Source organism: Uloborus diversus, chromosome 1, assembly GCF_026930045.1.
Source record: "Uloborus diversus isolate 005 chromosome 1, Udiv.v.3.1, whole genome shotgun sequence".
In the NCBI taxonomy this organism is placed as follows: Eukaryota; Metazoa; Arthropoda; class Arachnida; order Araneae; family Uloboridae; genus Uloborus; species Uloborus diversus.
In genome coordinates, this window is record NC_072731.1 from 178,420,413 (window position 1) to 178,564,591 (window position 144,179).

Below are 144,179 nucleotides of genomic sequence, written 5' to 3' on the forward strand. Positions count from 1 at the left end.
TATTTGTAACACTCTTTCTGTTTAAAAATAAAAAAAAGTAAAATGGAAATGTTTGAACATCATAAAATATAACCTAATATTTTGTTGGTCCGCCTCCAGCTTTAATGACAGCTTGACATCTATGGGGTATTGAACGGATGAGTGATTGAATGTATTCTTTACCGAGTTCATGGTGACAGACACGAATTATTGATTCCCGGAGTTTTGCAAGTGATGTTGTTTTTTGTTTCATCACTTTTACACCCATTGTATTCCAACAATTTTCGATCGGACTTAGATCGGGGCTGTTTCCGGGCCAAGGGAAACTGCTGACCCCATGCTCATTTTTCCATTTCTGAATCTGCGTGTGAGTTTAGAGAAAAAAATTACTTAACCCCATGTGAATTTAAGTCTAATGGCAAGATAAAGGTTTTTAAATTGTTACTTACTAGTTTTGCCCTATGGCACGGAGCAGAATCATCCTGGAAAATGACGTTTGGAACTGAAGTAAAGTGACCCCGGATAGTAGGAAACAATTTCTCCTCAAAAATGCCATTATACACCTGAGCGTTTACTGTTCCTTGCACAAAGTGAAGCCCACCAACTCCTTGATCAGAAATACAACCCCAAATCATCTTTGATACGGGATGCTTGACTGTGTGTTGAATGCAATCGGGATGGTATTCCTCTCCTTTGCGGCGTCTAACTGTGTGCTTTCCGTCGAACGCATGCAGATTGAATTTGGAATCGTCCGAAAACACAGCTTTTGCCCAGTCTAGACGCTGTTTCCTCATATTTTTTTTTGGTCAACAATGGCTTCTTTCGTCGTGGACGTGTCACCAAACCAGAACCACACAGTCGTTTTCGTACAGTAGACGTGGATGCGTGAACACCAGATTCGTTTTCACATTCGGTTCTAAGGTCTGTGGAAGATGATTGTCTGTTCCGAAGACTGAGTCGTATCTAATAACTGTCCTGCGCTGCATTGGATATTCGTGGACGACCACTGCCACTCTTTCTCAATCTGCTTCCGGTGCTCTTTAGCTTATTCAGTAGTCGAACAACAGTCGGTTTCGAACAATTTATTGTTTTTGCTATGGAACGTGACGACAATCCTTCTTTGTCCAATGCAACGGCAACAAACACTCTTCCTTTGTGGTGTCAGTTCAACGTATTTCGACATACTGCAACTCATAAGTCCAGATCGTAAATGAATGCGTCGAACGTTCAACTGTTTTTTTTTTTTTTTTTTTTTGTTTTTTTATACAGTTAGGAGGAGGATGCAATCCAACGCAATAGCTTGCGTCATGTATCGATGCCAATTCGTGTTATATGATGCAAGAACCGTTAAATATCTCATAATTACCTATTAATGTTCAAAATATTTGGATTTCGCGGGTGATACATTTTTTTTACCACCACTGTATTTACAGGACTTATTTATTTATAAAATAACTTACATTTACAATAACTATATTATTTTTAACAAAATTGTATGTTTTGATCAAGGTTTTAAGGTTGGCTTGCCACTCAGTTTTGGTATAGATGTTTGCGAGTGCAAAGTTTTTCATATAAATCCATATCTTGCGTCTAATGCCTCAAAGAATTTCTGCTGATTCACTGCCCGATTCCACAATCCTTTGTGGGAATTATAAGAATGCATACTTAAGCAAATGTATAACTTTTAGAAATGATAAAATATCCTTATTTTTTCAATGGAAGCTTCAAAACTTAATATTGATGGATGAAATTCTCTAATAGCTGTGGAAGTGTTTCTTGGTTGGTAATCTTTTGCGTTGTATGTCCTGCTGTTGTACAATTCCTTTATATTTCGATTCTATTTCACAGCCATGACCAATAACATTTTCTCAAAAATTTAGAAGTCAGCATTTCTTTTAATCAACGGATCCATGATGTTTAGAAGACATTAAACCCCTGACTTGTAGATTTTGTAGCTTTAAATAAGTTTGCAGATCCATGTTTCACAGAAGTTATATCTTTTCTTAAAATTTTAATTTTATCGAACCACAGAAGCATAGCTCTTAAATATATGGTACACGAGTGTCTTCATTCCATTAGTAGTTAAGCTTAAAAAATATACAGCTCCAGTACTCCGTTGCACGCGTTAACGAATACAAATGACGGAAAGATCTTGGTTTTAGGAGAACGAGATCAATATCACAATTTTCTTTCTGTGTAACATAGACAATATCCATCAAATACTTTTGCTCGCTTTTTAAGTCAGTGTTTTTAAAAAAAAAGGTGATATAATTTCTTCCATCAATTTTAAGATTTGAAGCTTCGAACAATAACAGTTGATTGACCATCCTGTTTATTTTTCTCCACTTCAGTGATCATGGGAAAAACAAGGATTTTTTATCATTTTTAGAAACTATATTTGCTTAAATATGGATTCTTAAAATTCCCATATCAAATCAGGCAGTTGAAGGGATTGTGGAAATGGTCAGTGAATATGCAGAAATTCATCTGAGGTATAAGACACAAGAGATGGATTAACGTGAAAAACTTGATGCTAGCGATCATCAATGCGAAAATTGAGTCAAAAGTCCAACTTTTGAAGCCTTGCTCCAAACTTAGAAACTTGTTTAATATGTATAGTTATTGTAAATGAATTTTTTTTTTACAAACAAATAAGTTCTGTAAATAACTATTAGTAAGCTGTATTATAATAGTATAGTATAGTAACTTTTCGATTAGTAACCTAACTATTAGTAACCTCTTCTATCAGAGTGGAACAGAAAGTACAGCTACCTCCCTGGTAACTGTGGTGAGTTCTAGGCTGTCACTGTAAAAGACACAATTGCGTTTTCCAGAAAAGCGTTGTATAGTGCATATTTATTGTTAAAAACTGTAACCGGAATCTGAGAGAAGAAATTCAGCCATGTGCAAAATAAGCTAAAAACGTCAATTTTCGGTTAATTTCACGAAACTTTGTGGCTTATGCGCCAATTAAAATCTGTAAAGAGTGTAAATATTTTCAAAAATATATGAAAAGAGTGCTAAAAGTAAGTACTTGAGCGGTATTAGAATAAAAATTTTGAACGTTTGGATTTTCATAAAAATATTTAAAAATTGACCGTTTTTGTCTTTTTTTTTCAAATTTTGCAGCCAATGCTTGATCTGAAGACACAATTATTATTATTTTTTATAGTTTTCCCTATGTTTTGGATTTTAATGCACATTTTTTTCCCTATTAGAAATTGCTTCCCGAAAATATCCTTTTTTTTTTCAGTCCACCCTAGTGCACAAGCTTGAAGGGGACATACAGAACACGATAATAAGCGAGAATCACTTAGGAACATATGGTCGCAATCGTAATACAGATGCGCTACATGCACACGAAGCCAGACGGATGGGGAAAGAGCTCTTAAATTTATTACACAAAGACGACATTGCAAAATATTTTTAATTTAAAGAAAGGTTTAAAGCGGCGGGTTAAAGTTGCGACTAGTAGCATTACTACTACGACAACTTAGCGATGGATAAAAGATTGTTAAAATGGCTCGTAATTGCGACGGTCGGTGCGTTGTCATAGTGACACGTGTATAACGTAACATACGTCTTACAAAAAGTCCTTCTAAAAAGCAAAAATTTAGTCCAAAACCTTATTTGTGTAATTATATATAACTACTGTCTGACCACGGATTGTATGGAAAGACAAGCATCCGTTTTACAGCCGGAAATGGACGAATCTATTATTTTTTACCGATGTCAGCTTTTGCAGAAGCAGTCTCATTCAAATCAGCGGAATACGCTCATCAAATTTTTACTTTCCTCCTTATTCACATAAATTCGTCTTATCTGGACGTTTGAAAATTCCATGCAATCCGTGGTTGTTACAGGTATGATTACCTGTTTTGCATCTTTCAATGTCTGGCTTAGTGTGCATGTAGCGCGTCAGCATTGCGTTTGCAAAAATATATTCCTAAGTAAATCTTGCTCGTTATCGTTTTGATCTATTTTTAAAATTTGGTCCTGTTCAAAATGAATCAAACTTCCTAATATGATTTTGAAAAAAATGGATAATTTTACCATGAAAATGAATTGTTTAATCAAAATTTTTATGCATCAAAAATTTTGAAAAAAAATTTAAAACGATGCCTAAAGAACTTCGTACTTGCTCTCTATTTGCGTATAATGACTAAAAAATAGGTGCGTTTCGTTTTTTTTTTTTCTTTCCTAATATCGTATAATACTGGTTCAAGTTTCTATTCTAGAAATAAAAAGTTAATTTTCATTTCATTTTCAATCAATTATATTATTTAATGATCTTTGTAAAGGGGCATCACAAAGCATGAAAGTGCGCCATTTTTAAATTTGAAGAGACAGTGTGTAACTGAAGTCTTCAAGATTAAACATTTCTCCCCAACGCTGAGCTTCGTTTCTGCTGCTGAACTCTGGAAATATGAATGCGTATTCTTGAAAGTCGTGACATTTTTGAGAGCTTGATATTTCCTTCACTCTTTAAAATCTTTGTGCTTTAAATTAAAAGTCTTGGTATAGGAGGGAATATTTTACAAAAGTGCATCTTCAAAGAAGCACTTTAAAAGTAGTTGTCATTTTTACAGAAGATTTTCAAGCACGTAAAAATCATATTTATGACAAACTATACGCAACTCATGAAATATTTAGATTGTTACTTCGATTAAATTTGAAGAAACTTTAGCTGTTGCCAACACTTTGGCTGTTTGTTTTGTAAACATACATGAGTTGTGTCACAATTTGCACGAAAAAAAAGTTGCATTATTTAAAAGAGGTTATTTACTGTGGTTTCAACACTAGGTGAATTAACCTACGTAATAGCTCATCTGCCATATAAACTACTAGTGGTGCCCGCACGACTTTGCCCGCAGTAGAAAAATTAAAAGGTCATTTGGTTCGCCTGTATATTTACAAATAATGGATGATGAATTTCTCGCCAATTTGCTGTGTTCATTTTCTCGCCAATGTTACGGTTTCACGTTATGATATTTTCATAATTTTCTCTTCCACGTTATGATAATTTGCTGGGTAAAATGTTTTTAAAATTAGAAAAGAAAAAGAACAAAATCTATTTTTCGAAACATCGCTTTTAGGTGCACACCCCCACGCTACAAACTAACTTTATGCCAAATTTCATGAAAATCAGCTGAACGGTTTAGGCGCTATGCGCGTCACAGAGATTCAGACAGATATCCAGACAGACTTTCAGCTTTATTATTGGTAAAGATTGTAAACAGAGTAATAGGTAATCAAGTAAAGTACTGTTTCGAGTCACGTTTAATAAATGACGAAATTTGACAATCTATTAACATAATTTTTGTTTTGCGTTGTCTAAAGTTAAAAGCATAGAAGATTATTTGCTTGAGTAAGTCATCAAATTAGTAAGTTGTACAATTAAAATGCTTTTGCAGAGCAAATTTATGTGGAAGATTCTATGATATGTACCTCATAGTCAAACTAGCGTAAGTCCAAAAAGTGCTATTTTCCCTTTATTATTATGTACATAGAATCCTATTCCGCATCGAGACATATGTGAACGTAATCCTTAAAAAACAATTAAAAAAAATCCTTTGTAATTATTTTACCACTTCTAAAATTTCGCGAATCCAATCTTTCGAGTGATCGTTTCCCTTCTCTCCTGTATAGTAGCGATTATGTGACTTACGTCAGTCTGGATCTGATGTGAAATTGTAACTGAAATAGTAAGTGATAAAAATTAAATAACATAATTTGTGACATTACAAATACACAAGCAGATACCAAACTAGTAGTACTCAGTTACAGGATTCAGTTTGTCAGCCTTTGTTTCGCCCTTAATTTGAAGCTATTTTGCCTCTAGACTCTTGAGCTTAAACAAAGGAGAAACAATGGAAATCCTCTCTACAGTCTTTGAATGCTGTAACTGCTGAACTCTTCTATAGTTGCTGGAAATTCTGCCTTGGCTCCGGATATGGTAGTGTAATTTGTAGCCTTATTATGAATATAATCTTGACTTTTAAGTATAAAACTCAAAATCTTTTTTGAAAAAATTAATGGATTACATTTTTATAACATTAATGAAGTAAAATTAACTATTTTATTCACTGTTTTAATTTTGAGTCTATTGGAAATGAAGGAATCCAATTTAATTAAACGGTGCGTGTTATAAGATAGGTGAGCCAATGGTTTCCAGTGCTCCAGAGGTAGTCCACCAACATAGGTAGAGTTATTATTATTTTTTTTTAAATTACGAAATGACGCTTGAGTATTGCAAGTCTTATTATATGCGGTGGAGATGGCTAAATTTGGTTAAATCACTTTTACCAATATCCATTGTATGCGTCGGTTAATGATTTTAGTTTTGAGAAATAGTAAGAAGATATATAATGTACTTGTGCGTCAATTTTAGAACTTCGGAATTATTCGTTGTCTGGAAGTGATTGTTTCCTTTTTTTACCACCCTCAAATCAATTCTAAGAATTTTATTAGATAAATATTTTTACATCCTACAGATATCCATTATATGCAAGTTATCAACGACACCCAATATGGAAGACGCCACCCACGCTCTCTTGATTAGTGAGTTTCCTTTAAAAGATTCCAAGAAACCTCAACGTTTATATGGTTGTTCTGACCCTTGTCGAGCAATTTTCACGCTGTTGAAGGCACCAGAAGTTAGTAATTTATATTTTTAAAACTTGTGTGCGTCTATCTGTGTAACTCTATTTCTTGGGGGCTGTTAATGTCTACCAGGTCAATACTAATACCGTTGGATACAGGATAACCAGATAAAGCCATTCTGCCCTGTTTCACCCTTGTTCTTTGTTCGTCAGGTATTTCTACACTGCTTGACAATTGCTAAGGAACAATTACATTTTTTGGAATAGTTAAGAATAGATAATGATTAAAGAAGCAGAACGAAATATATAGTTAGTAGGGAAGATGTGCCTTTATTATAAGTACAAAATAATACAGATATTACTGCATTAATGAAGTAAAAACTTAAAAATAAAAAAATAATCCTACTTAGATGATTTTCATACAACACCAAAAAAAATGATCTAGATCAGAATGATGGAGACATGAGTACCTTAATATGATGTATGATTACCAGGGACACTGATGCACAATTTATATCTGTTTTCCATACTCTCCACTAATTATTGAGGAGTGCTTGGGGGATGTTTTTCCCACTCCTCTCTCATTGCGGATTTGAGCTCTTGTACTGTTCTGGGAGGAACGGTTCTTCGCGCAACACGTCTGCCAAGAGCCTCCCAGGCAAGTTCAATTGGATTTAAGTCGGGAAAGTAAGCAGGTCACTGCATACATTGAATATTTTCACACTTTGCAGTGTGTCTGACACTTCAATGCTGCAGTGTGGCCGTGTATCGTCGTCCGTAATGAGAAAATCTGGACGGACAGCCCTCCTAAAAAGACGAACATGGTCCAGCATAACATCTCTGCAATACATTCGCGACGTATCGCTTTCTTATTCAAAAATGTGAAGCTGTGTTCTGCCATTGTGCATGATGCCTGCCCACACCATGACGCCTGGGCCGTACCGATCACGTTCGCAAACAAATTTTTGTGCATAATGTGTTCCACGCTCTCTCCACAGTAGTTGGTGATCAGAATCACTTGTCACACTGAAACGAGATTCGTCAGAGAACATCACTCTAGACCAATTTGATGATCCCACCAACATGTTCCTTAGACCAGCGTAATCTCTCTCGACGATGGCGTGGTTGAACTTAGATGCAACGTACGGGCTTCCGTGCATACAAACCGACATTATTTACACACCGAGAGATGGTTCTTGCAGAAACATGCGTACCGGTAGCGGTTGTTAATTTGCTGCTATATGTCCAAGAGTGAAATTTCTGTCCCTTTTTCCCACAAAGGCTGCATAGTGATCCTCTGAAGGTGTGGTGCTCCTACCACGACCCTCGGCATGCTTTTGCAAAACATTTCCACCTTCAGCGACCGTCTTTAATCGGGAGATGGCACTTTTTGATACAACCATTGCAGCAGTCACAGTGGTGACACTTTGACCTGCTTCCAGTCGTCCAACCACTCGTCCACGATCGCAGATACTCAAATGATGTCTTGCTGACATTTTACTCTTAAGTATTTCAAGAACCAAACAGAATTTCAGAGAATAACCTTTTTTAACATCCAGCACTATTTTTGTTAAAAACCAAACAGCGGGAATTTTCGTACGAATTTTGAGCGTGTATGCACTGTCTTTTATACAGATAACTAGTCTTGGTCTACCACGCCATCTGAACTTGAATTTATTTCTATTGGCCAGGTGGTTGAGGTACAAATTTGCATAAATCACTTGTTCCTTAGCAATTGTCAAGCAGTGTAGTAACATAGAAGCTCGTGCGTTTACATAAAAGTATGAAAAGCTTACGAACACAAAATTTATAGTTGGAATTTCAAGTCCCAATTTTCACACACAACTAGTTTGGATGCATTTCTAATTGTATTGTAACGAAAAATTAAATGAAATATTATTATTAATAATATTATTTATATGGTATTTCATTCTCGTTAAACGAAGACAGATATGTATTATTGTAAAATTAATTTCGTTTTTATTATTTTTCTTTCGGTCACAACAAATTTCAATAAGTTTTGCTATGATCCCGCTCCCTCCCTCCCCTCTCTTTTTCCATCTGCATTGTACACTTAAAACTTATTTTCAAAAAATGTTAGCTATTTTCACGAAACTGAACGAAACAATTAGAGATGTTGATAACTAAACAAATTGCACTATGAATTTAATTCCCCATAAATTCATATATGAGGTTTTTCCAATGTTCTTCTGCTTCTTTTAAATTTATCAGCAAACAGAGCAAACCGAAAATATACTTTTGAGATCTAATGAAACTAAATTAGTTTCTCTGATAAAATTAATTGAAATATTAATTTAATTCAGAAGAAATTTCTTTCTGTTTTAATTTTTTATCTTTACTGGCTGCCTGAAATTTATCATCAAACAAAGCATCGATTTTAATTTTTGGGATTTGAATAAAAAGTTACAGCAATGTCATCAAAAAAATAAAGTGTAGTTTCAATTTTATTATACCACATAAATCTATCTTCTCCTACTTTTTTTTAATTTATCAGCAAAAACAGCTAGCCCCACCCCCCCCCCTTTTTTTTTTTTGAAAAGGAATGAAGCAACTAAAATCTTCCCAAACATTTAAGTTGGTCCGTGGTGCTTAAAAAATGTTTTTTTTAAGCACCTTTATTATACTTCACCTGATTGTCACGGAAAAATCTGAAACATGCTTTTGCTTATATCTCAGCAACTAGATTACTTAGAGACTTCGAGATTTCACTAAATAATCTGCTTAATCTTAAGATAAAACTTAACGCTAAAAAATTCAAATCTAAAATAAAATTAGTATTGCTGTTAGGATGGAAAACAGCAAATTTCATGTAATTTTCCTCATTAAATGTTTAAAATATAAAACCTGTTTTTACGTATTTTGTTGCCTTACAACAGCAATCATAATAAAAATTTTGATTCAAGGCTTCTCTGGAGCAAGCAGGAAGTTTATCCACTATTATTGCTTTCTTAGATTTTTTATCCTCGTATATGCCAATAATCGAAAACGGGGTTAAGTAAAGACACAATAGGAACTTTATCACGAGTAAACTTGTACGTTGTGAAACATGAATTAGTTTTGCAAACCTTTAATATTTAAATGTTCTAACTAAATTAGCACACAAACAAATCCTAGAGGGGTACAAGGATTAATTTTTCGGGCCAAATGCTTAAAGTTTTAGTTTTTTTTTTTCCTTTTAGTATGTGAAAAAAAGAGGTGAAATTTCGTGATGATAACATTATTCTATTTCTAAAACATATTTACACTAAAAATAATAAAATAACAAAATTTTTTTCAAAAAGAAAAAAAAAACTTTTCATAATGCACTGAAAAGGAGAAAATAACTTTTCTGGGTCTTAAGTATTCCTGTAGTTTTTAATTATTCCAAGAAAATGACTCCACAAAAGAGGAAAAGTGTGGCTCAAGTCAGTTGAAACCAAACTTTCCCAGGAAAATATGAACGTTCCAACACTCAAATTTATGACAAAAAAAGTTAGATAATGATAAGAAAGTCTCTACCGTACTTGAGCCACACTTCTCGTTTGTGGAGTCATTTTCTTGGAATTATTGAGAACTACAGGAATACTTAAATATTGTCCTTTCTGACTTAGAAAAGTTATTTTGTCCTTTTGAGTGCATTATGAAAAGTGCTTAGTTTTTTTTTTTATATTTTAATTCTGTTATTTTTATATACTGCACTGTGATTGATTATGGCAAGTAGTTTTCAGTGATATTTGTAGAGGAATCTTTTTTTCAGCGGGGAAAGAAAAAACTCAATACACAACAGCAAACTGAAAAAGATGGTAGCCAAACTTAGCAATTTCAGAATTGTCTATCATGTTTTCGCAGTGACGGCTCCACTTTAGTTTTGAAATAGCTGTTTGCTGTTATTCTACTACTAGAAAATCGCCCGTCAAAGTATGACGGGTGGAAATTGCTTCTACATTTGAACGAAGCCATTGCCCGTTTAGAAATAGTTTGAAAGTTGAAACTGTAACCCTAACTCCAGTGGAAGAACCCTCGACTCCAGTAGGTAGCGTTCATTGTTGACAATTTTATCGTTTCTTCATCCCCCTGAAATGACAGTCTTACCAATAAAAATTAAGTTGCTGGATCGAGCTCAGCCTTGTCACAATAAAGCTTTTTCTTGCATGTTAAACATTACCAAAACATATTATCAAATTATCATGCCGTGGCTCGAGTTTCATTGTTGAAGCACGCGTGTTACTCGATTATCGGCTATTATATGAGGATGATTTGTGTTTCGTATATGCTTATTTAGCTATGTTTTAAACAGTCAACCCGCTAAGACAGTTTGGAATCGAACAATTTGCCAATTTTAGAATTTTCTGAATCTCACAACACTGTTTCGTTTAATTTTTAATGATGCATTGCAAAGTTATCACACCATTATCTTCCATGAGCCCCTACTAACTTAAAAAAGAAAACAAAAATACCTAGCAAAAATTATTCTAAAATGCAATCTTTTCATGCATTTTCTCTCTTGCTCTTTGCTAATTTTTACATTTTTTAGGCTGTTTTTGATTGATTAAGATTTCAGCTAATGGTGCTTTTTATTCTGATCCTTTTTATTGATGCAAATTTAAAGCTCTATGCACACGTTATATTAAGGCTTTTAACACATCTAAGTAGTAACGTAAGTGTTTAAATCAATACATTAATTAAGGTTAGCTTAAAAGATTGAAACCTGTTATACGGCTACAGCAATGCACAAATAGCCATTATTTTGAATTAAGCTTATGCAAATTAAATATTAAAACAAGAACTGATTAATTCTTTTTATTAGTTAAAAGTTAGGTATGTTTTTTTTTATTTCTGATAACCATATAATATACTTGTGGTAATGCGACATATTCCTATATTGCATCGGCATGCCGTTATCCACATTTTCCGACGAACGGAGCCCGCACTCTTGTTTTTCTCATCCCATTGCCCACGGGGCTCCGTTCGTCGGAAAATGTGGATAACGGCATCCCGGTGCAAGATAGGAATACGTGGCATTACCACAATACTCGTTAAAGGTGTATAAGTTAACGCAGTTTTTTAAAAGTTAGAAAGTTGAAAAAAGGGAGATAACTTGTACCCGAGAGACTGTAAAGGACTTATCAGATCATCTATGTCACTTCATAAATTGTCTTCATAAATGAGCGATGTACCTCACACAGTTTTTTTTTTCTATTGCTCCACTTTAAGAGTTATAGTCCAACCACAGATTGTATGGAATTTTCAAACGTCCAGATGAGACGAATCTATCTGAATGAGGGGGAAAAGTAAAAATTTGATGCGTGTACTCCGCTTATTTGAATGAGACTCTGCTTCTGCAAAAGCTGACATCGCTAAAAATAATGGATTTGTCCATTTCCGGCTGTAAAACGGATGCTTGTCTTTCCATACAATCCATGGTCAGATAGTAGGCTGATCGTGCAAGATGTGTTGTAGTAATACTTAAGGGGAGTCTGTACAGAAAATACTTTCAAAAATTCAATTTTTGATTTTTGTATATTTTGAAACTCCATTTCAGTACCTTTTTAATGATACAAAGCTCTTAATCGTACTCATATTAGAAGTAAGTTAAAATAAGCTTCAAAAAAATGTAAATCTATTTTGATGAGGTATGATTTTCCAATTTAAATTGAAATATCTCTAAATGGTATTTTTAAAACTAAATGTTCCTTTTTCTCAGAAACTAAATTCAACTAGGCTTTGAAATTTTTACCACCTATTCCATACATCTAATTGCATATACTGAAGTAAATTTTTTCTCATATTCGAAAAATCTTTTTCTATAAAGTTGATTTTGTGTTGCAAAAAGACATTTTTTGAAAAAAATACAGTGACTTACACACTAGAATTTTAAAAAAAAAAAAGTTTTCTTTCTGTAAAATTTTACTTCGGTATAGAAAAAAAAGTCTACTTAAGATATAGAAAAAATTTCATAACTGTATCTTTGATAGATTTTCAGAAAAAGTGACATGAACCTGTGCAAATTAACATTGACGTTATAGGGGGTAAGGACTCCCCTTAAATGCAAATATATTCTTTACATTTAAAATCTTGTGCGGATTTGAGGCATTTTCCAACAGATATTTGTGACTGCAAAGTGGCTCAGATGTTCAGTACTAAATTCACGTAACGTTTGCAAATATATGAATCCTTTTACTGTACCTAAAATGTAGAAGAGAATACGAATAGTGAGCGGTAAAAGGATATACCCCCAAAAAAACGTAATTACTTTTTTAAAGATGTATATTTTCAAATTTTTTACAAAACAATCGTATCCCCTTCAAAACACTCTTCATTACAACTCATGCAACTGTCCACCAGGCGCTTCGAAACCATTTTTGAAGTGATATGTAGAAATAGCTGACAGCTCTTTCGTTTTTTCCCTTACCTCTTCAGCGTTATCAAATCGGTGCCCCTTCATGCCTTTTTTTTGTCCATAGAAATAGGAAAAAATCGTAAGAAGCAAGATCAGGCGAGCATGGTGCGCGGTGCGGCACCTTACAATATAGGACAAGTTTCCTCTCGTCACACATAGGGGTATTTGGCCAGTGAAACCGCACAAAACTACAGTCCAAAAGACTGATGAATGTTGTTTTAAACCTACTTTTCTTTAAGTAATATAACTGTTCTATCAAAGGACAACATTAAAAATCTCACCTGTTGCATTTCCGTTGGTGTACGCTAGTCGGAACTTAGACATCGTTGGAATTTCTCGCTTTTGTTTTCGACGCTTTTAATGCTAAGTCTCCGTTTTCTTGTTATTGTATTTGAATGTGATGGGATTTAGTAAAACAAACTTTTGAATATAGAAAAGGAAAGTGTGCAGCTCAATCGAAAATCCTGTTCCACTGAACTACTTTAACATTTGTCATTTTCTTACAGTGTGAAATTAAGTCAAAGTGGGTGTTAATTTTTCACTAAAATTTTTAGATATTAAGGTTTTTCTTTACTTTCCGGGTCGAGTCGGGCTATACTTTTGTTATGGGCATAAAATTAAGACTGTCTGCTATGTTATTTTGTAAAAATATCTTCCGCCTATTTCCGCCATTTTGTTTTTTCGGAGTTTAAATTTGATGAGTAAAAAGTTTTAACTTTTTAAAGTTCAGAGATTTTTCTTAGTTCTTTATAAATTCTTTTGAAACTCTCAAGACTTTTACCAAAATATATGACAGATTAGATTGAGTTTTGTTTTGAAGTATTTTTAAAACGAGTTCAAGTATAAAGAGGAATCTGAATGGTATAGTGATGATCGTTTCTTGAAAAATAAAGACCAATGGCTAAGATATTCCATTACTGGTCGACAAAATCTGTATAATTAGCAGCGACCAACAAAGGCATTTCAACAGCTAAATTTTGAAACTAAAGAACAACAAAATCAGGTACCTGTTGAAGAGCACTATAAAAAAGCGATAAATCTAAAATTATAAAAGAACTAAATCCTTTACCAACCGAATTAACTAAACTCCAAATAAAAAAAAAAATTGCCTCTGTAATAATCTAACGTTTTCTGTGAAACCGACGCCTCAAGACGCTCTCGCAATCTTTGCAGACAGAGACTTCCCTAGAAGGCAGTGGGAAGTAATTAAAATAACAAAAGCAATGACCCCTAGATGTTCCATTGCAGAAAGTGTTTAGAAGGAATGTTACCCTGATGAGAATTCAATACGAGTAACAGATACCTTCTCTACAATTCAACTGCATGTACTGCTTCAACACAATGAGTTGAGATTGTAAAAATTACAGTGTGTAGAAACGTCTTCAGAGGGAACATAGCTCACTTGTTCCTTTAGTACTAGTTGTAATTATTAATATTGAAGGAAACAAAATTACAAACTACTATTCCATCCTCTGTTGGATTTTTTCCACCCATACGAGCATGCCTAAAAGTATGTATTAATTGCTGATCCCGGGTGTTCAAGTTTACCTCTCAAGCAATCCAACCAATTGTTCAGTTTGCAGTTATAACCCACAATTAGTCCTCGCAGCATCACAAATTACATTTTCCACGACAATTTTCACAAGTGGATTGTAATATATGCATAGTACACAGACACTTACAAAATTCTAACCAGTACTTAAGAAGTGTTAGTAGACCCAGGCAGCTCTAAAAAACGTTTTTAGAGCTGCCTGGCAGCCTGAAAACGAAGTCGTTTTTCTAGAAGCCGTAAATACGATTATCGCAAGACGAAAGCACGCAGTAATAAATACTAGATGAGCACTCGTTCAATTGAAATAAGTGTATAGAAGAGAAAAATGATGATAATTTTCTAAAAAAACTATCCTTTTTTCTTTAAATAAATACCTGATTTTGCTTGAGTAGCATTATATGACAAAAAAATCGCATAAAATAATTTTGTCCAGTTTTTTTGTACACATACTCCTATGTGCGTCGTACTTTTTGATTGTCAGTCAAATCCCGAAGAAAAAACTTAGCAGCAAACCTTTCGCTCGTAAATCTTCGGATAAAATTCGCTGAACTGAGCTCAAAAAGAACCATTTTTACCGAATAGAAAACAAAATTTCACATCTGCACGTTGTTTATGTGAGGAGTTTACTTTCAAAACGGATTATATCCAGTTTTATATTTTTTTGGCAAAACGAAAAATTCGCTTTACGCACAAACACAAACTGTTAGAATTTTGAATTTTTTACAATGTTTTGGTAGAAAAACAAGTGATTATTTGCATAAGTCTAGGAATTTTTCCACAATGTATCAGACCTAAATTGCCAATTTTAGTTTAGATATAGTCCTTTTTGGTGTAAAACAGTGGATATCGTTCCTTTTGGAGAAAAACACGCATTTTCTTCAGAAATAAACTTTAAAATTGAATCAAAATATTCAAAATTTTTCAGTATATTTTTTTTTACTCTACTTTATTAATTCCTACTTACTTTATTCTTTTCATTGAACATTTCAAAAAAAAAAAGGATTATCGATCCAATTAAGTATGAACAATGAAACCACTTAAGCTGATTCAAATAACACTGTTGTAGGTACTGATAGATCACAATTTTTTAATTTATCACAATTTAATCATTAATTAATCACATTTTAATAGCAATATCAATTATTTAATATTAATGTAGTAACCACAATTTGAGGTTGCGCTGGCCTAACTGATTACAGATTTGCACAAGGCACAAGGTGCTGCGATCTCTTAATACGGACGGGTATCATGCTTGATTGGAAATGCTCAGTCAATCCCTCGCTCCGCTATTTTATTTGTGAACTACTTTTGAATTAGAAGTGGCAAATTCAAATTTGAATATTTGCCCTTTTGAAATGAAAGTGAATGCATGGATACCGACAAATAAGAGATAAAGGAAAAATTATCATATAAGCTTTGTGCTGCAATCTGATTAAAGTGAAAAACCAACGTAAATAAAGTACAAATTTCGAAGAAAGTACAGCATATAGCTATTTCGAGGCTACAATGGAGCCTCTTCATCAGTGCAAGAAGCTCACCAACTCAACCGAACGTCGCGAATTTGTGCTTTATTTACGTTGGTTTTTCACTTTAATCAAATAAGGGATGAATTCCACTTTGCTGTAAAAGACCTGGCGAGAAATGAGGGGATCGATATACACCGTCTAGGTGGTAAAATCAATGTTTACGCATTTTTTAACAGTAGATATAAACCACTTCGAGAAGAAAGAAATTCATGGGTCGATAGGGATTACACTAGAGATTCCGAAAACGAAAAAAAAAAAAAAAACGTTCCCCCCCCCTCCAAAGTGGATATAATCCGTTTTGAAAGTAAACTCCTCATTTAAACTTGCCATCGTAAAAAGCGCATTACAAACAAAACAGCTCCAGCAAAACCAGTCACTGCAGATGAGCACGACAAGCCAGATCGACTACACTGAAGGTATTGAATCGACAATGAATTATGCTATACCTACTCACCTGGCAGCAGAAATGCGTACTACAATAACTACGCCCACAGCAATGCTATTTACGTTATTTTTGCGTCCCCCCACGTAAATACACTATTTAGGTTTTAAGTAATACTCGTGCAAAGATCACACCTTAGGTAGGCTTTCATTGAAAAGTTTTCCTAATTCATGTCGTTTAGCAACCTTAACGAGGGCTACTAGTACCATCTTCAGATGTAAAACAGGTGAGAGTTTCATTTGTTATTTGTATTTTTACCTTTCTTATTTAAGCTGCTCCAATTAATTCTTAAAAGAACTTGAGCATTTTATGCAATTCTAACACTTGTACAATAATTTTGATTCTTGTTCTTTTACATAAGTTCACAATGCTTGAAGCCAAATTTCATGCTTGGAATTAATTTTGAAATTCTAAAATTAATATTAATAACATGAAATATGATCATCAACTTTTATACTTTCAGAAAATGTTTACAAGAATTAGCTCTCATTATACATCAGAATGTTCATTCGTTAAAATGAAATCTTGCGCTTCGTCCTTTTATTTCCCTTTTTTTATAACACTATTTTTAAGCACTGAAGAAGTTTCATTTGCTTTTGGAAAAAAAACTTGTTTGCAATTTGCATTGTAAATGCGTGCTCAAATGCGCTTTCTTCAGGCAGTTGAACATTAACGATTTCTGCTTTCAAAAGTAGGTAGTTAAACATATTCACATACTTAATAAAGTTTTTATCAATAACGTGTAACGTCAAGAAAGATTCTTATTTTTTCTGCATGGAAAAACTACTTGATAATTTGTTTAAATTCTGTTTTCGATCTATAGAACAGTTAAAATTTTCTACAGCAATCTTTATTTTACTTTTTTTACATGATTTTTATGAAAAATAGTTATTAATGTGCAGTTTTTATGCCACTTTTGACAAATTTATCAGTTGATAAAACCATAAAAAATCTATCCTTGATTACATATATAACTATATATACGAGGATAATTTAACGTATTCTCAAAATCCTTCCCTTTTTTGCGTACTTTAAGGACAATAATAAGGGGCTGTTAGTATATAGTTTCAAATTCAGTCAATCAGGTGCAACAAAGTTTTCAAACACTCCTACTTCGCTCAAGAATTACCTATAATAGCGAATTTTTCAAGTGGAAGTAATTTGTTCTGAGGCTTAATGATGTGTTTCCATGGAGACACAAGAAATTCCCACCAAGAGAGCTAAAACTTCAGCCATGACACTTTTAAATAGATAGTTCAAACTTGTTCGACTATAAACAATGCCTCAGATTTTGGAAACTTCATAACCAGTTCGGAGTATGCAAAATTTATTACAATCAAAAGCATTATCAAAGAGAAGAGATCCAAACTCAGCATCTTCCATTTCCGTGAACATACTTTCTTTGTCAATGTAAGAGAAAATTCAAAGCATACGGTTTTTATTATCGATATTTTTTTTCTTTTTTTTCTTACCAGTAAACTTTTTATCGTTAGTTACAACTAAAAACATTACTGCTCCTGCATGCTGTTGTATTTTCAAAACCATTTTTTATGCATATAGAGATGTACATATCATGAGAATACATGAAATCAGTTTGTGATTTTCGAAACTTCATGAATTAATTACAATTAGAAGCTTTACTAAAGGGAGAGATTCAACCCTCAGCAACTCCCCTCCCCCCTCCCTTTGGCTCCGAGTATTTTCGCTAATTTACACTCTATACCAATAGAGAAAATTCACAATATACGGTTTTTGTTATTAATCTGTTTGATTTTTTTCTTCCCAGTAATCTTTTTCTCGTTATTTACAATTAAAAGCACTACTGCTCCTGTATGCTTTTATATCTTCAAAACGTTTTTGATGTCAGTAGAGGTGTACACATCATTTGAATATATTAAATCAGCTTGTGATCAAGTTTCCCTGTTTGTTGTTGTTGTTGTATCCTTCCACTTGAAGACCTAAGCCATTTTTCATGCAGTAATGGAAGATTAGGCAGAAAAGAGCGGCTCTTTAGAAAGTGAGCCCCCAAACGTGAAGGCATTTAACTTGGCTTCGAAATAGGGCTGCACTACCTCCACATAATAGGCGCAATTATTTAGGAAGGGGAAGAAAAAATCTCCAGGAACTCTGCACACATAATAACCGCTAGGGACCGACCACAAAACTTTCGGACACACTGATTTAACGAGCACGTACTCCGCGTATATCTACGCAGTAGCTAGTAGGGTTAGGGCTTTCACACCGCCTGCTTTGTTGGAGTGGGGCTCCATTCGACTGGAATGCATTGCAACCGAATATTCAACGATAAATCTAGACTCAATTTGGGCGATGATCACACCTGTGCACCTGTGTGGAAGCCCAGTAGTAAACCCATCAACAGTGATTTTGCTTTTTAGCGGCGTACCACATCCACAGCTTTAATGATGTTATGGGATGGTATCGCAAACGATACTTGCTCAACCCTATTATTGATCTGCAACAAATTGACGGCACAGCGCTATATTAATGACAGGCTTCAGTCACATTAGCTGGGCCTCATAACAGGGTTTCAAGGAGCCATTTTTCAATAGCTCGTTCATACACAGCAAGGTTGTCACAAGAATTCTTTCACCTAATTATCATCTTTCTCGTCTACTTAATCCCCTGATTTGACTCATGTAGAGCATGGCTGAGTGGCGCTTCTCTAGTAACTGTGTAAAAAGATGACGCAGGAAATAATACGCTTTATGAACCATAGCTCTCCTGTATAATCTCGTATATCCATGCTAGAGGGAGCGCAGCAAGGAACTAAAACATCTATTCATTTGTTATTGTTTCAACAATAACCAATCATTTCGCTTTAATGTTGTAATAATTTTTTTTTAAATATCGATGTAGTTCTTATGTGTATAAAATTTAGTTTCATTTTGACCACTCTATTTTAGTGCTCAAATTCATATGTCAAAGAGTGTAACTTCTTCCAGTAATGTGTAAGACTTAGGGCATTCCACCTTTCCCTTTCTTTCTTACCCTTCTTTCAGATTTATTTGCATAGTTATTTTCAGATGCATTCGTATTTTCATTCCCAGAAGAGTTGATTTCTTTCCGTTTGTAGAACTCTGTGAAACCTTCTTGAACATTCCAGAGTTTTGCCTTTAACTTAGCTAAATTACAAATTATTGTGCATCTGATGCTTCTTATTTCGTTCACTTCTTGTGTTATTTTTTCATGAGGATTTTTATGGCGGTTGCTTTTATTATTTAACGTTTAGTAGGTTATACTTTTTAACTCCAGGTTAGGTGACCTTGGAAGCCTAGTGGAGAAAAAAAAAAGACCGCGGGAGGAGGGGGGGGGGGGTACTCTAATATTGTGGAGATTCCAAATTTAGATTTCTTTTTACTCTTAGTCTTAAAAGTATAATTTTAAGGTCCTTTCTTAAAAAAAAATTTACTTTACGACCCCTCAATGCTTCACCTAACCTCGTAGTAAAAACACTAATCAGTTAAATTCGCTAAAGGAAGCCAGAGTGAGACGAAAAACATCTTATATAATTAAAAACTGAGCGTATGTATCTATGTAGTACCTATGTATCTATGTCCAAGCTTCTTCTCCCGAACGACAGTGAACTGACCATCGAGCCAGGTATCGATGGATTCGTGATCTTCCAGGCGTCATGTTTGTCTATTTAACATAATCCTCCAATAATAATTAGCGGAGATATCAATTAAAACTATTATTTGTGAAACTTTGATTTCGACACAAAATCCGTATTTTTCGAAGGCCTCCATGCAAATTGTTATTCAGTGCTTCATCTCAACTTTCGCAACAATGCTTTTATTTAAATCTATAGCGTGAAGAAAATCATTGAAGAGAAAGATCTGTGACCATCTTTTTTCTCGAGTATGAAGAAACAAAATTTGAAAATTTGACTTTTGTTTTAAGGATTTTCTTGTAATCGTTGAATTTAAAATGTTTCCTTCTTGGTTATTTCTCCGCAATCTGTCTGAAAATTTTACCAATTTTTAAAAAAATTTTCTTTGTTCATGCCTGATTGTTGAACACGCGTCACGTGACATACCTTTTATTTTCGAGGTGGACTGTGCGAAGCCGTGCGACGCAGCTACTTCTGTTTATTTTGAGTTCTTAAGATTTTTGAGTTGAAGTAGCTACTACTTTCGATTACCGTAACGTTGAATAAGAAAGTTATAAAATATGTTCCGAGGTAGAATTACGGTAACCGGGTCGCGGCGATAAATATTACATTCTGGCAACCCGCTACCTTACCTTGGCGACGGAGCAATTTTGGTAACCCTACACCAAAGCTGATTTGCTATTCGTTTGGCCAATCAGCCATTTCAGAATTCACCTTTACAAAATTGCAATTTATTTGTCCAATAAATCTTTCTTTTTTTTAAATAGAATAATATTTTAATTAAATAGAATAATATTTTAAATTTTCTCAAATGTGGTTTTTTTTTCTGAAAATTGGCAACATATTGTGTTTTTTCAATATTTAGATCTTCGAAACATTTTATAAACTTTTACATCGCGAAATGTTTGTCATTTTTAACTCTTTTAAGTTATAGATTTAAAAATTAGATATTCATACCTTTTGGATACGTTTTTAGAATTTGTTCGCAGTAAGTTATTTCCTTCATGTTTTATTGTTCTATCTTAAATTTAAAATTTATTAATTATTGTAATCACTTATTCAGTAAGTTAGAATTATAATTTTACTTATGATAACGTTCTCTAAATGGATATTTTGATGTGATTTAACTTATTTAGTAGATTGTTTTAAGTCTTAATTAAACAGTAAGTATTTTTAATGGCTTTTTCTCAGATTATTTCAGACTAATGTCGGGTTCTATCCAACTTTTACTGTTGTTAAATTTCAGTAAAAATTTATGTTTTATTTTAATGTTCCTTAGGAAATTAAACATGTTGATAGAAAGTGTAACACCATATACGTCATGAACCTTTTCGTTCACATACATCATGATATTTTTTTCTTTTCCTACAGAAAAATGAGTTCAATATTACTGCAATGGGAACGTAAAGAGCAGTATCGGCAAATTTTTATTTAACATTTTTTTTTTTTTTTTTGCATTTTCGTCATGGGTTGTATTTCAGCTTTCTCGTGCAAGCTTGCTTACTTGCTTTCCACTAAAAAAACAAAAAGGTCAAATTCCATCATTTCGCTATTGTTAGTATCGAATTCAAAACACGTTTCTTTTTATGTCTGAAATATTCATCTCCGTAGATACTGCGCTTTATCTTCCCACGTTTAAGTTAACATCTTGAGAAAAGTTACCTCACCCAACTTTATTTCAAAGTAAGAAAAATAATATACAGTGGCTCCCAAAAGTGTTCGTACACTTTGACATTTTTTAGTAAAACCAAAATAACGCGAAACCTGAATTCGAATATGAAGTCCAATATTTTTTCACATCATTCCTATGTCATTCTAAATACAACCCAGCAGTTGTTTCAAAATACTGACGGTTCTTCTCTTTGAAATGGGTCAACAAACGAACAGACAGAGAAATAACATGCCACAAAAGTCATCGACACTCAAATATTTTCGAATAAATTCATGATTAAAGTTATCATCAGTCATTTCTTCATTATTTTTGCATTGTGTTGACCCTTAAAAGTCATTTTGCTTTAATTTTTTGTTTATTTATTCCTTAATATTGTGCTTATTACTTTAAAATGGCTGGTATTCGTAAAAAAACCACAAACACCATTCGAAATTGGAATTTTTTCCTCACAGTAGCGGTAAATTGGTTTGAAATGTCTCTAAATTAGTTAATTTATTCCGTTCTATATAAAGTGCTTGATAAAATGCGTCAAAGAAAGAAATAGGACCGAAAATAAGGTAAGAAAATGTCAACCGGCAAAGTTGACAAAGCGTGATCGGAGATTTACAGTTAAAAAATTTATGAAAAATACACATTTGAGTTCTGCAAAAGTTTCGGCAAAGTTAAATGAAAATTTTACATTTAATTTTCACCTAAAATTGTTCTCCAAATTCTCTGATTAGCTGGATTATATGGGACCTATTTCCTTGACCGTGCGAAAAACAAAAAGCTTACGCTCCTCGTCGCAAATCGTCGATAAATAAGCACAAAACGTTTTGGAATTACGTCTTACTTACGCATAAAAATGAATTCAACATTTCTGATCAAATTGTTGTATAATTGTAAATAGAAGAAAAAAATTAGAAATTTTATCTTGAGAACTTAGTTGAACCAGTTAATCTGGACGGTGAAGGTGTTCTTCTGTGAGGTTGCATATCAGCATCAGGACTTGGTAGTTTGGAATTTTTTGATGAAATAATGAATCATGCTGTTCATTTAAATATTTTAAAAATCAATTTTAAACTCTTAGCCAAAAATTTGGTTATCAGAAACAACTTTGCTTTTCATCAAGATAACGATAAGAAGCATACGGTTTTCAACGTTTGCGTCTAGTGCCTCGAAAATTGTCCTAAAGTTTAGAAAATAACTCTTTAATCTCCAGATTTGAACTTAATGTAACATATTTAGAAATATCTGGAGGCTAGATTACTAAAATACGGCTTTGAAACGAAAATAGAGCTAGAAACAGTAAGACTCTCGAAGTGTGTTTGAACACTTACTCAGAAACTACGCAAACAAAGAATGAAAATTATTCCCAGACGTTTAAAAGGTGTTGTTGATACTGCATGATATTCTACTAAATAACAAATTAATAAAAAGTTAGATGGTTCAAAAATACATAGACATTTTTAAAGTGTGCGAAGACTTTTGTGAGATAAAATTTCCAGCACTTTTTGGTTTTTGATTCTTAAAAAATTAAGTTTCAATATTTTTTAAAAATATTCATGTAGTTTTGTTGAAAATTAATCATAGATCTCGTAATTGAATACCTATTCCGAAATAAATATTCTAACCAATGGATAGGGTCCTATTTCATTGAAAGTCGTAGGTGTACGAACACTTTTGGGAGCCACTGTAGTTCTAAATAAAAAATAGGCTTAATTATTTGTTTCTTTACATATTTTGCAATATTTTAAAAAGGAAAAAAGAATTTTAATGCTTTTTTTTCCTTTACGGTTGCAATAAGAGAAAGAAAAAGGTTAATAATCAGTTGTAGTTACCAAGGTGATAGTTTGAACAATCCGAAGCTCCGCCCCTTGCCTTTGGGTCAACTCTCATTTGATGAAGCCCTTCTTGATTATGGCTGGGAAAAATTACCAACTTATTACAACCAGTGAAAGCATGCGCTGCTAGGAGGTTTGGCATGATTTTTTTCTAGTTTCCGGTGAGCTTATCTTCATGATCAACCCTGTTCCTTAAGGCATTACTCTCGTTCTTATATAAAGATGATGAACTAAGATGCAAAGAACCTGTGTCATCAGAAATGACTCTTAGATGTGACTTTCTTTTCCTTATTCGCAAATTATGTGGTTTGCTATAATCACATCAGCTTTTTCAGGACAACAGAAGACTGCTCGCAGTTTGATATCAATTTCAATGGTAAAAAGATCGGTACCAGTAACAATTACACTAACTTAAGGCTGAAAGCTAAGAGGTGGGGTGTTGCGGAGAAGAATAACAATTAAACTTTGACATAGAGGAACATTCATTAAATTCAGTCTGCTTACAACCAAACTTAATTACTTTCATCTTATTTGCTGGTACTTTGAAGCAGATGTCTCTTATTGCAAAAGTGATGATTCTTCGTTTAGTTGAGAATCGCGACAGAAACATTTTTTTTGACATTGTAACTTGGTGCTAAAGTTATTGCATTTGTCAAAGTATGCCTTGGAATACTTTGCATGCGGTGCTTAGTATGGTTTTCTACAGTATTAATACAATCACCCACCACTGCTAGCCGTGCGGGCGAAGGACTGCGTCTGCGCAAAGAATAACTACTGGGGGACTTCTACGTACTACCTGGAATCTACTTTCAATTTTCACTTCAATGCAGATTTATTTGAATCTCATATTTCCATCATCATCACATTAAGCAGTAGGATGAGGAACCAGTTTTTGACTGAATAATTTATGCAAGGAGATTGTTCCCTTGATGGTGCTATTAAACGAGTCATTTTAGCATATATATAAATCCTGTATCCAGCGTATATTAATCACCGATTTTACTTTTCTTTTTGGTGAATATTGCAATATAGTCATTGTTTTAACCGCCTCTCTAAATGTCTGGTGGAATTTTCGAGACTACTGTTTCTCATATGCACGCCACAGTGACCTGCCACTTTTAAGAGTTTTCTACATTTAAAATTGTATCATTGATAATCATACCAAATTAAAAGTTAACCACTCACATTTCTGGGTGATCAGCGCTATTTAATGCATCAATGCAAGTGGAAAGTTTTTCATGAATTGATTGTCTGCCATTTGTGTCTGAAGCAATACGAGTGTGACGCTCTTTGGCATGAAAAGTTATTGCATTTTGTACCGCACCGTCCTTCATTGATTCCAAATTGTTTTTCAATCTAATAAATATTCCTAGTAATAATGCCAATGTAGCAGTTGTCGTTTTATTTAGTGTTTTCTAAATAATACCTGATGACCCATTACCATAGTGCATATAGGTACTACTTTAGTTTTCTGATATGTTTTAAGCCGTTTTCCTCCTTTAGAGTTTATTGTTACACTAAATCTAAACTTTTATGCTCCCTATATATAATTGTAATGATTATCTTCGGTAAAACATTCTATTTTAATGCCCTTCATAGTTTAAAAAAAAAGATTAACACCTAGAAATCGAACCTTACAATTTTTTGGCAGATACCTTAAATTTTACCATTTTGGTAAAAATTTTCAAGGTTTAGCGTCTGGTACTCATCGGATTCGAAATCAGCACGTCGAATTCTTATAGAAACACAGAAAAACTTTATATATATATATATATATATATATATATATATATATATATATATATATATATATATATATATATACACAAAAAAAAGAGAATTCATGACATTTCAATGGACATTAGCCTGAACTATTAGGACCGCAGGAGCCGCGCCTGCAGAGGACGGTGTGGTTGAAAAAGGAACTGGAACGTCAAGGACGGTCAAGTGAAAGCAATAAGCAATCGTGACTGCTAAAAAAAAAAAGAAACTCATGTGATTTAATACCTTGGACAAAAAGTAACATTTGGTGTAAATTCATGGCAAAGCTGAAATAGAAGAAAACACGTTGTTCACAAACAGAGCAATTTTTGTTCCGCTAAACAAAAGAATAATGATGGTGAGTTTTAGTGATATATGTGATCAGATATTGAAAACGCACACGTCCATTGATAACTATGTTAAAGTTATAATTTTAAGCCATTTAAACTCAGATCATGTAGAAGTGACCTTGCAAAATTAATGCTTCCAATTAGGCCCTGAATCGTCCCATCATTTCAAACAATTTTGATTAAATTCCTCGATATCATTGTGACATTTATTAAACATCCAATTCTATAACTATGGATTCGTAGAACATATTAGAGATTTTCAATAATAGGATTGCATTTGGGTTATGGGTCGATAGTTATTGTTTAGTGCACGTATCGGCTTTTGGTTTTGGAAAAACTTGACGAATATGGAAATGCTGTTTTTTTTTTTTTTTTTTTTTTGGTTGATGCGTTAATTTTTTTTGAACGAAAGTAGAAAGAATAAGATGTTGTAAAATGGATACGCTTGTCCGAACTTGAGTATCTGAGACAAAAGTCTTTTAACGGATTTTCATTCATAAGCTCACCTATTTTACATTGAAAAGGAGGTGAGACCCCGAAACAATATAAGCAGTAATTTGCAGTTGTGTGCAATTCTTCCTTGAGTAGGTAATGAGCAGTTAATGCAAATTTTTCGTTTTTCATTTTTTTTTTATTTACATTTTTGTCATCTAATGTACTTTAGCTTAATTGTACAAGTTTGCTTGTGTAGTTTTCGCAGGGGAAAAAAACGGAAAAAGTAATTCTAACATTTTCCTATTGTTAGTATTACGCGTTTCATTAAATATCTCGAAATCTTATTTTTGCAGATACTGCCGTTTACCTTCCCACGGCAGAATTATACGTCGTTATTGCTTATTTTTAAGTTACCAACTTGCTTCTTTAGTATTACACAGGTAACTTATAAACCTAGCACTCGTAGTACGCGTCATCTTGTTCTACCGTCTATAGAAGAGACGTTTTCTAGCTAATTCGTAGATTCAGCAACCACAATAACATTTCGATATGAAAACTAATGCTATTATAATGGTGTCTCCGCCGTTGTGGTGACACGGAAGTTTCTTCCCACCTTGTTTTTCCTAGATTTATGATTTTTCTACTTTCACTCAGTATTATTTTAATATAATTATTCTAACTATTCTAATTCTCACACATATTTCAAACAAACACCCTCTATAGTAGTTTTTATGGGCTTTCCCTATGATACTAAATACAAAGTGATACTGAATTCATTTCGAGTATAAAAGAGCTGTTTTCTGCAATTTTATGGCTTTGAAATTATATTTAAAATACTTTCTGGTATCTCAAACTTGTTTTCTTGCATTGTCACTGACTCTGAACAATGTTCTCAATTTAAAATTTCTAGTTCATGGGAAGTTTAGCTAAAAACTACACACAAGATTTGATTCGAACAGACACGCATCAAACCGAGTAAACAAAAACACGGTAAAAACGGTTCTGGGAGGGGGATTTAACGCCAAGTCCTCTTTAAACTGAGGGAGCGAATGTTCCCACGTGAAATCTTGAATACTTAACCTATGGCCAAACTTTATCTCTACCATTTATTACAAGTTTATGGATTAATTTCAGCCATGCTGTAAAATACTGTTCTTTAAAAATCTGATGACCCTTTTAAAAAATCTGACTCTTGGACACCTTATAAATAAGTTATATGTTTTAATAATTTAAAAGATAGAAAACGTCAATTGGAGCTGTCTTTTTTATATTAAATTTTTTTTTTTCGTTTTCTGTAAGATAAATAACAAATAACACTTATTTTATCTGAAAAGATATTTTCTAAAGTTGCATAAAATAAGTAAAACAAATCTCGACTTACTTTGAAGACATCACTGGCTGTACTCGCTTTTGTTTACAACTATAAAGAATCTTTTATTTAACTAGGAATGCATCTATCTCAGAGATTTATCTCATAAAACTTCTGTCTTAGTTATAATCCAACGTAAGAAGTGAAGCAGAAACTTTTACAGTGGAAACAATTTCTTCTGTCATTACGATTTCGACATAGAAATCCAAAAACTCGATCTCTTTCGATTCTGATTGTAAGTATCATTCCTCCGTACACTAAGACTTTATAAATCGCGCGGATTAGGTCCAGGCTGCAACTTCGACAGGATTATTAGAGGATGATAACAATTTTCTGTTGTTCGGCCTTCTTCCAAACGGTAGACTTGCAATCAAAATTTTCTTTGGCATGAAGGAAGCAGGATACGATTCAGAGGTACTCATAAAAGCAAACATATACGGATTATTTTGCGAGGTTTTAAAGTTCTTGTGTAATTTTATTTTTTTAAACTTTTAATCATTCAGTTTTTCGTAATTGAATTGCCTTTACAGTGGATTTTGTAGTTTTTGTACAGTTAAAATATACAGGGTTAGCATAAAAGAATATCCCAGGTTTTAAAAATTTATAATTCATAAACTATTACACTTAGCGCTATAAATGATACATATAAATAAAGATTAACTCTGTTCAAGTTTATTTTCATTCTCAAATGTTTGATGTGTGTACCTTTCGTAACGCAACACACATCTAACATACATTTTGGAAAGTTTCACTGTCAATTCTTCGTAATTCTACGTATGCAATCTTTCAGAACTTGCAATGTTGTAGGCAATGTTTTTATATACACGCTGTCTTTGGCGAAACCCCTTACAAATCACATGGGCTTAGGTTAGGGGATCTGGCTAGCCAATGCATAAAGGGTAAATCATCAACACCTGCAAGGCCAATCCAGCATTGCGAAATATCAGTGGTGCAGCGAAGTGAGGGGGGAGGAAGTTTGGGGGTACAACGAAGGTCTTGGTTTTAACATTGTTGCCAATCCTAATACAGTAATTAATACGCGTGTAAAGCTGTTGTGACCAAAAAACCTCGTCCAGGAAGAATTTCTGGCTGCGCTAGTGCGGAACAACACGTTTTGACCAGGTTGAGTCAAAAGTTTTTTCGTATTTTCCCTGTCTTGGGTTGGCAGGCCTAACATATGCAAATTACAGTTCCTGTACAGCTGATCTAAAATGGTAGAGTGGAGTTTGACCTTGAAATCCTCATCAGTTGCAGTTGTTTCTCGTACCTGTGCAGACGTTGCAGTCTCATGAAATGACGGATAAGCTAGCAATTCGTGTTATTTTGCGTTTCCGCTGGAAAAACAGGTCTTAACGCAAGGGCAGCGGCAAAAGAAATTAATGCTGTTGAGGGTCCAGGTCTGTGAATGAGCGCACTGCTCAAAATTGGTTTAAGCGTTTCAAGGAAGGTTATAGGACCCTTGAAGAGAAACCAAGATCTGTTGCCGATAACGAAAATTTGCTGGGAGCTATCCAACACCATCCGAAGTCTAGCACCCGAGCATTATCCACGGAACTTGGTCCTTCCCAAAGTACCATCAATCAACACTTCCACCAACTGGGGCTCGCGAATAGGCACTGTCGAAAAGTACTTTTGTAGGTGAAAATACGAAAAAACTTTCGACTGAACGTAGTAGTTACGTATGTTCAAAAAAACTTGGACATATTATTTGTATTTTTATGTATAATTCAAAGTAGGAAAATAAATAGTTTATGAAATGTAAATTTTCAAAACCAGGATATTCTTTATGCTAATCCTGTATACATTATAACAGTGAGTCGTCAGTTATACAATGTTTGACATACGTGAATTTTCGCTACGTACCTACTACTGACGTGTGCGCTTGTGCTTCAACTGCTGCAGACAACCAATAAAAAGCCGGTAGTTTATGTGATAGCTTTGGCATGCTGTAAAAAATGAAACAACTAAATTTAATAAACGTAGATTCCCCTAATGAACTATTTCAAGATTTAACGTGGGATAAAAAACTTGATGTATAAATTACTTTTAAATAAAAAAAACCGCCTTCAAAAAATACCCAGGAACTAAAAAGCAAAAAATAACTGATTACACTTACATACTATTTCCTACCCAAACATAGAAATGAAATTTATTTTACAATTCTAGTAGAAAAATCAACTGAACTAAACACTGAATTATAAAATAAACACTAAATTAAATTACTGTACGATGAATTATTTAAAATACCTAACTAGTTATATACGATCTCTTAATTTTTAATAACCTTTTGAAGTCGGGGCCTCAACATAAACAACTACATAATGTAACTGACAACCCACCGAATTCTGAATTAAACACTAATTTAACTATACGCGAAATTAGTCTTTAAAACTAAACCTACTTAGTTACGTTAGGTAGTAGTTTATAGGAGGCCCCAACTTCAAAAGGTTATTAAAAATTAAGCGATCGTATATAATTAGTTAGGTATTTAAAATTAATTAATTCATCGTACAGTAATTTAAATCAGTGTTTATTTTGTAATTCGGTGCTTAGTTGATTTTTGTACTGTAATTGTAAAGTAAATTTCATTTCTATGTTTGGGTAGGAAATAGAATGTAAGTGTTTATTTTACAGTTATATTTTGTTTTTTAGTTCCTGGGTATTTTTTAAGGCGGTTTTTTTTTATTTAAAAGTAATTTATTTTTTGCTTTATAGTGGTGTAAATAACACGGCGAGCGACTCGGAGACTTCCGACGACTGTGAAGAAAGGCTTTTTCAAATGCGTAACTATGCACAAAAAAAAAAAAAATGTCTTTATCATTTGTTCAACTTTATCAAAGTTTGCTTTCCGAAAGCAAATGCACGAGTCACTAAAAAAAATCGCTTTAAGTTTAAATTTGTAAAATTGTAATAGAATTGTAATATTGTGAATTGTAATTTATGTTTCGCAATTAGTGTCATGTAACTCGTGATAAAAGTCGCATGTTTCTTCACATGGCCCCACTATAGATGAGGATTAAAAATTCCACTAGAATGAATTTTATGTTTGGTTCAGAGAATCCTTAATTCAAAATTTTCATTATCATTACTCTTAATAATTATATTTTTAGTACTTTCTTTGACTATAGGTAAAGCAAGTATAAACCTTTGTTTTATGGCCTTTGTTATCAATGGGTTTTATTTTTAATCGTTTGTGAGGGAATTTGCATGAAATTTACTGTTTTACCCTTAACTTTTCCCTAAAGAACAAATAGGGTGAATCAAAGATTTGGAACGTAAGTTAGACCACCCCTAAACAAAACCACCACTCCACCACTAAACGAAAAAAAGAATAAAACCCGGTTCACTAAGTGAGACGATATACAAAGTTAATGAAGTACAAATCGATTTGAATGTTAGTACTATCCAACCACGGATTGCATGGAATTTTCAAACGTCCAGATAAGACGAATCTACGTGAATAAGGGGGAAAGTAAAAATTTGATGCGCATATTCCACTCATTTGAATGAGACTCTGCTTCTGCAAAAGCTGACATCGGTAAAAAAATCGTAGATTTGTCCATTTCCAGCTGTAAAACGGATGTTTGTCTTTCCATACAATCCGTGGTCAGACAGTATGATATTTGAAGAGTTCCCTCAATTTCATCAAACCTGAACTTGATTACCATTAGACCGCCGAGGAAGTATACCGTTTCAAACAGAAAAAGAATTTTCCTTATCGATACAGGCAGGGGCGTGCACAGAAATTTTAGAACCCATCACAAATGACTTTTCCTCGCCTCTCTCCATATTGTTTATCCTATATTTCACTCTTAGTTATAAAAATATTGGACCCCCTTCAGGCTCGGGCCCGGGTCAATAGGTGTCCCTCCCCCCTCCCTTTGCACGCCCCTGGGTACAGGTGTCTTCGAGTATTTATGGAACATGTACAAAGGAAAAACAAATCCGGCGAGTTCAGAACCTCCTCCTTTTTATGAAGCCTGCTAATTAATATAACCCTAATTTCAAATTGAACTGGCGGCATCGTGAAATAGTAAACGTAGAATATTGGTTTAACTTTAGAAATCATACACAGTTATAATGTATATTATTAAAGAATATAAATTAAATCGTGGGGGAGGGGTGTTCTGTATTCAATTCCCCCTCATTTGAACACTAAATATATTTAAAAATTGGAATATTAAAAAAGAACTTTATATTTTAGTGCCTAAATAAAGTTATTTATTAGTAAATAAAATATTAAGGTAATTGATTCAACTATTAAAGAGCAAAATGTATGTAACTTACTGCTTTGCTACGCAGTAATAAATACATTAGTAAAACCTATAGTAAAAAAATTATCATGCGGCGCAGCGTTGAGAAAATTAATCATCCATGTGCCGCGAGAATTAAATATCGTTCAAGAGAAAGCCAAAACTTTAGGTGTGAAAATACACCGATCACAGCAACACCACGTGACCATGACGTATGAAATTTAAAGTTTCTTAGATTTCTCTGGGACCCCTTATCAGATCCAGACCAAATTACAATGGAACCATCTGGAAAGTATACCCTTCCAAAGAAAAAAAAAAATTCAAATCGGTCCTGTAGTTTTGGAATAATTCGAAAACACACATAAAAAGCCGCAATACAAAATCATAACCTCCTTTTTTGAAGTCGGTTAAAAATGTATAGAAAAACCCGTTTGAAGTGCGCAAGTAATGTCTTTAAAATGAACTATTTTATGGATAAAAACATTGTAAGGTTGGATAAACAAAAAGTTGATAACAAAAAAAAGGTGATTAACTTTTTACAAGTAACTAACAAAGAGAAAATGTCTTGAGCTAAATGTGAGTTAGTTTTGAGATTTGCCAAACAACCTACATAGCATACATGGACTTATCCAGATAGGGGCAAGGGAGGGCAACTTCCCCAACTTTCAAAGTCGAAAATATTTCAAATAATACCAAAAAAATGATGATAAAAAAACTTCAAAAAAAGTTTACTCGGCGGTTGATTTAGTCTCTACACTAAGCGATGAGATTGTATATAATCTTTGGGTGTTAATTGAAAATGGAAAGTTATGGGTGTTTAGTTGTTTAAATCGTCGCAATATCACTATGCTGGTCACGTAGCGCAAGATAATACAACCTGATAAACATTTCCCTTTTTCCACAAACTGCATTTAAAAAAGGACTTTGCAAAAGTAGGTTTCATGTTACCTCTCCCCTTATGCACGTAAAAATGTTTAAATACTGAAAAGTACGTCTCCTCAACAGGTCCGTCATATCGGTCGACGATCGGCAGGTCGAGGTTGTCAACTGCCTCCTGACTTTAGAAAATTAATGTATTTACATTAAAATGGGAGTGGTTTTGGTATAATTTAATGCATTATTTCCAGGGATCGAACGGCATACTTAACGCATTTTGCCGGAGAAAAAACAAAATAAAAATGCATAATAATATCATGTTTCCAAAATCAGAGGGAGGGGAGGCAGTTACCCCCCCCCCCCCCCGATTCAGCCAATGCCTGCCCAACCTTCCATTTTGGACTGGGTACGCCCTTGATAGTATAGACAACCTGTGGCCTTTACTAAGCATCAACACTTTGTGACAAGTAGTGTCACATTTGTGTACATTGTTTGTTTTATGATTAAGTAACTTGAATAATTTGTGTTTATTATCTAAACCATTATAACTTTGTTACTACCAAATAACAGATACCAGTAAAAATAATTTTGACAAATGCTAATTTTTGCACGACATTAGACATTTATTAAAACGAAATAGTATTTAAGTGTTCATTTATAGATTAGACTATCGTATTCTTAAAAACTAATAAGCAAACGTTTTTACAAAAAATCAACAACATTTATGATGTGAAATACAAATTTTACAAATTAGTTAGCCAAAAGAAAATATTTATTGAATTAAATTTACGGGGGGGGGGGGGATGAAAATACCTATCGTTGCAAGGTAGGGAAACCGTCCAAATTCATCGTTACCGCAAATGTTCTATGTAACTTCCTTTCGTTACTCTGCAAATGTCTCATCAAGGAATCAGTTCTTGTCGTAGATTTTTCAGCATGTTTTCGTCGAACAAATTAATTTCAGTGGCGATTCTTGACTAAAGTTCAGGAATGAATATAGCAAGTTGCACTTGATACTTTATAAATGTAATAACATCGAAATACGGCGGTTATAAATCTAGTAATAGTGATGGCAATTGAACAGTTCCAGTACAGTAAGTAATCTCCAAGACAGCTTCTTCTTTAAAGAAAATGCATCGAAAAATTTATGATTAAACACAAGATATATTACTACTAATTTAATATTAAACTGGTTTATTTCATTTAATATTTCGGAAGTTCTTAACTTAGGAAATTGACTATTTTATTTGTAGACTCCAGGTATATCTTTCCAGTTTCAAGACTTCTAGATTTTCATTATTTTATCTGAAAAAAAAATCCTCCAAGTATTTTCTGTTGTATAAATAAATACATTTTTTTACGCTGTATTTGTCGTATTTATCAATCGTCCTCATAACGAATTCTTGAATCTTTAAAACATTTCGTACTTATTTCTGAAAACGATAAGAGAATCCAAGACGGATATCATAAGCAAAATATGTTACAATATTTAGTACATAATAATGCTTCAAACGTCCTGAGACTGTTATACAGAATAAAGTGTTCATTTTGCGTCCCATGTAATTTTTTCAATACCACGTTAGATGTACACATACAACAGCCATCGAACATCCTTAAAGATTCATCTTGATGGCTATGGTTCTCTGAAATTTTTTATTGAGATATTTCATTCACTCGATACTGACAGAAATTTGATAGAAAATAACAGATAAAGCTTTCAGATTTGTGTCTAAAAATAGATAATAATATATATTACACTCGCAGCGTAAGATTTTTACTGCAGCAGTACTGTGAAATTTAATATTTAAGCATCGGGACAGTACCGCGGACTAGAAGCTGAATATTGAAAAATAAATATTTAACTATTTGCAGAAAAATCCGGTGAAATCTGAATTGTTTTCTTATTGATATTGATACAACAAGTCTTTTGGTTGACATGCAATTTATTATTTATAAAAGAAAACATTGAATATCACTTTACTAGACAAAAGTGATTTTCAATCGCGACTTTATGGATTTACCTGATTTTTGTCCATATTTGTGCTAAATACTTTTGGGAATTTACAGGTAATTTTTCCCTTATGTTTCTTCTTTAGTGCGCTTTGAGAAATTAAGCAGTTATAAACATTCAAGAACCCACAAGTTTTGCACTGATTAGTGCATTTAATTTTTCTTTTTTAAGAGATTAATTAGATGTAGGACAAATAAATCAGAGAATAAAGTCGATATCTTAAACTGGTTACACAAGCATGAAACGAGCGGATGTGTGTATCACATGACTTTCTTGAACTCCAATTTAATGCCATTTCCCCATTATTGGGAATTTTAATGTAATTTAATTGTTTACTCTCTAAATATCACCAACAGTGGCCAAATTAAAACCAAATTATTAAAAAAAAAAAAAAAATTGCGAAGTTGGCGACTAAACTTGGCGACCAAAAGACTGGTGATATATCGCCAATTGTTCGCCAAATTATAACACCACTTGAGTTTACATCGATATTAACAATGATTTCCTCCTAAAAAGGGGCAAAAGACCCACTTAGGAACATCCGAATGCAACCTAATGGGAAGGTGCAAAACTAGGCCCCACTAGAAGTCTACGTACCAAATTTCAACTTTCTAGGACATACCGTTGTAATTAACTCGGGGGTCGTCAAAATGGATATTTCGAGTGTCTGTAGGTTTCTAGGTATATCTGCGTGTAGTCGGGTCAAAAAAAAAAAAAAAAAAAAAAAACTCAAAATTCATTCGGAGATGAGAAAAATGGAAATTAAGGCCGGTTTTTGAGTGAATTTTTTCTCGCGAATACAATACTTCCTTTTTTGTAAAAGGAAGTAAAAATTAATACTTTGAAAGAATCCACGATTTTATATTTTCAGCACCCTTACACTTCGTAGCATTGAAATATTGGTCAAACGAAACCCCGAAACATGTGTCTGCATTTCAATTGCTTCTTTGTTCACGATTGCTACGTAGTTCACTACACTTACTTTGAAGCATAAAGGCATTTTCTCATTTCTTACTTCATAATGTTTTGCAGGAATAATTGTAAAGAGTTTATTAAATAAAGTATTCATTATGCAACTCTGAAATTAGAAATAATGATTTATAATGTTTTAAACACGTTTGTGAACTAATTTTGCAAGTTGATGATAATCAAGGGCGTTTTACAACCAAATTGCACCAAAATTTCAATCTAAAAGCGCAAAATTCTTGAACAGCTTTTCATATATACAGAGTGATCGGAACATGTGTCGCCAAATTTTAAAAAGGGCTAGAGGGGTCGTGAGCATTCAATACATACAGTTGTCCCTCGTATTACACGTTTAATTCGTATTGGTAGGGTCGAAACCGTGTTATATGAGACTTTTTTTATAAATGAGCCGCTCAGAAGCCAATGCGGTTAAGTCCATTTTTGGAAATTTTGATGAAATAAATATTAATCTTCTTAGTTATTAAAGGATTTACTCGTTGGTTATTTTTTTCTAGGTTAGACAGCCCTTTTTTTAATAGCTTCTGAACATATTGTATAATAATTTCAAAAGCCATTGTGAATAAGTCCACCTTTTATCAATATTTTTTTACGTAAACTTTGAAGCAAAAATTAAATTATTCTTCTTCTTTCGATATTTGTTGACAACACTGAAAAACAAGAAATTCATTGTACAAGAAGTCATAATCCCAGTGGCAGATACTTGAATTCAGATCTTTCTATTGCAAAAATGTATAACCTGTATGTCGAACAATGTAATGAAGAGCAAATTGTACCAGTAAAGGAAAAGTTTTACTACCATATATTTTCAACAAAATTTAACTACATTTTAAGCAACCTTCAAAAGTTACTTGTGCAAAATCTGATTATTTGGTAATAAAAAAACAATCTACAATAGATGAAGAAAAAAATGCAGCTGAAGTTGAACATGACGAACACTTGCGAAATGCAGAAATTGCCCGTAATAGTATGGCTAATGATCGACTAAGAGCTTCAGACGAAATATACGTGTTTAGTTTTGATCTAGTAGTTTTGTGTTTAGTTTTGATTTAGTTTTCCGAAACTATCCACATCAGTGGCCTATTACAACAGAAACTTATTTGTATACAATCTTTGTTGCCATGATTTAAAGACTAACGAGGGCTACATGCATGTTTGGCCTATAACCCAAGCATCGCGGGGTTCACAAGAAGTGTCATCGTGTTTAAACTAAACACATTAAATTGTGCGCAAAGGATTTTCAAAAAATTATAATGTATTCAGATTCATGTTCAGGACAGAATCGAAATATAAAACCTGTGTTAAGTATACTGAAATTGGTTCAGAGTGAAGATATAAAAGCTGAATTAATTGAGCTTAAAGTTTTATTAAGTGGACACAGTTATTTGCCCAATGATGCTGATTTTGCAGTTATAGAAGCTTATGCAAAAAAATTCCGTATATTTATAACCCTAGTGACTGGTATCATGTAATACAAAATAGTAAAAGAAAGAACCCTTTCAGAGTTGTCGAAATGAATCCACAAAAATTTCTTTCCACAAAACTATTGGAAGAAGCTGTTACCAACAGAAAAAAATCAACAAGTGGACTAGCAGTCAATTGGCTTAATATGAGATGGATAAAGTTGGAAATGTCAAACCCAAGCAGTATTAAGTTTAAACATAATTTTGACAAGGATGATACCTTTTATGTAATTGACATAAAAAATATAAATAGGTAGACCAGTAAATTAAAAAATAAATAACTCAACCTATATTCAGAACAATTTCAAGAGAAACAAAAAAAAAAGACATCATTGGTTTATTAAAGTATACACCTCCAATTCAACACCACATTTACAGGACATTAAGGACAACACATGGAGATCAAGATTTACATTTAAATAACTCGTAAGAAGATGGCGTTTGTTATGATGAATAAACATAAAACTTGTGACAATAAATGTTATTTTATTATTTTTACATACATTTCTTATATTTTTCATCTGCCAAAAGGTATAAGTCCTAAAATTTTTAAGATGCTGTCATTATTTCAATAAATACTTACGTTTTTATTTACACATCCTGTACATATCTTGTTTTTTTGCAGAGTTTACATTTCGAAAAAAGATTTTATACACTTTTTTAATTAAATTAATAAACCAAGAATTTTAAAAACTAATGCATCAAAAAACATTAATTTTCTCAATTTTTGTGTTTTGGACTTAACCGCATTGGCTTCTGAGCGGCTCAAATATTTTTTAACATCGTATTATATATACGAGGGCAAATCAAAAAGTCTTTACGCCTATTTGTTTTAAGCGAAAATATGGCTGGGAATACAAAACGAATATGTACATTCCCAGAAGTGACAGTTCCTTTAGCCGTATCTGCTTTTTGCTCGGAAGAGAGGAGCTGCTATCAGTCATTTAAGATGACGGTTCGTCTTCGGACTAGTGGTGCGACATCGATGGCAAAACATCGATGTTGGAAATTAAAACATCGATGGTATTGATACATCGACCAAAAAACATCGATGTTTCTGAACATCGATGTTTTAAAACATCGATCGTTTTGTCAATATTTAACATGCATTTTTTAGTATACTACACTACAAACTTACATAGATGATAATCTCTAACAAATGTTTCTTAATGGATCAGGGCATTGCGTCTGATTTAAGCAATACAAAAGAATACGAACCCCACGAATATATTGAAACTACTGAACTGCAAATCATAAATACAATTTAACAGGAATAATTTCGCAACATCTTGGTATTATAATAAGACAAAAAATGATAAGACATGCAACAATTGATACAAACTAGTTAAATCTGCGAAAATATATATCATAGCACTTACAGTCAGTTGTATGATGAGAAAGAGTTGTGCAAATTATATTAAAAGTTCAAAATTAATTCTGACAATTATTATTAAGAGCAAGAAATATGTTTTTAACTGTTAGTGCAAAAAAGTTAAACACAAATTGTGAGTAATTGGTGGACGGCTTATTGAGGGTAGACGCAGTGGCGGATACGAGTGAGGGGGTCATAACAACCCCCCCCCCTTCCCCAACCCACAACAGTATTTGAATGTTTGCTCTAAAAAATCAAAAACTTGATCGAAACCGTAAGAAATGTATACAAGGAGGAGGAGGAGGGGGATCATGACCCCCTCCTCCCATCAAAATCTGCGACAATGCTTTGTAATCTGTTTCAAGGTTCATTGCATTTGAGTAGTGAAAATGACTGCCTGAAAAAAAAAAAAAAAAAAAGCCGGACCGAAACATAATAAGAAACCATAAATAGTTCTCGATTTTTTCGGGGGGGGGGGATTAACAGTCACTTTTCTATTTATAGCATATGTATTTAAAATATGTAGACAGTAAAAATAGCTTTTCTCTAAACAGTTAGTCTGCGGCGCTGAGTTCAGGAGCAAGTAGAATGAAAAGTAATAAAGAAGTGTCTGACGCCTGTTTGCTTTTATAAGCAACAAATTTAATCAACGATAGTTTTTGTAAAACCATATTCAAAGCTTCAGGCATCGCTTCAATCGATAAAACATTTGAGTCCATAAATGTTTTTTTTTCTGTAAAGTCTCTATAGATTAGAAATAAGTAATATATAGGATTCTCTTTTAGTTTGAGAATTGGAGTCTTAGAATCGACTGCAAGAACTGGCAGCAGACTACCATTGTCGAGTTCTTCCAATAGCTTTGACCTCTTCCTCACCCTACAGTTAACTTTTACCATCTCGTAGTGATCTTTCCAAAAATCATCCTTAACACAGAAAAATCGATATTTTTCAATGTGCGCAAATAAATGAAATTTTTGGAGCACTTCCATACGGAAATTTAATTACCTAGCGAGAAAATTGAAGCAAATTTTACTATATTTTTTAATTATAATACAAAAATATCAACATCGAAGAAACAACGAAACCAAAACATCGATGTTCCAAAAACATCGAAAGTAAAACATCTATGTTTTAACATAAACATCGAAGTTTCCAAAACATCGACATCGATGTCGCACCCCTACTTCAGACGTCCACAGCTTATGAGCAGCGAAGTGTATACACGCGTAGCAATGACAATGCAGCATTCGTTAAAGCTTGTGAGAGTGGCAGTTTATTGTGACACATGCAAAACAACTACAGGCTGCAAAATTTTAACAACTGCTTTAAACATTTCTTATGAACTAAATTGCTGCGCAAAATTGTCTTTGTGCAGTAAATTTGTGACCTTTTTCGCATCCAACAGCTTTTGATTTTGTATACAAGTTGTTTGCGACCACATGTTCATGTATACTTCTTGCTTGTTTACGTTTCCTCTAATTCTCTTTAGAAATCGGTTATACATTTACCAACCGCCTTGTATGTACGTAGAGATAGTTCGTAGTTTGTTTAATGAGTTCATAAAATTGGTTCCGCACGACTAAAAATTGGTGTCCAAAAACAGATTTCAACCATTTTAGACAATTTCACAGTTGACAAGAATTTAATTTTGAGTTACATGTGCAACGACAGGTAAGCAAGATCGAACTGTAAACATAATATGCCACGTAAGTTCATATACAAACGGTGAAGCACAAAACTGGCTTGGAAATACAGAACTCAACAGAATTCTTTCAAGGTTTGGAGGTTTTTTATAAAAACAATTTCAAATACCGCATCACAATTTACATTACTTAATAATTGTTACAAGTAGGCTTGGTTTATAAGTGGTCAATGTGACCTTTTGGTAATGCGGAAGACATTAACTATGAAAGAAAATCACTAATTACACTGCCCATATTAATTTTTGCTTGATTATATCAAAAATGATATGTGTGTAAGTCTTATGTCCCATGAATTGACAGAATTAAAAAGAAAAAACCGAATAACATTAATTTCCTTCAATCGTGTACCGAATTTACAGGTTCATGTATTGACACACAATTGTGGATTATAACAATTTATCAAATGGGAACAAAGTCATTTACCAAAACTCTCCATTAGGTGAAAAAACCAAAATAGGCCAACAGTAAAATAGTTTTGAGCTATTTTCTGGGTACAAAGCTGAGCACTAAACCATAACATATTATGTCCAAGAGTAAAAGGTTTTGCTATTAAAAAATCAAGGTGCTGTCGTCGTTTTAATTTTTGATTGTGCTCTTTTGAACGAGAACCTGAACTTTGAGTGTTGCGTGATCCCCAAAACTCTAATATACCACCACGTCACATCCTTAGATCGAAGTACTTGAACCTAAACTAGTGGATTAAAATTCGGAGAATTTGTATTCTTTTGAGAGAAAAAAAGTTTCCGTTTGACAGATTCAGTCAGGATATGTTCTCATTTGTTTGAAACCAAAACTGTAGGGGACGAATCTGTTACTTTTTAATCAAAATATCTAAATTTACTTTTTAGTAAACTAGGATTTGTTCTGTTTGGACTTGCTGGAGATGGGGTTCGGTTACCAAAAAACGAATTTTTCTAAAAATTGCATTTATTTGTTTTTGATAAAATGTTTGGAAAATTGTAGGATTAACCAGGGTAATTGTGAATGGTTTTTAATGTTTTAAAGAAAAATCATTAATTTAAAAAAAATGTTTAAAAATATCACATTTCAGAATGCATATTCAAACTAATACATCAATCAGGATGTACCACGCATTTTTTTTTTACAAATTCTTTACAAAAATAAAAAAAATATGAGGCAGTTACAATTACTTGGAACAGATTTGTAAATCACGTGATTTTTGGGGTAATTGTGAATGGTATCAGAAATGCTATTTAGAATGTATTATAATAGAAATGTGGTAGACGCGAATAAAGCTCTGTTAAAGATGTTCACGTTTGCCCTACTTTGAAAATGATGCCTTCATTTTCAGCTCTCATAATTCCACTTGTATAACACCGTTCACTAATTTCTCAAATTTACTAAAAATAGCAAGTGGGAAATAGTAGGAAAAAAATAATAATAGATGTTTAACATAAACTAAAAATGATATATTTTATCGATTTAATGAAAATGCAAACTTAAATTGTAAACTCAGACTTTTTTTTTGATACAAATATAAAAGTAAGAGGTTTTTTTTTAAGATATCAAACGTACGAGTCTCAAAAAATTACCACTTTAGTTTATTAATAACTCGAATAACATGTTTTATTTGTTAATGAGACTTAAAACATAGCTCTATTGCTCATTTACATCCGCATAATCAATGAAAAATATAAGTTATTCTTCGGTTCTTGTACGCTTCAAACAAGAAATGGCATAACACCAACTGTGTCTAAAATAAGGACTGAAAATACATCGAGTTCTTTGCATACAAAACTCAGTTTTTGTGTTACTGGTCCCGCAGGGGTGCCCATCCCCCCCAAGTTCAATGGCGCAAATCCCCCCCCCCCAAAAAATTGTTTCGCTTTCGAATCGTGTTAAACATAACAGTTTTTAGAGTGTCTAATTTCCAGTAAAATTTACGGGGGGGGGGGGTAGCGCTAACAAATAGCATTTCAACTGAAATATTGTTGTATTGCTGACCCGCCTTGCTTTCCCGAATTTCACAACGTGAACCTTGAGAAAACAAGTTTTAGGTACCCCTGAATTTTGCTACACCTTATTTGCATTTTTTTTTTCAAACGTATGGATACTTACAGGGAGAGTGGATTCAACTTTCTGGCTTGGGATGGAAGCACCGCTACATGTATACAATATGAACCTTGAAACGGAAATTTATTGTCACTTAGATAAGGGGTCTGGGAGTTTCTCCTCCGGAAAATTTTTTAAATTGTAGTTTTAAAACCAGTTTTAGACTATCTCTGGTGATGTTAGGGATATAAAAGGTTTGGTGGCCCCTTCCCGGTAATTTTTCAATATTGAAACTTTAAAAGCACAATTGTGGTTAGAGAGAGAAGAGATCCTAGGGTTCAACCCAGTAAAATTTTTAAAATTAAAGTTTTAGAAACGCTTATCTATGGTAGGGGGACAAGCAGTTTTCTGAAATTGAATTTCTAAAATTGCAATTGTAGCCGACATTTGTGACGTTAAGAAAACGATTTTTCGGAAGCTCTTCCGGAATTTTTCCCGAAATTGAAGCTCTGAAAACCAAATTTAAGACGATTCTTTAATAAGGTTGACAAGAGTGGGGGAGTGGAAGGAAGAGGGGCGCTCCACTTAAATTTTCGAACTTGTAGCTTTAAAAACGCAGTTTTGATCGATCTTGATAATTTTAGTGGAAGGTGAATTTTGATGCCATTCCCCCGGCAATTTTTTGAAATTGATACTCCAAAAACTCAATTCCAGGCTTATCTTTGATCGTGTTAAGGAAAGGGGGCTCTCTCTTATAAATTTTTCGAAATTGCAGTATTAGAAGCGCAGTTTTAGATGACTCTTGATGATAATGAGGGTGTTATTCTGACCTTACAGTGACATTACTCTCCTGGAAGTTTTCCAAAATTGAAGTCGCATAATCAAAAAAGATGGATCACACACACCGTGACAGATATTTTTCGGAAATCCCCAAAAATGGATTCAGCTATTCAGCACACATCAAAAATCAAAACTCGAGAATTTTAACGAATCAAATATCCTTCTATATACATCAGATATGGAAGAAAGTAAATATGATTTACGAAAAATAATATAAACACCATAAGAACAGACTATTCTACTTCCATCAGCGAAAACCAACTTCACTGAAAGTTTTAATAAAAATCATCTAATGATAAATTTAAACAATCAGTTTAAAAATGGTAGAGAAGATGGGAGTGAAGTGAAATGAAAAATTCTTCATAAGCTCAAGCTGAGTTTCTGAGTTAATGAAGAGAATATATTAATTGTCGATTTGAGGGATAAAAATTATGTTCTTCTTAAATTTCAAAACTAGTTCTAAACAATTGTCAAGGTGCATATGAAAGACCACTAGAGCATACTGGTCAGAATTATTACAAACAATAAAACATTTTTAACCTCTCTCCCTCTCATCACTGTCACACATATTCATCATGCAGAATTGTGATACTTCCAGAACATTTATACAAAATTTAAAAGAAATCAAATCGTCTGATCCAACTTTGAAACGGACAGCAACTCCATGCCGTCTAAGATGTTCATTTCATTGAAAAAGAGACACGTTCATTAAATTTTGGAAAGAGTACCTGGGCCGTCACCAGGTCACAAAACTGGGGGGGGGGGGTAAGCTTTTGGCGGCCCCTTAATTGTTTTAAAATTGTTTCAAACGCATGTTCAAATATGCTGAGAGAGAGAAGATTTGACTTCTGGTTTAGCTGGGATAGTCATATTACTAGACCTTAGTACTAGCAATATAAATTTAATCGTAAAGGATAATATTCAATCAGAATTAGGGGATGTCAGAGGGCTACCTTCTTGCATTATTTCGAAATTGAAGACATAAAAACGCAGGTTTAGATAACATTTTAAGTTTGGGAGGAAATACATTGGATGTCCAGGATAGCTTCTCCCAATAATTTTTCCAAATTTAAGTTCCCAACACAATCAAACGTTACATTTAATTATGTTCAGAAGAAGGGGTCCAGGGGTTCTTCCCCGGGAATTTTCAAGATTGGAATTCGAAAAACAGTTTTAGACGACCTATGGTGATGTTAAGGGAGAAAGAGACTCGGGGTCATCGTTCTATAAATTTTTCAAAATTCAAACTTCAAGCACGCATTCCCAATTGTGAATTATTTCTGATTGTGACACACACGTAAAGGCGGGTCCGTGGGCTCTTCCCCGGGAAAAGTTTGAAAATTGCAGTTCGAAAAATGCAGTTTTAGACGATCTATGGTGATATTAAGGGGAAGACAGATGCGGACTCCCCCCCCCCAAATTTTTTGAAATTTTGAAGACTCAAAAACGCGATTGTGGAGATTTTTGTAAAAATTTAGTGTACCGCCAGTTTCCTGAAATTAAAGCTCCAAAAACGTAGTTTAAGCCAACTTTCGATGAAAAGTAAGGGGGAGGGAAAGTTTTGAAGGGGCTCGCGACCAAAAATGTTCCGTAATTGAAGCACTAAAACCGATGTTTAAGACATTTTTCGATGGTGTTGGCGAAAGGGGATGGGGAGGGAGAGGGCATTCTCTCAAAAAAAATACGATTTGTAGAAACCGCAGTTTCAGAAGATTTTTGGTAATGTTAATGGGTGGAGAGATTCGGAGTCCTCCCCTGGCAAATTTTCAAAATTGAAATTCAATTAACGCAGTCGTAGACGATTTTCAATACTGTAAGAGGAATAGAAGGTTTTGGTGATCTCCGAAAAATTTTCTGAATTGAAGCTTTAACAATGAAATTTTTGAGGATCTACGGTAATATTTGGACGACGACAGTTTCGGGACACCTCAGGGAGTTTTTTTTTAAATTAAAGTCCAAACGACGAAATTTATCCCACCTTGAATGATGATGAATGATTAATTGAGAGGGCGTTCCTCGGGGGTTACGTTGGGAGCACTCTCATAGTTTTTTGAAATTGCTGTTCTAAATACTCAGGTGTAGGCCATCTTTAATGACTTTACGGTAAGAGAAAAGGGGAGGGGTTTGAGAACGTTTTCCCGGGATTTTTTCAAAACTTAAGTTTTAAAAACTCACTTCCAGATCAGCTATGGGGACGTAAAAAGAAGGATTTGGAGTTCTCCACTTTTCCTTTCAGTTTGGCTACGTTCCTCCTATCTTCATTCTAAATTTTAATTATTGATAAAAATATTGTGGTGATATTTTCTTCCAATTTTCCTTTGCCAAACACGATAATTTACTTGGATTTTCAGTAATAAAATTTTCAATTTCTCGGCCTAATATTTTTGTTTTCTTGCAATACAAGTGTTAACGGTCTTAGAAAAAGAACTTTTAACATTTTGAACGGATGTGGTAATTTTCTGTGATACCTTAGGTCTCTGTTCCACTTCATCTTTTTCTAAATATGCCACCTGCATCTCTTGATTAAGCTTGGATTTACTTACGATTTTTACATTCCAACATTTAGAACTTTTGGTGTGAGTATTCATTACAATACTTTGAATCTCTCTTTGTATTTAAGTGTTTTTTTTTCTCTCTCTCTGTCCATTTCAAATTTATTTCGGCGACCCACACATTTTTCTCCACTCCCCCCAGCAATGATTTTCAGGACAATATTTTTCATTAAAAAAAAAAAAAAAACATATGGGAATTCTTCGCGACCCCTATCCTAAGGGATGTCTTAATGAAGCTCTCCTATTTATTTATGTATTCTTTTTTAACTGAAGAACCATGAAGCATGGTTTTTTATAACCAGGGCCGCCGAGAGACAAGGAGTGCACCATGTTAGTTTTGTATGCGGTCCTCCCTCCCATTATGCTAATTTTACTCTATACACAATAATTTAATTTGAGCCGAGCCCATAGTTTACAACTAGGCAGACATACCCACTCTGCGGTCTAGAGTACTGTACTGAATACTTTTTTTCTGCGTTAATTAAAATGTTTGAAGCGTACATTTCTGCGGGCCTTACTTAGATACTCTTAGTAAAAGAGAATAATGGATGCTCCTAAATTGTATTTTATGATTACGTTTTCTATTCAAATTTTACAGAAAAAATACTTTTTGTCACTGTTATTTCAATTGTTCATTTATAATTCCTATTTTTTTTTTAAACAGCGAAGAGTTTATCTTTTTCTTCGTTAGTTGCCTCTCTAAAATTAAATTGGTGGCCCCACTTCTGAAAAACTGTGAGGGGGGTGAACCCCCCCCCCCTAGGCAACGGCCCTGAAGAGTTTGTGAAGAAAGTATTATTAATGCATCTATTTCTTGTGGAATGAGTTTAAATATTTTTTCTTTCCGCAATTCAAAAATTTCATGTTCCCAAAAAGAAAAAAAAACCTTCTTTAAAAAAATCCCCCCAAAAAACTTTGATGGCGCAACTTGCGCCATAATTCCCCCCTGTGGGCATCCCTGACTGGCCCGACAAATCCCAATGATTTCGCCATCCTCTTTATCAACATTATTTTTTTTTTTTTGCAGACATACTTGTAGTACGTTGTACAGTCGGATCCCGACTACGCGAGGGATGCGTTCCTAGACTCCTCGCGCAAGTCGAAATTTCGCGTTGTGGAACAACGTATGTTTAGAATTTTTCATAAGCATACCTAATTATTTCAGACATGTGGTTAACACCCTTTAAGTTGTTTCAAACCATTTCTTAACTATATATTACCGTATCTTTTATAAAGAATCGACTTTTTACTGTATTTTAGAAAAAGCGTTTCTATTTAACATAAATTACTGTTATGAAGCACAAAATCAATGATTGTTTTCATGATATTTGTGTTTTGCTCAGACACTATTCTGCAAGATTCTGTATTAAATCTAAGTTCTGAACTTTTACGGAGTTCCTTTTCTTAAATTTTAATTGTACGTGTTGAAGATTCACTCATACCTAACTGTCGTGCTACCTTCGCAGCACTTTTTAATTGTTCAAGCATATAGATAATCTTGACCTTTTCTTTAATGGTCTGAAACATTCTCCTTTTCTTTCCACTTCCCCCAACTAGGATGAAAAAGTGCGTTTGGGAGCCATTCTATTTTATCAACGTTCATACGTAAAATGTAAAAAAAAAGAAAAAAAGAAAAAAAGTTAAGAATGGAAGCGGTTATTTGTATAAACTAAAGCAAAGCGCTGCTTAGACTAATACAGTGCGTGAAGTTCCGCATTCAGTGATGCTAAAGGGATGAAAGTCCATTCGCAAAACCAATATTTAGTGCCAACGAAGCCCATTCTATCGCTCCGCTGCTCCTTTCCAAAAAAAAAAAAAAAATCATGTTGCAGGCGAGCAATTTGCCTAACAGTAAAAAAAAAAAATAATTACTCAAGAAAAACTCGCGTAATAGCCATTTTGCGTAAGTCGGATCGCGTTGTAGCGGGATCTGACTGTTTTCAAATTCAGATCTACCCCAGATTTTTTAAATGAAGGAGTAATTGAAAATTTGTAATAAAACGCAAAACTTAAGAAAAACGAGAGAAATAAATATCTGAGCAAGTCGGCCACTTCAAAAGAAGTAGGTTTAAGCATTTATTTCTATAAAATTGAAACACACATAACACATTTAAGTTTACCAAATGCATTGTCAGTTCGAGGTTCTAGAAAAAAAAGCTATGCTTTTTTTCAGTAATGAAATGTATATATCAGGAGTTGGATGATTGTTTCCAGGAGCTAACAGCACATTAAGAAGGAACAAAACATTTTCCTATTAGTCATATTTTAATAATATATTAAAATTGTAGACGTCGTTCACAATTCCCTCAATTCACAATTACCTCACTCAGACCTACTTTTTTTTTTTTTTTTTTCACAACTCAATAACATAATTTTTGTTCTTATTATTTAGGAAACTGAAGCATAGAATTTAAATGTGTTTAGTTTTTAAAAAACTTTTGACGCATTTTCAAGCTTTACAAAATAGTGAATGAACATTTATTTTTAATGTAAGAACTAAATCTTCCGAAAAGTTTTTTAAGTTACTTTAAGCTACAGATTAATTAACATATAATAAAAAGTAAAAAAACATCAAAAAAATTCTACGCAATAAAAAAAAAGCTCTTATGCATGCATTTTAGTTTTAAAAAAAAGAAACAATCTTGCAAATTGAGAGTTTTCACCAATGACTAATTTTCTGAATGGCAGTCATGCTTTTTCTTCTTTTCTTTGCATTCCATGCTTGCTTTCTCTGTTTAATCAAATTCGTGTTATATTGCTGAATGTCTTATAAGAAAAACATTTTTTGGATATTTCACGTACGAAAATCATGGTCGATTCTTTTTCGTAATGTACTGCAAACTCATTTCGAGTCCAATTATTCTAATTATTTTGGGATTATAAGGTAGGCGGCGCTGTCGTAATGAAGTTTCGTTTTGGAAAGAGATGCATTCAATTAAGTTTATCCAATTTCAAAGGCACTTACGTCACAAGTGTTAATGAAAACAGATACTAAGAAATACATTTTTTATAGTTTTTTTTTAGAAGTGGCCTTTTTTTTTCAAAATGTGTTTCCAAAAGTTTATTATTTGATTAATCGTGCATGCTAGTGAATAAAATAAAACTAATTTTTGAAATGCGTATTTTGAACTTAAAATTTTTAATCACTTTTTCAACCTAAAGAAATAACTGTTTGCTAAAAAAAGATGAAAAATATGTCTTACATTAGCGTATGTTAAAAACATCTAGTAAAAATTACGTCTGGTATTTGTATATCATTAACTGCCGTTTTTTTAAAATAGTATATTAATGGAATAACTAATAATTTTTAGCAGAATTTTCCTACTTAGTATGGAGAAAATTCACTGTGGGAATCCAAACGTGTTACTATTACCGTACAATTTTTTTACATATACTCATTTACATAGTATACTATCATGAAAAGTAGTAGGGGAATCAAAGTTAAAAGTTTTAAAAAAATGAAAAATGAACTCAACATTTGTCACATTTCCGTTCCTTAGTTGAATTGATCATTATGTTCGTATGGAACAAAAACTTGTAGTTTTTTTTTTCTTTTTTTTCGAGCTTTTTTTTCCGAGTCAATCTGCTACACATATGAAATTTACTATTAGCAAAGTCAGCAAGTTACGGAGAAAACTATTAGAATTCTTCCATTAAGCCTAAAAAAATTAATACCGAAATAGTTTGTATTTTCATCCATAAAATGCATGTAAAATGAAGAAAATGGTAGCAGCATGCTTTTTATAAGCGGCGACTTTAAGTCTTTAACTCTCTTTCGACACCGTCTACTCTTTTTATATTGGAGTCGTTTAAGATTAAAAAGGAAAATCTTCGCTTGGCTGAAAATGATACTTTAAAAATCATTTTTAAAATTTCAAAAGCCTCTTTAAAATGTGAAAATTTTACTTTAGAAATACATTTTATACAATTACTATTGACTAGTCGACGTCTTTCAGCGTTTCGATTTTACACTATTAGGGTATACATGAATGCTTTCAGCTGTTTGATCTCATTAGTGAAACTTAATCTTGAAAGAACGCATCTTTAACTGTTGAAGATTGAAAGAAAAAAATCGAATTAATTTGAGTACTTCATTCTTTTTTTAAACTTTGGAAACTTAAATATATGTTAGGAAAGAAATTACTTTTCTTAATTTTCTAGTTCAATTTCCCCGCCAAAATGTTAATAAAAAAGCTAATAGCTTTTCTCAGATAAAAATTGAATCGATAAAGTAACTTCATCCTAACTTAAACCGCTTCCTTAATCAAGTTATTAGCATTGGGTTCAAGCAGACATTATTTAAGAGATTTTAAAAAACATTTGATGATTCTACCTTTTAATTAAAAAAAGCATTGAAATAACTTATGAATTGTACCTTATACTAGTTTAAAACATTTCCATTATTAGTACGGCGTTATAAGGAATTAATACATTGAAATTTTGACACACACACATATAATGCATTTGTGCCGAGACGAGGAGGTTCACAAATACCGCAATAAACTTGCATAAGGGACGGGACACTTATATAAAAGTGCAGACCATTCGAATGCTATTTGTATAACGTAATTTGAGAATTTGACTTAGCACAGATCTGCAAGAAGCTGATAATGATTCTGAGGCAATAGAAAGGATGACTGCACAAACTGTAAATGGACTACATCTATTTGTATGTAGAATAACCGGACTGAAGTGAGAGCGTTTGTAATCCCTTATATCCAGAACGCTTCTAAAACAGGTACACCGTATCGAATAATCATTGTGCCTCTAGCTGTATGTGTATGTGTGTGTGTGTGTTTTATCTACGTACAGATATGAAGAACTAATTTTTATTAAAAAAGTGATGAACACATTTTGATTTTTATTGTGTTATTTGAGTTTTAAATGAGCCTAAGGATTTTTTAATTTCTGATGCCGATTTGTTAACAGTTAAAACAGCTCAAATAAAGTTATATATAGTATATTATTGGTTAGCATTAGTTTGCGCATCAAGAGTTCAAAACAGCAATGGTGAAAAATTCATGTGACGGGGATGCAATCATTTAAATGTTCTAAAAGTTGCATTTTAATCTTTCTGTGTCCTTTTTTCCAGTTAATCTTCATTTGTTTCTTCAAGTCTTTGACAATTTCGATGATCAAATCTGGGGATCAATTCTCCCTTGTACATGTTTCGAACATTCAAAGCATCTAGTACATTGCTAGGCAGTAAAGATTAGTTGCGGAATGGAAAATCTGTTTAGAATGAAAAGTTTCGGGAATGGCGATGCGTCATTCACAAATGACCAGTAAATAATATGTTTTGAAGTATCAAAGTTCACAAAGCGGCAGGATGTATTCCATCTTTTTATTTCTGGACAGCAGCGTAAGCTGCCCAGACGCTTTATCAACCACTTTACATCGGTATTATAACCGTATCTTTAGCAATAAATTTACTTCATGGACAAGGACAGTGTGGGTTGCTTTTGAAACCATGCATTTGACTATCCTGTCCTTAACTACTTAAGGACAGTAGTTTTGGTCAAAGCTCCAAGGAACTACAATGATAATGAAGGAAAAAGGTTAAACGCAGGACAACCATTTCAAAACTTTCCAGAGGGGAATGTTGGGGAGGGAGGGGGGGGGGGGGGTTCCAAATCACTGTATCGTCGCTTGAAAGCAGGGTTACCAGATTTAAGAACAGTAATTACGGGACAGGCTTCTAGGAGTGAAAGGGGGGGGGGATCTTTTTGAGGTTGAGAGTAATTACTGGATATGATATATTTTTAAAGGATGCTTTCCGGGGGGGGGGGACGTAGACAATCTCTTCATGATAAATCTGAAAAAATCAATCGTAACAAAACCTTAAACCTTGCAAAATGTCGCCAATCAAAGTATAAAAAATCGTTTTCATTGCGATTGACGACCCATCAACGGAGATATATTTCTAACATTGGTCTATGAGCAAAGAGAAAGCAATCTTTCAGTTCCTCATGGTTCTTCCAAAACAAAAACCAAATTAAAACGAAAATATTTTTTGCGTTTGTTGCCACATGATTTTCTTATTGCTCTTTATTTCACAATTTTTTGTTTTACTTTATTTTTCTGCCTTAAAATATGTCTCGTTTTGTAAAATATGCATTATTAGCTAGAATACGAGACTTGAGCCGTCCTGTATGGAAGTTCCCCGGGACGCGGGACAATTTTACAAAATACGGGACTGTTCCTTGAAATCCGGGACGTCTGGCAACCCTGCTTGAAAGCAGCAGTAGGATATCTTCCTTTTTTTCCTGGGATTAGATATCTTACTGTTGCTCCGAGGCGACGATAAATATTATGGGGGAGAATCCAAAACATACCGAAATGGACAGGGTATATGAACCCTGTACTGGATTCGCAATAAATGTTTATAGTAAAAGGGGGGGAGAGGATTCATACTTCTGTATCGTTGCTGTGCTTACTCCGTCAGTCTTTTGTTTATTCTTGAGAATTGGTCTTTTTTTTTCTAAATTCACTGTTTTGAACTCATCCTAGCATGCTGTAACTATATGGTGAGATATCCCACAGCTTTTGAAAATGTTAACATTCGGTTTTTGTGTTTTTGCTTGTATTTATATGATTTCTGGTGTTATTAACCCAAACTAATACTAAAGAGAAACATATGGTTAAATCGAAAAAATTAAATAATCGTTTTTAAACTTCAGTTACAAAAAAAAAAGAAGAAAAATAATTAAATAAATAAAATCACAGCATCAATTAAAGGTTTAGCATGTAAAACATTTTTAAACTTCTTAGAGAAATTTAGAAACGTTTAATTATTTTTAAAGCTTGTTATTCATTATATGAAAAATTTTAAGTTGTTAATTTAAAATGTTAACTGTCTGAAATTTACTTCTTTTCCAGAATAAATGTTTCAGTGTTCAGCTCAAAAAGCAAAAAATATATATGAATTGCTTTAATTTTATTATATTCAATTCATTAAAACAATGAAATAAAACATTAAGTTTTATATTTCCATACGCAAAAATAGATGAAAAGAACAAACTATTTGCCTTAATTTAAAAATCAAAGTATTAAAGTATTATTTAAATAATGTAGTTATCTGATGATAAATCCTTATGACAAATCATTTTTTCGATGGAATACGTTAACGTCTCATATCAAAATCCTAGAAAACGTTCCAAATAGCATTTTAAGCTTTCTTTCGCATGAAAAATAAGTTTCCGCAGCTAACTTTCAGGTTTAATAATGACTGTCGATTTCGTGTGACATTTCCAGAGATCAATATTTGCCTTTGAAATATTCTAAAAGCTAGAAGGTACACATTTGTTGAACGGATTTTCTTTTCAATTGTTTGATTTTATTCTTACGGTTCGAGCTTTTAAGGTTTTGTGTTTTTATTTTGCTCAATTAAATGCGAAAAAGTATACCAAGTTATTTATAAGACTACTAAGCTTAAAACTTGGATTAGCCTAGTTTAAAGTAGAATGTATTAAAACACATTTTATATGCGCAATATTTTCTCCTCAAAATATTAAATTTGATTTTGTAATAAAATAATTCAGTCAGTTTTTTAAATCTTAGTATATTTGCATTAATGTTGGATCTTTTACTTTTTAACGTTTATTTATGAAATTCTAGATGAATTGTATGAAAAACAGTTTTAGTTGACTAATACAATTTGAGGCATCAATAGGAATTAGGAACTTGCGCCACGGCCAGATAATTTGATAATGTGCTTTGGTGATGTTTAACATGCAGGGAAAGGCTTTATCGTGACAAGGCTGAACTCGATCGGTAACTTAAATGTTTTACTGGTAAGACTGTCATTTCAGAGGGATGAAAAAACGAAAAAGCGGTCAACTATGACAGCTATCTACTGTAGTTTAGGGTTAATCCCCTGGAGTTAGGGTTGAAAATTGAACTGTCAAAACATCACAAAACAGGCAATTGCTTCGTCAAAATGTAGAAGTGAAGCAATTTTCATCCGTCATACCTTGACGGGCGACTTACTAGTTTAAAAACAAACAGCAACATAAAGATTTTTTAAGAAAACCTCATAACCAATTGCTCTTCAAAACACTTTTTGCACGCTTCGTGTAAAATGTCTCAAAATAAAAAAATAATTTAAAAAAAAGTAGTGTTCCCCATAAAAATATTCATTCAACAATCTAATAAAATCCTTTTTATTAAAACTGAAACAGGATTGAATCACACCTTCCTAAAGTTTTCAAACTCTTTGAGAAACGAAACAATACTTTAAACTATTCAAAGAAAATCCAATAGTTTTCAATTGATTTCTGTGTCCCTTTCTCTATGACACGGGAGAGCATTTTTCTTACATAAAATTGAGTTCACACTTTTCTACACCTGCACATGTCTAGAAAAGAAGTCTGCTACAGTGAATTGCTATGCTACTGAATCACCAGCGATAAAAAATCCTCACCACATTTTCAATCATGCCATAACTTGTTTATCGATACGAAACTATTTTCAAACATAATATTCTTAAGAGTTTTACTTGTAGTTTCTGGGCGAATTTTAGATTAAATATATCTGTAAGTATTTTTAAAAGTATTTTCAAAGGAAGAATGGAGAACTAAAATAAAGATGAAAATGGTGCACTGCGAATGGTCATCTTCCAAAGATCAGGGGTTTGGTATAAAAATGTCTCAAATAGGTTCATATAGACTCGTTGGCAATAATAAAAAAAGTACTATTTGTTTTAATTAATTATAGTTCATTTGGGTCGTTCCATATTAAATCAACAAATGGGCCGTGCCGCACGATTTTTGATTTCGATGAAATTTGGTAGGTAATATGTACCAATATTCTGCACCCCTAAGCTGTTCAATTTTTTTCTTGGAAAAAATTTACTCCTGATACTAGCTATCTTTTTGCTTCGCAGATGAGTAAAATTAGGCATTTTTGATCCTTCTTCTTAAAGCTCTGGCAAAATTAATTTAATTAGTACGAAGGTCAAACAAGTCTTATTGTAAAGTTGAAAGAATGAACTTTTATTTGTGCATAAAAAAGTATTTCAGTTAAGCTTAATTATAAATTTTCCGTTGTCAAACCATGTTTGAAAAAGTACCGTTTTCGACATTTTGATCCTAAAAAAAAAGTCGGTGAGGGACTTACAGTAGGACGCCAATTTTTTTATCTGTTATAATTAGTTATACATACTAGAAACAAAAAAAAAAAAGAAGGTTGATAGTAGTAGCCCTTTATGGTGAAAAAATGAAAAATGGGCTTTTTTTTCTCCCAAAAAACGGGATGGTTGTTCGGCGATAAAAATTTGAAAATGCTAGTGTATGAAGCCGTTACATTGCGCTTTGAAACGAAACAATGTCTGTTTTTTTTAAGCCTTTAAGAGATATAAACCTATAAATAAAACGCTTGTTTTGGAGAAAAATTATGTTTCGTAAATCTTATGTAATTAAAAACTGAGAGTATGTATCTATCTTTATAGTCATCTATGTCCAAGTTTCTTCTCCCGAACGACAGTGAACGGACCATCGAACCAGGTATCGACGGATTCCTAATCTTCCCGTCTTTATGTTGGGCTATTTAACATAATCCTCCGATAATAATTAGCGGAGATATCAATTAAAAACTATTAATTATGACACTTAGATTCCGACATAAAATCCCTATGTTTCGAAGGCTTTCCTCCATTCAAATTATTATTCAGTGCTTCATCTCAACTTTCCGCTACAATCCTTTTATTAAAATTTATATCCTGAAGAAAACATAGAGTAAAGAAATATACATAGAGAGACCTCGTCTATGGTAAAAAGGAGATGAAATTAAAGCCGGAATAATGGGATACAACGGTGCAATGATGAGCGGGGTTATGATAACATGATCGCTTCCCAATAATGGTTTTTACAAATCTCGCAAAAGGACCGTATAAAGTAGCTGCCGTATTGGTTTGCATTTTAATTCATGTTTTAATGTAATTTTGAAAACGTGCTTCATAAACTTGCAACGATATCTAAGATTACATTAACAACCAATTGAGATTCAGTAATGGAGTGTTTTGGATCAATATGTATTCAAGAAACTAAGAATCTTGGGATACAGTGGTGCAATTTACGGCTTCAATTTCTTAGTATAGCGGGGCCTCTCTATGTAATTTCTTTATTCTATGAAAGAAAATTATACTGAGACGAAAGATCTGTTGCCATTTTTTTCTTGAATAAGAAGAAGTTAAATTCTTGCATTTGTTTTAAATGCTTTTCCTGCAATCGGGGGATTTAAATGTTTACCTTTGGATTATTTTTCCGCACTCTACTGCAAAATTTTACAGTTATTATCATTATTATTTTTTTGTTCAAGTCTGAGTGTTGAACATGCGTCACTTGATATAAATTTTATTTTTGAAGTAGACTGAGTAAAGCCGGGCGACGCAGCTAGTATAGTTAACAAAAATTAACAGCTTTTTTTGTTGTTCTAAATTACATTTTGCTAATGTATTTCAATGAAATTAGGTTACATGATATTTTTTAAAGTATTTATCCAGTCTACTCTGTCTTTTTTAAGTAATGTGCAAAAGTCATTATTGAATTACTTTTAAGGCTTATATCTGTTTTACGCTCAAGAAACAAGACAGCTTTTGTTTCGTTTTAAAGGGCAATGTAATGGCTTCGTACCCTAGCATTTTCAAATTGTTATCATCTACCCCACAAATCGCTTTCGTGGAGTGAAATAACCCATTTTTTTCTGTTTTTCTTAAGTTAAAGCAATTTTTTCATTATAAAGGACTGCCAGTATCTGTTTTTTTTGTACTTCTAATATGCATAATTAACTGCAATAGGAAGAAAAAAATTTACACTGCCCTTTAAAACGAAACAAAAACGGTCTTGTTGTTCTTGGGCGTAGAAGAGATATAAGCCTTTAAAGTAATAAAATAATGGCTTTTGCATACTACTTAAAAGAGGCCAAGTAGACTTAATAAATAACTTAAAAAATGCCAAATAACCAAGTTTCATTGAAATACATTTGAAAATAATTTTAAACAGAAAATAGCTTTAAATTTGTATTAACTATATTTACGAAACATAGTTTTTCATTAAAAACAAGCGTTTTAATTAAAGGTTTATAACTCTTCTAAGCCTTAAAAAACAAGACAGTTTTTGTTTCGTTTTAAAGGGCAATACATCGACTTCGTATCCTAACATTTTTCAAACTTTTATTACCTAACAAACATGTCGCTTTTTGGGAGTAAAAAAGTCTTTTTTTCATTGTTTCTTAAGTTTAAGTAATTTTTTTCACCATAAAGAACTACTATTATCAACCTAATTTTTTCTGTGCTTCTAGTATGTATAACTAACTATAACAGGAAAAAAACATAGCGTCCTACTGTAAGTCTCTCACAGACTTTTTTAGGCTCAAAATATCGATAACGGCACTTTTTCAACCATGATCTGACATCGGAAAATTTATAATTAGGCTTAACTTAAATCTCTTCTTTTTATGCACAAATAAAAGTTCATTCTTTCACCTTTACAATAACACTTGTTTTTACTAAGATTACTAATAAAAATAGATTTGCTAGAGCCTTTAGAAAAGGATCAAAATGCCTGATTTTATTCATCCACGGAGCGAAAAACTACCTATATCTCAGGATTAAAAATTTCTCCTCAAAAATTATAAAAGTTTAGAGGTACAGAATATTGGTACATATTACCTACCATATTTCATCAAAATAAAAAATGGTGAGGCACGAAAATTTTTTGAAAATTTTTTGATTTTATATTGAATGGATTTCCATTTATGAAATGAAAATACTTGATTTCTTATATTATTTTTGATACTCCATAATAGAAGCATTCAATTAAGTCTTTACTGATTTTTTCAAACGTAACATTCACACCAAAATTTTTGTTTTGCGTTTTCAAAGTGATATGATCCTAACTACAAGAATGCAATATTTATAATTCGCTTTTTTTTTTTTTGAGAAATCACGATTGCTAATTCTTTTTATTTGACCGTCCTTGAAGTTGTGTTTCCTTTTTCAGCTTGAACCAGGGGCCTCTGCAGCACCACCGCTCATCGGCCTTTGCAGGTGCGCCTCCTCTGGTCCTGACCACTGTCCCCAGGATCCGGTGTCGTGCATGTCCTACTCTCACGCGCGCTCATACACATTCACACACATACGCGGGCGCCTTTGCACTCATACACACTGACACACATACGCGCTGACACACACACACCCGCCTTTATACACATACACTCACGCCTACATTTATACACCTGGGTCTACGCACACACACGAGCCTAGCCTACACATGCACGCACGCACGCCTACACACACATGCCTGCACACACACACACAACTATACTGCCGTGTGCAGGTAAACGGCAGTATCTGCAGAAATGAGTTTTTGAGATATTTGAAGAAATGTGTGGTGGATTCAATGCTAACAATAGGAAAATGTTGGAATTAGACGTTAGTTCCGAGCCTGTTTTTCGGCGGAAACCAAATAAGCGAGCTTGTACAATAAAGATAACGGGCAATAGATGACAAAAATGCAAAAAAATGAAAAATGAAAAATTTGCAGTTACTGCCCCTTACCTGCACACGGCAGTATACACACGTAACCACCCAGGAGGAAGGGCAAGCTTGAAGGGACAGGGGCCGTTTCTAGAAACAATAACTTCAATGATTAGGATCCTGCTTAAACTCGTGATTGGGAAAACATAATTTGAATTAAAAATTTCATAATTCAAATTAGTTTTTTTTTTGAGCAATCACGGTTGCTTATTGTTCTCACTTGACAGTCCTTGATGTTCCGTTTCCTTTTTCAGCTTGAACCAGGCCTGCAGCACCACCGTCCACCGGCGACGGCGCGGCTGGTCCTGAGCACTGTCCCCCGCAATCCACTTTTGCTGGGCGGTGGCGTCCATGTCCTACACACGCATGCTCATACACAGTCGCCTACGCGCGCACGCCTTTATACACATACAAACGCCTACGTGCACACACGTAAGCCTACACACACACGCACACAACTATATACACGTAAGCACCCAGGAGGAGGGACATGCTTGGGCGGGGGAGCCATTTCTAGGAACAATAACTCTAACCAGTCGAGTCTTGTCGCAACTCGTGATTGCGAAAATCATAATTTGAATTCAAAGAAAGTTTCAGAATTCAAATTACAGTTAATTTAGCTTCTTTTCTTAGTCGGGTCAGTTACAGGTACTAAAAACAAAAGGTATAGTCCGACCGTGAACAAATGACCCTCGTCAATCAGTTGAGAAAAAAGGTCCATTCCTTAAAATAGGTAGCGAAGGAAGAAAGGACGCGTACCATATTTTTGAGTTTAGCATCATTTTGGTGACATGAAAAAAAAAAAGAAATTTACTCCTAGTATATTTTTATTATGTGATAATTTAGACCTGAAAGATTTAAGTTGTGACGACAACTGCGTTGAGTTGGCGAAAAAGTAAAAGTGACATGTCGCATTATTTATAACAACCCTACTCAAGCCAATTTTCAATTGAAATTAATTACCGGGGCGTTGTTATCTCTGACCAATGGCTGCTGAAAGAAGTAAAACCAAGAACCACCCACTTACGTAGGATGTGACATGTCCAATGAGACAATGGCCTTGACCGTTCAAAATTTAAATGTTTTCCCTCTTTGTCTATTTTCTTAAATTCCAAGGTGACGTATTCAATCTATAGAAACAATGACGCACTTGTAAATTCCGTTCCAACTTTTCTCTCTATATCGCCCCTTCACGAAAATGGACAATTCTGAAACGGGGCGGGGCAGAGGCTCAACCTTTTGCGGCCGGACTATACCCAGTATTCGGCGATTTTCTCTAACACTTTAAATTCTGTAGACGTTTACAGAGAGTTTGCTTAGTAATTTTCAAATATTATTTTCAATGAAAACCTACAGGACATACAAAACTTATAAAATTTTATGTATCCAAATTTCATGGAATGATGTATGTAGATGGATAAAGTTTTCTTTTTTCAATAAAGAAGTTTCAATAAAGCTATCAAGTTAAGGTTAAAAAATAGATTACTTCTTTCTTTATAAACTAGAACAGCATTTCTTAAATTGTGTTCAGTGGAAACTAAGGGTTCCGTGAAGATCCTTCAACGGTTCCACGAAACTTGCATTATTTTGTAAAATTGAATTAACTTTAAAAATCAATAAAAGTTAGGTTCGATTGAAACTTTAAATCGGTGTTTTCCGAATAAACAGTAGAGAAATAGTCAAAAGGAATTGTGGATGAAATACCTTTTTTTTCAATACTTCAACCCTCAAAGATATGTTTGAAAGATATTTTACTGGCAGAAATTGGGCACATTAGCTGCCGATTATTTTCTAGAAACGTTTCTGAATCTTTTTTACAGCATGACATGGGAATTCAACTTTCATACAACAAGCCTGGTGTTAGTTTTTGAACTTGCCTTCTGAAAATATTTGAAAAGACTCTTCAAAGAAGACGAATTGGAGATATTCGTGTTATACATACACAACATGCTATTAGTAGTTAAATTTTCTTTTTTCGGCCGACCCTACCCCAAAAGCGAGTAAGCGCCCCTCATTAAAAGCCACTCATCCTCCTCCCCCCCTCCAAGATCAATAAAACACCAAAATGGCACCGAATACCTTCTGAAATAATCCATTCCAGAAGTTTTATTGACACAGTCTACATCGAGAACCCTACTTGAAGTCACGCTTGGCAATAATATTTGTACAGGATAATGACGGATAATTAATACACCGTAACATAACTATCTCATGCACAATCAATAAAACTCGGTTTCTGAGAAGAATATGAAAGTAAGAGTACTTACTACATTTGTAAAAAGTTAGTAATTAGTTTCGCTTACTGTAAAGTAAATTTTTGGAAGTAACATTTTTCTTACGAAACTTGCTCTAATGATTAAGAATGCGTTGTATTAGAAACATGTTCCGAATGAATAAAATTTAATCATCTTGCGCCACTGAGTGTTAGATTAGGTGGACAATGTTTCTATTAAAGATTTGATATTACTTATTAATTAATACACGATATTTTGCTACATGAAACTGTTTCCATAAAAAAGGCTGAAATATGCAAAACAAGTATATTCGTTTGATTAGTTTAAACAAAGAAAATTAAGACGTGATCTATTATTAATTTATGCAATCTAATGCAGGGTGAAAAAGTCTTGCAAACATAGAAACGATAACTTTTTCATCAAAGCTTGATAAATTCAATTAAACGGAGATGAAATTGTTTTGAAAAATATCAAATACCCGAAAACTATTATTTGGTGATTTTAATTAACAGTTAAGAAATAATTTTAACAATGGAATCCTCCGACATAAGAAATCATAATATTAATATTAATAATTGAAAAGAGCACAATTTCTAGTTCTCTTGTAGGTGTCATGGGCTCTTGAAAAATCATTGATTAATGGGAGTTGGTAATTTTAAATTTCTAAATTTTATGTACATTTTTTTCAAAACATTTTAATGATACAAACTATCAATTTTTTCTGTGATTTTATGAAATATTTAAATTTTTCTAAAGTCGAATTTTAAGGCAGGGATATTGATTTTTTAATGCATTAAATTTTAACCAAAAGTAACTTCGTAAATGAAAAAAAAAGACCGTTTCTGACCATAAAAACAGCTATGAGCTCTAAAGCAAAAATTTAACTTCTGTATACCTATGAACATATAAATAAAACGTAGTAAAAACTTCAAAGTAATGTGTAAAGTTGTTTTCTAGAAAATAGAACGCGAGTTTTTAAAATTGAAGTTTTGAGAAAATGTCATTTGAAAGTAAAATACGTACATTTTAATGCATTTCTGCTCCATTAATATTTAAATTGAGTTACTTTTAACCTTTATAGAAATGTAATTTTGGTGTCACTTTAAAGTTCTTGCTTTAAATATTTGGAATCTATAAAAACTGGAAAACTATTTCATTGTTAATCTTTAGGGTACCAACCCCCTTAGGAAAATGTATTAAGATTTACACAAACATTTTTCAGTGTAATAAGGATGCAATATCAAAAATTTTAAAGGGAGCTGCAAAGACTGAAACTATTTTCGTGCTTTATGTAAATGTACAAAATGAAAAATCTTAACTTGATAAATGTATTTTGCCATTCTAACTTATTGTACAAATACACGCACATTCATAAAACTAAGCGAAAAAGGCAATATAATGTTTGAAATAAAAGTTCTAAGAAGCAGGATTCGAAGCATGCTAAAGAAAAAGTTTCAAAAAAGACTTCCAGGTTATTTTGGGGAAAACTCAAGAAAAAACCGGTGTAATACATTTTATTAAAACACTGAAAATTAAATGGTATTGGATGCTGTACATTGTGACGCGAACTTAAAGCTATTGCCTGAAGCATATTTTGAGAAACTACCAATATATTCATAACTTTTGTTATATGTTCTGTTATACACAAGCCTGTGTCTTCTGCATTGAAAACGGGTCTCTAGTGACAGCGACAAGTTTGTAATTAGTTATACAGTAAAACCTGTAAAGTTGACCACCCTTGTAAGTTGACCACCTGTCTATGTTGACCACTTTTGTCAGGAACGGAATTAGTCCTATCTCATATAATGAAGGAAAACCTCTGTAACTTGACCACCTCTCTATCTTGACCACCTGTCTATCTTAACCACTAATGTACGCCAAATTTGGTTTGGAGTATTGTAAAAAAAAAAAAAACCTTTGTAAGTTGACCACTTGGTTTAAAACTTTCTTCAGCAAATTATTTTATTTTATTATCTATTTATTTATTTATTTATTTATTATTATTATTATTATTTTCTTTTTTATAGCTTTCCAAGAATTTTTAATGCTTTGATGACAGACTAGCATTTTACTAACTAAGCAGCAGCATAAAGCTTATACTGCTCTTTATTCTCCAAACTTGTTTTTCATTTGTTCTATTTGAGATAGCTTTTTGCACTCTGTTCAATGAAAATAGGTGTCAGTAGAAAAGTTCAAAGTATTTTCTTTCAGTTGCAATATGTTGTGACAACACAGGAATTGTGCTACAAAGAGCAGGCCCGGATCTATACATTTTGATCCCCCCTGCTACAAAATATGTAGGGCCCCTCCCTAGTGGCCAGCAGTGTCTATTTGTAAAGTGAATAAGTCTTAGTGCTAGTTTTTTTCTATTTTCTCTTCAATTTCTAGGGCCGTTAGCCCTTTTAAGAACGCAGGCCCCTCGCACTGCGGATACGCGGATCTGGGCCTGCTAATGGGTAAAGTTACACATTTCTAACGCAAGGGATTAAGAGATAGGACATTTTAATTTTGCCTTTATGAACTGGGAGAGTCGAGCTTGTTGCTCTTTGTGCTATAAGTTTTACATAAAAAGGCTTCAAAAAGAAAATTAGTTTTACTTGTGATTAATAAAAAGTATGAAATATTAAAATTAATTGAAAATGGAGAAAGTCAGAGAAAATTAGCTGACATATATGGAATTTCTAAAACTATAGTGTCTAATATAGTTAAAAACAAGGGAAAAATAAAAATACTATTCAAATAATCTTGTTAATTATTGTTTCCTTTTCAATGTTGTTAAACAATGAAAGTGAGTTGAATAGAAAGAGTAAGGGTGAATTCCTCAAAAAGTGAATACATGGTGCAAGAAATGACAAGAAAAAAATCATTACCGCCCTTTATAAGTTGACCACCTGTCTAAGTTGACCGCCAAAGTACTGCACCGCAAGTGGTCAACTTACACAGGTTTCACTGTATACAATTTTTGTGGTCAATAAACGTTGCTTCAATCACTTTATTTTCAGCCCAAAGGAATTGGCTTTATGTATTTCTTAATCACTTAACTGTTTTGCCCGAACATCGTTTGGGTTTTACGGAAAGGTCTTGCTCTGATACATCGATTGAGCAACACATTTTTCGACCCACTTCGAAGATTTGCCTGTTGTTGTATAGTTTTTAGCTTACAGTACTTGTCGATGTCTGTAGTTTTCCAGTAAGTTATTGTTCGTATCTAACTACTGTAAACTATTTTCATGGTTAGACAAATGAGATTTAGTTAATTAAAGCGCTATACACTAAAAACTTAACATAAATTAATAAATAAAATACTTAAAATAACTTTGACAGCAGGTTTGATTGATCGAAACTGATTTGAACACAAAATTATTCTTCAAAAAAATACTTTTTTGTTTTTTGGATAGAACATGACCCCAAAATGAAATAGTGAAATACATCAATAAGTGAAGTGGTTAAGTACTAGTTGAGTAAAAACGCTATAATTAAGAAGAAACAAAAATTAATAAGTACAACACTGAAAGCATTTTTGACTACAGATTTGATTAAAGGAAGCTGATTTGAGCACAAAAATTTTCCCCCCAAAAAAAGTACTTATTTTTGGACACAATATGAACACAAAACGAAATAGTTAAATGCTTCTAGGTTAAGTGATTAAGCATCAACAATCTGAAACTCGGGACCCTATTAGTCTTGTTGCGTTTTGCAGTGTTTTGCTATTATTATTCGAGGTGAAATACTGCAATTAATGAAGTCAACAGTTATCCAAATTCAAGTGCATTTTGGTTTCAAAATAAATAAATTAAATCAAAATATGATTAACCAAGTGGAACCTTACACTATCTGACGACTGCAGTAGTTTTGGATTTGTCCAATTCAGAAAAAACAGAAATTTGAACATTTTTTCAGCCTTAATTAGCAACCGAAATCTTTCTAACAAAGACAATCATGCAACCTTTTTTTTTTTACTTAAAAGAATTATGGATTCTTACACGCTGTTTTTTTCTCGTTGAAGTAAGGTCTTGCAGCAAGCTTCCTACGATCCAAATCACAATTTACAGAATGATTATGGTTTTTAGAAGTTGCATGGAAAACAGAATCACTTGTATTTTACCAGGAAAATTCAACTGATTTTTAGCTAGCAACAAACCAAAGCTATTGATTTCATAAACCTCTGCTAAATTAATGCAGAAAAAAATCTTTTATAAAGCCTGTGAGTAATTAATATTAATAGTAAAAATAATCATAATAAATAACAAGAAACCCGAATTTTAAAAATTAATATAAATGATTTGTGTATTCATTCCCAAGAAAAAAAGTGCTGTACTCTATCTAATTTTTCTTAACTTCGTCATTAATTAAAATTTACAGCTTGAGTAATGTTAATGACCAAAAAATGTTACCTTATATATTAACAAATTTTATATGAGAAGAATTTTTATAATGGCTAGCGTAGACAGATTGAAATTAATTGCCGTAAATGTCATTTTGCTGCATTTGTTTTAATAGGGAAGCTACTTTTCTTAAGCATTACTTAAATATTTAAAAACTTTCTAGCCTTTTGAAATTTAGAGGTTTTAATTTATTCCATTAACACAGTGTTTTTATTCATCATTTTTCAAGCATTAAATGCTTAAAAGATTTATATCCTACGTATTTCAAATAACCTGATATAATGTTACCAGTTTTTTAGAATATATGGTTACTCTTTTGAGTAAAAAATATGATGCTCCATATGCGTCTAGCTTATTTTATCACCATTACTATGAAAACTACTTATAGCTTTCTACTTATCAATGCTTTAATTTGAAATATTGGCAAACAAAAAAAAGGGGGAGGGGAGGTGTTTTTTAGAAAGACCTATTTTTATGGATATTTAGAACATAAATTGATTTCTGAAATGTATACTGAATATATTCAGTTGAGAAGTTTATGTTTATCAGCGCATGAGAAGTAATACACAAACTCTTATATGTATGTTGTACAAAACCATGTATAATACCATGTGTATGTTAATAGATATAATTTCAATGAATAAATTAATAGTTAATATACTATGTACATATTAAGTATAAAGTTTACTTAATGAAAAATAAATTGCAAATCCTATGCTAATCAAAAGATAAAGAAAAAGTTAACTTTAATATTTTTACAACGGAAACAAAAAGAAAGAACTTTTAGTTCAACTGGTGTACATTGTACAATTACTTCCAGTACCGACTAATGAACAATATTTATACACATTCTTTAAGCGACCTACTTTTAAAGATACTCCTTAGCAGTGTTGGCACTCGGTGGAAGAGTAAAAAATCTTGAACTCATAGGAAATGGGGTGGGTAGTAAACACGATAGGCAAATCAAGATTTTAAAAATGTACATTTTAACGCAGAATTTATCTCGAGTTTGTAAGTAATATTTATTCCCTGTAAACAAGTAACGCTTCACAAAAAAAGCTTGATTTTTAGCAATCTATACTTTTCTTGTTTTCAACCGGTTTTTAAATGCACTCGTCGAAAAACAAGGGTCAACAATCCTGACGTGCACTATACATCTTTTAAAGTTCTCAAAAAAGATATTCGAAGTCATTTGAATCCATTGCTAAAATTTCAGATGTTTTTTGCTTTTAATCAATGCAGTAAAAATAGATCTTAACTAGCTGCGTCACCCGGGTTTACACGGTCTACCTCAGAGATAAAAGTTATTTCAAGTGACGTGCGTTCAACAATCACGTTTGAACAAAAAAAAAAAAAAAAACATGTACAATTTCCGGACACATAGTGAAAAAATAACTAAAAAGGAAAAAAAAAATCAGTCCCCTGATTTCAGAAAAAGCCTCAAAACAAATGCCGGAATCTCATTTGCTCATATTCGAGAAAAAAAATGACAACCAGATCTTTCTTCTCAATGATTTCCTTTAAGCTACAAATTGTAATGAAAGCATTGTTCACAACAATGACCGCGATCAACAATGGATTTCTAATTGAAGGCTTGCCTAAATTTTAGCACGAGATTAGTGAAAAACAGTTATAATTCACGTTCTAATTACCTTGTAACATTTTAGCAAATTTTATCTGATGTAGAAATATCAGGGTTTTCCACGCATATATTTTTCTAATTTTTGCGAGTATTTTTCTCACTCACAGTATAGAAAAACGCCATTTTCGGGTCCTAAAATTAAAATTCGATCGGTTCGGTTTCTTTTTGACGTTTGAAAAGCCTCCTACGTTCCTTCTCGGGTGCCCAAGTACCTCCCTGCCAAAGTTGGTCAAGATCCGACGTAAACTTTGTATTTGTGTAAGAAACATACACACACACACACATAAATACACATACGTACATTCTTGTTTTATTTATATAGATTCAATGTTAAAAACCTAAATATAAAAGCTTATCAGAAGACTAGGAAATATTATGATCCGTATATTTATTTTAGTAGATCATCAGTGTATGAGTAGGTATATCCTTTATCAGAAACTACTGAACAACAGACTGCCGTACACTATTTGTTATGGGAAATGCGTTGTAGCGTAGATCAATTTCGCTTTGCAATAAATGGCTTTGATATAATGTATTATCTTACATATGTTAAGCATAAACGGCCCTCCGCAGAGTTTCAAATCACTTGGGCTTTAACAGGTTTCAATTCTCAAGCATTCAATTCACGATTCCTTTAGAGCAGCTGATAAATACAATACAGGATATTGTACATCTTATCTCGCATATATGCTGAGAACATATCCCAATAGCTGTAGTTAATAATGTGTTAACAATTATTAATATTTTTAAATTAACTATAGATCTATACCTTGGAGTAAAAACAAAGTCAGATTTTACCAAAATTTAGGATATGAAAGAAATATGTCCACTAAGTATGAAGTCTGCTGGAGCTAAAATATACAAAACTATATAAAAATGCAATTTAAAAAGGAAGAACGGCATAGTATTTTTATAACCAATTATAAGGCAGTGAGTTGAGTCCCTTTGTGTTGTTGTGCTCACGAAATCAAAATTATTTTACCATCTTCTGCTCTTTAGTAACATTTTTTGATTTTAACAAATTACGTTTCCAATAATGAACTTGCGTCATATTAAGCCGTATGAATCATTCATAGTTAACTCATATCTCCAAAGTTGCCTGCATTTGCTTTCATTTCCCTATTCTTATTGCATTCTCATCATCGAACATGAGTATCGTTGAAAGACAACTGCAAATAACAGTTAATAAAGTTTCACAATGGGCGGAGGAAAATAGCTTTTTCCTTCTCCCCTCAAAAGACGTTTTGCATGCATTTCTGCCGTACAAAGGGTCCTCATTCTAATCCAAACCTACTTATTAACAATCAACCCATTTCTATAAAAGACCAAGGGAAGTTCCTTTTTTTAACCTAGATCAAAAGTTAAAATTTCTTCCTCACATTCAAGAACTTAAAAGAAATGCTTGGTAAAATTAAATATTCTTAAAGTCTTAACTAACACTTCTCGGGTATAGATACTGAGTCCCTGTTGAAAATCTACTGGGCTCTGGTACGCTCAAAAATTTATTACGGAAGTCAAGTTTATGCCTCCGCTGTCAAAAGTTCTTCAAAAGTTCCTGGATCCAGTTCACAATCAGGCCCTGCGCATCTGCACAGGTGCCTTTTGAACAACCCCTATAAATAGCTTACATATAGTAGCTCACGAACTTTCACTTCACAATAGAGGATTAAAACTTTCTCTTAACTTTTATTACAAAGTTAAACCCAATTTAAACCATCCTTTGCATTTATATTTTTTCAATCTATCAAATATAGACTTATTTCAGCGTCGCCCTTCGGTCACCCCAACATTTGGGATCCGAATGCAGCAGGCGCTTAATGAACTTCATCTATCAGAATTTGATACTTTCAACACAAAAGAATTTTTTGAACCATAGAGTACAGTAACTATTTTTACATTCCATGACCTCGAAAAATTTCCTAAAAAAACTGCAGCAAATACAGTATATAAAAAAAATATATCTTGATATTAAAAGCAAATACTCAAGGAAGTATTGCATTCGCGAAAAACATTTCACTCAAAAATCGGCCTTAATTTCCATTTTGCTCACCCCCGAATGAATGTTGAGTTTATTTTTCAACCCGAGCACACGTAGATATATTCCTAGGAGCGTACAGACACCCGAAATATCCATTTTGACGATCCCCGAGTTAATTACCACGAGTTTTCTCGTGACGTCTGTATGTACGTATGTAAGTGCGTATGTGTGTATGTATGTCGCATAACTCAAGAACGGAATGTCCTAGAAAATTGAAATTTAGTACTTAGACTACTAGTGGGGTCCAGTTGTGCACCTCCCTTTTTGGTTGCATTCGGAGGGTCCTAATGGGGTCTTTTACACGTTTTGGGGGGGGGAACATTAATATCAATGCTAACTCAAGTGGTGTTATAATTTGGCAAACAATTGGTGATATATCGCCAATCTTTTGGTCGCCCAGTTCTGTCGCCAACTCGGCGACAAATTTGGCGGAATTTTTTTATTTTTATTAATTTTTAGTTTTTTAAAATCTGGTTCCAATCTGGCCACTGTTGGTTATATTTAGAATGTAAACTATTTAATCACATTAAAACTGCCAATAATGAGACAATGACATTAAATTGGAGTAAAAAGAAATCATGTAATGCACACATCAGCTCTTTTTTTTTTTTTAATCTGGTTTCAATTTGGCCATTGTTGGTGATATTTAGAGAGTAAACTATTGAATCTTATTAAAACTACCAATAATGAGAAAATAACATTAAATTGGAGTAAAAGGGAGTCATGTGATGCACACATCAGCTCGTTTGTAAAAGGAAGTAAAAAGAAAATTTGTAAAACAACTGCATGCTAAAGAAGCACGTTGTAATGTAACAGGAAATAACGGAATATATTTATAGCGGAAATACACAGATTACTGCGCATTTTATTTACTGGCATTGGTTATTTCCAGTCACTTCACGACACAAAAATATTTGTTCATTTCTTAATGTTCTAATGTGTTCGTTCTTTCTGGTATACTTCTCTTTGGAACTTGAGGAAAAACATATTAATAGAAATTATGCAATAGTAATAGTTTATATTTATGCAGTAAGATAGCCAGGAGTCAGAGGAAAGATGACCACCTCCGGCTGTGACTCCTACTCCTTTTCCACGAAATCAGTTCAACTCTGACTTAGCAAGCACTGGCAGAGGTGTACAGACTTTATGGGAAAATGTCCGACATCGATTCTTAAAATTTTAAACCTTCGACTCTAGATTCCGACTTCGACTCCTTTACCCCAAAATCAGTGACTCTGACTCATCGACTCTGACTCCGACTCCACAGCTCTGCTTAATACACTGTCAAAGTAAAGTTATACACATTATTTGGTATGAAAAATCTGCCTTCAAACGTGTATTCACACTGCAGTGCTAATATAAATGTAAACTGTCAACGACAGTTGCTTACTGAAATAATAATTTCCAAATAAAAATTCTTTTAAAAATAATTAATTCAATTTTACTCATATTTTGTCTTTAAAAATATGAGTAAAAAATGATCGCCGCAACATTATTACTTTTTTTCTTTGTGTTTAAAATCCCCAAGAACCATTAGCCCTTGAATATACGCTTAGAAAAGAAATCAATCGTATTCCTACTTTCAAATATTTCCGTCATCAAAGTAATAATGATCCGCTTTTCCCAATAAAAGTTTCATTCCTAATGCTGATCGTGATAAGAAAACAAAAAGCTCCAGAACAAGCAAAAACAAACAAAAAATACACACTGCTCAGCCAAAAAATTTTGATTTCCTACATATGCTTTCGTTTCGGGATTTTGTTCTTGCAGATTCAGCAAAGTTTGCATTCTTTGCCGGATATTAAAAGCCTGACATTTTCGGTAAAAACTAACATCAGAAGAGTTTTTTATTGAGCTTTTTTGCATACACTTGAATCACTAAATCAAAGCAAGAGTTTTATCTATGTATGTTTCTACTTCAGTTTTCCTTGTTTTTACTGAACTGTAAAAGAATAATACCAATAGCAGTTCAGATTTTTTTGAAAAAATGATATTGCATAGCTATGCCTGAAACGATTTAAAATTCAAAGCCATCTCATGAATAAAATTTAGTTTTCATAAGTTAATTAGAGAGCAAAAGTTATTGCAAAATTATTTATGTAAATATGCCACATTGGTTATATCATACAAAATTCACCCAGATACAAAGGAGTGTAACTGCTAAAATAAAAAAAAAATGGAGTTGACTAGTACAATTGGTAGGAAAATTATCATCAATTTTTTGAAGAGAGATGGTCATAGAAGTAGGCATTGCTACACTGCATGATTTACAAAAACTTTTCAATGAAAGGTTTGACTAAAAACTTCATTTTCTTTGCTTAAATCATGAAGAAGAGATAAAATGGAGAAAGTGAAGACTTTTCATTCGTCAAACGAAGACACCACGTCACGAGATAGATTTGTTAAGTCACATGTCTTGAGATCTTTGCCCAAGTTTTTACAACGTCAACTAACTGCATCGCTCGGCTTTGCACGGTCTACCTCGAAAATAAAAGTTATGTCAAGTGACGCGTGTTCAACAACCAGGATAGAACAAAACAAAAAAACAAATAAAATTTTGCGGCAGATTTCGAAAAAAAAAATAACCGAAAAGGAAGCATTTTAAATCCCGCGGTTACAGGAAAAGAATCAAAACAAAATACAGAATTTTATTTGTTCAAATTCTAGAAAAGAATGGCAACAGATCTTTCCTCTCAATGATTTTCTTCACGCTTATAGAGTAAAGAAATTACATAGAGAGGCCCCGCTATACAAAGAAATTGAAGTCGGAAATTGCACCATTGTATCCCAAGATCCTTAGCTTCTTGCTAAGTATTTTACAATGCATCTTGATTCAAAACATTCCATTACTGAATCTGAATTAGTTGTTAATTTAAACCTAGATATTGTTGCAAGTTTATAAAGCACGTTTTTGAAATTGCATTAAAACATGAATTAAAATTCAAATCAATCCGCCAGTTACTTTTTTCGGTCTCTTTGTGAGGTTGGTGAAAACTATGATGCATAGGTACATACATAGATAAATACGCTCAGTTTTTAATTATATAAGATGATTGGATTTGCTCCCTCCATTTACTAATTCTCACTCTAATGCTAAAATCCCTTTTCTTTTCGTTGCCTCAATTTGATTCGTAATACTTTATTTTGCGATATTATTCAAGAAAATGGTACACAAGTCAAAATGAATATCAATACAGCTTCAGCGACCAAGCATAATTTTTTTCGAGTTGTTTTTGGATATTGTGATGTCTCAGTCATCAATGACTGAAAGCACTAAAAAATAAATATTTTGCAAAGATATCAGTTATAACCCCAAAACCTCAAACAATCAAATTCAGTCTGTTTGGATGACAATATTTGTACTTTTTTTTTTCGCAACAAACGTATAAATTGAAACTACATTCAGTTTTCTATTTTGAATGCTAGTTACTACTTTTTCTTCGAGATTTTCCTAAAAATATCTCAAAAGACATTAAGAAATGATTAACGGATTTTTCTACTTATTTCTTCGAGTAAGTTCCCCACAATCATCATCAAGAAATAAACCATAGTTAACAGGACAACATTATTACAAAAGATAAATCAATTTCACAGCCGTTTCCCAGCACAAGAATAACCAGAAATTTAAAAGCTTTCATCTTTACTAATAATAAAGCTCAAAGTGTGTCTGGTTATCTGGATCTCTGTCTGGATATCTCTCTGTGACGCGCATAGCACCTAAACCGTTCAGCCGATTTTCATGAAATTTGGTACAAAATTAGTATGTAGCATAAAGGTGTGCACCTCGAAGCGTTTTTTCGGATATTCGACTTCGTTCTTTTTTTATTCCAATTTAAGAAAAAAACATTTTACCGAGCAAATTATCATAACATAGACAAGTAAATTACCAAATTGTCATAACGTGAAACCGTAACATGGGCGAGCAAATGAACATAGGAAATTGGCGAGAATTTCATCATCCATTATTTGTAAATATACAAGCGAACCAAATGACCTTTATATTTTTTACTACGGGCAAAGCCGTGCGGGAACCGCTAGTGTCATCATTAAAGGTTCCCACCAAAATGGGGCGAGCGTGTCACTGCTACTCGCCATAATACGGCGGATTCCACAAGGATCTGCTACAGAATATGGCTCAAGTGCGTTTCAATATCCACTCTATAGTACTGAAGTTTCCCGCTACGACTTCCACCTTTTCTTGCAACAGAAATTTTTTGTCGGGACACCATTTGCTAAGTTTTCTACAGGCACACATGTAAAGTCTGACCATCGATTATATGGAAAGGCTAATATCCGGTTTATAGGCGGAAATGTATGTATCTATTAGTTTATAGGAGCGTTTAATGGTATGTTACAGATGTGCGCATTTTCCTCTCTCTTATTTAGCCCCAAATTTGTAAAAATGAAAATTTGCTTACGGCAATATTTTTTTAATCTAAAATATATTCGATCTATATTCTCAATACAAAAATCAATTGATTTATTTATTCACAACATGGTTTTCAGCATACTATTTTGCCTTTACGTTCCTGAACGAAATGAAAACATTTTATTTTCTATTTGTTGGATCCATAGTAACCATTTTTGTTTTCCCTCATTTTATTTTTAGAAACTGCAATAAATGAAAATGGCACTAGGGATATTATAAAACGCGTGTAGCAGTATCCCATCGGTATTTTCCCTTCTACCCTGCTAGATTCATTCAGATGGAATCGTCTTTCCTTGGCCCAGTGCCAAATTACATACAATGCATGGCCAAACAGTACAGGCAGCTGTACATGTTGTTTCAACTCCGTATCTTATGATACTTGACCATTTGGAGGAATATCTAACCAATTTGTACTTCCAAAATGCTCGGTTTATACCAAATGGATGAGGAAATGGCTCCTTGTATGTAACTAGAACCGTACTGAAAAGCCGCCACGAGAGAAGCGAGATTTAAAAAAAAAGGTTAGATAGACGGCAGAGAGGGAAGTTGTATGCATTGTGTGTGCGTGTGTGTGTGTTATGACGCGCACTAGACACCGAAGTGTTCGACCAGTAGTTTTCTATTTGAGATTTTTTTTTATTCATAAATGTAATTAATGTAAGTGACAATTTAATGTGTTTCTTCTACTGTCACGTTTCAGTCCAGTTTGATTCCTACAGATATAATAAAACCAATATGAAGAATCACAGAATAAATGTGTTGCAAAAGGACATTCACAGAAGAAAAAGCTTTCAGCATTCATTGAAAAGAACGTAATGATTTTTGAGGTTTGAATTTTAGCGATTAATGTTTTTCATTGTTCTTAACTAATATGAACTAATTTTTCAATTTGATGAAATTTACTCACAGGAGGTACATGATGTTGCGGAACTTCTAGCCGTGGATTGACATTTGTTAGGTTGATGTATGAAATCTGCAGTCTGAACTGTTTCAAATCATGTATTCTTTGCAACGTTATTTCTGAAAGAAACATAGTGGTAGATAAATTTCTATTTATGAAAAGGGATTTATTTCAGTTGTTTGTCATAATATTTACTTGTTAAAACGAAAAAAGTTAATTAGGTATAAAAGCGTTTTAGTACTTTACGAAATGTATCTTCCGAGTTAAGTTTCAGAAGAAGCAATCCTTTTAACAAAATTTGAAAGAGAATTCTCTAAATTTTCTTTTTACAATTATTTGTTTTGTTTATGTATACATTATTTATTTGTTCATTTAGTATAAATGTAAAAATCAATCCGACGGATATTTTCTAACTCTAAAGTCGAAGTGCTGCTAGTGGAACTTAAATCCAACTCCTCTGAGAGATTACTTTTCAGCTCTTTATGCTGTATAATTTCCTGTTTCGAGAAAGCCTTTTGAATGACAATTTCTTCAATCTGAAGAAGAACAACAATAGTGATGTTTCAAAAGTGTAGATTTTGTAATACGTAATTCTTTGTTCAACATATACTCACACAGTTTCGATAAATTTATCGAGTGGTGTAGCTGTTAATCCACATTTAAATTTGTTAGAGTATTTTTCTAACATTGAATTTGATCGCTTTCTAATGATTCGCGTTTCTCATTTTTGCGATATTGACCATGTGTTTTAAAGAGTGTGATAATGTATCTGAACGTTCTTGTTCGCTGAACGAACATTCTTGATAGATAGAAGCCGTCAATATGTCAAGACATCCTTGTCCAGCAAATTCGAAACGTGTTGCCAAAGAACGTGGTTATTGGTGATCAGAATGTTATGATTTGATGGCGTAGGGTCGATGTAGAATTTGTTCTAATAGATGCACGACATTAAAACCTCAGAGTGAAAATGGGTAGAGAGAGTATGTGGCAACCCTTTCTCACTCCAGCACGAAAGTGGTTTTCACCACGTGACAAGCACACACCGCGGTTTAGCGTAGCATGCGCTTCTAAGAGGGACAGCTGTTGTTTTAAGCTTCTAAGAGGGACAGCTGTTGTTTTAAAACAAAATGGTCTCTTATTGTTCTGCATTTGGATGTAAGGAAAAATCGGTCAAGGGAGGACCAATAATATTCCTTTAGTAAGTTTTTTCATTAATAGTATCTCAGCTATTTATAAATTTATTGAAAAAATTTTATATTACCAAATAAAAAAGAACTGAGCGTTTGCGATGTCATCTTTTATCTCATAAAATACTTAATATAGAAGTTCGTATCTTTACGGATACTGTCGGACCATCGATTACATGGAAAGGCTAATATCCAGTTTATAGGCGGAAATGGACGTATCTATTAGCTTATAGGGATGTTAATTGGTTTGTTTCAGATGTGCACTTTTGCCTCCCTATTATTTAGTCTTAGTTTTGTAAAAATGAAAATTTGCTCACAGCAGCATTTTTTTAATGTAAAATATATTCGATCTATATTCTCACGGCAAAAATTAATTGATTTATTTATTCACAACAAAGTTTTGAGCTTACAATTTTGCGTTTACGTTCCTGAACAAAATGAAAATATTTTATACTAGCAAAAATACCCGGCGTTGCCTGGGTCAGTAATAATTATGAGAAAAAATCGTTACTTGCTTTTTTTTTCTGGTTTAAGTGAAAGAATTTAAAACACATCTTTTTGACATGATTAAAAATAGAGTTTCTTCCTTACCCATAAAAGTAAAATAGCAATAAGTATAAAGAACAAAATAGTATTGATTTAGAAACGAAAGCACTATATTTAAGCATATACAAATTTCCAAAACATGAAATTATTCTTCTCATGTTTAAAAAAATTAATCTGTTGATACTCTTTAGTCTAAAACCTTCTCTGTATTGCTATTGACGTTGCTCGTAATCCCCTTATACTTGCTTTAGTTATTTTGGGAAATTTAAATCAATGTGGGCTCTTGGTGCGATTTTACCGAATTTGCGGGAATCGTTTTGGGATACCTTCGATGATGCTCCCTCCTTCTTTCCTTACTTTGTAAAACGATCTATTAATTTTCGTTACAAAGATATTATCGCCAGGTGCTGAGATACTTTTGGTCACCATAAAATGGCGCTAAAGAGTTTCATCCGAAATGTTTCCAAAATAAGTCGTAAAATTTGGCGATTGTTTGAAATTGTGCAAAAAGGAAAAATTAATGGAAGTTTTTGTGCTGTTTATGGATTTGCCTAATTTAGTTGCTGGATTATTTAACACAGTAAAAAAAGTTTTTTAAAGATTCTTTGATTGGCGATATTTTGTTTACATGGTGAAAACTGAGAAACATTATGACGTAGTCTTCGGCTTCAAAAACAGCGACATTGAAAAAAACTGCCAAATGCATCAGCTACGGAAATATTTCCGCAAAAAGTTTGGCGATCTGCTGGTTGATTGGATAATGAGTAAGTGTTCAATCAGCATAAATAATAATAAAAACCATTAATTACATTAAAGTTCCGTTTAAATGGAAAATGATCAGCCAAATCATGTATTATTTGCCAATCTTGTGCAAAAATCTTACTTCAAGATTTGACTTGAGAAAAGCCTTGAACAGTCACGAAAAGCAAAGATAGTCAACAATACAACAATAGTCGCTATCGTTAGGGAGTTGAGATGATACACTAAATACTGTATTGAGTTTAGGAAAGCCTTCGAACATGGAACTAAAAAGCTCATAACTCATTTTTTATTCTACTTAGAAATTTCGAATAGGTGCCATCTTCAGCAGAAAAATCAGAGCTTTCGATGGACATATAATGTAAATATGTGCAAGTATTTTTTCATCCCTATATTAGAGAATTTATACGAAAATTGTATTTTATTGCTTCCCTAAGGGGGGTTTTGCCCTCCATAACGGGACGAAAACTACCCTATGTGTTATTCTGATGCATAAACTATATTATTGTAAAGTTTCATCAAAATCCGTTCAGTAGTTTTTGCGTGAAAGAGTAACAAACATCCATACATCCATACATCCATACAGACAAACTTTCGCTTGTTGTTTCCATGGTAACTATTTTTGTTTCCCCTTATTTATTTTTGAGAATGCAATAAATGAAGAAGGCACTAGTGACATTATAAAACGCGTGTAAAAAAATCCCATCGTTATTTTCCCTTCTCCCTTGCTAGATTCATTCAGATGGAATCGTGTTTACTTGGCAGATTGCCAAATTACATACAATCCCTGGTCAAACAGTACCTGTAACCTCATTAAGTTTTTTCCCATAAAGCTAATTGAGGCAGAGTGAAGCAAAGTTAAGTGGCAAAATTTTAAATTTGGAGATATTCAGTACAAATAGACGGGGAACTTCTCGTCTGTTTTGGGGTAATAGATAGAATTAGTATCCCTGGTAGGTATCGCTGTACAGTGTGATTTGTAAAAAAAAAATCAATGAAAGTCTACCTAGTACGTTATTTTTAAACGCATTTTACTCAAAACTTGAAAATGTCCACTTACATCTCTTTGTTTTTCACTGCCTCAATTCAAGTTGGGATTTCTTTCTCACTTGAATTAGCTTCATACTAATATTACATCGTTGGGTGAATGCTATTCGTAGGGAAATACAATTCAGTTTATTATTTAAGGGTCAGTGAAACTGTAAGCAAATTTGTATCCATTGGTTACATTTTTTGTATGAATTATCAGTAGTGATTCGAGGTGTCCACGAGAAGGGGGGGGGGATCGCACAAACTAAGCTAATGCAATTTTTAGCGGAAGGTTATTTTAACGGGGTCTTTTTTGGTGAGGGGTCTAATTCGGGGGGGGGGGGGAGAGACCACACGACCACACGTGGCATTTGAGGGCGGTGCTCTTGGAGGGATGGGCACCTCCAAGATTATGGATTTATTATTATGGTTTGTGTACTCAAATAATTAAAAACGAATAATTTTTTAGTAAATATTGCAGTCATGTGTTTTATTTTAAATGAAATACTCTTGCAATATTGTATTGTATTATTTGCATGAGACATTATGAATGCTTTCTGATAAATTCATATGCATTCACTGCAAGTTTTTGAAATTTTTAGAAACTAATTTAGAACAAGTGGAAAATTTATTTTCTCATTTGCCGTTTCGGGATTATGCCTGTAGCATACCGTGTTTATGCGTTGAAGGCCATTCATTAATTACGTAAGGATGATTTTGGCAATATTTGTTCTCTCTTCCCATTGTACCCCCATGTAATGGTACGTTAGATATTTAGAACCCCTCTCCCTATTCTTAAGTAAGATTCCATTTCGATTTTCGAAACAAAAAATGTTGTTAGAAAAGGATCAGTTACAATGAAACTTCCTGTTTGACGTTCCTCAAAGATTTTTATTTCTCAAATATATTATATGATGCGATACTAAATTAAAAATAAAACATGCCATACATAGTGCGATTCTTTTTCTTTTTACACTGTTCATTCTTTGTAAAACAAGTAAAAAACAGCTCATCCTAATACATTTTTTACCTCCCAAAGGCAAGTGAAACATGATCCCTTCCAAATCACTTGACCGCCCGATTTCTAATATAAAATATCGACTTGGAAAATATTACGCATGAATGGGTTTGTCCCCCCCCCCCCTTGAAGTAAGCTTATGTAGAGATTTTTCTAAATATCCCTCCCCCTAGGGACCCTAACGTAATTAATGAATGGCCCCTTGCAAGTAATCTTTAAAAGATTTCAAGAGGAGGAAAGATTAAAATTTGCAACCTATCGCATACAAACACTCGCCAATAAATTTAGGGCGCCAAGGAGCAAAAGTTTGATGCTCCCCACGTGATCCGTGCTCGCGGCAGCTTCCTCCCGATTTCAAAGTGGGAAATACATTCTCTACCCATCTTCATTCTGAGATTAAAACTTGGCATGATGTGAAAAGAAATATGCAGTTAAGAATAATAGTGCACAATTTTTACATATCCCAAACTTCCGAACCTCTTGCTGTGTCACTGTAGTCATTGATTAATAAGCTATTTTTAAAAAAACTTTTAAAATCTGAATTCCTAATGTATTTGCAACACATAAATCTTTCCGAAGTTATGATTTCACACATTTAGTTGTATTAAGGTGAAAGGATTAGCTTCAGTTGAAAAACCACGAAAGCTAACAAAGTCCAGATAATGGAAGCACTTTTCTGTCATAAGCATGTCATTCTCATTTTTTAACATTTGTTTCAAACAGGGCGGTTAAGTTGGAGTTGGAGTCGAAGACTGAATTTTGGGGTGAAAGACTCGGAGCCAGACTCGTTAAAAAACATGCCGACTCCGACTCCGGTCTTTTTTTTTCTTTAATTTTCACTGATTCTTCTTGCATTTTTTGAAAAACTAATTACCCAATCGGTTCCATTACATGTATAAAGGCCGACTAATAAGAAAATACTTCCATTGGCAACTAGCTGGCTATCGAAATTTTTGTAACAGCTACCTCTGCTTTCCTTTAGTTTGATTGTTTTATAACTTTCTTTAACTAATAACAACTGTTAACAAACGGTTTTGTTGCCTACCTTTTCCAAGTATTCACTTTCAAACAAACAAAATAATATATTTTTTACTTTGATCTCAGTTACAAAATAGTAAAAGGAATGTATACTTTGAGCAAGGAGATTTGAGTGCAAACCAGACTTGCATGTACTCAGGCCTCTCCTCGCAATGTAGTGCCTTATTTTCGTTGAAATTTTATAGATGAAATATAACTGAAAATTTATTCGGAAAAATTTTCAGAATTAAAGTACATTTATAATTTTTTATACCTCTGATATTAACTAGGGGATTTCAACTGGAGCGGACTACCTTCTCTCAAGACAGTTTTTTTTTTTTTTTTTTGGACTTAGCAAAACAGCTTTTTTAATCTCAAGTTACAGCTTTCAAAAATTGAAAGCACACGATTTGATCAACATGCATTTGTTAAACATTAAAAGGGGAGCAAATCAATCCTTTTTGACTCCTTAGCCTTGGTTTCCAAAGTTGTCAAAACAAACCGATTGGTGGCGCGTCAAACGTTGCCAAAAACCAATGTTACTGAAACTTAAAATTTTGTGTTTAGTTTTTAAATAAAGCAATCTATTAAGTAAGATTAATAGTTACATTAAAATAAGGGGGGGGGGGGGGAAGCAGCCGTTTTTTTCCGCTTTTTTCTTCTCATTTTTCTTGGGCACATCTTATAACGAATCTATACTAATAATATAAAGCTGAAGAGTTTGTTTGTTTGAACGCGCTAATCTCAGGAACTACTGGTTCAAATTGAAAAAATTACTTTAATGTTGAATAGTCCATTTATTGAGTAAGGCTGTAATTTATATTAATATTTTAATTAGAAAAAAAGTTATTCAATGTTTTATGTGATTTTCAGCAATTTTTTCCAGACAGACCCCAAGCCAATTGCGCCAGATTTTTTGAACTTAATTGTAGGAAATTTAATTTTAAGTATGATGAAAAAAATTTTTTGCAGATAGAGCGATTTCTCTATTTTTTATGAATGTTTGAAACGAAGCTTTATTTCGCATTTTTTCCTAGGTTTATTTTTTTTTCTAACCTTATCCCGCAAAAAATATGAAGGCGCATTTCTAAAACTTAACTATGTAATAGTAAGAACATTTCACCCTCTTCAGAAAAAAAAAGTTTTCAAAAATACGCAATAGTTTTTTTTTTTTACCATTTTTTTAATGCGGAGCACGGCACAACTTTAAAGCATAGTCGAAGTTATAGTAATCTTCAATTTACAATGGTCATTAACTGATGGCAATGACGCCATGGCCACATGATCTAACGGCAGCGCTTGCTTTTGTTTCTTTTCCTTCATTAGGAATTTTATTCACTTCTGCCCGCCCCCCTCCGACGTTTAGCAGTTGTTATTTAAGCTTACATATTTGTGTGCATTTGATTCAATAGAAGCTGTGAGTGCTTGTATGGAGAGGCGAACCAGCTAGTCGCCGCAGGTAGCTATCTTTTTGTGTTTTTGGCGAATAGTTTTAAATTCCAAAGAAACTTTAATAGGTTTTTTGAAAAGGTGGGTACGCATTTTAGTTGAAGAAAAATTATCATTTCACATCAGAAGGGGGTAGGAGGGCGTGGATTTTTTTATTTTTTTAAATTCAACTACTTCCTTTAATTTCTCATCATGGTCATCGCCGTGCGGGTACTGCTGGTTTTGTATGCAGAGATATTCAAAGTGCCACCAAGCACATGTGAAGCCGTATGTGTGACTATTGTTTCCTTATACTCTTAATAGTAATACCACCACCAATTCGGACTACTAGTAGCGATGTAGGTTCCATAATCCTTGTAGTACATAAGAGTCCAGGCACTTAGGGGCTGGGCGAAAATACAAACGGCGGGTCATAGGGGTCATGACCCCCTCCCCTCATCAGATACAATATTATTTATCCACCATTGTGTTCAAATACTTCGGAATAAAATGTAAATGATTCCAGTAATCTTTTCAATTAATTATTTTTAGGAGAAAATGCTAGAAATACTACTTCTTTTGATTGCTTATGAAATTAATAAGTTACGTGTATGCCCTACTGGGTGCCCTAGTCTATGAAGATAAGAGGCTTTTCATTGGCATCCTTGCAGTTTCAAAAATATTTTCGCACCCAAAACCTTTACATTCTTCATCATGCCCCCCCCCCCCCCCCCCCCCCCCGAAAACAGTAGTCTGTTTTCGCATCTGCTTAAGGAACCCATGAAAGGAAATAGAAAACGTGACACTGTTTTTTGAATAGGAAAATTTCAAACCTTTGCGAGAGTTCAACATACCCGAACTGGAAGTGCTGTTAAGTTTTACACTTTCTGTTACCCTCATCTACCATTTCCACAACGATTTAAGAGAAAGTAAAAATGGTTATCTGCGGACTTCACCTACTAAAAGATAAAAGTAGAAGGTTCTTTCTAGTGTTTACTGCTACTGTTTTTCTCCATTCCGCCATAAGGTTACGATTATTTTTTATGTAAATCCGAAGGGCAATAGGCTTTTTTTTTTCCAAAAGACTGCGATGGCCGCTGTTTATACAAAATGCAAAGCAGGGGACATACATAGCAGGAAGAAAGAAACAAGTGTACATATATCAGAGGAAAAGAAGCTCGCATTTATATCCAGGTAAAGTTAGGTTAAGAAACGCGGAAAGAGCATACACGCAGCAGTTTAAACGAAAGTAATTAACAAATTTAAGTTACTGATCGTTTTAATTCTAGCATAAAATACAAATGCTACAACTGCTGAAGCGTTTAGTTTAACATCATGTCGATAATTAATGGATTTTAGAGATAATTACTCTCCTAAAGAAAATTTCAAAAACGAATGCTTTTCGTTTCTTAATGTAATCAATCTTTTTAGAAATTCAAATTTAAAATTAACAGTTTAAAGAAACAACTTCAGTGCCATTTTGTATGTTTGATTCTGAGCAAATGCTGCCATTTCGGAACAAGGTTTTTTTTTTTTTTTCAATTTCAAAAACGAAGCGAATCATAAATAAATGGAGGAGCGAAAATTTTTAAAAATTTTAAATGGAAAACCTATTAGAGATTACTGCAAAGCAAACAATAACTGAGTGGTGAAGTTATCCTCGATAAACAAAAATACAAACGATACAAGCCTTTCGGCAAGTCGGCATGAAGAAATAGAATTATATAAGAGCTTAAATAAAGAGCTCGATCTTTATTTAAGCTAAGAAAATGTTATTTTACTGATTGATTTGGAATATATTAAAAGAAAGCCAGTTGTTACTATTTGTTTCTTTAGGGATGCCTGATTCAGAAAAGAAGGTACGGAAAACATTAAATTATGTTTACCATTTACTCGGCAGTGGAAGGGAATAAAAATAATAGAATTTTGCTGCTGATGTAATGTAATATTTGAGTGGATTTTTTTCACAAGATCCAAACTATATTATGAGATTATTTGCTTACTTATTCCATACATAGGTTCATTTAAAATAACTACCTGTTTATTAAGGAAATGAGAGATGAGTAAAAATTTTAACTATTCTATTCGTATATGTTACATTGAAATGAGTTGGAATCAACTTTTTTTTTTTTTTTTGAAAATGCTTAAACAATCCTACATAATGAATTTTGATTAATACATTCCATGTGTTCATTCTGTCCCATGAGTAAAAACGCGACATTTCAGCGTACCTCAGCTCTGCATGGGGACAACAGGACAAAATACATAAACCGGTGCTATCATCTAAACACCAGTGCTCCTGCTCAGTACACATTTAAATAGACGAAATGAATATAGACACACGTTTTGGCGCAAGAATTAAATACTTCGACCGATTATTGTTATTTAAATGAATGTACAGTGAAACCTGTGTAAGTTGACCACTTGCGGTGCAGTACTTTGGTGGTCAACTTAGACAGGTGGTCAACTTATAAAGGGGGTAATGATTTTTTTTTTTTTTTTTGTCATTTCTTGCACTATGTATTCATTTTTTGACTAATTGACAATTATTATTTCTGTTCAACTCACTTTCATTGTTTAGCATTACTTTGAAACAATAATTTAAAATGTTATTTAAATATTTTTAGAGATCATTTTCCCAGAATGACATATAATGTGTCATGCAAATTTAAAATTTCAGTAAATTGATTAAACAAAAAGTCTTATTGTTTATGAAAAGTTACTCACTTGATATTAATAGTTCCTAAATATTCATAGCTACTCAAAAATTACAAATTTTTCGCATTATTTTTTTCTCATATACATTTATAACCCCATGATGATCTACTCAAACTCAAAAAGAGGTTTAGTTATGCTGCTGTTTCATTTAGTTGGTAAAATCTCGTCTGACATCAAAAATATTCTTGGAAAGTTATAAAAAAATAATAAAAAAAATAATAATTTGCTAAATAAAATTTTAAAAAATAAACCAAGTGGTCAACTTACAAAGGGTTTTTTACAATACTCCAAACCAAATTTGGTGTTCATTAGTGGTCAAGATAGACAGGTGGTCAAGATAGAGAGGTGGTCAAGTTACAGAGGTTTTCCTTCATTGTATAAAATAGGACTAATTCCGTTCCAGACAAAAGCGGTCAACATAGACAGGTGGTCAACTTACAAAATTAGTCAACTTTACAGGTTTTACTGTATTATATTTATAACTATAAACAAAACCCTGTGACCGGTTCTAAGTTAGCAAAGAATGTTCCAAAGCAAATTTGATAAAATCTCCCTTTTACTTCCTTTTACAAAAAAGGAAGTATTGTATTCGCGAAAAAAATTTCACTCAAAAATCGGCCTTAATTTCTATTTTGCTCGCCCCCGAATGAATGTTGGGGGTTTTTTTTCGACTCGACTACACGTGGATATATGCTTAAGAACGTACAGCCACCCGAAATATCCATTTTGACGATCCCCGAGTTAATTACAACGAGTTTTCTCGTGACGTCTGTATGTACGTATGTATGTGTGTATGTATCTCGCATAACTCAAAAACGGTGTGTCCTAGAAAGTTAAAATTTGGTACGTGAACTCCTTGTATGGTCTAGTTGTGCACCTTCCCTTTTGGTTGCATTCGGATGCTCCTAAAGGGATCTTTTGCCCCTTTTTGGAGGCAAATCATTATTAATTTCGATGTAAACTCAAGTGGTGTTATAATTTGGCGGAAACTTGACAATGTATCGCCAATCTTTTGGTCGCCAAGTTTTGTTGCAAACTTGGCGACAAATTTGGCGATTTTTTTTTTAAATTTTTTAATCTGGTTCCGAATTGGCCACTGTTGATGATATTTAGAGAGTAAACTATTGAATCACATTAAAATTGCTAATAGTGGTAAAATGTCACTAAATTGGAGTAAAAGGAAGTCATGTGATGCACACATCAGCTCGTTTAGAAGGTAGAATCTACATAATTTCGCATAGCAAATATACTGCAAATGATGGACTCGATTTCAAGAAATTATTTTCGAAGCTGCTGCACATATTAGAATAAGAGACTCGAGAGTTTTAAGAGAAGTACAGTGGTGGTCAGAATTATAAGGACAGCAGAAAATTGCAAAGAAAAAAATTATGTATGAAATACTTTATGCGGCAAATTATGCATTCAAATTTTACGGGGGTCCTTGATTTAGAAAGGAATGGGCCCCGACTGTTGATCTTTCTATCCTGCTTTTGAATTTATGATTTGTCTTATCTGTGTACGATTATAAAACTATTTCAACGGTGTAGTTATTCAGTAGTACTTAATAACATAATAAACTACTGGTCTTATACATTATTCTTTTTAGCTCTTTTAGCAGTCGGGTTTTTTGTTTTTATTTAATATTTTTTTTATTTCTGAGTTGGCGACGCTAAAAAGAAGATAAATAAGGCCATTTATAGTTTCACTTTGTTTTGTTTGCTTTATTTGCAAAGAAAATGCCTTCTACTTTCTCATTTTATCACTCTAAGCCAGCGGTTCCCAACCTTTTTTTCCCTTGCGAACCCCTTCCAAAATTTGAGAGAAGTTCACGAACCCGTTGGCTAGTAAAGGAATACACAATAAATTTTGAGGGATTTTCAAAGTTTGATGTTGCTCAATCGTTCATAACAAGAACTAAAACATAATTGCAAAATATAGAAGTACTAACGTTGCTACAAAGTAAAATCCTCTTGAAATGACACACTTAATTCATAATATGTACGATATATGTCAGCCAATATGCTAATATTTTTTATTCAAAGAGTACATCGATTGTGAAAGACGCAAACGAGAAAATAATAGACAAAAGAAAAAAAAAAAAACTGTTTGAATTGAAGAGTAATCTCAATTAAGCACGTTAAAATACCGCAAGTGCCGGATCTACGATTTTTCGGAACAGGGGCAAAAACTTAAAACTTCCGCCCTTACCCATATTCCTTCCAAATTTCAGTTTTCCTAATCGAAAAGAAAACACACACACACACACACGCACACACACACACTCACACAGAAACCGGGTGGATTTATCGCTTCCACAATGTTGCCGCTCGCCGACTTACTCCTCCCCGTCCCTAGATCCGATATTCAATTCCGCCATTACAACATTTTTTTTCGCGAACCCCCTTTATACCTATCGCGAACCACCAAGGGTTCTCGAACCACCGGTTGGGAACCGATGCTCTAAGCAGTGCACCAAACTTACGCTTTGTGAATAAATAATACTGCTCGTATCACAGCTTGCACTAAGCATTTATATACGTTTACTTTGATGCAGACACTTGAGAACTTTTAAGTGGGTAAATTTAACGCTATCCTATTGCATATATACATCATCAAAATTTTTGAACATGGAAATAAAAAATTATTAAATAAAAACGAAAAACCCGACTGCGTAAAAACCAAAAAAACTAAAAAAAAAAAATGTAAAAGTGCAGTAGTTTAGAATGTTATTAAGTACTACTGAATAACTACACTGTTGAAATAGTTTTATAACCGTACACAGATAAGACAAATCATAAATTCAAAAGCAGAATAGAAAGATCAACAGTCGGGCCCCATTCAAATTTTACTGGGTTCCTTGAATCAGAAAGGACTGGGCCCCGACTGTCGATCTTTCTATTCTGCTTTTGAATTTATGATTTGTCTTATCTGCATACGGTTATAAAACTATTTCAACGGTGTAGTTATTCAGTAGTACTTAATAACATTCTAAACTAATGCGCTTATACATTTTTCGTTTTAGTTTTTTTGGTTTTTACGCAGTCGGATTTTTTGTTTTTATTTATTAATTTTTTATTTTCCACTTTTTAGTTAATTTTCATTCATTTAGTTATTATGATTATAAGAGGGTACATTTCGCAACCTTGTCATTTCATTGGGAGAGTTTGTTTGTATCGTGAGGTTTATTAAGTAACTTGCGGTGGTTTAAACTACTGATAATTAGTCCCTCTAGGGACCTAACACGGCTTAAAGCTACATGGGCTTGACCTTCGGCAAAAATGCGCGAACTAAAGTCAACCGCAACACAGCTATACAAACAGCCTGTATAACTCATGATGACGCGAAATCGGAAACGTTCCGTCAATCAAATCTTTCTCGCAAAACTAAAAAAGCCTCTCCCGAAAGTACACGTAGCGAAACTCAGTTCCTTGAATCAAGGCAAAAACAAATGCAACATGTTAGAGATGAAAATCGAATTAGTAGACTCTTTCTTTTGGTGCTTATTGCACGGGTTTATTTTGATGAGGACTACAATCTGAGTGTCTTGCTTTCTTTACGCATGATATATTTTTTATTACAGTACAGATTACATATAAAGAATACATGAAAGAATTTACATCAGAAAGAGGGGAAAATACATCCGGAGGATGTATTTTCCCGTTGAGTGTATTCACCCAACGCCTCAGGTGGGAGAAGTAATCGCTTAGACCACTCCGCCACTGAGACCCCAATTAGTAGACTTAGTTAACAAAAAATTCAGGCAGTGAAAACTACTTGCATTTGTCGCACTCAGGTAGCGTACGACACAGTGGAGATACCCAGCGTGCGCCGATCCCAAACTGACAAAATGGCAACTGGTTTCTGAAATGATACTTTTAATTACTTTCATGTGTTTAGTGACACTCCCAAGGTTAAGACAACTCAATTGACGTAAGACTTACCAAAATTGGCCAAGGCGTTTAGCCTGTAGAACGCCACATTGGAACAGACATACGTACATAGACTGATAAACACATTACCCTCCTTTTCATCGCGCACGCGCAGTCGGGTAAAAAGGTTGCGACTTGAAACGTATCCTAACTATTATTATGTGTAGTTTTAAAGGATGCATTTCAACAAAATGGTCACTTAGGAGCATAATAAACAAGAAACTTTGAAATATTCGTAAGTTTGTGCTATCATTTGCAAAATTTACAAGAACTTTATACTTATTTGTGGTAAATTTTACGGAAAGTGTCAGAAGTTTTCAGCTTTTAAATCGTAAAGATTCAACGCAATACAATGCGGATATACCAAGGTAAGATTACTGTGATTTCTTTAAAACTTGATATTTCAAAAATTCTGTTATTTAACGAATTCACCGTTGAAAATTAGACATTGTATATTCCCAACTATGATTTAATTTTTATCTTACGTTAAGCCAAGAAGTTAACGAACAGTCTTATTCTTTCTAGCATGTTTCATTGCTGAAAAATATTTTAAATGAACTTTATTTCTTTATTATGACTACAGTCAAGTGACCAAATTTGGGACCGCGCCCTAAATTGGGATTTTTGAAGAATTTTATTTTGTGGGTTGCTACACCTGTCAGTATTCTACCAGTAAGAAATAATTGGTGTTACAGGATTAATGAATACCTATCTTTTGAGGTAATGCAAATTAAACTTTAATGCTTCAGCTTTATGAGAAAGTGCAACTATTTTGAAAATTACAACAAATTATGCAATATTAAAGTATGGAAATAACATTCGTTATCAACGTTAACTGACCAGTTGTTAGTTTGACTTTTTGTCGCACTTTTCATCGGCTATGTACTTATGTTTTACTTATGCATATTCATTTCATCTTTCTGATTTAGTTTAGGTTTTTATCCGTAAATTTGAGAAATTATCAATATCCTCCTAGTTAGGAAGTCTGTCCAAGTTTGGTAAAGCGATCAGTTTCCTTTAAAATCGACGTTTCTTTATTTTCGGTCGTTTGCGATTATATTCACAAAACATTATTTTTTTAAGAAAATTGTTTGAACTGAGTTAGCCAATAAAAACAAGGAAAACATACAACTACGTGCCTCATAATCGTGTATCAGAAACAAATCTCAGCATATTAAACTCCTTAACTTAACTTTAATCGTAACTTTATGAATATGTTTCGCAGATACGGTGAAAATCACCTCATTTGACTTTTAAATAGTTTACTCGCAAAGTATAAAATGTTACCTTTGACTATCACTCGAGAATTTACCACGACAGGACTTGTTTGATTCCCTTCAAACTCCTCCTGGCAGAACACTTGTGTCCTGCTTCGAAGATATGTTTCTCAAACCAAAACTCATTACTATTCGCTTTGAGAATTGTTAATAAATCAGTCTCCTTGCTGACTGTTGATTTCAAGATGTTCTAAGTTTCTGGTACACCTTTCTCAATCTCAAATGTTTATCTTCTAAATCCTGATGTCAGGGTAAAAGTTTTATCTAAAGTAAAACATCTTCAACGCATCTTAACTTGGTAAATGTTAAAAAAGTTTAGTGTGGAACAGATTATTGCGAAGAAAATATTTCAGACTCAGTTGCAACTTCTAATTCATGAACATCTGAAATGCTTTTATTCGTGAACTTCTAGAAAAGATTCTGGATTTCCACTGTTGCAAACTAATAAGGAGATCTCATGACAACTTAGTAGGATTCCGAATCTATCTTTATCTGTAAATTGGAATGAGTGTTTGTTTGCTCGTCGAGATGTTTTTGAACGGTATAATTTCCAACGAGAACAAGATTTAGTACACAATTCATTTATCACTTGAAAGAAATTATACCCAGGTTTTGCCACGGAAATTTGATACAAATCAAAAGTATTTTGATACATTCGATCATTTTAAAGCAGATAAATAAATTACGAAAGATGTTTGAAATTATTGCTAGATTTCAAACATCAAGAGGGGGAGTAGTTGATTACTCGAAGCTGTGTATTAATATTAAAAGTCTAAAACCAGCAATAGCGGAGTCAGAAGAAGCTTTTCCATTGAATGCTCTATTTGAAATTAAAATTGATCCGATCAAGGAGGCAACTCAATTTTGCTTTATTTTAACCTTTGATAAATTTCGCACCCGTCATTAATAGCGTCACTTTTTTTTTTTTAAACAGCATCATTTGCTGTTTAAAACAAGAAATTCCGTCTAGAACTGAACGAGCCTACTTTTCCGTATACTCATATCTACTTTCTAGTATGTGATCAATATTCTCAAAAATAGCTAAAATCACAAATATTTTCAAACATAAATTTTTAATATTTTAAGCCGATTTTTGGGAATAAAATATGCCTTACGTATATAAAGAATTAGATACGTTAAAAAAACGAACAAATAAAATAGCAGCATCTTTGAAACAAAGCAGCTAATACGTTTTTTGGTACAGATGTGATATACCCCCCCCCCCCCCGTTTGGCGACATTCGATTTTTTTGCACAAAATTAAAATATTTTTCTCGCCAATGAGGCGATAATTTTTTATGCATGGCATCCCTGGCCAAACTAACCTGTGTTTAGCAACCCGAAGGCAACCTTACAGATCTGTTCAAACTTGTTTACTTGGGTTGTTTGGGTTTCACGCAGGAGAGATACGTGGTGTTGTTTCGTGCAATATACCTTACAGGAATGCTTATTTTGTGTTAGTTTAAATTCAGTAGTTAGGTTTTGAAGTAAAAACATTAGAAAATGCCAGTTTCTTCAAACTTGAAGGTTAATTAAAAGTTAACTCCAACGTGGTGTGTATCTGTAACGTGCCATTGTCATATGATGTATTGTTTTAGACTGAGTGTGAATATTTATACCATATAAAAAGGTAAGTTCTTTATTTTAGAATTCAAAAAAAACCTCTCACTTCCAAAATTCTTTGTTTTTACAAATCCTTGAGGGGTTCTTGTAGTTTTTAACTTTATTTTTACTGTATGTAAATTAATTTTACAGAAATAGTACGGTTATTTTGTTCTAAAAGTTAATTCTTATCGATGTCACGAATTATTTAGACATTCTATTAACGTGCCTCCTTTAGGTACTGAATTTTATGTTAACAATTGAAAGTTCTTTCGGTTGTACTCTTAAAAATGCTGAATTTTATTAATAAATCTGCACAATAATGGTGCATATTTCACACTTAAAACTGTGTCATTATTATACACTGAACGGAAGGAGCCACCCTTGGGTGTCTCCATGAAAATATACATAACTGTGACCATACTCCGACTGTAATGTATATTAACAGTCGGAGGGATAACGGACCGAGCTGAGCGAGGTCCTGGCGAGCCAGAGGTCTCATAGTACTTTCGTAATGAGACCTCGGCTAGGGCTCGTATCCCGGAGAAATGATGAAAAAAAAATTAATGCATTAATTTCGACTTGTAATTAATATAATAATTTATTTCATTGTATTTTAATATGTTTACAAAAAACCCCGGCCCTGTACTTTTTGAAGCATATATTCGTGATGTTTTTTTGTTGTGCTTTTATGTTGTTTTTATATATATTGTGTTCTGAAGTGCTTTGATCATGTTTTTTATCTGATTTTTTCCTGTTGGCGCTACAAAAGCATCGCTAAGAACGATGTATGACATATGTCGTCATACATCGTTTTCTTGGCGACGCTTTCTTGGCGCCAACAGGAAAAAGTCGCCATGGGTGGGGTATATCACATCAGTTCCCTTTTTTTTTCATTAAAAAAATTCTTTAACCATTTTCAAAAAAAAAAAATAAATAAATAAAATAAAATTAATAAGCTCATTAAACTAAATACATCATATCAAAAAAAGTTTGTTTTTTCCCCTGTTTCCAAAAAATATAATTATTTAAATTAATTAATGTACTTTCCAAAATGAATTTAAAAAATGTCAACTTAAAAAAATAATATTCATTGTCAAAAAAAAAAAAAATCGTTTGCGCATATCTTAATGTAGAAACGTAAAGGACTTTTAGTTTATCCACCTAAAACTGAATACATAAATTAAAACTTTAGAGTGGAAATAAAAAAAGTCATATTTACAATAATTATCTCACAGTAAAAACCATGACTGTGGAATCGGAGTCAATCTCATTTTAGGATAAGAGTCAAATTTGGAAGTCGAAGGTATTTAATTCAAAAAATCGGAGTTGGAATCGGTCACTTCCCTTATAGTACGCAACTCTGCCAATGTTTGACGGAGCCGGACTTATTTTGGGATAAAGGAGTCTGAGTCGAATTTCCAAGAATCGGAGTCAGTTATTTTTCCTTTTTGTTATAAATTTTTGACAAAACTACGAAGTCGAAGTCAGGGAGTCGGGCTAACGGTCTGGCACAGGAATCGGAGTCAGGTGTCCCAAAATTGTCGGAGTCGGGAGTTGGTCGTCAAGCTATTTCCAACAAAACTTGTTTGAAGTAAATCCGCCTTCAAGTGCGGAATCTACATTGACTTTCAGTTTAACCGTAGGCGCTAATGTTAAAGGATTTAAACGGTTCAAAATTGAACGGAGAATTGTTCAAATCAAAAAGATATTTTATACAGGTTTTTCATCAAACCCTTTTCCCTACAAGTTTGTTTGAAGTAAATTCGCCTCGGAATTGCCTTGAATTTCCCCGTAGGCGCTAATGTTAAGTTTTTTGAACTGTTCAAAATTGAACAAAAAATAACTCAAATCAAGAAGTGAAATATAAAAATGATGTGTAATGAGGTCTCCTCGCCGAGATCTTTCGAAAAAAAAAATGTTTGAATCGGACAATTCATTCATAAGTTATTGAGGGAGGGGGTAGGGGACTGACCGACCGACAAATTTTTCCCCATCTCAATACCCTATTTTCCAATTTTAAATTTTTCTATATTTATTTGATTATTCTTTTTTACTTTTGACTTTCTTTTTTCGCGATAATTTTAAGATACATTAAGCCTTCTTTCATGCTTTTTTCTTCATTTTTTGATTTTTACTGGGAAAGTAGGCTAAAAACAGAGCTTGTTAGGTATAGCAAAATGTGACAACGAACTGTGATTTGTTATGTTTTTACGTCATTTTATTATCATAAAAGAAATAACGGGAAGTGTGACTTTAAAAGCAAAATTCTCATAATTCTTTTGGTATTTTCTTGACAAAAGATGAAATAACTGTTTTCGCTACATACTGTTTTTTTTTTGTTTTTGTCTATTTTTTTAAAAGTTTTCTGTGTTTCGTTGTAAGCTATTAAATTAATTCTAAGTTTGAATGAAAAGCTCAATTGAGACCTGTCAATCTCACAGGGGTCCCTGATCTCAATCCCGAAATCCGGCTGAGCCAAAAATAGTGCTCGATTGCAATCTCTAATTCAAAATCAAGATATAAAAAGTGTTTTGATGTATGTGTGTGTGGGGGGGGGGGGGGGCAATGTTCCAAAATATATTTAATGAAAATGAATTTTCGCAAACCTACAAAAATCCAAATAGGTCGAGATTTAAATTTTGATTTTAAAAAATTGTTGAATCTGTATCACTTGACACGACACAACTTTTAATTTTGAGTAGACCGCGGAACAGCGGGAAAAGCAGTTGGTGTCAAGCGACCGTATCTGAATAAACTTGAATTCATCGTTTCGAAGTTGAAGTTGCTATTTATTTATTTATTTTTTGCGCACTTTGATGTTTCAAAAGACTTTTTTCCTTAGAAATTCATACAAATTTACAAAAAAAAAAAAGGAAAAAACAGTCTCACGTGTATACATTTTAGATGCGTTCAGAACTCGAATGCTGTTTGATCTGAAAAACATGCAACTCAAAGGCTCGGGAAAATTCTCCTCCTTTTGAAGTCTTTGAATATTTTCCAATTCTGAAATGGTTTTAAATGTTTTGCAATTTTTTCAAATTTTGCATTACTATACTTATACTGTATCTGCGTCGCTCGAAACTAATTCCAAAGATAAGCATCGCAAAACACATTTTTGATGGAAGGCCAAAATATTTACTGTTTTTATTTTAAAGAAATATGAAAGGTTGAAAAGAGCTCTTGTCGATTTTTTTCCCTGTTTTTTTTAGGGCAGCTTATAGGGAAAAACATTTGTCCTGATTCATAGTTACTCGTAAGATACATTTCTGACTGTAGTTTCAGTAAAAGAATAATCTTTTTAAATTTTATTTGTTGATGCTCTTTTTACTTCCTTTTACAAAAAAGGAAGTATTGTATTCGCGAAAAAAATTTCACTCAAAAATTGGCCTTAATTTTCATTTTTCTCACCCCCGAATGAATGTTGAGTTTTTTTTCGACCTGATCACACGTGGATATATGCCTAGGAACCTACAGACACCCGAAATATCAATTTGACGACCCCCGAGTTAATTACAACGAATTTTCTCGTGACGTCTGTATGTACGTATGTTTCTCGCATAACTCTAAAACGGTATGTCCTACAAAGTTGAAATTTGGTACGTAGACTCCTAGTGGGGCCTAGTTGTGCACCTTCCCTTTTGGTTGCATTCGGATGTTCCTAAGGGGGTCTTTTCCCTTTTTTGGGGGGAAATCAAGTAATGTGTTATAATTTGTCGGATGCTTGGCGATATATCGCCAGTATTTTGGTCGCTAAGTTTTGTCGCCAACTTGACAACAAATTTGGCGATTTTTTTTTCTAAATCTTTTTTCAATTTGGCCATGTTGGTGACATTTAGAGAGTTAACTATTGAATCACATTAAAATTTCCAATAATGGGGAAATAACATCGAATTGGTGTAAAAAGAAGTCATGTGGTGCACACATCAGCTCGCTTTATTCTAAGTTTGCTTTCTTCCTTTTTTTTTTTTTTTATAGTTTAATAAAATTATTAAAATGATTTATATTTTTAAATTTTAGCTACCAAAACGTGATTCAAAGCAAAATAGAAAATGTGTATATTTTTGTATAAATAGTAATTTTGTTTTTTGCGTATTTGAACGTGATATTGATATTCCAGTGTCTGTGTGTGTGTGTGGACCATCGCACAGTGCGGCAGCCTGTGGACGAAAGTGGAAGATGCGACTTTTTTTTCTAACTTGTTATTATTTTTATTATTATTAATTATTCTTTCATAGTGACATTAGTGAAATGGAATTTGAACTTTTGATTCTATAACATAAACGCAAAGGATTGAAATCATGTTTAAACAAGTGGCATATCACATTTCTCTATAAGTGAAACAAGTTTAATTTAGTAGGCTTTTCTTTCGTGTTGAGGACACATCGGCAGTTTTTATAAATGTTTATATCCCATTTAGTATGGAAGGGATCGGGAAAGGTGAATAAGAGAGATCCATTTTTCCGTTAATATCTTTGAATAAAACTTTTTCGTTAACATCATTCAATGACGTTAAATAGTAATAATAATAAAATAAATTAAAATTAATTTGAATTCTTAAATTTTGAATTCAAATTATGTTTTTCGCAATCCCCAACTGCGACAGGACCCTACTCATAGGAGTTATTGCTTCTAGAAACGGCTCCTGTGCCCCCAAGCCTGCCCCTCCTCCTGGGCGGTTACGTGTGCATAGTGTGTGTGTGTGTGTAGGCTTGTGTGTGTGCGTAGACCCGTTTGTATGTACGTACGCGTGTGTGTCTATGTGTGTGAAGTCATGTGTGTGTTTGTATGCGTGTGAGCGTGCGTGTGTGTAGGACATGGACGCCTCCGACCAGGAGAAGCGGATAGCTCAGGACCGGGGGACAGCCGCGCCTGCAGAGACCGGTGGGCGGTGGTGCTGGTGTCCCTGGTCCAAGCTGAAAAAGGAACCACAACACCAAGGACGGTGAAATGAAAGCAATAAGCAATCGTGATTGCTCAAAAAAAACCCCTTCAAATAAATATTTTTCAATTTTTCCCAAAACATTCTTAGTTTGTGAAATATTTTGATTTAATAACGATCATACATCATAAATTATACAACTATTTCTTGCTTTAAACTGCTTCGAATAGTTCTGGGTAATTCTCCAGAAACCTAAGATTTTCCAATATTTTTTTTAAAATAAAAGTACTGAAAAAATGTATACTTACTTATTGTTAAGAATTTATTAAGAAAAAAATAGAGGAACTATTTTTTTCTTAATAAATCCTTAACTATGCTGTAATAATATATATTAAAAAATCCCGTGAGAATGACTTTTGTTCTCTTCGACCGTGGGAGCGTAGCACTGTGGATCGGTTCGCGTACCCCTGGTGGTTCGCGAACATAATGCAATGGCGGAATTTTAACACGCGTGATTGGGATGAAGTCTTAAGTTCAAGCGTTTTCTTTTAATCATATTAGGGTCAGTCAATTAATAACAAAGCAGAGACTGTAAAGCAGGTTTTATCCGATACTCTTCAAAAATACTGACCGAAATTATTTACACAATTACCCCTCTGGGAAATTTGTAGCAAAATTCCGTGCTCATAAAAGTCTTTTGGCTGCTGCTGAAACCAATCACGCACGCACTCCTTTACTTCATCGCCCGAATGAAATCGTTGTCCCCGAAGTGCCTTCTTGAGTTCCCCAAAGAATCTGGGAAGGATCTGTAAGGGAGGTGGTTACAAAATTCCTACTGAAATTTGCACAAAAGTTCCTTTTTTGCATTGGCTGTGTGTGGTTCCAGTAAACTTTCACGCGCTGTCTTCCTGTTGCAGGATAACGTTAGACTGCACACAGTAGGGTGCATCGAAAAAAAATTTTTTTTTCTTTCGAAATTCAGTTTCTCAAGTTGATAAAAAATTGCCCCTACCGACCTACATCTTACATAACAAAAATATCCGAATCCAAAAATACTTAGGTGTCCCGCACGAAGTCTAAACTTTATAATTTCTTTCAAAAAATCTAATTTTTCCAAAATTATTTTTTTAATAACAAAAAAATTTCAAATTGAATAATGTACACAATAAAGTCAGAGAAAAAGGTAAGGGGAAAAAAACATCATAAACAATATATAGGTCTCCCGCATTTATTCTAAACTTCTGTGATTTTCACAAAAAAACTCTTTTTACAAGGCCATGTGGCTTGGTTAGAAATAGGGTAGCCGAAATCCCGATCCCGAATCCTTCGGGATCCATCAAGATTTCCAACCCTGCAAAGACTTTCTATGCTTAAGTTTTCTAGCTTTTGCCGCTCATAAAACCAATATTTTCACAACCATCATTTGAAGTTTGAATATCACCTTCCTCGTATTTCTGCAAGAAGAGCAAGAAAAACGTTGTGTCTGAGAACGAAGAAAATTAATTTGTATTCTCATTCGACGTTTCAGTTTCATAGGTTCAGCAATTGAGAAAATGCGTAAAAATTATAAAAGTTTTCGAAAATCGGGGATCATTAAAATTCAAAACCCAGAAATTTGCACTTTAGAAAAAATTGAGAAAGACTTCAGACTGCAAAACCCGCTGGAGTAGACAAATTATACAATGTTGAAACGCTTCAGTAAGCTTAAGCAAAACATTCAAAACTTTTAACTTACGAAAAAAGCACAATAGTTTTCTCCGAAGAAGAAAGCAATGAAAAAGCTATCATTATATTTATGCTCTCAAACCTGTAGAAAGTGCCTGCCGATGTCTTTGTCACCGTGAAGCTGATATTATAAATGTAGGTGGTACCTTGAAAAAAAAAATATTTTGGAGGAATTATCTGACTGATCTGCAATATTCGACAACGAAGCGACCGAAACACAGGATGACTCGCAAAACGTGAAGCGGCTCAAGTTTTGGAATGTCTCTTTTAAGAGAGAGGTTAAAATTAGCGAAGTTATAGAAAAACTTTTATTGACATTGACTTGGTGTTCCAATCTGAGTTCACTCCCTGCTATAATGAATCAAATACACTGATACAATGACCAACGTCAATGTATTTAAATTGAATACAGCAGTACATAAATCAAAGACATCGTATTTGTCCGAAATTTTCAGTTCTTGATCAAAAGCCAAGCATGACTCCCATAAGAAAAGAAAAATATGAGAAAAAATATTAGAAGGTCATGAGGTTTGGGGAGATCTTTCGCTAAATGTCCACAATTACTTGAACTCCAAAACTAACTCCTGTGGAGAAATAGCTCGCGTTTTCATCAATCGCACTACTTTTGGACTCAAGTCCCTTCCCATCCCATACGAAGCGAAGGGCACACTTTTATTACCAAACGATAATTGCTTTATGTTATTTTTCAATACTTTACAACTAATGTTCTGAAAAAGCCTCCAGCAAAACTCACGCATCCTTTTAGAGATGTTGAAAAACAGTAGTATGGAAAAAGCTTGATATCATATGATAATACACATAATGTTTTAAGCATTTTTTGGTGCTTAGTTTTTTATACTTAATTCTTGTAATAACATACTTCTATTGAATTAAATGAAAACGATGTTTGCAAGATAATTTTATAACGTTTAATTTTTATTTAAACTTAACTAAACATACAATATAATCAGAAAATAAATTCAAATAAATTTTGTCTTTAAACATAAAGAAGTGTATCAAAAATTCTGTATCAGCAAAGAAATTTTAAGACCAACATTTGCAAAAAAAATTAAAAGCTAGTATATTTATACTGAAAATTCTTACTTGAACTTTTAAAAAATCCCTATTTTTGCGTGCTATGTGGGAGCATAAATGCCGTATGAGAGCAAAACCTAAGTGTTTGGCGATAATTCCCGGCTTTATTACTCACAATTTTAAACTTGAATTTTTTTTACATTTTTTTTTCTGTTATTCGAAAAAAAGTAGAAAAAATTGATTTTTGAAGAAAATTATAAATTTTAGGATTCTTGCGGGATACCTAAATACTTTTTGATTCGGATGAAATGTTTTATGTAAGATGTAGCTCGGTAGGGCAATTTTTTATCAATCTGACGAATTGAATTTCGAAAAAAAAAAAAAAAAAAATTCGATACACCCTATTGTGTGTAGTCTAGCGTTATCGTGCAACAGGAGTACAACACGTGAAAGTTTTCGGAACCACACACAGCCAATGCAAAAAAAGGAACTTTTGTGCAAATTTAAGTGTGAAGTCTGTAACCACCTCCCTTATAGACCCCCGTATGATACCAGATCTTTGGGGAACTCAAGAAGGCTCTTCGGGGACAACGATATCATTCGGACGATGAAGTAAAGGATTGCGTGCGTAATTCGTTTCAGCAGCAGCCAAAGGACTTTTATGAGCACGGACTTATGCGACTAATTTCCCAGTGGGATAAATTTATAAACAATTTTGATCAGTATTTTTGAAGAATGTCGAATAAAGTCGGTTTTATAGCCACTGCTTCGTTATTCATTGACTGACCCTCATATATTCATTAGCCCTTGAACATTCGATCACTTTGGATGATAATGTTAGCATACTTGCTGACACATTTAGTACATTTAAAGAATTCAATTTGTAATTACAAGGCAAAGAATTTACCGTTTTCACTGAGCATAATAGAATTAAATGAAGTCATGCCGAAAATGTTTTTACCACTTTAGGATGCATTTTAATCAATTGAATGCATATGAATGTTTTTTTTTCAGTAGCTTTTAATCTGAAAATGCCATTAAACTAGAAGGAAACATTGTATGCAGCATATGCAAACTACAGTTTGACCATGGATTGTATGGAATTGGCAAACGTACAGTTAAGACGAGTCTAAACTGAATGAGGGGGAGAAGTAAAAATTTGATACGTATATATAATTCATATTTCAAGATTTAATTCATTAACATGAATTTATTTTCTTTGTTTTTTGGTGCAAAATTGGTTCAAGTATACGTTTCCTGAACCATGAAGACTTTCCCATGGTATACAATAGGATATGTTCCAAGGTACAGTAGGATGTCGTACCTTAGGACAGCTTGGAACTTTTACTTTAAATGGCTGGCAATATTTTATTTTCAAACTGTCTGAATTAAAAAAATAACATATTGCGTTGGTTTGGTTTTTTAATACGACTTTTAGATTTTAAATTTGATTTAAATAATTGAAGTTTAAAATTAAAATATGAAAAGTGTTCCGAGGTACAACACTCTCCCCTATTTCATAAAAATGAACAGAAGAAAAGATACATATAAAAAAGGAAGGAAGAAGGATTAAAAGACCCTGATGAATTAAAAATAGTAACTTATGCAGTTGCAATTTTATCTACTGCAATTTCTAACTAATCCACCGCAGTTTTTAAATAATTTGCATCGAGCTTAATGTGATCAAATTTATATTGTTTTCAAAAAAAGGAAAGTTCACAACAGAAAGGGGCATACTTGTCATCAAAGTTGTCACGGTTTCACGGAGGAAAACAGAACAATTTATTGTCATGTATAAACGATGAAGAGATAAAACTTTGGTAGCGGAAAACCTCTGAACATTCTTAAGTTTGCTTCCTTTGCTCATAGCATTCATTTCTAAGGGGAAAAAAACTTTCAAGTCTTTGGGAATTTCCTTTTAAAGGATTCTCTTTGAAAACTTCTTTCCAGATTCAAAGTATAAAAGGAAGTTTCCGTTATTATTTTTACAGTCCTTATTTTTGATCGATATATTTTGGATGGTAATTCTTCACAAGAGTTTGCTTTAACTAAGATATTTCGGATATCGGAATAATCCTTGGTTTATCAAAATGTTTCCGATTTTTTTTTTTTTTTTTAATTTTCTTTATTCGTAAGAGGAACACTTATATATACACCGTATCCAATAAGCTCTTATGCAGCATTTAAAACACGTTAAAAAAGTATGCGTGTTACTATAGTCTCAATTCTTTTCATGCAATTTATTATAGGGTATATGAGGCACTGAGAAGCAAAGGGATGTACGGGTTGAAAATGTAAAAAAAAAAAAAAACTAGTTGAGTTATATTATACATAAAAGGGGGGAGGGGGGCTATATCGCAAAACACGATGTAGTTCAAATTTTGCAATATATTGTTTGGGTCAGTTAGGGCAGTATAAATCTAAGTTTAGAGTATTCAAAACCTGTGCTCGTAAAAGTAACTTTTAAATCGTTTTTGTTGACGTGGGAAAACGCAAAAAGGAATGAAAATTACTAAACGAAGAATTACAAGCATAACATATACTGATACCATGACTGCGAATTGCCTTTTTTTCTTCTTTTTTTTCCCCTTTTCATTTTTTTTTTTTCGATGTCATAAAAACTCTTGAAACTGTGAAGTATTATGGTGCAAACCGCAAATTCATACGACAATTTGTTGGTTTTCTATGAATTTTTTAAATGTGTCAAGGACTTCTCGGACATCCTGTATGATTAAATCCTATACCCGCTTTGCCCGAAGGCACGTTTTTATCTCGACAATTATGACCTTAAATTTAAAAAAGAAACAAACGAAATAACTACCGTAGTTTGTAAGTGGTTGGTGTCAGAATAACGTAATAATTTTAACAATCCAAAAAATAAGCTGGTCTTCGACTGATCGCAAGTAACAAAACTTCATTTTATTTATTTATTTATTTATTTTTTTGATATGTATCTTTTTTTTTTAATTTTAAGCTCTCTTGCGCCAAGCTGCTTCACTGCTGCTTCGCTGGAACTGATTAAAACTCGGGGGTGTTCATATAAACACGACATACGTATGCATCGCCGCTTACACACCATGGTGGGGCATACGAAGACCTGCCTACCCGCTTTGGGCTACCCTCCCCTATGCATGTGCTTTGAATTCTACCTGAGTTTTGAAAGGAATTTTGATTGCAGTTTCGACTATACACAAACCATAATGAAAGATTCCCTAACAATCCGAGCTATTGAAAAAATGATCCGACTTACCCCAGAATTTGTGACTGGGAAATGTTTTGTCAAAATTGGCGTTGAAAGATAGAATTCCAGATCCAGTGGAGGCTTCGCGGAATTGGAGACATTTAGCAAAGTTTGTATGAAACTCCTTTTCAAACCTTTGGTGACGTTAACTATTGACTTATTCTATGTCAAGAGGTCTTTCTTTGGAAGTTAGTTAGAATTAAATCTACCTTTTTGACCGCAGGGATGAATTTGATAATTAATGCTTTTTGAACTGTTCTCTCTAAAGAGGAAAAATCAAAACTTATAATGTTTCAGCAAAGTAGGCTGAGAACTAGGGTTTCTAATCCCGCGCAAATCTCAGTCCCGCGGGATTTCGGGATTTCAAGGAGCCAATCTCACGGGATCTCGAGATCCCGCGGAATTGACTTAATTCTTCAAAAAGTTATATTTTTATGTCAAGGAGAAAAATTTGCGCTTTTTAGAAAGGACTGCTTTTGTTACATGAATTAGTCTTTATCTCGCTTTCCGTGCACCTTTGTAGAGTACTACAAAGTCTTATGGAAAAAAAATTGCGCAAAAAATATTAGGTGTCCTTAAAATGCGTGATGTGGCTCTACTACAATTGGTTTTACTGAAATTAAATAATTGTGAACATTTGGCAAAAAAGATCTTAGCATAAACTTCACCACCTTCTAAAATAATTTTTTTCTTTCTTATAGGGGATCATGTTCAGAGGTTTTTCTCATAAACTTCAAATTTCAACAAAAACGATGTGTATTTGATTTTTGTATTACGCTATCCAATTTACCTCGCCTTGTTGCTTCATTAACGTTGGCTATTACATCAGTGCATTTGATTTGTTACAGCAGGGGTAAATGCTGACGGGTCTCAGTCTTAATAAAAGTTTTTGATCAATTTCGCTAATTTTACCTCTCACTTTAAAGATACTATAAAAAACTTGCTTAAAAACAGCTTGACGTACTGCACGGTCATGCGAGTTATCTAGTGTTTCATCCAAATTTCTGGCATCTCTTTTAGAGTCTTGCCGAATATTGAAGATTACGTAGCTAACTCATCCAACTTAATTTTCAAGGTATCACCCACATAATATTATTAGCTTCACGATTACAAAGATATTGACAGGCCCTTCCTACAAGTTAGAGAGCAAAAAAATAAAGTGTCAGGTTTTTTCATTGCTTTCTTTTCCGGAAAAAAAATATTGTGCACTTTCAGTAAGTTAAAGGCTTCGAGTACATTTCTTAAGCTTACAGAAACGTTCCAACATTGCATTCAGGCTATTCCAGCGGATTTTGCATTCTGTAATACACTTTCTCAATTTCTTCTAAAGCCCAATTTTTTCGTTTCAATTTTTAGTGATGGTTTTCGAAAAGGCTAATGGTTTTTACGCACTTTCGCAATTGCTGAACGTATGAAAACTGAACCCACAAATGCGAATACCAATTCATTCTCAGAAAAATATACTCGAATTTATTGTTTTCTTGAATAGTAAATCTACCGTTCTCCTATAAGGCATAAAGTTTTTCTTGCTCTTATGGCAGATAGACAGGAAGGTGATTAAAATTTCAGATGATACTTGTAAAAATATTCGTTTTATGTACGGCAAAACTTGTAAAACGCTTGCATGCAAAATCTTTGCGGGGTCGAAAATCCATCGGGATTTTGCTCTCAATCCCGCGGAATCAATCCCGCTAAGTATCCTGCGGGAGCCCACGGGATTCGGGATCGGGATTGTGGAACTGGAAGCCCTACTTAGAACGTGAAGTGTAATTGCTCATCACTGAGGAAAAAAAAATAAAATGTTACATAAAAATCATTTGAAAGAATAATAAGATGCTGCCCGATAATTTATTTCTGTTAATCGTTGAGTAAAAACGGTAAAATAATATCTACTATAACTAATCCAAGAAAATTGCACTTATTTCATTACCAAAAATGTTATGAAACGTGAAAGAAGCGGCTTTTGGAAAAACATTGCATTTTATTCTTCGAAAATAAAGGTTTTGGGGGAAAAAAGGCAGCATTTAAAACCAATTAAGAGCATCGGTTTGGCATGCAGTATGTATAAATGAATTTATCTGTAAATCAATAAAATAAATATAAATACTAAAGTATTAAGATGTAGATGATAAACTTTTCCGAAATGCAACTTTCTTACCTTGTTGACAAAAGCACAAGGAACTGCATTCTTTAGTATTTCAAAATTTCAATCTCGAGTTTTTGTTCTTCAATGCAGTTCCAACTTCGCTGAACATAAAACCTATTTTTGTCTTAGAACACATGCCGTAAATAGCAATTGAATCCCCTGGGTTTTTTAACCGTTAAACATAACGTCATATAAAGAGGTAATAGACTTGAAAAGTTTCTTTTCTACCTACTGTGTTTTGTTTGTCTTTACTTCTCTTGCCATCTCAAAGCAATAGGATTGAATGTTTCTTTGAAGACATAATGGATAACATTTTATACAGACATGGTTTTATGTTATTTTTTGTTTTTCGATCAGAAATACTGAAATGAAATTTTTAAGAAAACACAGGATAGTTTAACGTCTAAACTTCAAACTATGTATCAGAATATTAAAAAATTCAACTTCATTCTTTAGTAACAAAGTGTACTTTTCCATTTTTCTTTTATGTTGATGTATCGGAATTTCCGAAACTTTTGTACTTTATGTATAGTGACCTAAAATCAATGTTTGTTTATAGCGTTTGATAGACGTTGTTCTTAATGATTAAAAAAAATAATCAAAATCTAGGGTATTTGTTTACATCTGGATTCATTAAAGAGTTGAATTTGTATGGTTTACCAGATGTAAATATTGCCGCTAAACATTTATCCGGCATGCCGCTAAACATACATCCAAAAGAAATATCTATCCATTTTTTTTCTGAAGTCATAAAATTCATCTATAAATTGAAACAATCAAATTATTATACAATTTATTCTTATTTTTTTTAAACTGACACTATCCATTCGTAAATGCAAACTGATATTAATATCTAACATTAGCTGCCACAAAATGAACTTTAATTCTTTTAATAGAAATTTTGTATATATTTTTTAATTCTATTATGTTGTCTGCTTTTCAGTAACCATTTCCCCTCTTTTCGACAGCTGAAACAACATACCTATTAACAACAAGTAACTGCAATTAAAATTTTTTTTAAAAGTCGTAAATTTAGAATTAAGAGGGAAAATTGAAAATCCTTTTAAAAGCCTTATACTATTAAAAATCAACTTCAAGTATTTTATTTGTTAGCAAATAGAAACTTGCAACATATAAAATTTTTAAATCATTGCGTTTTCTTTTCTTGTCAGCCAACAATGAATTCGGTTACCAATTGCGTGAAGAAAATCTTAGCCGTATTTAAAATTTGCTTTAAATTAAGTTATAATTCTAATTCTGTATAACATGGAAGTTCCAAACACATTCTATCAGGTGCAGAAAAAAAGACTTTATGCTGGTGAAAAATTTTTAAATGTGTTTTCATTGCAAAAATTGCGAAAAACCTTTTAGAGACTTTTAACTAATAATTTCGTTAACTAATGTCATCCGAAGACGCAACCTTGTGAGAACACTCCCAAGCAATTCTCGCCAGATGCCACAGACAGATACACAGACACACAAATTCACTGACACACACATAGACAGAAACACAGACACGTCAGACTTATTACCCGCTTCCTTTGTGTATCGGGGGTTTAAAATTAGACTAGCACATGAATGGAAAAAAAAATGTTTTCCTTTATTCCTGATTTTTATCTTTTTGAGAAAGTATCAGAAATCTTGCTTGTTGTATTTTCTTTATTAAACTTTTATCAGAATAGGAACCACGTTCAAAATACCGGTGTCTACTCATGTTTTCCCGGAATTTTCCCCCTCTGTGGAATAAATTGCAAAGTTATCAGCTTTGTTTCGAAAGCAAGACAAACAAAGTGAAAATCGTGTAAGAAAATGATACATCTGATATTTTGTTGAGCTTGCATTATGCTATCTTTATTGATAAACGTGAGGTGGAAAATTGGGCGAATGCTAGTTTATGAAGCAACGTCAGCATCTCATTTTCTTTCTTGCATGGGAGTGTTGATTGAATTTCCTGAAAGAGGGATTATTTTTGAAAAAAAGTATAAGGTACAAAAGAGTTTTAAAACATGACATTTTTGTGCAAGTGGTGAAAAATATTTCTGATTCTCGCAATGGTTACTGTTATGAAAAAATGTCGACGTATTGCACTTTAATCAAGTATTTTTCCGTATAATTTTCAATTTTTGCATTCCCACACTGGATGTCAACTCCCACCCCAAAAAAATCTTTTACCCATTTTTTCCCAGATTATTTATTGTTTTTAAATTAAGGAATACTTTTTTCTTTTAAGATTAATTAAAACTTCAGTTCTCTTTCAAATAGAAGAGTGGGAAAATATGGGGAAATATGCCAGTTTTTTTAATGATCAGGCAGGCTGGGTAGTTGACATTTTTGATTTTGCTGAAATTTTCAGAATATGTCCCTTATTTAAAACCACAAAACACGTGTTTTTTTTATTTTTGCAAAAAAAAAAAAATCTTAAAGTTTTTGGAGATCAAAATTGGACTTGTTCGTTTTTTCAAGAAAAACATACCGATTTACATGGGTCAATACTTTTTACTTTAAGAGTGAACCGTGGCACTGGCAATTATTTTGTGTTCTACTACATCCTCGATATCTGTTAGTACATAATTAGTTCTGGTTGACTCCTTTCGCAAAGGTCAGGGGTCACTCAAAGTTGTACGAAAAAAAGTTTTTTTCCGCAACTTTGACCATCGAAATCTCCTTGCGCCAACAGTGTGCCATAGTAGTACATATTTCAGTAAATACATACCATAGAGTAGTATCCAAAAAGAGAAAGATTTGTGTGGCTGACATTTGGCGCACCGAAATATTTCACTCTGAAAAAGCAGAAGTCACAAAATTGCATGACTTTCAAGGTCATTAATTGCTTGAGCCAAGAGTCAGCAGATATGAAACTACATGGAAAAGAATCCTTTTTACTTTCTTCTATATCTAATATATAGAAGAAAGTATCGGATTCGTGCAAATTTTCGATTTTCGATATTTGAAGGATTCGAACGTTTTGAGGTGTGCTGAGTCCATTTCGACTATTTTTGGAAAATGTCTGTCTGTGTGTGTGTGTGTCACGTCTGTGTGTGACCAGTTTTTTGTGACCGCTCTACAGCAAAAACTACCGCATGAAGTCGAACGAAATTTGGTACACATATGTGCCCCTATTTGAACTTGTGCCCATTGGTTTTTGGCACGAATTCCTCTAAGGGGGGGTGGAGCAATGGGACGTTTTTTGAGTTCCGCGTGCTTGCTATTCCTCAGGAAGTAACTGGCGGAATCAAACAAAATTTGGTCCATATGTTGCCATTAACAGGAACAGGTGTTGATTTAATTTTAGTGTCAATAACTCAAACGGGGGTTGAGCTATAGAACGTTTTTTGTCGTCAATTGTGACTGCTGTATCTCAAGAAATAATGAACGGAATGAAAGAAAAATTTATCGGCAAGTAGTCCTTAGTGGGTATAAGAGCTGATTTTATTTTGGTGTCAACAGCTAAAAAGGGGGTAGCGCAATCGCCCGCTCTTTTTTTCCATAGTGAGTGCCCTATCTCAAGAAGTAATGCTACGTTCTGGTTGAAATTTGGAATATATGTGAATCCATATGTAAACAGGCTTTGGTTCAATTTTGACGCCAATCGCTCCAAGAGGTGTTGATTTTGTTTTTTTGAATAAAAATAGCTTTATTAATGCAACAATAAGAAAGATAAATCGTAATAGATTGTCGTCTGCGTATTTCTCGTGATTTTAATTGTATGGAAATGATCGGAAATATTATCTCAATGATTTAAAATTTTTAACTGTTGCCATCTTATGTTTGTTAACAAATAAAATATTTGTAATTAATTCAAGCAAGGCTTTTAAAATAACTTTCAATTTTCGCTCTTTGCTTTGCTTTTGCAATAATTCAGACATTGGGATGGTCGTCAAGTTTTTGCATGTGTAATTTTGTTTTGTTGGGAATATTGCTTCCTCGTCAAGCATGGGGAGAGATCAGGAAAAAAAAAGAAAAATATAGAAGAAAGTTTCGTGATGACCACAACATACTAGTTTTGTCATAGAAAGAAAATCAGTTAACAGACCTACGGATAATGTTTCAAATTGTACATAATTTGACTCGAAACTTTGCTCAAAGAGTGTTTTTTGGCACTTGTGAAAAAGTGCCAATTACCTACTTTTAAGTATATGTTTTATGAACTATTCTAGCTTAGCAAAATAAATCATATTATTATTATTATTTTTAATGCCAATCTGCATCTTTCCATTGAAAAATATAATATATATATATATATAATTTTTCGCCCATATATGTGAATTAGACTATATACAGGGTGTATCTGAAATGCTTATACAAACTTAGAGAGATAATACTCATAAAGACGAACAAATAAAAAAAAGCAGTGAAATATGGAACGCAAGTGACGTTCAAAGGGTAGTTCAACTCAGGCACAACACAGTAAATAATTACCAAAAGTTTAATTTTGAAATTAGGCCTAACACTTGTCAAATTGTGCTGGTAAATGAAGTTAGTATGCAATAATATTCTATCTTATTTCCTATAAAAACTCTTGCTAGTGTTTTATAGTAAATACCGTCTCAGTTTCTCTCTTTGTTTTAGAATAATTTTAATTTGAACCGATTTGAAACTTGAAGTTGTCGTTACAATGAGGCTAAATATAACTTCGTGTTCATAGCTTTCCTTCCAAAAATAAAAACTCACACTTACGGCTATTTAGCTTTTTATTTATAGAATTTCTATCTTTTTCTACAAGTTTTAAGGAGAGTCACTTATAATTATTGCCAATCACAAGTGACTTAAAAATTTTCATCATTACTGTTTACGAAAAAAAATATATTATTTGTTTTTTTATTTATTTTCATTTCTTTTTTTGTGAAAATGAGACCTATTAGTCATCTGGCTGTATCGTGCTTTTATTGCGAAACATCTGGACACTTACAAGAAGTTTTTTTTTTCAATCAATAGTCAAAAAGGTTTCATTTTCAATTTGCCACCAAGAAATTACCTTTTAAAAATTAATTAAATTTAACTATCATGACTTTTATTATACCTCCGTTAAACGACTTTTTGCAACAATTTTGCTTATTCCCAAATTTTTCCATACATAGACAGATTTACTATGTAACTTATGAATAATAATAATATGAGAACTAACTGTCTTAGAACATATAATTGAAGTTTGTCGACGGGCTTAAAGCTCTTTTATACCTACGACTGTCTGAGTTTGCAAGAACAGTATTTGGTCAAAGTTTTGCAGTTTATGGTAATTTTGAATATCAACTCCTATTACGTTTTCAGCAGGAGTTCGCGAAGTTATCCCTTTACTTTCTAACGAGAAAGAAGATTTCATAACTTATAACTTATCAGCAGCCGCATACTAACTAAAACAGGAGTTTGTCGAGCGGAAACCTTGTGGTCTTTGTAGCTCTCGCCATTTGCATACATTTTCTGACATCAGGTTCCGAAGAACAAATGTTGGCCATAACTCTGCAGAAAGAAAAAAGTATTCCGAGGGCTATGAGTAAAATAAACACTAGAACAGATATGCTTTTTGGTAATTACGTCAGAGAAAAATTAACGTCATTAAATGCCTTAAAAACTATAAATTTCACTACAATGCTAAATGATAAAATATTATGCAGTTTCCGTTAACCGTTTTATTTTTATTTTTTACGTAATAAAAAATAAATAATATTTTGTGGATTTTGTTTTTCCTTTTCTTTATCTATAAATTATCGAGGATAATGTTATATGAACTAAAATTTCAATTATTTATGTGGTAAAATTGAAAGGTACCAAATTGCCGAGTTCATTTCAAAGTTTATTTTTGCCATCATCTAGTGTAATATTACATTTTGAAAATTTATGAAATATTTGTACGCTCCACATTAAATTTTATAAATTATTTATATATTTTTTTAATTATAATAATGAATCTTATAAATTATATTTCCCCAATCATTGTCAGAAAACATTTCAAAAGCACCAGCAAATGTGTGTGTATATATATATATATATATATATATATATATATATATATATATATATATATATATATATATATATATATATATATATATATATATATAGGGTGTCCCAAAATTAACGCAAGATTTAAATTTGCCGCCATTTTTGCAATAAATTGTGGGCAATCTTGAAAAAAGGACAGTTTGGCAGCTGAGGGTCTAGGGTTATTACAAATGGAGCGTTTTCGATTCTATAATGCGTTTTCATTATTGAACAATTATTTGAAAAATAATGAAAGTTTGGGCGGGTCAAGCAGTTTACTGTTATTGGCGCTCGATATCGCAATTAGGTAATGCGCAGGTGGTTGTGGGATTGCTGACATAGACGTTTGACTTCAAATAACCCCATAGGGAGAAGTCTAATGATGTAAAATCACACGATCTAGGGTACAATTCATATCACCGAAACGAGAGAGTACACGAACAGGAAATTCCTTATGCAGTGATTGAATTGTTTCGCTGGCTGTATAATAGCATAACACTCCATTTTTACTAACCCTAAACTCCCAGCTGTCAAATTGTTCTTTTTCCGTGGCAGCCAACAATTCACAGCAAAAATTCTGGCAAATTCAAATCTTGCGTTAATTTTGGGACACCCTTTATATATATAAACTACTGATTCGAATTGAAAAAATCTTTTTTGTTGAATAGTCAATTTATTGAAGAAGGGCATAGGCTATATAACATCACAATATGACTAATAGAAGTGACGCAGCAAGAAATTTCAACTGAATAATAATCTTGATGCATTTTTTGTTACATCAATAGCTCGAACTTTTGTTGCCCGAAGTGCTCAGTCAGAAAACGCTAGGCCAGCAACTCTAGGGTCTCGGGTTCGAACCCGATTGCGGGCAGGATGAGTTTCAGCATTTATTACCCGGATCATTTAAAAATTGTCTTATTAACGCGGGTGAATCCGCGGGGCACAGCTTAAAATATATAAAGCAAAGTATAAATTGTTTCTCAATATTATTACTGACACAGGCAACGCTGGGTATAGTATATATATACAGAGTGTTTCTGAACTATTGGGCAAAAGTTTAAGGAGCGATAGTAAACATTAGGACAAACACTATTAATTGCAAAAATAAGGGTCCCAAACGTCTTCTAAAGGAGATAGGAGCCTCTAAAATTTCAAACGATCATAGAAAGCGGAAAAATTGGTGGATTCGTTTGCGGTTTTCGCTAAAATTATTCTTTTTATCAGGATTTTTTGGAAACAAATATTGAAGTTGTTGTTTAAAAAATTCCGATAGAGGGCGCTTTAAACTTTGCAATAATGAACAACTATTTTCTACCGCTATTTTGGAATCTCATAAGATTTTTTCTAATGCTTGGACTTAAACTTCAATTTTCAGCTCAAAAACAGAATCCTTAGGCGTAATTAGGTAGATCAACTTGAACTGTTTTCAGAAGTTGAAATACACTGTGTCATAAAAAAATACATTAACCCAGAAGAAAACGAGAAATCTTCACGAAACTTAAAATGGATGTGGCCTATGACAAGATAAGGAAATGATTATAAATTCAGAACAAAAGATTGTTTTATCAAAAAGTTATGACACAATAAATGTTACAAAACCACAGTTGTATAGCCTCCTATAGCAGCAATACAAGACAAAACACGGAGTGGTATGGAGTGAAATAGGTTACCTATGATCACTGGTATAAATCGGGATTTATCGTTGAAGATAACATGCCTCCTCTCTGTCACAACCCAGCAAATCAAGTGCAGCGAGAATCCAATCGGCGAAAATCCAATCCATCACAATGGAAAAAAACCCGGTTCAAGATACCAGCGTCTTTCAGTGTACTCAGGATTGTTTTTCTTAATACCATCAGTTTCTTGAAATGTGTTAAACGGCATGGAACTAATGTTAGCGACCTTGTTGATACGGTAGTGGCTGCCCTTATGATATGCGATACTAGCGCTCATTTCTGATTCTAAAACGCCTTAACCCAACCGCAATAGAGTGATTAATTCATTTTTACCTACACTAAGCTACTACCATATCCGACCGAAGCGGCGGCAGATACGCGCGTACAATCAACCTGCTTCTCTGAAACCTACTATACGTCCTTTTGAAAAATCCAACAATTGTTTGTATACCTCTAACAGGTCGTCCCAGTCAGAATAGCGTCCTTACAACTCGACAGTTTCGCTTAAAGAGCCCTTTGATACAAGCTTTCACACTTTCAATCGTACCTATCTGCTCATTTTGCATCGCATCGCACTCTAACCCTTTCGTTACTGACTACTAAATTTAAATAATCTCTTATCAAACTACATTCCTGTCGATTTGGTTGGTTGCAGCTCAATTTATTCTTGATGCATATTTTTTTTAGTGACAAAGTGTATTTCAATCTTTGATAATAGTTCAGTTTTTTCGCTGCTTAATCACTCCCAACAATTCAAATTTTGAGTTCAAAATTTAGGTCCAAGCATTAGAAAACATTTAATAAGATTCAAAAGTAGCGGTAAAAATAGTTGTTCGTTACTGCAAAGTCTAAAGACTTTAATGACGCCTATCTCCTTAAGAAGACTTTTGGAACCCTAATTTTTGCCATTACATTGTTTGTCCAGGTATGTACTGTCAACCCTTAAAGTTTTGCCCAAGAGTTCAGAAACACACTGTATAGGTTTTTGTTGCAGTAATTTGGTATAACTTTTTGCACTTCCAAAAATAAATTAAAGTGCGGTTGGAAAGAAAAAAAATGTCTTGTTTTTGTTAAATAGCGTCATGCACAACGCTTTCGTTATAAAGCTTGAAATGTTTGGATCATAAAACAAAGTACTGGTTAAATACTTCATTTAAAACCAAAATTTAAAAACTTTGCATCAAAACGTTTTTGCATACTATAACTTAAATTTTACCAGGATATAGTTATTTGAATAACTATTACAGCTACTATTACACCTTTCAGGAACTTTCAAAATGAGTTCTTCATTTTATTGTTTGCAAGGATTACACCTTAGGGTATGTCTCTTTCAATGACAGTATTGTCATTAAAATTAGCAAACTTTCAAAAGATCATCGGTAAAGAAGCTTAAAGAAGATTTAGTAAGAAAGCTACTTAAGTTAGGATAAAATTTATAGATAAATCTTCGCATTCAATTAATGAGGAATATGAAATTGTGAAAACAGAAATTTAGTCTTGTTGTAAAATGTAACTTTATTGTTATCTTTATAAAGTAGTTAAACTATTTAAAAGTACAAATGAGGCAATGAGGCAAAGGGAGTGGCAAATTAAAAATGTGGAGATAACCAGTACAAATGGTAGTTGAACCTTTCCCCTGCTTTGAGGCAAGAGATGGTACTAGTGGCCCTGGTAGGTGCTGCTATACAGCATGATATAGAAAAAAATTCAATAAAAGTCTACCTAGGGCTATATCTTTAAACGCATTTTTCTCGAAACTTCTATCCCTTTTCTTCTCACTGCCTCATATGACGTCTATTAGTTTTGTTTTGTTTTGTTTTTTTCGTTTTTGTTATTTTATTGTATTACTATTTTTTTCAAAGCAATTTTTTTTTCTAAAAGTAAACTGCCAGCGACTTTCAATTATTTTTCTAGACGAATATGACGTCATTTCAAAACACCTAATGCACTGCCGCTGCACAAATTGTGAAATTTAAAATTTTAAAACTAAAGAACAACCTTTTTCTCTTTTAAGAAAATATTTTAAATAAATTAAAATATTGTTCTAAACCAGAAAGTTAAAGTATTTTTCGGCACTAAAAGAGACCTGTTTTTGTACTTTGATTGAAAAGAATTAAAATGTTTGTATGTTTTTTTTTTTTTACTTTTAGCGAATCAATACCCCATAAAAAGTTTTACAAGGAGACGGCATGACCGTGGAGTCGGAGATTAGCGACATTTTTTTTTTTTTTTTAGCAATCACAATTGCTTATTGGTTTTATTTCACTGTCCTTGATGTTCGGTTCCTTTTTCAGCTTGGACCAGGGACACCAGCGCCACCCGCCCACCGGCCTCTGCAGGCGCGGCTCCGAGCTCTGCCTCCTGGAATCCGTTTCTCCCGATCGGTGGCGTCCATGTCCTACACACACGCGCGCTCACACACACACACACACACACGCTCATACACACAACCCTTTACACACATACACACACGCCTACGTGCATACACACAGGTCTACGCACACACACAAGCCTACACATGCACGCACGCGCGCCTACACATACACACACACACACTATACACACGTAACCGTCTAGGAGGAGGGGTAGGCTTGGGGGAACAGGAGCTGTTTCTAGAAACAATAGCCCCCAATGAGTAGGACCCTGTCGCAACTCGTGATTGCGAAAAACATAATTTGAATTCAAAATTTCAGATTTTTTTTTTTTTTTTTTTTTTTTTGTGGTGAAAGAGGACCCCTAGTACCTTACATGGTTAAAGTGATACGACGCAATACTCAGAAAATTATGAGAAAAATCGATTTAAAGTCGCCATGAAGTCTCCTAGGAGCCATATGAGTTTAAAATGTCAGTGTCTTGACGAGCCGCTGCTAGCCTAGTTAAAGGTTAAGACGCGATCTTGTGTTCCAGAGATAGCACGATCGAATCCCACTCTGGACCTTTTTCTTTTCTCTTTTTTTTTTTTTTTCGCTATCACAACAATTAGTGTCAAAACTTTTCAACCCTACGTTACTTTCTAGTTTAATTTTGCCAAAGATCGCAAAATTTTTCATTCACTGAAAACATTCTTGGTACGGTTGTTTTGTCTAGTAAAGGTTTTTGACCTGAGGTTCCCTTACGATTATAATGGACATCTGCGCATAAGACTGCGCGACCCTGTGAGAATTGCACTGCAGTTAATTTTTCTATTTCATGGTGAACGTGAACCTACGTGTCTATTCCATTAAACGCAAAGTTATTGTACAATCAAAATGAAAAATGTTGGCTGAAGAAGTTGCTGGCTCTTCTGGAATAGGAGAGGAAATTATCAAAGAATCCATGTACCCTTGGATTCTTTGATAATTTCCAATGTTGTGAATTTTACTTCTACAGACAAGTCAAACATTTCATAAAGCACTTGCAAAATTGCAGCGAGTTGTTACAGTAAAGTACAGAAATTAGTTCCCGGGAAGATTGTATAAAAATTCATTCATTATTATTTACCTTCAATTATCGTCACCAATATTCCAAGACGTGATTCAATACGCCTGATTTCCGTCTAAATTATCCACTATTCGAAATATTTTCATGAATGTTAATGAGATATGTTTTTCTATTGATATATTTCAAATTCCCTGCAATTGTAAAAAATACGTTTTCATTTGTTGCGCAAGATGTCGCAAAAATTATTGCTTTGTTTGTTTCTGTGATAACTACGACTGCGATTTTTGTACATATTCATTAAAAAATTTGAATTTTTCCTTACAGAATTGGTTATTCTCATTAAAAACTCAATGTTCCTAATCACATACTTTAGAATAAAAAATATGAATTGCTTTAAATTGTGTTGCTGGAAGAAAAAGAAAATAATAATAATAAAAAATGAATGTAAATAAATTCTTAAAAATTACGTAGGGAAGAGAAATTATGTATTTCAATAACTGCTGTGATACCAAAAAAAAGAAAAGATCCGAATGTCCTATGAGCAGATGTCCCTTATAACCCTAAGGGGACCACAGGTCTAAAACCTTTACTAGGCAAAACAAACCGTACAGAATAACGAGCAAGAATGTTTTTCAGTGAATGAAAAAGTTTGCGAATTTTGGCAAAAATAAATTTCAGAAAGTAATACAGGGGTGAAAAGCGATACCACTTATTGTTGTGATAGCAAAAAAAAGAGAGAGATAAGAAAAAGGTCCAGAGTGGGATTCGATCGCGATTTCACTGAAACACAATATCGCGCGCCTTAACCAACTAGGCTAGTGACAGCTCGTCAAAAGACTGACATTTTAATCTCATAAGGAGCCTAGAAGACTGCATGGCGACTTTAAATGGATTTTTCTCATAATTTTCTGAGTATTGCGTCGTATTACTTTAACCACGTAAGTCACTAGGGTCATCTTTCACCACAAAAAGAAATGACGCAAATGTCCGACCCCACGGTCATGCCGTCTCCTTGTTAGTCAAATGACTGCATGCGGTTTAAAGCAAGATACAGCGGGTTTGTTAAGTTGAAAACCCATGATTTATCAACTTCTGTTCTGAGCAATGAAAGCAAGACATCGACAGCTCAAGTACATTGTATTAAATATTGAAATCTTGACTATTTATGAGAAAGTGAAGAGCAATGCATTTCTGACAGAAAAACTCGTTACAAGATACGTTAAAAGTTAAAGATTTCGTTAGGAAATTAAATTGTTTGTTGAAAAGTAAAATGTTGTAAAGTCTAAGAAAATATTTCAATCGACATTATATGCTATTCGTGTCGATTTTACGATTTCTTGTTTCATTAAGCAACCTGAAAAAATCCCTACTATAACTAACATTGAAAATAAAATTGATAAAACATATGAAACTATGCTATTTACCTATAGCAAAACATAATTTAAACTATGGTTGGCGAAAACCTATCCGATAGCGTTCCAATACTGCGATTATGATCTGCGTGGCCTTGACAATGCTGTCAGATTAGGTTTACTTACAACACGAATTGTGTAATAATAGGGGAAAAAATAATTAGTAGGTAACACATTAGTAGGTAACACATAGTGAAATATTTTTTACAAATAAATCATTTGCCCTCGTCTCCCCGTTATCGAAATATAAGGCCTTAATGTCTGCAGAAATTTTGAAAATTGTCGTCAAATCTAAATACTTGCTTTGAAATGGAAGGTACTCTATACGACTTCACCGTTTCTACTTTTCTTAAAGTTATGGCAAACTTTGAGAACTTATATTTCGGTAACCGGGAGACGAGGGCAGATAAATTATGCGTTGAATAACATTATTTACTTCTCGTTTTCAGCTGCTCATTATTTAATTTTTTTCCCCTATCGTATTGTTTCCTAGTTAAAAGAATTTTTATTTAGCTCAAAAGAGAGTTAATAACTTGAAAGTTTTACTCAAACTAATGACTCTCATAAGCCTTTTTGTCTAGTTGCTTCTTGTAGTTGTTTCTAAAACTACAAGAAGCAACTTCATTGCCACAGCTAAACTAGACACCCGAAAGCTTGTTACAACCGTCAGATCTCCGTTTTAGGAGTAATCAATCTGGAAAAGCGATAACAAAGCTAAAGTTGGATTACCTTATATAAGGCTAAGTATACCTTCCCTATGGTAGCTAAATATATTTTAACCTGAATATTTTGTTCAAAATATGAATCTTTGATTCTATTAGTGCACTATTCAAAAGGATAAAAAGGAAACTATTAACCTTTTTTTTCTGAGTGATTATTTTTTTTACGGAATCCTCCATCGCTCAAAATTGTAATCATTTTACGTTTCATGCTAGTTTTTGTTTCATTAAAAGAAGTGCCTCAATCTCTTGTTTCGAGGATATTCTTTGTTACTGAGCTCTGTTTGCCCCAACACGTTGAATTTTTCTTACAGTTTAATGGCACAAGAAATGTTTTCGAACTCATTACATAAGTCGTTATGCAGTAGATTGTTAGGTTTCACTCAATAAAACTTATTAAATTATAAATCATTGTAGATTAATCTACGATTTCATGCAGGTAGATGAAGATTGATACATAAAGGACATTAATTACTAATTTAATTCATAATAGAAATGTGACTTTTTTCATAAAAAGCGACTGTTACAAACTTTATCAAAACAAGAAAACTTTAATCATCGATTTTAGATTTAAATAAAGAAATCTCATGCCTTTTAGAAAACAGGAGATAATTTTAAAATGCATTTTTGCCACGCTAAGCAAGGCAATAAGACCAGACAGCTGTCAGAAGTGTTATAAGCCCAAAGGACGATGTTGACATCCGCTATTAATATTTCTCTTAAATTCAGCGGGGCTTTTGTCAAAAAAGGTGACAAGGCTTCATATCTTCAAATAGAATCTGCTTCATCCAAAGTATTCGAAGGAAATATTTTGATCCCTGGAAAATTCTATTATCCGAATTTCTTTTTCACAAGTTTCACATCGCTCAATTAAACGTTTTCTACTCGAAAATAAATTTCGACAAGCTTCAAGGTCTACATCAACACTATATGTACTTAGTATTTCATGAAAGCTTTTGTTTTCAACGAATGTAATTTTTGAAGTTACTTTAAATTCATAAATTTTTTTGAACTCTATAGGAAAATTATACTTTGAGGATTTTGTGACATGTTGAAGTATGTAAAGATATATGTCATAGTTTTAAATAATTGGATCGTATAAAACCGTTGAAGAGTAAATCGCTTACATGTTGAAAATTATAATAATAACTAGCTGCGTTGCCCGGCTTTGCCCGGTCTGCCTTGAAAATAAAAATTGTGTCAAGTGACGTATATTCAACAATCAGGAGTAAAAAAAAAAATAATAAATAAAAACATCATGATTTCTTTTCCTAACAATGACGAACGATATTAAAATACTTTTAAGAAATTAAATCCAGAAAGATGGACTTAAAATGCGTAACCATGGAAACACAAAATAAAATAAGTTTAAGGAATTAAAATGCGAAAGAAAATGGTTCACAATCTGAATGGAATCGAGATTTCTTAATTTTGATTTAAAAAGGCTTGTAACTTTTTTTCCTTTCGAGATAAAAGCTTATTTTTTCGACCAAAGGTCGAGTTAGATCTGGAGTAAAAAAGGTCGCTTTTTCGAATGGCGTCAAAAAGAAAGCTCTGGGACAATTCCTTCACTTTTTATTGATATATTTAATGAGGAAAGTAGTGCCTAAATTTCAGCTAAGCCTAAAAAAATTTGATCTAAAAACGCAAATAACTCCCGCCGTAATAAAGTTAGAGCATTGAAACAAATTACGTAGAACGCGGAAAATTCTACCCTTTCTAACGATATGTAATACTAATATGTGCAAGTAATTTTTCACCCCCATATTTGAGAATTTATGTGTAAATTGGACGTAAATTGGAATAAAAAAAGAACTATTCATAGAATTTTATTCGCACTGGTCTGCAAACCTTTTCAGGACTTAAAGGAATAAACCATAGACTAATAATAAGAGTAGACCGAGCTTTCTCATTCTTGCTGATGAAGAAAATTGGTTCATAGATGTATCATGTGACTAGTGGAAGGGCTTGGCGAAGACTTTGGCAGCATGGTTGCTAGATGGCAGCATTATCTACAGTTTGGCACTCGGTATGTATTTTACGACAATGTGTTTTCATTAAAAAAAACTTCCAGGTGCAGAGATTGAACTGTTTTTCTTTTAGTTATGCATTATTTTGACATTAGTAATAGTTTTTGATCAGTTTTCGGTAACTTTTATTTCATTTGGAGCTGTCAGCGTTGGCGGGAACGAAATGGCGTAAACGTTTTGCGTTAACGCAAAAATGTACTAATCGGTATCTTAAATTGAAACTGTAGGTAAAAATCTTACCGTTTGCTGATTCTTCTTGGTCGTTTGCATCTTTTATTGCTTAGAGAGTTATTGAAATTGACTAAAGAAAATGCACAATACTATCTAAACGAAAAACTCACTATATTAACAAAATATTTACAACTTAGAATAACAAATTTACAAATCGGACTCCATAAAAGATCATTCTTCCGTGTTCCATCAATTCTATTTATTTTATTTCGCGCTGGCGTTGATCGTCTGCTACGATTAACGCCCGCTGTTGCTAGGATATCCACCAGTCACATGGTTTGGTTTATGAGCAGCAAAAGGGTTGCCATAGCTCGGTCTACTCTTATTATTAGTCTATGGAACAAGCTGAAAATTTCAGCGCAATCGGCCGGGTAGTTCTCGAGTTTTGCGAGTTCAAACACACAGACGCTTTTTGGGGACTTCATTTTATACTATGTAGAGATATAACCAATGTCAATTAACTTTAAGTTATTAATTTAGTTATTATTTACTCCCAAACCAAAATAAAGTCAAAAAAATGTAAATTAGTTTTAGATTTTCTGCTCAAAAGGTATGTCACTTAAGAAATTGAGTGTGCTGAGAAAAAGATCTGCGCCATTATGTATAGTAAAAGCGTAAACTGATGAAAACAAATGAGGTTGATTAAGCAGCATATCAATACTTACTAATTAACAAAAAGAAAGTAAATAGTTTCGTCTAAACTTAAACCAGGGGTTCTTAACGTCATAGCGCGCCCCCTAAGTGGGCGTAGCAGGATTATAAGGTTATGTGTTCTAAAAATAAAGTAAAAAAAGCAAAACTAACGATAATCAACTCCATTTAAAGGTGACATGTCAATATTTTCGACATTATGGCCGTTCTTGAACTTTTTAGTGCAACAATTTTGATTCACATATCCTTGTACAGCTATATTTGCAGAATTTAAAGACATAAAGTAAAAATATGAAACAAGGATATACACTAAAGGCAGTGGTTCCCAACCTTTTTCACGTCGTGACCCCCTTTTCACCACCTAAAAAACCGGCGACCCCATATATATATATATATATATATATATATATATATATATATATATGTATGTATGGGGGAAGAGCGCGGTGCACGTGTCTCTGTGCGCGCGTATGCGCACATTGCGCAGATTTTACATGATAACTCAAGGTACTAGATATATTTAATTTTTTTTTCTACAATAATTGTAGAAATTTTTTTAAAAAAATGTCTCGATAATGTTAAACATACATTTTGGCACTTTCAAAATTGTTGCGTCCTAGCAGTGGCGAATGCAGGATTTGGTTTTTTCTTTCAATGAAGTGAATGAAATCATTTTCTTGTAACAAGGTCGTCGCGAGGTCAAGAAATTTGGAGGGGGAGTTAAGAAGAACGTATATGTAGCAAGACAGATAGATAGATAGAGAGAGAGAGAAAGAATCCAGATTTATGCTTGGAAAGGGGAGGGAGAGGTTTCATTACTAGCATATGAGTAATCAAATTACAGAATTGCGTTTTATAAGCGTAGAAAAGGAATTAACAATATGAATCTACAGTCGTAAGTGTAACATTTGGCGATGGTACTCTCCCGGAAATTATTCGAAATTATATTTCTAAAATTGCAGTTTACACGATCTCTGGTAATGGTCGGAGGAGGAGAGGTTCAGGGATTTTTATCAACGGTTCAAACTCGGAAACTCTACCTTTGAAATTTCTTGAAATTGAAGTCCTAAAAATCAAGTTTTAGACTTTTTTTTAACCATAAGGGAGGTGGGGAGAAGGATCAGGGATGTTCTTTAATTTTTAATGAAAATTATATGTCCTAAATAAGCTCAGTTGCAAACCATCTTTATTGAAGTTAAGGGTAGAAAAGGGGTTCGAGCAAACTTTCCCAGAAAATTTTTCTCAATTTGGGGCTTTAAAAACGCAGTTATATGCCATCTTTGTAAATGTTAGAAAAAAGGTTTGGAGTCGGAGCCGCTCTGGAATTTTTTCGGAATTGAATTTCCAAAAACGAAATTCTATATGAGTTTTATTGGTGTGCGGGGAGAGAGGGTTTCGGGTACTCTCAAGGTTTTTTTTTTAAATTTAAGTCAAAAAAAAAAAAAAAAAAAACGGAATGGTAGGTTATTTTTGGCAAAAGAAACTTTTCAAAGACCCTCACCCACATTTTTTTTTTTTTTTTTTGAAATTTATCCCTTAAAAACCAGATTTTATATTATCTTTTACTATGTGGAGGGGGACAGCAGGCTATCACCTGAAATTTTGTGGGAAGTTAAAATCCTAAAAACTCATTTCTTGATTATTTTAAACTAAGTTGGGAGCCAGCAAGGGGTTCGGGGCTCTTCTCAGTAATATTTTCAAAATTAAGTCTTAAAAGCGAAACTACAGGACACCTTTCAGGATAAGGGTTGGGGGTTTAGGGTCACAGAAACTATTCGAACTTGAAGTCCAAAAAATGAAATTTTAGACGAGTTTTAATAATGTGCGGGGAGAGAGGATTTCGGGTACTTCAAATTAATTTTTTTTGAAATTAAAGTCCAAAAAAACAGAATAGCAGGTTATCTTTGTTAGCAGGGAAAACTGTTCGAAAACCCTCACCCACATTTTTTTTTTGAAATTTAACCCCTTAAATACGAGATTTATACGAGCTTTAACTATGTGAAAGGGACAGTAGACACTATCCTGGAATTTTTTTGTAATTAAAATCCTGAAAACCCATTTCTTGGCTAGTTTTGGCTATGTTAAGGGACGGGAAGGTGTTCGGAGCTCTTCCCCGGAATATTTCAAAAATTAAGTCTTAAAAGCGAAACTACAGGACACCTTTCAGGATAAGGGTTGGGGTTTAGAGAATCTCTCACAGAAATTATTCTAATTTAATTTCCAAAAACGAAATATTAGACGATTTATGATGATGCTAGAGGGAGTGAACTCGGGATTCTTTCGGCGAAATTTGTGGAGATTGAAGCCCCTAAATCAGAGCGAGATATAATCTTAGAGGACGTTCGGAGATCAGGTACTCTGGCATGAAAGGAGGGCGGGGGAGGGGGGGTTCTGTAGCCCCATAGTCCTTCTCCTGAATTCGATATTTCTCTCAAGTATTGATGCTACTCTAAAATTATGCTATTTTTTCCCTATGTATTTTAATTTTTCAACTATACAATGCTATATTTTTAAATGTGGGGACAATGTCGCGAGTTCTTAAAAAATGCTTCGAGACCCCCTTGGGGGTCGCGACCCACATGTTGGGAACCCCTGCGACTAAAGGTTAGCCGAGGTACTCTTTTATGCAAGTTGCAATCTAATATCCAAAAACTTGACAAGAGTATGGTACACTGGGGAACGTTTACACATGGGGTACGTTTATGCAGTGCCCTTTTTTCAAAACGAGTTATAAATGAAGAGCCAACAGTCATACCAGATTGATGCTGCTCCCTAGCAAATATTCTCACACGTTTTTAAGATCAGTCGAGCTTCCGTTTAGCATGCGGATAGGAAAATCTGTTTTCTACCTAGCCGAGTAAATTTTGTATTGAACGTTTTGAAGTTTATTGTGAATAAATATTACGTTGTTAAAAACAAATCTATATATATAAAAATGGAGTTTGGTAAATTTGTTCCCTAAGATCTCAGAAACTACCCGGCAGATTTGGTTGAAACTTTCACCGTTTGTTCAGTTTGGTACTGGGAAGGTTTATAGACCAGTTCGAAAAAAATCCGATTGATAGTTCCTTTTTTATCCTAATTTGTCCAAATTTTCGCATTAATGCCCCAATATGACGGTGAAAAAATACGTGCACATATTCAAACTATGTGTCCATCGAAAGCGCTTATTTTTCTGCTGAAGATGGCATCTGTTAGAAAGTTCTAAGTTGTATGAAAAACGAGTTATGAGCTTTTTTCGTTCCATGTTCGAAGGCTTTCCTTAACCCAATTCATTATTTAGTGTATCATCTCAACTCCCAGCTCATAGCTAGAATTGTTGAATATTTTTGTGTTTCGTCTGACTGTTTGAGGCTTTTCTCAAGTCAAATCTTAAAGTAACGTTTTTCCCCAAGATTGGCTAATAATAACTAGATTTGGCTGATTATTTTCCATTTAATCGGAACTTTAGTGTAATTAATGGTTTTTTTTTTATTATTTGTGCTGATTGGACACTTAATCATTATCCAATCTAACAGCAGAAACCTCGCCAAAATTTATGCAGAAAGATTTCAGTAGCGGATGCATTTGGCAGTTTTTTCAACTGTCACGGTTTTTGAAGCCAAAGACTACGCAATAATGTTTGTCAACTTTCACCATGTAAACAAAATATCGCCATCAAAGAATCTTTAAAAACTTTTTTTACTGTAAAATAATCCAGCAACTAAATTAGGCAAATCCATAAACAGCACAAAAACTTCCATTAATGTGACTTTGTGCACGAATTCAAACCATCGCCAAGTTTTACTACTTATTTTGGAAACATTTCGGATGAAATTGTTTAGCGCCATTTTATGGTGACCAAAAGTATCTCAGCATCTGGCGACAATATCTCTTTAACAAAATTTAGTAACATACCGTTTTACAAAGTAAAGAGGGGGAGCATTATCAAAGGTATCCCAAAACGATTCCCGCAAATACAGTAGCATTTTAAATCGCACCAAGAACCCACAATAACTGAAATTTTCCAAAATAACTAAAGCAAGGTTAAGGGGATTACGGGAGCGCGGCTACATTTTTTTTAAACAGTTCATACTTCCATAGACATACAGAGAAGATAAAACTCCATGTAAAAAAAAATAATTATTAACTGATAAACCTTTTTAAACATTTGAAGTTTAATTTCATATTTCGGAAATTCTTCAAATTTGTATTTGCTTAAATTTCGTGTTTTCGTTTCTAAATGAATACTATTTTGCTCTTTTTACTTCTACTTTAGTTTTATGAGTAAGGAAGAAGCTAGATTTTAAATCACGTCAAAAAGGTGTGTTTTAAATTCTTACACTTAAAACAGAAAACAAATGCAAGTAACGATTGTTTCTCATAATTATTGCTAACCCAGGCAACGCCGGGTATTTTTGCTAGTAAATATATAAAAATAAAACAGAATTTTATCCTTTTTCGATAATTGTATAAATATGGACAGAAAAGTTATTAAATTTTGTTGCACATTAAATATAAATTCAAACTTGCCAACGGGGCACGTTTATGCATTTTCATCACGGTTTTTACTGTGACTTACTACTCTGTCTTACTTCTAAACGAGCCCCGGATACTTTTTCACTCTGTACTGTCTCAAACCTTTAGTATTTTCAGGTTATTTAGTTATGAAAATCACCATTCATTTTTAATTACGTAAGAGATTCGTATCTTATGGCTTACAATCATATAGTGTTGTCTTCATGCCTGTTCAACTTTAAATTTATACACTATTAGACCTGTAATGCATTTTTTTTATTTTAAAGATGGTAAGACAGGACGTTCAAAACACTAACAGAACCACGTTAGATGTCAAAATAATGAAAGGTTTATCGATAATTCAAGTATTTCTCCCAATAGGCCTTCCACATCATCACATATGGACTACCCCAAAATGGGCAGAACAAAACAAAAATGAGAAATAACTTTAAAATGTACAAGTTTCTATTGAAGTAAAATAGTAGAGATCAAATCTCTCGGGGAGGGTTGCAAGTTATTGGGATCTTCCCTCTTGCTAAACAGAAAGGGCCTTGTGAACTTAGGGACCGGTCCTCCCCTTGAGAAAGTGTCGATCCCTGGTTCACCTTTTTTCATTTTGGTGTTCTTGCTTTTTGCATCTTCAATTTTATTTAGATTGTTTATTCATGAATATATATATATATATATATATATATATATATATAATTTCTTTTTTTTTTTTTTTTTTGAAAACCATCCGAGATTGAATTTCTTTTTGATTTCTCGCCGAAAGCGCTGAAAAAAAGAAATCTTTATAATGATGTCTTACTTATGAACAAAAAAAAAACACCTTTTATTCATATGTACGACACACAGAAAGAAAGCACCCTTGAGAAATAATATGCATGATCTTCTTTAAACGTTACCCTTTAACACATTTGAGGCAGTGAGAAGCAAAAGGGGGTAAGTGGACCATTTTCAAATTTTTAAAACAACGCGTTTAAAGTTGCGGTCCTAGGTAGACTTTATTTTGAAACTTCTTCTAAATCGTGCTGTATAGCAGCATCTACTAGGATTACTAGTACTATCTCTTGCACCAAGCCATATGAGAGGTTCGATTACCATGTGCACTGGTTAACTCCAAAATTTTTTTGGCACTTACATCTTTTTGCTTCTCACTGCCTTATTTATAAACTAGTGGTACCCGCACGGCTTTGCCCGTAGAAGAAAATTAAAAAGTCATTTGGTTCGCCTGTGTATTTACAAATAATGGATGATGAATTTCTCGATAATTTGCTATGTTCATTTGCTCGCCCATGTTATGGTTGTTTGTTCGTTCATGTTATAATAATTTGCTCGCTCACGTTATGATAATTTGCTCGTTCACGTTATGATAATTGCTCGTTCACGTTATGATAATTTGCTCGTCTATGTTATGATAATTTGCTCGATAAAATGTTCTTAAAATTGGAATAGAAAAAGAACAAGATTGAATTTTCGAAACTTCGAGGTGCTCACCCCTATGCTACGAATAAAATTCTGTGCAAAATTTCATGAAAATCGGAAGAACGGTCCAGCCGCTATGCGCGTAACAGACATTCAGAGACACAGACTTTCAGCTTTATTATTAGTAAAGACAATGATTTTTTAAAATTAACTATGGGGCTCCCTGCTCGCTGACCCTCACCAACCCCCAGAGATTCCTTTGCAGTTCTTTCCGTGCAAACTTAAAAAAATGTTTAGTTAAAACAAAATTTGATTCGAAAAGATTTAAATCGTCAAATAAAAAGAAACAGATTATAAACGCATTATGTACAAAAATTACCCCTTGCCCGATTTCAAAATAACTTGCACAGCCGTAAGGGTTAAAGGGTTTCTGAGCATTGTGCAAAACTGCAGTTTTGTACGTTTGAAAAGTCGCTTTCATATTCTTGGTCTCCAGTAATATATTTTGCTCTTTAGCTCGGGGCTTGAATTGAGTTCAGCCAGTGGCGTAGCGAGAAAAAATCCTTGGGGGGGGGGGGGGTAATTTTTTCTGAAGTTTAGAGTAAAACCCTGCCCTCAAGTTTACACACATACACACACACACACACACACATAAGTATATATATATATATATATATATATATATATATATATATACTCTTTATTAATTAAACAACAACGGACATTATAAACGAATTTCTTCTTTGAAAATACCTTGATCAATACTGCCGTCATAAGAAAGAGAGTCCCGTCTCCAAGAGAAAAAATGTTGCGCAAAACAGGAAGACATAACCTTTTTACCGTCATAAAAGCTATTATATTAAATAAAAATCTTTTAGCTCATAAACAAAACCATTCAGGTTCGACTGAAAATGATTTTTTGGGGCTCATGGGGGGGGGGGGTCCTGACCCCCCTATCCTCCTATGGCTACGCCACTGAGTTCAGCCTAAGATTTTCCGCTAAAATCTAACCCTTGAAATTTGTGAATAAGAAAGAAGAAACAAACAAATCTAAAAGACGTAACTATGGCAACGCTAAGTAAAACATGCATAATTTGAATGGAGATGATCTTTTTCGAACTTGATTAAAACGGTTTGCAACTGCTTTTCCTTTGGAGATACAAGTTTAGTTTTTCGACCATGGTTTGAGTTAGATTTGGAGTAAAAGAAACCGCTCTTTCCAGTAGTGTCAAAAAGTAAACTGTAGGACATTTCCTTCAATTTTACCGATTGATTTAATGAAGGAAGTAGTTCCTAAATTTCATGTAAGCCTAAAAAAAAAAGCTAAAAAAGCAAATAACTCCCGCCATAACTAAGTTAGAGCCTTGAAACAAATTGCGTAGAACGCGGAAAATTTAACCCCTTCCAACGATATGTAATAGTAAAATGTGCAAGTAATTTTCACGCCTTTAATAGGCAATTTACGTGAAATTTCAGTTAAATAATTAATCACAAAAAAACTAATTCGAAATTAATAAAACAAAACCCCAAGTGCAAACCATCGGGGCTCAAATTGATTTTGTACATAATTTAAGACTGCAAGTGCTATGGGGTCTCTTGGACACAGACCCGCCGCAGACTTCCTTTCAGAATTTCTTTGACCTTACTTGTTTTTAATATAAAGAAATAATTTTAACAAAAATATACTTTTAAATAAATAAAATGAAATATGCAGCAACAAAATCAAATATATAAGTAATTGTATTAGTTTACGACGAAAAATAAATATATATGTGTAAGGAAATAAAAATTCGACTAGTTCTGAACAAATTTCTTTTCTTTTCCACGCTGAACAGAAATGCATAACGCTTTTTGAAAAATATGAATGTAAAATGAGCCTTAACCATTTTCTCTCTTACAGTAGGAAAGAAGTCTCGGAAAATAGCTATTCTATGAGAATTAAAGTGCGTGCATAAATTGCTTTTCTTGCGATAACGGATATTTCAAGTGTCATGACGTCGCTCGTAGGGCAAAAGATTTTGATTTAACATAACAAGATTCTCAAAAACACTGCTGAATCTGGGAACGGAATGCTCAGAGCATGAATAATGCATTTCTGAAATGCATTTCATCTGGTATTTGAATAGTGAATGTTAGTTTTGCAGATTAGTTAGAATTTCACCACGGCAAATTATAGATATTAAAGTCTTTAATATTCGCAAAAACAACTTTCCACTGCAAAACAAATATCTGGTACTCTTAAAATATGCACAAAAAGCGGTATTTAGTGCTATTGCAAGCAATTAGAATGAATTAAGAATATTTAGTTGTGCGCTGACACCTTCGTAAAAGTTTATTCACATTCTTCTTAAATGAAACATTAAATGAAACAATTAACCACACTTTTGTTGCACAACAATTGCAAATTACTGCAGACACGTGTTTCGGTGTTACAAGGAACACCTTTTTCATTGCAAAGAAGTGTGGCATATTGAAAAGCGATAGCTTTGTGCAAGGTAAATTAGATAAAAATGGAACAACGTTTAAAAGCACAAAAAGGATAAAAAGTTTTTAAAAACGCAGACATGTTTTGGAGGCAATAGCCTCACTTCCTCAGTGCGAAATGAACAAATGGATGAATCAAGGTCAAAGGAGAGTTTAAATGCGTAACCGGAAAAACATTGACCAATCAGCTATCAGCGAGTGCTGAGGCAAAATATGACGTAGATTTTCTGGAATTAGATTTTCTGGAATCCTTTTACATTCATAAAAACTTAAATAATCTTTGCAATGAGCCTTTTGCTGTTCCGCATTTTTCTCCAACCTTATTCAATCTTACATGTTAGAATCGTCATATTTTGCCTCAGCACTCGCTGATAGCTGATTGGTCAATGTTTTTTCCGGTTACGCATTTAAACTCTCCCTTGACCTTGATTCATCCATTTGTTCATTCCGCCCTGAGGAAGGAGGCTATTGCCTCCGAAACATGTCTGCGTTTTTAGAAACTTTTTATCCTTTTTGTGCTTTTAAACTTTGTTCCATTTTTATCTAAGTGTGACATATGCTGGAGGAATTTGCAATTTTTATTCATCAAAACGTTGGTTAATTGTTTCATTTAATTTTCAAGCACAAAGATGTTTATTCGTCATCTAGGTAGTTCTTGCTATTCTTGTACTTCAGCAGCTTGTATATTTTGGGACGTATTATGATCAATTGTATTTTCAACCGTTGATTACCTTTCTTATAACTGCTTATTAATTGTGGATTGCTTTCAAAATTAGAGGCAAACCATTAAAGAAAATAAGGTCTTTCCGAATTACAAATTAAGCTTACAGGACAATCATTTAAAGGCATTTAAAATGTTGACATTTAGTTGAAGGCATTCAGTTTTTCGAATTTGAATCTAATTAAAATACATCTTCCCGTACAAACTTTAAAAAATGTTTAGTTAAAACGAAATATTAAAATTTAACACATCTTATTCTATTTTCTATTAATGTAATTACTGTAAGAAATATTTTTTCGTAGGGTTTTATAAGGAAAAATAAATAAAGAAAGTTTTATTTCAGAGTGAGATATTTATTCTTAAAAGGTGTTGAAGTAAATCTCTTACAAGGGAGTTTGAAATAAACTATCACGAAAATTATCAAATTTTTCTGACACATGCTTTGCGTTCATTTTCAATTAATTTATGAACTCTATCTCCTTTCCGGGACTGCAACTGAAATATTCACACCAAAAAAAAATCGGTCTTTAGGTGAGAGGTCACGCTGAACTCGAATATTTTTAAATGGTCTAAATAATTTGATTTCGAAAAGCAACCCAAAGGAAATTAAAATACTAATAAATAAAAAGCGATTTAATGCGGGGGATTTTTCTTTTTCGAACCTTTGAATAGTTAAAAATATCTTCTCTTTTTGTTTAAGGCGAATTTCAGTGGGGAAAAAAAGACATTTTCAATTACTGAATTCCTCAAAGAAATTCTATTCTCATGCAAATCTTTAAACACTTCAGCAAGTGTATAGTGTATTAAAACTAATGAAATTAAATGAAGAAAATCTCAAGTTTTAGCTGCAGTATTTAAAAGAGTTGGCCATTTAAAATTAAAGTCTTAAGTTTGGTCTTCGCTGAAATGATCTTTTTTTAACTAACAGAAATCAAAAGAAATTATGTAAAAATGATAATTATCAACTTACTTGTAAGTTGATCCGAGTACTTGAATAACTGTAGGTGGATTCACTTCGAGAGTTATTATATAACTCTCAAAAGTTTTCAGACGGTATGTTTTCTGTCCTCATTTCTTCTGTAAGCAAAATTTCTTATTGATGTTAGTTAGTAAATTGTAGCTTTGGTCTACCTACATGTGAAATATCTAACGATATGCGTAAAAATTTTTAAGTTAAGAAACTAAATTCATGTTAAATGATATTCCTCTCTCTCTCTCTCTTTGTAAATAAGAGAAACCTTAGTACAAATTAATACTGTATGTTTGATATTTATAAGCCTATCTCCACTGGATACTGTTTACGTTTTCTGGTAAACATAAGTACGGAAAAGATTTTTCATGCTGGATGAGTGGTAACAGCAAGCATGATCTTGCTATTGCACATTTTCTGCTGTCATGTAATTATAGCCACCCAGTGTGAATAGAATATCGGCTGGATGGCATAGTGCTAAGGCGTTCGCTTCACGCGTCATTACTCGTGGGCTCTGAACTCGCTGATCAAATAATAGTCTTTGGATATCCAAAAGATGAAGAAAACTGTCAGCACTATCAAGAAGAGATAAAATGGAGGAAGTAAAGACTTTTATTCGTGAAACAAACACTCCAAGTCACGTGATGGATTTTAAAGTTAAGCATTGGACGAAATCAGGTTTTTGCCACTAATTTCTCGCAAAACGAGTCAACCATTTGTCGTTGCTAATTCACGTGACTTGAGATCTTTGCCCAAGCTTTTGCTAAGCCAATGATTGTACCAGCTTCCTCCATTTAGTAATTCCTACTCTAGGGTCAGCACCCATTTGATGATACAGAATAGTTAAGCTCAATCGAGTGCCTATGTGGGTCAGGAAATCTCAGTCAAATTAAATTCCTGCTGCAATTTTCATGAGATTCTGGTGCCCACCATCTTGTGGGGAACTGAGCGTTATTGTTGTTTGCGTCATTGACATCCGCTCTTTAATGGTGACACAAGAAAGGTTGAATGCCAGATCAGGGGATCGTACTATGTCTGCAAAAGGCTAATAAGACAGCTCCTTTAAGAGGCAAAAAGAGATTAAAATATAGTAAATTACTTAAAGTAGGTAGGGGAATGTGGGACAAAGTGAAATGGTGAAACATTTATTCTGTCCGTAGCTCCACCTGTCTGGCAATATTTTAACTATGTAGTTAGTCTAAAGTGTAGTATCCCAGTCATGAAAATTTATGTCTGAAGATCTAAGAATATGATAATATAACTCATTTTCAAAAAACTGATACTAATATTGCAATATTTTGTTTTTGTCAAAAATGTTTTTTTCGTTATTGTGAAATCAAAAAGCTTTTTTAAGGTTCTTGATTTTATAACTAAGAAATTGAGACGTACTAATTTTTGATTCAGCGTTCATTTATTAAAAATGAAGCTTAATTTTATTTTAAATGTTTGGTACAATGAATCAGGTTCATGCGGGGCAAAGACGAGGGGATAAAGTTAAATAGGTTATCTCATTTATAATTATATATACACACTTATTCATGCATTTATTCACTTATTTTTTTTATTTATTCACTATTTTACTCACTTACTTTTTATTTCCCATACATAAATCAAATTAGGTATTTTATTCGTTTATTGTTTCATTATTATTTTTTTTATTAACTCCAAAAACACTCTTTATAATCACATGGAATTTCTTTTTATTTTTCACACCATGGAAAAAAAGGGAAAAGCTTTACCTATTCTTTTGGAGGTGCAAATTTACAGCCAAAAATTAAAAAGTAATGCTTCGTTGTAAGTTTCGTTATAAAACACATAATATGTACTGAACATTTATGTGTTCTCGTTATAAAACACGTTTTATGTACTGAAATTTTGAAAACAAATTTCCATTTAGGATAACTTCAACACGTTTAAAATAAAAAACCAACCATTTCACTTTGCCCCACAATCCCCTACTTTAGTTCACTGAAAAGGAAAGTACTAAAACCTATCAGAACAACAAACGGGTTTTTGAAGCCAGTTGGGATAATGAAATGGGTCTCTTAAACCATTTCAAATGCTACATTTCATTTTTTCGAACCCTATTTCTGTTTATGAACATATTTGTATTTTTATTATTAACCATTTATAGCTAAATTCTTCTTATCTCCAATTACTGACAGGATTTCGATATTGCAAGATCAAAAATATATACGCAAAAAGCGCTCTTATAAGATATTTTCCCGTCCCTTTAATATAGTCAATGTTTCGATCCTAAAAATTGATGCTTCTACAATAAATTCATATAAAGCGAAATCTAATGTGTTAAAAAATTATATTCAATTGTAATAAATTATCTCTTGTGGTTTTCCGCGTTAAATGAACTTAAATTTTCAAACTTGAAAACTAGTTCTTCAAAAATTGTTTAAAAACGGTGAAATGAAGTAATATTAGCAACTTCAGCACTGAATACAACTGAAAATATTTGCAAATATACATTTAATTTTAACTGTGACTTTCCGCAATCAATTATAATTAAATCAGAATGCCATCCAGTCATATTTACGCAAACAGAACTGGGAGTAGTTTTGTCAGTGAACTCATCTCAACGAAAGAATTCAATTTCAATGTTTGGAGGCATGGTAATGATTACGTGAAGCTTTTGTTTGCACTGGAATTTAATAATTAATACCTAATTAAATCTATCCCGTTCGGAGACGTAAAAGTCACTTTGATAACTGCGCTTAGCAGTTATTTTGGGGTAGAAATTTAACAGATGAAAATAAGTGGCGAAATAGTTGAACAACAAATATTGTTGTGCGAAACGAGGAATCAAAATTCATTCATCAAGCAAAATTCTAAAGTTAATAATGTGAAGGTACAATTAATTCAATACACAAATTCACAATTTTCTCTTAATTTAATTTATTTTTAAAACATATGTTCTTTGTTTAATTTCTTCAAATGAGTTTATATTTTATTATGTATTATTCATTGGATAAGGAGTAATGACGCAAGTTGCAATAGCAGATACATCTTCTTAAACAAAATGTGTTAAACAGTTACTGATGAAATATTTTCTGTAATTTAGGTCAAACATATGACAAAACTTCTGTACTTAAAAGTTTCGTTTCTTTCCCCACACTTCTAATAATTGTCACATTAAATTTACATTGCCAATATTATACACATTGCCAGTATTTTTACATTGTATATTCAGATAAATTATTTGCAATCATTTCTCTGTTTATTTTTATGGTATTAGTCGGTAAACAAAAATATTCGTCTAATGATTTCATTTTCAAAATCTTTTATTGATCAGTTAATGTTGTTACTGATCTCACATTGCAAAAAGCACTACATTTATCTCAAAGCATTTTTTGATGTATCAAATTTTATTGTTAGATACAAATCACGGGGTAGTTATTAATTTCACTTATCGAAGAATCTGGGTTATGATAAAACTTTGTTTTTAACTCATGCCTTTTTTTTAAGTAAAAAAAAATATAACTCTGCCTAGAACTTCAAGGATTTCGAAAACATAACTATTTTCAAACCATTGATAAAAGTAAATAAGACGTCCATAGAACTTATAGCAAAGATTAACTTTCCTCAAGAAAATCTTTGCGCCATTTAACTACCAAAAAATATATAATAGCTCAAAAAAAAAAAAAAAAAAAAAAATCAAAATTTTATTAGATGAATCCATTCTCTTTTTAAGGAAATATCTCAATTTGTTTTCTATTATTTAAAGAATTTATATTTTTTGAAGTTTTATTTGATCTTTAAAGCTTAAATAGGGTAATAATGAATGATTTGGGTTTAGGCGGCCTGATCCCTTGGCAAAATTGACGATGTTTTAAAAGAACGGAGTCGGTAGATTATTTAATGGAACTTTTTCGGTTTTTGTTCCTTTTTTTTTGTTGAAATTTTCATAGAATACAGTAGAAATTCTGGAATGGGAAAAAAAGTACAACTTTTGAAAACTCGTAACGATCAATGTTGCCATAACGCTGTCAACTTCTATAATATTGCGTTTCATTAGTGGAATTTTTATGTGATATTTAATACAAATACAAAACCCGAAAATGTAAGCTATTTGCTTTAGCCTACGCCCTTAAGTGGTATTTCTACCATTCGACGCCAAGCCTCCCAGTAGCAAGCTATTGTGTCTAGAGATTTTTAGATTAGAACCTTCAAGAAAAAAAAGATTTAAAAAAACTAATAACAAAACCGAACGAGGCTCGTTCGATCTGGCACTACTATTTTATGCATGGAAATTTATATTCGTGCATTAAATCCGTTCAATGTAGAATGTATTTGTCTACGCATCCAATTTTAGCGAATTTCTTTAGGGAATGTTTTCGTATTGCGCAACAAATGTGCTTTCTGTTGTTGATCTCTTTCGTCCCGCCACAAACACCTCGGGCAAGTATCTACGTCATTCCTTCAATCAATTTGAGATTCCATTTGGTAATTGCCTTCAGAGTAGAAGTGTTTTATGTCGAATGACTATTCCGATCAGACTTGCATGTTTGTAAGTTTTGATAATAGGATGAAAGTAATCGTAGAAAGTAATTTTCGTTTTCGAACAAATTGCAAAATTTTGCTTTTCTTAACCGACTCGGGCTATGTTTTTCGACAACAGATTTTCCTTCATGCGTAATTGTCGATTGTGTTGAATCATTTGGAAAATTGCATCAATTTAAAACGTACATATAGTTTTTCTAATTCATTAATAATTCGAATGAAATATATACCTTCCCTCGTAAAACGACCGTGAGGGGAATTCATACACGCACTGCTAAGCAAAATAGAACCTACAGTAAGAGCTCCAGTACTCGGCCATTTAAGAGAGCGATAGCTGTTTTTTGTTAACCTACAAATTTTAGCAATCAGCACAACAACAAAAACATTATAAGACTTTATGCAACACCTTTCTGGTATTAATTCACTAAATTGTTTCAGAAATAAAAACATTTATATTTTAAAATCCAACCTATTGTTAATGCGAGAAAATCCCAGTAGTCGGCCATAGAAATCCAGTGCTCGGCCATGTATGAGCCCAGTAGTCGGCCGGTTCATTTTTATTACTCTTTTGTGGTATGAGTGAATAAATTAAAAAAAAAATCGTGCGAAAGTATTGTACGAACAAAATTAATTTTCTAATAATTACGAAAGAATTCTGCATTCTTGATGTCTTCATAACATCTATGTTTATATTATTTCTCAGATTGCGACCAGTTTGGATATGCATCACACGCAATACACTTTTTTTTTTATTTATCTTCTACATCATTTACTAAAGTGGTATCATATACTGCGGGGGGAAAAAGAGAAAAGGAAAAGACCACTGTTTTTGGGAAAGGAATTTTGAAAGCATGAGAACGTGGATTTTCTTCCCCCCTTCCTTACTGGCGAAAAAAGGATCTTAATTAACTGTGTATGCTAAGATAAGGACTGAATAAAAGAGTTGAAAGAATTCATGATCGATATGATTGGCACTTGACTGGTCCATGTTCGCTCGAACGAAACTTCAACGTATGGAACATAAAATTAAAATTGTTTTGGAAACCATTTCACCTCAAAACAAAGCAAGTAAAAATCTGTTCGAAAAGCACTTAAAAGATTGGCAATCGTAGGCACATCTAAAACAAAATTTATCATAAGAAAGGTACTTTTGATGTGAACGAATTGGAGTAAGTCGAATTATGCTGGCAGGTCCGTATTTTCAAAAAAAAAAAAAGGAAAAGAAAAAAAAGCTGGGAGGGGGGGCGCAAAGGATATGAACTCAATGCATTTGAAAGAAAAAATAATCAAAATACAAGCAAAAATGCATATTTAAATTATGTTTTTAAAATACACACAGTCTATTGTCCCCCCCCCCCCTCGATTGCCCATATAATGGGCCTGTATGTGGGTAAAGTGGGTAAATTGAAATAAGAAATGGGAGAGGTCATGAAGATTATCTTACAGCTTTCAACAAAAACATTAGTAAGCAATGAATAAACTAAAATAGAGTGAGCAAAGTAATGCAATTTTGAATTCATGTTTTTTTAAAACAAATTCAGAATACTTTTAACAAGAAGTAAATTTTGATTTCCTTGCGGAAAAAAAACCCAATGAATGAAATATTTGGTTAGAAGCAGTAATACAATGCAGTACCAACATTTGTAATAATTAGTCTAAATAGGATACAGGTTTCTTGAACTTTTGGTGAAGCAAATAGTTTAGCAAAATGAGCAACAGAAAAAGTAATCACAGGTTTAACACTCATTAAAATAATTTGAGCTAACGTAGCTATTGAAGCATTGCGTCTTCATTCCTTACAATGAGAATATTTTTTGATTTCCGATTAAATGCTAATTGTAATCAGATCATTTATTTTATCAATGTCATCAACCTATCATGATTTGATTTTAAAAAAAACGATAAATTATCATTTGGTAATGAAAAGTAGAGTATTAGAACTTATAATCTAAACGCAACGATGGACTGAATTGACAACCTGTTTTTAACCCTGTTTTGGAGGATTCTAACTAAAATCAACATTAAAAGCAGAAAAATGATGAAACGACTCTATTTGTCAAAAAAAGTTAAGACAAAAATTTAAACATTTTCTTTTGAAGAAATGACAAATAAAAAAGAGAATTGTTACTCAAAACAGCTAAACTGCCGCTGTGTCAATACTTAATTTTAATTACTATTTGATGAAATAGTAGAAATCCACATTAGAAAATCCACATTAAGTACGCAGTCGACTACTGGGTAGATCAACCAAACAGTATAGAACCAGTGGCCAATCTGCCATGGCCGACAAGTGGAAATTCATAAGAATTTAGTACCCAGTGGTCGGCCACCCTTCTAAAAATAATTTAGCCTAAGAAGGAGTTTGTTTTTTAATTGAAATGTTATGCTTTGCAATATATCAAAACATAAGGAAAAGCAAATTTACAGTAGAACGAAAAAAAGAAGGGCACTTAACATTTAAAGATGATGTGTCTTCTTAACAAAAAAAAAAAGCATAATCACAAACTAGGATGATGGATACACTATTCAAAATAAAATGACTCATTACGACTTAATAAAAAATACTTACGGATAAGTAAATGAATGTGGGAATGCATCATATCCGATTTTGGGTTGTACATATTCTATTTATAAGCTGTTTTATTTCCTTGTTGCCGACTACTGGAGCACTTACCATACTACGAAAAAAGTTGTGCATGTGAATTGACTTTCCTTTAGCTTAAATTGGAAAAATGATTTCTTCAAAAAGGAAAAAAATTCAAAATTGTAAATTTACATGAAAGTTTTGAAATGAAGAATTAAATGATCAAAACATATAAAACATCCGTAAAACAAACAAGACTTGAAGATAAATTAAAAGTATCTTCACAAAAAAAAAAAAGAGAATAACTCAGAGTTTTAAAAACGTTACAACAAAGGCGGGTGAGTCTTCCAATTAACTGTTTTTAGCACTTTCTCTGGCAAAAACTATACTTATCTTTTGATGTCTTCAAGTTATTACATTAGTCATTTTGAAATTATTTATAATTGATTGTAGACAGATTGCATTAGGTCTCCAAGCCTAATATGTCTTTTGTTATTTAATAAAAGAAAAACACTAGGTCATTAAAAAAAATTCCTTTTTTTTTGTATTAATGATCTTTTGTTTTATTTTTTTAATTACAATTTTGTTTTAGTTTGTGTGAAAGTGAACAAGTGATCAAGTGAATTTAGTATGTTTTTCTAATAAGTTAAGAGTCGCTTTCTATTGCAATAACCTGCAAATTCGAGATTGGTGTTACCTGTGCTAAATATCTTCAAAAAGGTGAATAAATGAAGAAAGCAGAACACAGGCTGATTTTGATTGATTTTAAGTCAGTCACTTCGCTGTTAACGATTTCGTGACAAATGGTACTATAATATAATAAGAATGCTTCTCGTATCTGCAAATAGCACTGAGCTCAAAGCAGTAAACAAATGTCTTTAAACTCTCTCCGGTTGGAAAACATCCGTAACGTCTAAACATGGTCAATCGAAAACTAACCCCATTTTTTGAAAAATTATGTAAAAACTGAGATAATTCATCATCATTTATTGCCATTAAATACTTGCATGTTTTTAAATAGGCAATATTAAAAGCTGAGAATATTTAGCATCCACTTTTGCCAATAAATGTTTGTATGTTTTTGAATTGGACAACATTAAATGATGAGAACATTTCACATCCATTTTTTGCTATTACCGTGCTTGCTAAATTATTAGACTGTTTTAAAAGCAAATTCTTTATTGATTACATAACTACAGACACATTAACGAACAGTGAAATAATTATCTAATATTTAGTATGCATTCCCTTGTTCTTGATGAGCATTATAAGTCTTTTGGCATACTTTTCACAAGGTTTACACCATTTCTTAGCTTTTTAAAAAAGGAGGTAAAAAATGGTTTATACTCACTATTATATATACTCACATATACATACTCACTAATTACCTAAAAGTAATTTTAAATATAACAGAGCACTAACACACTAATAAAAGGAACTAGTGAACTGTTTAAGCTGATTGAGGTTTTGTTCCTGGTAGGTAGATAAACAAAGAACATAAACAAAGCAGACAGTGCTGCCACCTACAAACATTAAATTGTGCTAAAATAACGTAATAATCAGTGTACAGTATGTACTGTACTTTAACTGTAAATTAAATAGTATTTTAGTACAAATAGTGTACAAAAAAAAAACCTCTTTAGTCTAATAATTTGGCCAGCACTGTAAATACTTGTCTGTTTTTAAATTTGGAAATATTAATTGATGAAAACATTTAGCATCGAGATTACACATTTTTGTTTTTGTATTTGGCAATGATAAATGTTGAAAATATTTGGCATCTGTCATTGACATTAAATAGTTTTCTGCCTTTGAATGAGACTGCATATTAGCAGCTCGCCATTTGCATACTTATTGCATTCCCTAAGAACTGACCTTCATTCTTACCGTGGCATTACTATCTCCGGATAGCGGTTACACGAAAATTTTGAAGCCCACTCTAACACCAGATGGAGGCACCTGGGATCTTACAATGCGAAATTGCACTAAAAATTCAAATCTGCTTAGATTGTTGGAGCCTAATAGGCACTCAGAGGATCTTCAACACTCCACATAATCATGCGACATAGGTGTTCGACGAGTTCCTGTGTCTTGAAAATTCGTCACCGGGCTTGAACCGGCCACTTAAGGTATACGTATCAATTGTCCCACCCCTATGTCACCTTACCGAATTTTCCATTAGATATGTATGAGTATTTAAAATAGCACTTTGAAAAATAATTAACGGGACACCGTAAGAACATTTTATGTCATTTAATCTTCATTCAATACACAGACACAAATTGAATAGAAATATTTATTTCATGTTGAACAAAAAATACAGAATGATATACGTGATATTTATCAATATGCTTTCCTATATGAAGCATAATTTTTAAATGATATGTTATCTACAATATAATAAATAATTGCACCAATACAACACTTCTAGACTACACAATAAACAAAAAACACCAGGAATCTTATGATGTTCCGACAAAACGATAACAAATGTGGCACCTTCAGTGTTCAGATTTAAGGTACAAGTGAATTGTTTTGGGAAATTTTGAGTGCACCACAATAAACGGCTCCTAACAAGCAGTTTATTATGTTGTTACAAATGAAGATATAGTCTGACTCTGATGAGTTGGCTTCCTAATCGCTGAGGCTCAAATGATTCCATTTGTTAAAAGAAGGGTGGCGACGAAAGCTGGCTTGCGTAAAGATAACGTTCATTGGCATTGTACTACAATAAAACCTTCTCTACTCTCCTTTCACCCAAAACCATTAATGAGCTCGTCTGAGATCAAACATCAAACCAGAGCCACACTATAATACATATATACAACAGTAAGAAAACTGAATGAATTCGTGAAAGAAGTTCAAGTTGATTACATTTGCGTCAAACTGAGAGATATTTTGTACTACTAATGGTGCTACACTAAATTGCTATTGAAAATCTTATGCATTAGCTATTGCAAATGCTTTCAAAAAACAATTCTACGCACTACGACATTTTTTAAACATTCATGTGCAAAACATAAATTTCTAATGAAATGAATTGTTTGAGATATCATTGATAACGTAATTAATATAACACATATGTGTATGTATGTAATGTGTGAAATCTCATGAGTACGTTCTGTCAATGAATTGGACTGTTGTTTAGGTGGTTTGATGCATTTTGTAATAAGACCAACAAAACAGAGAAGGAGAAGCGGAAGAGCATAATTGTTCCTATTAATTTCATATGTATATCGTTCGCTAAATCAAGACGTTTGAACTGCATAACATCTCATTATAAATGATCAGGTTTTAAGAGAGCCACCACGTTTGATTTTAACGACACAACTTGTCGTGACGTCACATTTTTTTACGTTGCGCACGCTGCAGGCATTGATACGATGTTTATATACTGCGAGTTAGAAAATATGGGAAGAACTGTTTGTTGTGGTTGAGTATACGGTTCAAAGTCCTTAATACTTAAGCCGCAAGTGTTTTACAAATAACCCCTGTTTATTTTAAACCTAAAGAAAGAAATTTACATTAATTCCTTTGGCATATGACAATTTAAAAAACGATTTCTCCTCTTTGAAATTGACTTTAATGGCTCTGAAAATGGTAGGCTGCATGTACAAGTGGAACTGACTAAATGCGTATTTTTTAATCAATATTTTAATTTGAACTTGATTATTATTTTGAATCTTGTGCATAGAAAGAAAATACATGTTAAAGCTTGCTAGGTTTTCACTAATAGGAATTTGAGGAACGAGAAAAACTTTTGATTCACTTTTTTTTGAACCTCGATTTCGTTATTTATTTTATTTTTTAAAAGAAATTCATCACACAGATCACGAATTTAAAGATACAGTGAAATCTACGCGAGTTGACCTCTTACGGTGCAGTACTTTCGTGGTCAACTTAGACAGGTAGTCACCTTATAAAGTTTGATGTGCGTGATATAAGACAAATTCTGTTCTTGGCAAGCGCGGTAAACTTAGACAAGTAGTCACCTTACAAAGATGATCAACTTAAAAGGTTTTACTGTAACGCAGCACAGCATTTTTCCTGGTCATAATATATTAAACATGCATATTTTCACAAAAAACTTGTATCTGGAAAAATACATAATATTTTTCGATAATGTACTGATATGTGTTTGATACAATTAGACAGTTTTTTTGTATTTTGGAGTAGTTCAAAAGCAATCACGTATTTTTAAATCGACTACAAAAAAAGCGTTATTTATACGACGCATTAAGTCAAATACTGACTGTAAATAATACTGTAATTAAACTATCACTTACTTGCAAGAAAAAAAAAGGTATGAAAAAAATCCCGATCTCACACTTAAAGGGGGTTTGGGACACAAAAATCCTCAAATTTTGCAATTTTTTTTTTTATAATTTGAAAAATTGCTCCGTTTTTTTCTGCTTAAGAAGACGTTTGAATCTTGTTTCTACCTTAAATAGAACGAAAGTTATAGTTATTTTTGTTGCATGCATCTAACGAATGTGTACATAACTTTAAAACTTTAAACGCGTTTTTCTCCATGATGCAATTTTTCCCGATTTCTTGCATTCAAACTCTTATAAGTCGGGAACCGATAGAGATAAAGTAATGAAACTTGAAGCATATCTTTTTCAAGCAATTTACTTTAATTTTTATTCGGCGAATTTAAAAAAAAACGTTTACTGCAAAAATTATGATTTTTTTTAAAAAAGTATCTTTGAATTTTTCGAAATTTTTCTTCAAATATTTTTTATTTTTTATTGAATCAATATTTTTAAAATCGCCGCATAAAAATTAAAGCTTAGATATTTGTGCATACTTTTTTGAAAAAAAATTGAAAATTGACCAACAATATTTTGAGTTATAGCAATTTAAAGCAACCCCATTTAAAAAAAAAAAAAAACTAATTAAATTTAAATAAAAAAATAATTTTTTTCATATTTATGTTATGATTTTGCTTATTAAATAAATGATGAATCAGTTCAAAAAATTTCAAAACTCTAAAGTACATAATAAAAAAAATTTCAAAATGTGTCCCGGACCCCCTTAACTGTTGTTATTCTCACTATTGCTGTAGTTTAACATAAAACGTTTTTGCACATGATCAAGATACTTCACACTTAACAAAATACAGAGGTAACAAAATGATATTTTTTCTTTTGCTTTTCACGTTAAGATTCGCGGCTCAAATTGTGTCACTTTTCTTGTTAGTGATTGATGTTCAAAATAATAAGATTTAGAAAAAACTATATGCAATTCCTTTATAGAGCCTAAGTCGGAACGAAAAACAACTAAAAACGACAGTTTTAAGTGTAAGTTTTTCTGATATGTGTGAGTTCATACGTTTGGAAATTATTTTCAAACAATAGACAATTAGTTAATGTATATCCAATGGATACTCGGACTTCATACGAAATTTCAGATTCAAATAAGTTCTAAAATAAATACAGTTTCGAAATAAAATTATGATATGCTGTTATAAGAGATATGAAAGGCTAAAAATGTTTCTAGATATGTTTAGTACGCAGGCTTTACAAAAGCAGCATTCGTATTGCTGAATCATACATTTTAGCACATAGGCTTATAAATTTTAAACTTTGTAGATTCTACGCTAAATGATGTTTGAAATTGCATTCAAATTAGGTGGTCTCTTTGTTATAAAACCAAATTAATGAAGAATTCTACCACTTTTTGCAAATTAGGGCTTAATTACTGAATATAGCATATAATTACATATAATATATTCAATATGCAAGACAAATAACAAAATAAGTTAGAATTTGAAAATACGCGATATGTTCTTTTTCATTGTAAGTTGTATTTGGTTTAAAAATAATTATACATTCCATATGATAAAATTTTATAATACGACAAGAAGAAGTTTGAAAACCACTGTATTGTGAAATAGTTTGAAAAAAAATAGGATATTATTTTTGTAGTTTACGTATTACCGACTATATTTTGAAGCATTTTTTAGATATACTTTCATTTGCATAAAAGGTGTGAAATTAACGGATTTCACAACATGATCCGAGAATCGCTAAATACTTGCATTAAGAAACATTTCCCACTGCATTGAATTTTATTCTAACAGAATCTGAATGAAATATCATATTTTAAGATGTATACTAAAAGTTAATTTCAGAAATTTGATGATTCTTAGTAACATCTGAGATATAAAAGATATTATTTTCACCTAGGAAGCAGTGAGAAGCAAAAGTTAAAAATTTAAAGACAACCGGTACAAATAGTAGGTGATCTACTCCTCCGTTTTAGAGCAAGAAGTACTACTTGTAGCCCTGAGAGGTGCTGCTACAGTGCTCGTAAAAAAATCGCATCACCCTCGCATTTTCACAACAGTGGGATTATGTGAGAAGTTTTGGTCGACTGATTAACGATGAATGTATGTGGAATTCTGCAAAACTTATGAAATAAACATTTAACAGCAGGAATCCGATAATTGTTTACGCAGATCGGGGTTGTTTCCGAGGCAAGGCAGACTGCTGACCCCATGCTCATTTTTCCATTTCTGATCCCCCGTGTGAGTTTAGAGAAAAAAATTACTTAACCCCACGTCAATTTAAGTCTAATGGCGAGATAAAAGTTTTTAAATTGTTACTTACCAGTTTTGCCCTATGGCACAGAGCAGAATAATCCTGGAAAATGACGTTTGGAACTGAAGTAAAGTGATCCCGGATAGTAGGAAGCAATTTCTCATCCAAAATGCCAATATACACCTGAGCGTTTACTGTTCCTTGCACAAAGTGAAGCCCACCAATTCCTTGATCAGAAATACATTCCCAAATCATCTGGGATACGGAATGCTTGACTGTGTGTTGAATGCAGTCGGGATGATATTCCTCTCCTTTTGCGGCGAGGGTGATGCATTTTTTTTTTAACCACCACTGTATGCATCATGATTTAGTAAAACTTCAATCAAAGTCTACCCAGGACTGGAACTTTAAACTCGTTTTGCTCAAGAGTTGGAAATTGCCCACCAACATCCCTTTGCTTCTCACTGCCTGATATAATCCCATGCTGAGATATGGAGTTAAAAATCGCATGTAAACATAAATTTATGGAAGTTGGAAAAAGCAAAAACGTTTCAGGATTATGCAGGTTTTTTTTTTTCAAGGAATCTCCAAATTTGTAGTACTATCATAAATTGATGTATATTTCGTGATGCATGGCCAAGCTTCTGGTGGTTAAACTGGTTGCCAAATTGGCATCAAACTTATTTGCAAAATGAGATTACGAATTCGTGGTCACTTTGGCGATATTCTTAGTTCTAAGATAAATTACTGTATGATAAATTAGTCGATATAACATGCTAAATGTACCAAAATTAGTCAAATTCATCCTTAAAAATAGTCATTTTTGTATCGTTTTCGCAAAAAAACTAAAGGTGTAATTTTTGAAAAAAATGTCTAATCAAAGGGATAATAATATTGTATGTTTGTTCCTTTTTTACGTTATATACAGTTTTTGTTTATGAAATTACAGCTCTCAGAGGCAAACAAGAAAGTAACATTTACTGTTGCTGTTCTGTATGTTTACCATAGTTTC